The 138,598-nt window shown below is 43.0% G+C and overlaps 2 protein-coding genes and 2 long non-coding RNA genes across 4 annotated transcripts; 2 read left to right on the top strand and 2 right to left on the bottom strand.

Annotated features, from left to right (window-relative positions):
* Positions 1-26,502: 26,502 nt before the first annotated feature.
* LOC120985571 lies at positions 26,503-43,375 on the top strand. The gene is made up of 3 exons (XR_005775554.1): positions 26,503-26,515; positions 38,599-38,604; positions 43,241-43,375. It is a non-coding gene; the product is annotated as an uncharacterized LOC120985571 (long non-coding RNA).
* Positions 43,376-43,416: 41 nt separating this feature from the next.
* LOC120985568 (TRPM8 channel-associated factor homolog) lies at positions 43,417-88,089 on the bottom strand. The gene is made up of 8 exons (XM_040413586.1): positions 87,929-88,089; positions 76,470-77,099; positions 75,321-76,267; positions 70,462-70,556; positions 69,356-69,569; positions 66,099-66,338; positions 51,645-51,979; positions 43,417-43,700 (listed from the first exon to the last, which is right to left on the bottom strand). The coding sequence occupies exons 2-8, from the start codon at positions 77,084-77,086 to the stop codon at positions 43,455-43,457; spliced, it is 2,694 nt and encodes an 897-aa protein (XP_040269520.1). The 5' UTR covers positions 77,087-77,099; positions 87,929-88,089; the 3' UTR covers positions 43,417-43,454.
* LOC120985570 lies at positions 62,559-72,174 on the top strand. Its single transcript, XR_005775553.1, has 3 exons — positions 62,559-62,570; positions 67,963-67,970; positions 71,926-72,174. It is a non-coding gene; the product is annotated as an uncharacterized LOC120985570 (long non-coding RNA).
* A 10,568-nt stretch (positions 88,090-98,657) lies between the features above and the next one.
* Positions 98,658-123,312, bottom strand: LOC120985566 (guanylyl cyclase-activating protein 1-like). The gene is made up of 4 exons (XM_040413584.1): positions 123,115-123,312; positions 117,300-117,449; positions 99,977-100,067; positions 98,658-98,938 (listed from the first exon to the last, which is right to left on the bottom strand). The coding sequence occupies exons 1-4, from the start codon at positions 123,310-123,312 to the stop codon at positions 98,811-98,813; spliced, it is 567 nt and encodes a 188-aa protein (XP_040269518.1). The 3' UTR covers positions 98,658-98,810.
* Between the last annotated feature and the right edge of the window lie 15,286 nt (positions 123,313-138,598).

The raw sequence follows: 138,598 nt of genomic DNA, 5'->3' as shown, positions 1-138,598 counted from the left end.
GCTGGATAAAAGTACTGCGTAAGGGGTCTTTCAATTTTGCAGATCCGGCTGTGAGTAGAGGCACTCTTGCACTCCAGATTCACAGATTCACAGATTCACATTCAGTTGCATTGATTAGAGTAGGTGTTCCACCTGTCTTAGTCAGCATAGGTGGTTCAAACTCACCCGCCCCTCACTGCACTGTGTCCAAAGGGCTGCGGTTTTTAGTTCTCCTTAGGAAGCGCTTCCTTAATCCAACAGATATAATAAACTGTTATAGTTGAAAAAGCCGGTTGGTTGTCAGTCCAATTGGTCCACGCCAGACGCGTTTCGAAGGTTGCCCACCTTCTTCCTCAGTGGCTCTGTTTGGACTAACTTACTTGCCGGCTATTTATTCATTTTCACAGCCAAAGGGACTCTATATTAAACACGCACTGGATCTAGAAGGATCTGGATTTCACAGGTGCTTTTTTCATGTATTACGGTATATCTGCGGTTCCTCTGCGGTTTTTTCGGACATTCATGCGTTTTATGTGTTATATGGTCGAGGGACCATCAAAACCATTAGTCATGCCCAAATTGCCGTTTTGCCTGGTTATACTTCATTCTTATAAATATATTTTTACGCCAATTGTCAGATATTCGTCAAAACATACAGAGTATAAAATAAATCAGATCTACTGTGGTCTATATATTAGAGTTCCTTGCTTTTTTAGCAGCTATATAGAATAGTGAAATCAATTCTGATATTTTATTATTAAAATATATTTATTGAAAATTTAAAATTTATATTTATCTATAAATAGATTAAAAATATGTATTAAGAATGAATTAAATATTGGGGTATATCTGTAATAACTTTAAAATAAGATAAAAGAAATATAAAATGTATTTATATAAATTATTAATACAAAATATTGCAACATTTTTGCGGTGCACAGCCTCAATTGCTATGTATAATAGAAGAGTGGCGCAGAGATAGATATAAATAGTGGGCAGCAGACTGAGGCCAATGGGGCTCATCCCCTAATGTACTTCGGGCAGATAGTCAGAAGGAAGGTATTGATGGAATGGGGGTGGAGACCTCTAGCCCAGGGGGGGTCATAGTGCTGCTAAACAGCCCGACTAGTACCCCCCGTGGACCAAAGGCGTCCAGCCCATCACAGGAACCCAAAAATTTCTAATTCGGCATTTAGCCCTGCTGGAGCCAAACTGCCGAATTCGAAAATCCTTCTTGACTCAGCCCTAGACATCCGGGCAATATGGTTACCTCCCCTCCAATGGCGCTCTATCTGTTCAAATTTTGGATCCTGATTATGTATCAATTTAAAATGTTTGGATAGTACATGCTTTTCGTAGCCCTTTTTAATATTATTTATGTGCTCCGCTATCCGGATTTTTAGGGGTCTTTTGGTCCTGCCAATATATTGTTTAGCACATGAGCATTCGATGATATAGATTACGTTTAAACTATTGCATGTAAGAAGATTCTTTATCACAACTGAAAAATTATTTTGTGTTGAGCTCACTTTTGTCTTCTTTTTTGCAAAGGACGTGTTCTTACAATTAACACAGCATCCACATCTATAGAACCCACTCCTTTTTAGCCATTTATTGATGGATCCAGTTTCTCTTGTCTGATTTTTAATAGATGGTGCTATCTTCAGACCTAGATTTGGGGCCTTTGTATACACTATCTCTGGTATTGGTGGAATCAGAGGGCCTATGATTTTGTCCTTTTGGATTAGATGCCAATGGTTTTTGATACTTTGCTCAATTTTCTTATACTGTGCATTATAGGGCAGTATTATGCGGAATTTATTATCATTATTGGGCTTATCAGCTTTCTTTTGGTTAGCTTCAAAAAACATCTTCCTGTCCATTTTTCTGACTTTACACAGAGCATTATCCACCACTATCTCCGGATAATCTTTCTCCAGAAATTTTCCTTTCATAATAGCAGCTTCATCCTCGAATTCTACCTGGTCTGTGCAGTTCCTTTTTATTCTACGGAACTGTCCAGTTGGTATATTCAATAACCAGGTCGGTAGATGACAGCTAGAAAAGAGGATGAAGCTGTTCTTGGCTACCTCTTTCTGGAAAGTATTGCATGTATAGTGGTCCATCTGACTAGTGATCCGTATATCCAAAAATTCGGTATATTCCTGATTTATATTAGAAGAGAAATTCAGATTATATACATTTTTATTGATTTCTTCCAAGAAGGTATGGAGGCTAGATATATCCCCCTGCCAAATAAAAATAATATCATCAATATAGCGCTGCCAGAGCACCAGATCCGACCCCAGCCTGGGTGTGATGGTCTCCTGTTCCCATTGTGCCATAAACAAATTGGAATAGCTGGGGGCGAATCTGGTGCCCATGGCAGTGCCTCGGGTTTGAAGATAATAAGCCCCCTCAAAAAAGAAATAATTGTGAGTTAAAATGTATCTCACACCTTCTGCTAAGAAATCAATTTGCTTCTCTTTAAGGTTACCATGGTTCTGCAACTGTAATTTCATACTATTAGTGCCTTGTTCATGGTCAATCACGGTATAGAGTGATTGCACATCCAACGTGCCTATCAGCCAATGTGACTCCGGCCCTCACAGAACAACAGACAGCATTATACACCGAAACACCTGAGAGAGGGAACTCACAGACAGCAACAGAACCCAGACCCAAAAGAAAGATACGAAGATCCCAAAGAAAAAAGAGGGACTTACAACAGGTACAGATAAACAATTCAGAATCCATAGTGAACCTTAGTTCGGCCGTCTTGACCGATGCACAGACAAGACTACTGAACAGAGGGTAGAAATTTGCACCTACAGCGAAATAGAATAAATTTGATACGTATGTAGGGATAGAAAAATTTGTGAGGAAACTCTGTTTCAAAAATTTTTTGGGGAAAAATCCAATAGTACTGAATACAGATGAGCGTGTGGATGGAGATGTCAAGTATACATCTTTGAAACTAAAATCAAAAAAATTTCCAAGACAGGAGATTGGCGCAGAGATAGCCACTTTTAGAAGAAATATAGAAACAGACCTGAGGAAGATATCTGACAAACAGATGAGGAGAAACAATCTGACCATACAGGAGATTAAAGCAATCAAGGAATTACAAAAATTAAATAACCTTACTATCCGCCCCGCCGATAAAGGCGGAGCTATTGTACTCCTAGATACCATTAAATATAATGCAGAATGTCTGAGACAACTTGCAGACATTACGACATATAAGAAATTGAAGAAAGATCCAACAGAAGAATTCTCAAAGTCATTAAACCAATACTGTAATAGAGGACTTGAGGACGGACTACTCTCTAAGCAGGAATCTGACTTTATTTTAGGGACACAACATAGGTTACCTGTGTTCTACTGCCTGCCTAAGATACACAAAAGTATGATAGATCCGCCAGGCCGTCCCATAATTTCGGGTATAGAGTCCTTGTCATCCAACCTGTCTCAATTTATAGATCGACTTATTCAGCCAACAGTGAAAATTCTACCATCGTATCTTAAAGATACCACCCAGATTGTCCAGATTTTGGAAAATCTGAGGAGAGAGTCACATTGGCTGATAGGCACGTTGGATGTGCAATCACTCTATACCGTGATTGACCATGAACAAGGCACTAATAGTATGAAATTACAGTTGCAGAACCATGGTAACCTTAAAGAGAAGCAAATTGATTTCTTAGCAGAAGGTGTGAGATACATTTTAACTCACAATTATTTCTTTTTTGAGGGGGCTTATTATCTTCAAACCCGAGGCACTGCCATGGGCACCAGATTCGCCCCCAGCTATGCCAATTTGTTTATGGCACAATGGGAACAGGAGACCATCACACCCAGGCTGGGGTCGGATCTGGTGCTTTGGCAGCGCTATATTGATGATATTATTTTTATTTGGCAGGGGGATATATCTAGCCTCCATACCTTCTTGGAAGAAATCAATAAAAATGTATATAATCTGAATTTCTCTTCTAATATAAATCAGGAATATACCGAATTTTTGGATATACGGATCACTAGTCAGATGGACCACTATACATGCAATACTTTCCAGAAAGAGGTAGCCAAGAACAGCTTCATCCTCTTTTCTAGCTGTCATCTACCGACCTGGTTATTGAATATACCAACTGGACAGTTCCGTAGAATAAAAAGGAACTGCACAGACCAGGTAGAATTCGAGGATGAAGCTGCTATTATGAAAGGAAAATTTCTGGAGAAAGATTATCCGGAGATAGTGGTGGATAATGCTCTGTGTAAAGTCAGAAAAATGGACAGGAAGATGTTTTTTGAAGCTAACCAAAAGAAAGCTGATAAGCCCAATAATGATAATAAATTCCGCATAATACTGCCCTATAATGCACAGTATAAGAAAATTGAGCAAAGTATCAAAAACCATTGGCATCTAATCCAAAAGGACAAAATCATAGGCCCTCTGATTCCACCAATACCAGAGATAGTGTATACAAAGGCCCCAAATCTAGGTCTGAAGATAGCACCATCTATTAAAAATCAGACAAGAGAAACTGGATCCATCAATAAATGGCTAAAAAGGAGTGGGTTCTATAGATGTGGATGCTGTGTTAATTGTAAGAACACGTCCTTTGCAAAAAAGACGACAAAAGTGAGCTCAACACAAAAAAAAATTTCAGTTGAGATAAAGAATCTTCTTACATGCAATAGTTTAAACGTAATCTATATCATCGAATGCTCATGTGCTAAACAATATATTGGCAGGACCAAAAGACCCCTAAAAATCAGGATAGCGGAGCACATAAATAATATTAAAAAGGGCTACGAAAAGCATGTACTATCCAAACATTTTAAATTGATACATAATCAGGATCCAAAATTTTTAACATTCGCAGCATTTGAACAGATAGAGCGCCATTGGAGGGGAGGTAACCATATTGCCCGGATGTCTAGGGCTGAGTCAAGAAGGATTTTCGAATTCGGCAGTTTGGCTCCAGCAGGGCTAAATGCCGAATTACAAATTTTTGGGTTCCTGTGATGGGCTGGACGCCTTTGGTCCACGGGGGGTACTAGTCGGGCTGTTTAGCAGCACTATGACCCCCCCTGGGCTAGAGGTCTCCACCCCCATTCCATCAATACCTTCCTTCTGACTATCTGCCCGAAGTACATTAGGGAATGAGCCCCATTGGCCTCAGTCTGCTGCCCACTATTTATATCTATCTCTGCGCCACTCTTCTATTATACATAGCAATTGAGGCTGTGCACCGCAAAAATGTTGCAATATTTTGTATTAATAATTTATATAAATACATTTTATATTTCTTTTATCTTATTTTAAAGTTATTACAGATATACCCCAATATTTAATTCATTCTTAATACATATTTTTAATCTATTTATAAATAAATATAAATTTTAAATTTTCAATAAATATATTTTAATAATAAAATATCAGAATTGATTTCACTATTCTATATAGCTGCTAAAAAAGCAAGGAACTCTAATATATAGACCACAGTAGATCTGATTTATTTTATACTCTGTATGTTTTGACGAATATCTGACAATTGGCGTAAAAATATATTTATAAGAATGAAGTATAACCAGGCAAAACGGCAATTTGGGCATGACTAATGGTTTTGATGGTCCCTCGACCATATAACACATAAAACGCATGTATGTCCGAAAAAACCGCAGAGGAACCGCAGATATACCGTAATACATGAAAAAGGCACCTGTGAAATCCAGATCCTTCTAGATCCAGTGCGTGTTTAATATAGAGTCCCTTTGGCTGTGAAAATGAATAAATAGCCGGCAAGTAAGTTAGTCCAAACAGAGCCACTGAGGAAGAAGGTGGGCAACCTTCGAAACGCGTCTGGCGTGGACCAATTGGACTGACAACCAACCGGCTTTTTCAACTATAACAGTTTAATATATCTGTTGGATTAAGGAAGCGCTTCCTAAGGAGAACTAAAAACCGCAGCCCTTTGGACACAGTGCAGTGAGGGGCGGGTGAGTTTGAACCACCTATGCTGACTAAGACAGGTGGAACACCTACTCTAATCAATGCAACTGAATGTGAATCTGTGAATCTGTGAATCTGGAGTGCAAGAGTGCCTCTACTCACAGCCGGATCTGCAAAATTGAAAGACCCCTTACGCAGTACTTGTATCCAGCAGTAAAGCAGCAACTCACCCTGATTCTACACCACGTGGGACGCCACGGTGGGGCTTGCAGGATTGTACGTGAGTAACAAACTGAATACTGCTGAAAATATATGCATTGCTGCACAATAATTCCTTCACACCGCACTGCCACTTTGGAATGAAAAGTATGCCTAACTAGCTATACTGCTGGATCGCAACTTTGTGCAATATAGTACATTGATGAACTGTGCCGACCGAATAGTGCTATATTAAGCTGATTCTTAGGAGACCTATGGTATAACAGGAAGATCGCTTTTTAGGAATAGAACCATCAGTGAGACCTACTGCCCTCTTATATTGCCGAGTCTCCAGTGACACTTTATGTTTTATTTATTACGCGACTATTTTGAGCACTGCTATATTTAATCACATAATTATCATATTTTACCTTACAGGTTTTTTCACTCTACACAATTGTTTTATATCACTATTGGTTTCTATTGCACTATATGTTTATATGCACACACGTCGATATATAATTATTTTTACGTTTTATCTGGAGAAATTCCCGGCACTGGCCACTGCTATAATTAATAGTGGACACTCAGTCTGCTTATTCCCATGCAGCCTGGTCAACTCCGGCCATCCCCATCTAGTAGTTATATCAGTGGACTGATCCATTTATAATTTTTATCTGATATTGTATTTGGTATTTTAATTGCAGCATTTTTTAGGGTAATATTCTGTTTAGGATACATATATATTCATTCATGTATGGTGACGATCTATGTATTAATTGTCATTAATAAATAGTGTCACTTTGCTAACTTTGAGAACCAGGTATAAGAGTGCCCATTCTTTTTATTTTATAAGTTAATAGAGGCCCGCGCTGATGCCGAATCAAAAAAAAAGGCGCAAAGCTCCTTTACCAGAAAGCAAGCAGAGATGGAAGCTCAAAGGGTAGCTCAACAGGCAGAGATGGAAGCTCAAATGGCAGCTCAACAAGCCAAGATGGAAGCTCAAAGCAAAGCTCTCCAAGCAAAGGCAGATTCACAAATAAAGATTCTGCAAATGGAAGGGGAGGAAGCAGCTTCCCTAGCAAGGCTGAAAGTCCTTGAACAAGCAATGGTACAAAGTACTAATTCAGACTGCCTTATCCCAGTAGAACTGGAAGATCTAGTTGAACGCACCAGTGAACACGTTCTAAAGCATAACATCTGCAAAGATACAGAGTTATCTCCTGTACCTCCTACTAACAATACTGTTCTGACTCCCAACACAGAGACCTCTCAGCTCTATTTTCCTGAGCCTCGTCAAGTCTACAATGCAAGTACATCTATGCAGCAAACCGGATCAACTCATGTCAACAACAAGGTGACTTCCAGTGATAAGCCTTAGCTCAAACCAAGGCCAGCACAAGCCTTAGAGACTACACCACAGTAAAATGCTCATGCAACATCATTTTACCCTGGTAAACCTCACCCTACATCACCAGAGAACTTTCACACCCAAGGGGTTCCACAAGTTACTTTGACACCAAGGAGTGAGAGACCAGACATGAAAGACTTTGCCAGATACATGGTACGCCATCAGCTCATTAACACCAGCCTCTCAAGGTTTGACGACTGTCCAGAGAGCTACAGGGCCTGGAGATCAACCTTCAAGGCTACTATTGCCGATCTCAACCTTACTGCTAAGGAAGAACTGGATTTGCTCTTAAAGTGGCTGGGACCAGACTCTGCAGATCGTGTTAAAAGACTCAGAACAGTACATGTTGACCACCCAGATGCAGGTCTTGTTGCTGCATGGGCAAGACTTGAGCAAGCCTATGATAGCTCCGAAGCCATAGAAAGCGCTCTATTCAAGAGACTGCAAAACTTCCCAAAAATACGTAACAAAGACTACCGCAAGCTCCAAGATCTAAGTGACTTCCTCATGGAGCTAGAGTTGGCAAAGACTGACCCACGTCTACCTGGACTAAGCTTCCTGGACAACGCTCATGGTGTCAACCCAGTGGTGTCTAAACTGCCATATGGCCTTCAAGAGAAATGGGCACAACAGGGCTCAAGATACAAAATAGACAATAATGTATCCTTTCCTCCATTCTCATACTTCTGCAGGTTCATCAGTGATCAAGCCTGGATGAGAAATGATCCTAGCTTCAGCTTCAGTGAACCCAACCTGCCTGCTTTATCCTCACCATCATCAAGGTATGATAATACAGCAGCTAAACGTAGAGACTTAAATAGAGCTATATCTGTTAAAAGGACAGACATCTCACCCTCCACAACCTCACCTACTGATCGGGGCGTTGTGGATGAAAGAGATAAAGACCCTAATCATCAGTGTCCTATTCAAAAGAAGCCTCACCCTCTTAAGAAATGTTGTGGGCTTAGGGCAAAGACTTTACAAAAGCACAGGGAGATTCTCCGTAAACTTGGCATATGCTACAAGAGCTGTGCTTCTTATAGCCATTTTGCTAAAGACTGTAATGTTGTCATCAAGTGCACAGAATGCGGTAGCGACAGACATGTTGCAGTCATGCATCCTACTCCACTTCCAGAAAACCCACAACAGCTTCCTACCTCTACTCCCGTCTCAAATCATGGCGGGGAGCAACAAGGTCATGCTCCAACCAAAGATAATGTCTCTTCTTTGCGTACAGAAGTCTGTGGAGAAGGCAAGGACTACAAATGCTGTGCCAAGATATGCCTAGTCAAGATATACCCAAGGGATCATCTTGTGAAAGCTGCAAGGATGTATACCATAATAGATGAGCAGAGCAACAGATCCCTGGTTAAGCCTAAATTCTTTGAGATCTTCGGCATAGAGGGTCACGCAACCCCATATACTCTCAGAACCTGTTCTGGTCGTGTAGAGACCTTCGGCAGAAGGGTTGATGGATTTATGGTCTCTCATATCAACGAGGAAGATGGCATACCCCTACCAACGTTAGTCGAGTGCAACCAGATACCAGACGAAAGGGAAGGGAATCCCACTCCAGAAGCTGCGTATCAACATCCTCATTTAAGGCACCTTGTAGATGAGATTCCTGCAAGGGACAAGAATGCTGAAATCTTAGTCCTGTTAGGAAGGGACATTCTCAGAGTACATAAAGTACGCGATCAGTGCGATGGGCCTGACGACACCCCTTATTAGAGATGGCCTTGCGGTTCGCCCGGCGGTTGTTTCGTGATTCGCCGAACATGCGAACATATGGAGAAATTCACGCCCGCCATATTCTTTTACATTGTGAAGAACTTTGACCCATGACACATCCATCAGGTGGTACAGGACAGCCAATTGAGACATTTCAGCACATGGACGTACCCCCTACCTTATAAATAAACCTGATCTCGCCGCCATTTTACATTCAGTGTTTTGCCAGTGTAGGGAGAGGTTGCTGTGTGGAGCAGGGACAGACTGTTAGGGCCACAAAAGTCAGTTTAAGGACTAGTATAGGTGTGCTATCGATAGGTGTGATACACAGAGGGGTGCGATATACTTATAATATACTTTTATAATGAGTCAAAAACACATAGATCTATATAGTGATCACCTGGAAGTCAGGGGGCTAGGGGCTTACTAAGGGCATTTTTATATAGGGTAAGGTTCCAGACGAGGTCGCTCTTATCAGGGCGGGTGGTCTGTGGTTAGGCTATCAGGGCCAGAATAGCACCCCCCTGTAGGGCACTATCAGGGACAGTTCTTTGCCCAACCTGTCCTTCAATACCACATCATCATCTAGCCCAGGGATGGATGTTTTTTTGCTTTCCCTCCTGGATTCATCGATGTGCACTGGAACCCCCTGGATTGTGGTAGGACATATGGTTTCTGATTTGGTGCCGCCGAGCACCTGATTTAGTGCCGCCGAGCACTTGTTATTGCCTACCACATCTATGCTTTTTGGTTAACTTTAATAATTTAATATATTTTCATTTTGAGGGATATGTTTTCCATTCACACGTCCGCAAAATGGGTCCGCATCTGTTCCGCAATTTTGCGGAACGGGTGCAGACCCATTTATTTTCAATGGGGCCGGAATGTGCTGTTCGCATTTGCGGATCCACATCCGCATTTGCGGATCCGCACTTCCGCATCTGTGCTTCCGTTTCCACCAAAAAATAGAACATGTCCTATTCTTGTCCGCAATTGCAGACAAGATTAGGCATTTTCCATTATAGTGCCAGCGTTGTGCGGTCCACAAATTGTGGAATGCACATTGCCGTGTCCGTGTTTTGCGGATCCGCAAAACACTTACAGACTTGTGAATGGACCCTCATAGCAAAATTATTAAAGGTTACGTTTTATCTTCATGTATATTCTAATGGATTGCCTTCCTTGTACAATGTTATAATATACTTTCTATGTTAGAAAGTATATTATAGTGCATTTGTATTGTGCGGCAGTTGTGTGCGGTTCTGCTGCGATACTGCAGGTATATAGAGGGACAAGCATTATTGGAACAAATAATTTCTACTGGTGTGATATACCAGTCGTCCCCCAAAAAAACTGATTGAAGCGGGGTGTTAAATACCAATATACTTTCTTTATAGTGCATTTGCGCATGCGCGTACGCGAAAATTTAATTGCCGATATTTCGCATTGAAAAAAATAATTTATGGAGATCGCAATACATCTGGTATGTCACTGTCCATGTTGTGGGACTATTTGTGCACTTCTAGTAATTATTTCTTGGCTGCCGATATGAGCTAAAGGTTTTTCAGGTTCGCCTGCCATTAAAATGAATGGGACCTGCCGCGAACTTGCGGTTCGCGAACATTTGATCGTGTTCGCGCGATCGCGTTCGCGAACCATCCCGGCAGATGTTCGTCCATCACTACCCCTTATGCACAAAAACTTGACCTAGGCTGGGTAATAGTGGGCGATGTATGCTTGGACAGGATGTGTACGCCATCTGAGATCCACTCCTTCAAGACTTACGTGTTAGGAAACGGATGTGCATCCCACTTCAAACAGTGCCCTCACCATTATGAAGTAAAGGAGAAGCTTCTTGACATCATCCAAGTACCTGATGTTACTCCTGTCCTTTGTGATGTCAACCTAGGTACTACAGTGTTTTGTACTACAAGTGAGCACAACAAAATAGCCTTGTCAGTTGAAGACAGAAAATTCATCAAAATAATGGATAAGGAATTCTTTCAGGATGAGTCTAACAGCTGGGTTGCACCATTACCTCTTCGTGCTACAAGGGCCAAACTCCCAACCAATCGTGAACAGGCTTTATCCAGATTCAACTCACTTTAAAGGGCTTCTGTCACCCCACTAAACTGTTTTTTGTTTTTTTTTGGTTACTTATAATGCCTATAATGCGATTTTTGCATACATACTGTAATTAATCATTTTCGTTCAGCAGATTCTGTTAAAAACTTACTTTTAAAATATGCAAATTACCTTGCTACCAGCAAGTAGGGCGGCTACTTGCTGGTAGCAGCCGCATCCTCCTATCCTAAAGACGCCCCTTCCGCATGCTGATTGACAGGGCCAGCGGACGGGATCTTTCTCTGCTGGCCCTGTTTGCATTCAAAATCTGGCACCTGCGCCGTACCTGTCTTTAGTCGGCGCAGGCGCACTGAGAGGAGGACGCTCGCTCGGTCGCTCCTTCCTCAATGCGCCTGCGCCGGGTGTAGATGTGACATCATCGGCGCAGGCGCATTGAGAATGGAGCGACCGAGCGAGCGTCCGCCTCTCAGTGCGCCTGCGCCGACTGAAGACAGGTACGGCGCAGGCACCAGATTTTGAATGCAAACAGGGCCAGCAGAGAAAGATCCTGTCCGCTGGCCCTGTCAATCAGCATGCGGAGGGGGCGTCTTTAGGATAGGAGGATGCGGCTGCTACCAGTAAGTAGCCGCCCTACTTGCTGGTAGCAAGGTAATTTGCATATTTTAAAAGTACGTTTTTAACAGAATCTGCTAAACGAAAATGATTAATTACAGTATGTATGCATAAATCGCATTATAGGCATTATAAGTAACAAAAAATAAATAAAAATGTTTAGTGGGGGGACAGAAGCCCTTTAACAAACACTAAGGAACAGGCCTGAAATGAAGGACCAATTCATCGCCTTTATGAAAAGGATCTTGAAAAATGATCACGCCGAACCAGCGCCACCACTTCAAAGACACGATAAATGCTAGTATCTCCCTTTCTTTGGAGTGTATCATCCATGTAAGCCAAAACACATCATGATAGTATTTGATTCCAGTGCCAAGCATCAAGGTGTATCCCTAAACGATGTTCTTCTCACTGGCCCGAATCTAACCAACAACCTTGTTAGCGTACTTATAAGATTTAGAAGAGAACCAGTTGCTATAACTGCTGAAATTGAACAGATGTTTCATTGCTTCATTGTACGTGAAGACCATAGGAACTTCCTAAGGTTTCTGTGGCACCGTGACAACATCATGGACAATGAGATTATTGAATACCGCATGAAAGTACAAGTTTTTGGAAATAGTCCCTCACCCGCTGTTGCAACATACGGTTTACGAAGGACTGCCATTGATGGAGAAAAGGAGTATGGCGTGGATGCTCGACACTTCGTTGAGAGAGACTTTTATGTTGACGATGGACTTAAGTCTTTACCTACAGACGAAGAAGCCATAGACCTGCTCCAAAGGACACAAGGTATGCTTTCTGAGCCAACCTCAGACTACACAAAATTGCCTCAAATAGTGTTGCTGTTATGAAAGCCTTTCGACCTGGCGATCATGCCACAGGGTTTAAGGACTTAAATCAGGCAATGGACATGCCACCTATAAAGAAGATCCAGAGGGGTCTGCGGGTCCATCTCCGCCCAACCCTTTTTCCTTCAAACACTGATTATTGCACCAAATTTGAGTCCATTATCAACAAATGTTCCTTGTTTATTATTGTTCTAAGTATTGAATTTGTGCAACAATCAATTACAGAATCAAAAGAGAAGCTAACGGCCATTCAAACATAATTAATTTCCACAATTTCATCCGATGAATGGTCTGAGCTCAAGAAGAAAACGGACAACATCTTGGAAGAACACCGGAAATTCATAGAAAACACTAAGCGAAATAAATTCATCTGTGATTCAGAAGACTACCGGCTACAAAGAGTCTACCGTTGGCAATGGCAAGCTACTTCCAGGGGCTCCGACTACACTTCCTTCACGGGATACGCATCCTCCTCTTCAGGAAGCGACAGACCCACCAACTACCGCAATCAACGTTTTTTTCACAGGCGCGAATACCGACCCGGGAGAAGAAGACCCACCATACACGTCGAGGAAGAGGCACCCACCGATCGAAACCAGATGGGCATCCAGACTCGCTCCCAGGTAGGAACATAATTGTGAACATTGCCTCACGCACATTATCGCCTGCCGAACTTAATGTACTTTCCAAAGGTCTATCCTTTTGCCCATACGGCAATTTACGCCGTTTCTCAATGGAACAAGAACTGCAAAGATTCTATAGGTCCATAAGACTTAAAGCACATTTCTCCAAACAATCATTATTGCCACTACCAACCACTGTACCTACTACTACCACAGAACTTTCCATTAAATCTCTAAATCTCACAAATAAAAGTAGTTTTATGCCCCCAAAACACTATCATGCAGCAGAAGCCTTCATCAACCTCGTACAATAAGAGATTAATAAGAATGTAAATGACCTAAAAAAGGGTACTATACATACTCCCCAGAACTTAAAAAGCGAAGAACACATGGCACTCAGGTTTCTCCAGGATGACAAATTCAAACCAGCGGATAAAGGCGGAGCCATTGTGGTGATGGATACCACAGCTTACATAGCTGAAATCAGACGACAATTGGCAGATGTATCCACATACGAGAAGGTGATACTTAATCCCCTTTTTCGCATTAAAAGAGAAATCTGTATCTTTCTTGACCATCATCTCCAGATAGGCACGATCGACAAGGCCACCTATACTTTCCTTACCAACGAAAATCCGGTCACCCCAGTGTTCTACACATTACCAAAAATACATAAAAACTTAACCAATCCACCTGGCAGACCCATTGTGGCTTCAACGGACTCCATACTATCCCCACTGTCAATCCTTCTAGAATTTTTTTTAACCCCATTGGTGAAAAAGACACGCTCCTTTCTATTAGACACGTCACATTTCCTATCCATTATTCTAAACATCAACAATATCACTTCTGAAGACTTACTGTTAACACTTGACGTCAATAGCCTCTACACATCAATTTCTCATGACAAAGGCATCCAGGCCGTTTCAGCACTTCTGACTACCTCCAACTATTCCCTAAGTACACAAATGTTCTGTACAGAGCTTTGAAGATTTGTACTTGAAAATAATTACTTTATGTTTGGAGATGATTTCTACATGCAGAAGCTGGGAACGGCCATGGGGGCAAACGTAGCGCCACCTTATGCTAACGCGTTTATGGCAAAATTTGAAGAGGATTGGATCTATCCACACCACCTCTTTCAGACACATGCCAAAATTTGGCACCGTTATATCGACGACGTCTTCTGTATCTGGAGCGGCGACGCTAACTCATTTACCGAATTTATTGACTATATCAATAGACAAGACCCAGATCTCACATTCACCTCCCACACCGATCAACAATCCATCAGCTTCTTGGACACAGTAGTCCTTAAAACTGAGGTAGGCACCCTCACCACCGATTTATACAATAAACCAGTGTACAGTGCCTTGCAAAAGTATTCACCCCCTCCCCCCCCCCTTGACTTTTTTCGTATTTTGGTGCCTCACAACCTGGAATTAACATGGATTGTTTGAGGATTTGCATCATTTAATTTACAGAACATGCCCACAACTTAGAATTTTTTTTTTTTTTATTGTGGAGCAAACAACAAATAGGACAAAATAACAGAAATAGTCAATGTGCATAACTCTTCACTCCCCTAAGATCAATACTTTGTAGAGCCACCTTTTGCAGCAATCACAGCTCCAAGTCGTTTTGGATAAGTGTCTATGAGCTTGCCTCATCCTACCACTGTGATTTTTGCCCATTACTCCTTGCAAAACTGCTCCAGCTCCTTCAAGTTGGATGGTTTGCGCTTGTGAACAGCAATCTTTAAGTCTGACCACCGATTTTCTATTGGATTGAGATCTGGGCTTTGACTAGGCCATTCCAACACATTTACATGTTTCCCCTTAAACCACTCAAGTGTTGCTTTAGCAGTGTGTTTGGGGTCATTGTCCTGCTGGAAGGTGAACCTCCGTCCTAGCCTCAAATCACGCACAGAGCGGTACAGGTTTTGCTCAAGAATATCCCTGTATTTAGCACCATCCATCTTTCCCTCAACTCTGACCAGTTTCCCAGTCCTGGCTGCTGAAAAACATCCCAGCATGATGCTGTCAACACCTGTCACAGTGGGGAGTGGGGGAAACCCCCACCATACAATGCAAAGAGACAAAGGGTAGCTGCTAGGTCAGTACGCCAGAATAAGGGAGCAGGTCACTTCCTAATAATAGCTGCTAGGTCAGTACGCCAGAATAAGGGCGCAGGTCACCCTGGACTGGAGCAGAGCTCCAGCACCAACAACATCTGAAGTACAACTGACTCCAGCCAGGAAGCCACAGGAGATAAAACCCAAGTGACCACACCCAGTCAGGGAGTTAACCCTTACAGCACCAGACAGAGGAAGGCTACAACTTAAAGGGGAAGTGCACACACCAGCCAACAAGCAACACGTTGCCACCGGCAACAGCATGCATGGCAACCATGTCACGGCGCACACAGCCAAAGCCGAGACACTGCCACCACATGCCATAACAGCAACACATTGCCACCGGCAACCGCAAGCATGGCACAAGTGTCACGTCGCACACAGCAAAGACCGTGACACCACCATGTGTAACATCCCGGAGTATGTTACTAAACTCTTTCTCCCCGCTACAACATGTTAGGTGTACGTATATTGTCATCTGGTGTAATCTAACATTGCATTCTTAATTATATGTATTTTCTAGGCCTGTTTTATATATTATGCTGTAATTTCCATGTACACCAGCAGATGGCAGCAGTATGTAGCAGGACCTTTAGTATATCTAGACTGGAATAGTTCATTCCAGTCTAGCTTCCCCCCTCTTTGAGCAGAAGTGGGCTGGCCCATGTCCTGTCTCATGAGAAGAAGGAGGAAGTTCAGTTAGTGTACCAGCTACCCCAGCTTGGGGAAGGCTGTGATAGTAGGAGCTCCCAGAAATAGGGATCCCAAACCAAGATCTCATCTCGGCTGAGACCAAAGATCACCATTCCCAGACTGAGCCTTCAGCCTCAGCTGGTTGACAAGCAAGCAGCACCTCCAGTCCTCCAGGAAGAGTATTCCCTGTGAGCATAGCTATGAGTACAGATCCAGAGACCAAGAGAAGCCAAATTCCTCCTCAGCCAGTCAGGCCCATATCAAGCAGAAGATAGACAGAGCAGAAGATAGATACCTGCCAGATTCTCCAGGCATATGATAAGAAGCAGAAGAGATATTGATCCCTGCCACATATTGCCAATACCTGCTGGGACCCAAGACTGTTGCTGTAACTCATATGGATTCAAGCTGCAACCAGTAAAGACAAGTTGAACTTTATTACAAGTCTGGATCTCATTCATTACTAACAAAGTTCCTCAATTACTCCTACTAACAACATACAATTTATTGAGAGTGAGCCAGGATCTAGGAGTCCAGCCGTACCAAGGTAGGAGACACCGTTGACATTACACAGAGACACTATCCCCACTCTGGCATTCCTCACCTGGTACGTGAGTTATAACATCTTAAAGGGCCCTGCAACAGTACCCTGCGCAAACTGCAATTGGCGTCACAAACAAATCATAGACTTTTATACACATATCCTGACCCACTGCATAATTGGCCACCGTACCATGGTCCTGCTCATTGCACATGTTTAACTGTGGGGATGGTGTTCATTGGGTGATGTGATGTGTTGGGTTTGTGCCAGACATAGCGTTTTCTTTGATGGCCGAAAAGTTCAATTTTAGACTCATCAGACCAGAGCACCTTCCTCCATACATTTTTGGAGTCTCCTACATGCCTTTTCGCAAACTCAAAATGTGCCTTTTTGTTTTTTGTTGAAAGTAATGGCTTTCTTCTGGCCACTCTGCCCCATAAAGTCCAACTCTATGGAGTGTACGGCTTATTGTCGTCCTATGTACAGATACTCCAGTCTCTGTGTGGAACTCTGCAGCTCCTCCAGGGTTACCTTAGGTCTCTGTGCTGCCTCTCTGGTTAATGCCCTCCTTGCCCGGTCCGTGAGTTTTGGTGGGCGGCCGTCTCTTGGCAGGTTTGCTGTTGTGCCATGTTCTTTACATTTGGTTATAATAGATTTGATGGTGCTACTGGGGATCATCAAAGATTTGGATATTTTTTTATAAATTAACCCTGACTTATACATCTCAACAACATTGTCCCTTACTTGTTTGGAGAGTTACTTAGTCTTCATGGCAGTGTTTGGTTAGTGAAGCCTCTTGCTTAGGTGTTGCAGCCTCTGGGGCCTTTCAAAAAAAGGTGTGTATATGTAATGACAGATCATGTGACACTTATATTGCACACAGGTGGACATCATTTCACTAATTATGTGACTACTGAAGGTAATTGGTTGCACCAGAGCATTTTATGGGCTTCCTAACAAAGGGGGTGAATACATACGCACATGACAATTTTCTGTTTTCTATTTCTAAACAATAATTTTATTAATATATTTTTCTCATTTTACTTCACCAACTTAGACTATTGATCCATCACATAAAATTCAGATTAATAAAACATTGAACTTAAGCTTGTAATGTAACAAAATACAAAAAATGTTAAGGGGGGTTAATACTTTTGCAAGGCACTGTAAGTACTAGGGGTCATACTGGGGGCACTATGGGGGGGGGGACAGAAGAGATACAAAGGAGGCCTTTATATTTAGAAAGAATGGGGACCGTTATATATTATACAGAGGGGCCATTATATATTATTCAGAGGGGCCATTATATATTACAATTATACAGGGGGCCCATGATTAATGGCCCCTCTGTATAATTATAATATATAATGGCCCCTCTGTATAATTATTATATATAGAGATGTCCCGAACTATTCGCCGGCGAACAGTTCCCGGCGAACATCGCTTGTTCGCGTTCGCCGCGGCGGGCGAACATATGCGATGTTCGGTCCGCCCCCTATACGTCATCATTGAGCAAACTTTGACCCTGTACCTCACAGTCAGCAGACACATTCAAGCCAATCAGCATACCCTCCCTCCCAGACCCTCCCACCTCCTATCAAAAAGCAAGGACAGCATCCATCTTAGATTCATTCTGAAGCTGCAGTGTTAGAGCAGGGAGAGTGCTGCTGCTGCTGACTTAATAGGGAAATCGTTAGCTAGGCCAGTGTTCTGTGTCCACTCCTATCCTCAAATACTCATCTGCTGTAAGGACAGCGTCCTGACAGCACCCCAAAAAGCAAATTTCAGGGCTGGTACATCAGTCAGTTTTTTTTATTTTTATACATATATATTGCAGTTGCCTGCCCGTGTGTGAGAGGCCACAGTACTGTGCCCACTGCCCACCACTCATATCGGGTGGCACAGTACCTTGCAGATAAAAAAGTCATTTAATTTTTACCCTTTAATATAATTGCAGTTGCCTGCCAGTGTGTGTCAGGCCCACTGACTGTACTGTGCCCACTGCTAGTGCCCACCACTCATATCGGGTGGCACCGTACCTTGCAGATAAAAAAAGTCATTTAATTTTTACCCTTTAATATATTTGCAGTTGCCTGCCAGTGTGTGTCAGGCCCACTGACTGTACTGTGCCCACTGCCAGTGCCCACCACTCATATCGGGTGGCACAGTACCTTGCAGATAAAAAAGTCATTTAATCTTTTCTCTGTAATATAATTGCAGTTGCCTGCCAGTGAGTGTCAGGCCCACTGACTGAACTGTGCCCACTGCCCACCACTCATATCGGGTGGCACAGTACCTTGCAGATAAAAAAGTCATTGAATTTTTACCCTTTAATATAATTGCAGTTGCCTGCCAGTGTGTGTCAGGCCCACTGACTGTACTGTGCCCACTGCCCACCACTCATATCGGGTGGCACAGTACCTTGCAGATAAAAAAGTCATTTAATCTTTTCTCTGTAATATAATTGCAGTTGCCTGCCAGTGAGTGTCAGGCCCACTGACTGTACTGTGCCCACTGCCAGTGCCTACCACTTATATCGGGTGGCACAGTACCTTGCAGATAAAAAAGTCATTTAATCTTTTCTCTGTAATATAATTGCTGTTGCCTGCCAGTGAGTGTCAGGCCCACAGACTGTACTGTGCCCACTGCCCAGCACTCATATCGGGGTGGCACAGTACCTTGCAGATAAAAAAGTCATTTAATTCTTTCTCTGTAATATAATTGCAGTTGCCTGCCAGTGTGTGTCAGGCCCACTGACTGTACTGTGCCCACTGTCAGTGCCCACCACTCATATCGGGTGGCACAGTACCTTGCAGATAAAAAAGTCATTTAATTTTTACCCTTTAATATAATTGCAGTTGCCTGCCAGTGTGTGTCAGGCCCACTGACTGTACTGTGCCCACTGCCAGTGCCCACCACTCATATTGGGTGGCACAGTACCTTGCAGATAAAAAGTCATTTGATTTTTTCTCTGTAATATAATTGCAGTTGCCTGCCAGTGAGTGTCAGGCCCACAGACTGTACTGTGCCCACTGCCCACCACTCATATCGGGTGGCACAGTACCTTGCAGATAAAAAAGTCATTTAATTTTTACCCTTTAATATAATTGCAGTTGCCTGCCAGTGTGTGTCCGGCCCACTGACTGTACTGTGCCCACTGCCAGTGCCCACCACTCATATCGGGTGGCACAGTACCTTGCAGATAAAAAAGTCATTAAATATTTTTTCTGTAATATAATTGCAGTTGCCTGCCAGTGTGTGTCAGGCCCACTGACTGTACTGTGCCCACCACTCATATCGGGTAGCCCAGTACCTTGCAGATAAAAAAGTCATTACATTTTTTCTCTGTAATATAATTGCAGTTGCCTGCCAGTGAGTGTCAGGCCCACAGACTGTACGGTGCCCACTGCCCACCACTCATATCGGGTGGCACAGTACCTTGCAGATAAAAAAAGTCATTTAATTTTTTCTCTGTAATATAATTGCAGTTGCCTGCCAGTGTGTGTCAGGCCCACTGACTGTACTGTGCCCACTGCCACTGCCCACTACTCATATTGGGTGGCACAGTACCTTGCAGATAAAAAAGTCATTAAATTTTTTCTCTGTAATATAATTGCAGTTGCCTGCCAGTGAGTGTCAGGCCTACAGACTGGACTGTGCCCACTGCCCACCACTCATATCGGGTGGCACAGTACCTTGCAGATAAAAAAAAGTCATTAAATTTTTTCTCTGTAATATAATTGCAGTTGCCTGCCAGTGTGTGTCAGGCCCACTGACTGTACTGTGCCCACTGCCAGTGCCCACCACTCATATCGGGTGGCACAGTACCTTGCAGATAAAAAAGTCATTTAATCTTTTCTCTGTAATATAATTGCAGTTGCCTGCCAGTGAGTGTCAGGCCCACTGACTGTACTGTGCCCACTGCCAGTGCCCACCACTCATATCGGGTGGCACAGTACCTTGCAGATAAAAAAGTCATTTAATCTTTTCTCTGTAATATAATTGCTGTTGCCTGCCAGTGAGTGTCAGGCCCACAGACTGTACTGTGCCCACTGCCCAGCACTCATATCGGGGTGGCACAGTACCTTGCAGATAAAAAAGTCATTTAATTTTTTCTCTGTAATATAATTGCAGTTGCCTGCCAGTGTGTGTCAGGCCCACTGACTGTACTGTGCCCACTGTCAGTGCCCACCACTCATATCGGGTGGCACAGTACCTTGCAGATAAAAAAGTCATTTAATCTTTTCTCTGTAATATAATTGCTGTTGCCTGCCAGTGAGTGTCAGGCCCACAGACTGTACTGTGCCCACTGCCCAGCACTCATATCGGGGTGGCACAGTACCTTGCAGATAAAAAAGTCATTTAATTTTTTCTCTGTAATATAATTGCAGTTGCCTGCCAGTGTGTGTCAGGCCCACTGACTGTACTGTGCCCACTGTCAGTGCCCACCACTCATATCGGGTGGCACAGTACCTTGCAGATAAAAAGTCATTTAATTTTTTCTCTGTAATATAATTGAAGTTGCCTGCCAGTGAGTGTCAGGCCCACAGACTGTACTGTGCCCACTGCCCACCACTCATATCGGGTGGCACAGTACCTTGCAGATAAAAAAGTCATTTAATTTTTACCCTTTAATATAATTGCAGTTGCCTGCCAGTGTGTGTCTGGCCCACTGACTGTACTGTGCCCACTGCCAGTGCCCACCACTCATATTGGGTGGCACAGTACCTTGCAGATAAAAAAGTAATTTAATTTTTTCTCTGTAATATAATTGCAGTTGCCTGCCAGTGTTTGTCAGGCCCACTGACTGTACTGTGCCCACTGCAGTGCCCACCACTCATATCGGGTGGCACAGGACCTTGCAGATAAAAAAGTCATTTAATTTTTTCTCTGTAATATAATTGCAGTTGCCTGCCAGTGTGTGTCAGGCCCACTGACTGTACTGTGCCCACTGCCAGTGCCCACCACTCATATTGGGTGGCACAGTACCTTGCAGATAAAAAAGTAATTTAATTTGTTCTCTGTAATATATATGCAGTTGCCTGCCAGTGAGTGTCAGGCCCACAGACTGTACTGTGCCCACTGCCCAGCACTCATATCGGGTGGCACAGTACCTTTCACGCATAGTACCACAAATATAAAAAATAAATGACAGGCAGATGCAGGCCACCCCGCAGGGGCCATCGTGGTGCTGTGATTTTTTTTTGGCCCTAGAATAATGCCCAGTGTTCAGAGGCCACGTTAGAGCATAGTTGACTGGCTTACACAGGACACCCAATCTTCTACAGCTTCCGCTCAGGACCTTGACGCACCATCCTCCCCCAGCTCAGCTTCGGGCACCTCTCAAGTTACCACACGACCGCCCGCCGCCGCCGCCACCAACACTAGCACCACAGGCGCTTCACTTGATCTGTCAGAGGAGTTATTTACACATCAGTTGGAAGAAATTAGTTATGCGCAACCATAATTGCCAGAGGATGTAGATAACAGGGATATGTCTCAGTCAGGCACCATTACACACATGGACGTACGGTGTGATGATGATGATGTTGTACCCGCTGCTGCTTCCTTTGCTGAGTTGTCAGATACAAGTGAAGCGGTTGAGGATGACGATGTGTCCGTGGATGTCACATGGGTGCCCGCTCGAAGAGAAGAAGAACAGGGGGAAAGTTCAGATGGGGAGACAGAGAGGAGGAGGAGACAAGTTAGAAGCAGGGAAAGGTCGTCGCTATTGGCACAGTCAGACAGCATGTATTGGCACCTGGGTTCAGCCAGACAGCACGCCAATCAGCGCATGCTGTTGCAACCACCAGAATGCCGTCATTGCAAAGCTCAGCAGTGTGGCATTTTTTTTGTGTCTGCCTCTGATAACAGCGATGCCATTTGTAACCTGTGCCAAAAGAAACTGAGTCGTAGGAAGTCCAACATCCACCTAGGTACAACTGCTTTGCGAAGGCACATGATCTCACATCACAAACACATGGGATCAACACATGATGAGTACAAGCAGCACAGAAACTCAAAGCCACCATCCTCCTCCTGGTTCAGCATCTTCAGCCACGTCAACCACTGCTGTCCTCCTTGCCCCCTCTCAACCACCCGCCACTCCGCCTCTCACCTTCAGCAGTTCCTGCTCATCTGCCCACAGTCAGGTGTCTGTACAGCGGCCAGAAGAAGCGCGCCTGTCGCGCGAAACGGCCGTAGCCGCTACTACTTGCCACAGTGTGTCTGCCCCTGGATCCGATGTATCGCTTTCTTCTTTGAAGTACCAATAAAGCCGCAATATTATCACAGCTTCGGTGAGTGCTGCGAACTTTGTTTCTTCCTCTACCTGTATTATACTCTGTCAAGGAAATGTTTGAGCGTAAGAAGCCAATGTCACAGAGTCACCCCCTTGCCCGGCGTCTTACAGCTGGCTTGTCGGAACTCTTAGCCCGCCAGCTTTTACCATACAAGCTGGTGGAGTCTGAGGCCTTCAAAAAATTTGTAGCTATTGGGACACCGCAGTGGAAGGTACCCAGACGAATTTTTTTTTTCACAAAAGGCCATCCCCAACCTGTACTCTATTGTGGAAAAGGAAGTCATGGCATGTCTGGCACACAGTGTTGGGGCAAGGGTCCATCTGACCACTGATACCTGGTCTGCAAAGCACGGTCAGGGCAGGTATATCACGTACACATTGGGTAAACCTGCTGACGGCTGCCAAGCATGGAATGCGTGCCTCTGCAGAGGAGTTGGTGACACCGCCACGACTTGCAGGCAGGCCTGCTGCCACCTCCTCTACTCCTCCTACTCTATCCTCTTCGCTAACCTCCTCGGCTAAGTCCTCTTCTGCTGCTGCGTCTTGCTCCACATCAACTGCACCCCCCCAGCTCCCCAGGGGCTATTCCACATCCCGGATACGACAGTGTCACGCCGTCTTGGGGTTGACGTGCCTGAAAGCAGAGAGTCACACCGGACCAGCACTCCTGTCAGCCCTGAACGCACAGGTGGATCAGTGGCTGACCCCGCACCAACTGGAGATCGGCAAAGTGGTGTGTGACAACGGAAGCAATTTGTTGGCGGCATTGAATTTGGGCAAGTTGACACATGTGCCGTGCATGGCACATGTGTTGAATCTGATCGTACAAAGCTTTGTGCATAAGTACCCAGGCTTACAGGACGTCCTCAAGCAGGCCAGGAAAGTGTGTGGCCATTTCAGGCGTTCCTACACGGCCATGGCGCACTTTTCCGATATTCAGCGGCGACACAACATGCCAGTGAGGCGCTTGATTTGCGACAGCCCGACACGTTGGAATTCAACACTCCTAATGTTCGACCGCCTGCTCCAACAAGAAAAAGCCGTCAACAAGTATTTGTATGACCGGGGTGCTAGGACAGCCTCTGCAGAGCTGGGTATTTTTTTGCCACGTTACTGGATGCTCATGCGCAATGCCTGTAGGCTCATGCATCCTTTTGAGGAGGTGACAAACCTAGTCAGTCGAACCGAAGGCACCATCAGCGACATCATCCCATTTGTTTTCTTCCTGGACGTGCCCTGCGAAGAGTGCTGGATCAGGCCGTAGATGAGCGTGAAGAGGAAGAGGAAGAGTTGTGGTTACCATCACCACCAGAAACAGCCTTATCATCATCGCTTGCTGGACCTGCGGCAACGCTGGAAGAGGAGTCTGAGGAAGAGGAGTCAGAGGAGGAATGTGGCTTTGAGGAGGAGGAAGACCAACCACAGCAGGCATCCCAGGGTGCTCGTTGTCACCTATCTGGTACCCGTGGTGTTGTACGTGGCTGGGGGGAAGAACAGAACTTCAATGAGATCAGTGAGGATGAGGAACGGGACATGAGTAGCTCGGCATCCAACCTTGTGCAAATGGGGTCTTTCATGCTGTCATGCCTGTTGAGGGACCCTCGTATAAAAAGGCTGAAGGAGAACGACCTGTACTGGGTGGCCACGCTACTAGACCCCCGGTATAAGCAGAAAGTGCCTGAAATGTTACCGAATTACCGGAAGTCGGAAAGGATGTAGCAGTTCCAAAACAAGTTAAAAAGTATGCTTTACACAGCGTATAAGGGTGATGTCACAGCACAACGGGAATCTAACAGGGGAAGAGGTGAAAGTAATCCTCCTCCTACCACGACCACGCCGGCATGGACACGACGCTTTACAGACGTGTTGTTGATGGAGGACATGCAGAGCTTTTTAAGTCCTACGCATCGCCACAGCCCTTCGGGGTCCACCCTCAGAGAACGATTCGACCGACAGGTAGCAGACTGCCTCGCCTTAACTGCAGATATCGACACTCTGAGGAGCGATGAACCCCTTGACTACTGGGTGTGCAGGCTTGACCTGTGGCCTGAGCTATCCCAATTTGCGATAGAACTTCTGGCCTGCCCCGCTTCAAGTGTCCTGTCAGAAAGGACCTTCAGCGCAGCAGGAGGTATTGTCACTGAGAAGAGAAGTCGCCTAGGTCAAAAAAGTCTGGACTACCTCACCTTTATTAAGATGAATGAGGCATGGATCCCGAAGGGACTGACAGTGGGGGATGCATTTGACTAAAAAAGGCCTGATGAGATGCATTGGGCTAAAAATGGTCCACACGCTGCTGTATTTAATCTCTGCATGCTGGATGACTTGCGTGACTTCTCCGCCACCAACTAGGGTTCAAGCCGCAATGTTTTAGTGCACTTTCTGCCTGGAAAACATCAATTTTTCCAGCCGCTGCTACAGCAGTGGCTGCAACAATACCAAATTTTTCAGGCATGTGTACATGCCTAATTTTTCTGGCCTCTGGTGCTGCACTCTGGCTGCAAAAACAAAACAAAAAAAAAGCCACATACATGTGTCAATTCCCCTTCTTGATCGTTACCTTGTTGTGGTGAAGGGGCTTGCGTATCACAATGAAGCGATCACCTCTATAAGTGTGTTGGCAATGTTGGCACACCCCAGATGATAAGGTCGTTGCTTCATTGTGAACAGACCAAAAGCGATCGGCTGGATAATTTTGCATAGAAAAAACATTAATTTTCTTTGTGATCATCTAAGGTGATCATTAAAGACAACTAGGCCAACAATGGGCCCACACTGCAGAATCATTGTTTTCTGGGTCACTTAACTGTCACTGAACTACCTCAGCACGACCATAGGCTTTAAAAAAACCGCCATCGCCTGCAATCTCCCAAACGTGCGCACGAGCACAGTCATCACTACACCAAGATTGACGCATAGAGGAATAAAATTTATGTCACTTGTGTCAACTATTGACAACTCTTTGCGGTTGTCTAAAATCTATTCGATACACGTCCCCTGATAGGGGACGTAACAGAGATTAAACTGATAAGAATAGTACTACTTAACACACCACTCATATAGGGTGGCAGAGTACATCGCACGGCGCACGCGCAGTGCCCCAAATTGGAAGTAAGAGGACGGACCAACCTTTTTTTTCCATCTCCCGGTTCCTAAAATCTATTCCATACACCGGCCCCTGATAGGGGACAAAACCGAGATTAAACTGGTAAGAACAGATTTTTTTAATTAAAAAAAAAGAGGACAGCCTCTGCGGAGCTGGGTATTTTTTGGCCGCGTTACTGAACGCTCATGCACAATGGCTGTAGGCTCATGCGTCCTTTTGCGGAGGTGACAAACCTGGTCAGTCAAACTCAAGGCATCATCATCGACCTCATCCCATATACGTTTTTTCTGGAGCGTGCCCTGCGAAGAGTGCTGGATCAGGCCGTAGATGAGCATGAAGAGGAAGAGTTGTGGTCACCATCACCACCAGAAGCATCCTTGTCGTCGTCGATTGCTGGACCTGCGGCAACGCAGAGAGAGGAGTCTGAAGAAGAGGAGTCAGAGGAGGAAGGTGGCTTTGAGGAGGTGGAAGACCAACCACAGCAGGCGTCCCAGGGGGCTTGTTGTCACCTTTCGGGGACCCTTGGTGTAGTACGTGGCTGGGTGGAGGAAGAGACCTTCAATGACATCAGTGAGGACAAGGAACGGGACATGGCTAGCTTGGTATCCAACCTTGTGCAAATGGGGAGTTTGCGGTTGTGCAAATGGACTGTTTGCGGTTGTTTGCGGTGCGTTAAACGAGGAGTTTGGTTTGTCAGAGTTTGGTCTGTCACTGTGAAGAGGGCGTAACGCTTACACTACCTGATCGATACAACATCATACCTGGTCGTATACACACACTGGATGTTTTAAAGCACGTTATTCCAAACAATTTAGGAATGTTAGGGGATTTATGCCCTTTATGGATTAAAACCCGACTCTGCATTAACTACGTAATTTTCCATGGGAGTTTTGCCATGGATCCCCCTCCGGCATGCCACAGTCCAGGTTTTAGTCCCCTTGAAACAACTTTTCCATCACTATTGTGGCCAGAAATAGTCCCTGTGGGTTTTAAAATTCGCCTGCCTATTGAAGTCTATGGCGGTTCGCCCGTTCGCGAACATCTGCGGAAATTCGCGTTTGTCGTTCGCAAACTGAAAATTTTATGTTCGCGACATCTCTAATTATATATAATGGCCCCTCTGTATAACTATAATATATAATGGCTCCCCTTTATAATTATTATATGTAATGGCCCTCTGTATAACTATAATATATAATGGCCCCTCTGTATAATATATAATGGCCCCACCTATATAATTATTACATATAATGGCCCCTCTGTATAATATATAATGCCCCCCTGTATAATTTTTATATATAAAGGCTCGTCTGTATAACTATAATATATAATGGCCCCTCTGTATAATATATAATGGCCCCCCTATATAATTATTACATATAATGGCCCCTCTGTATAATATATAATGCCCCCCTGTATAATTTTTATATATAAAGGCTCGTCTGTATAACTATAATATATAATGGCCCCTCTGTATAATATATAATGCCCCCCTATATAATAATTATATATAATGGCCCCTCTGTAAAATACAAAATGGCCCCCGTGTATAATTATTATATATAATGGTCCCTCTGTATAACTATAATATATATTGGCCCCTCTGTATAATATATAACGGACCCCCTGTAAAATTATTATACATAATGTCCCCTCTGTATTATTATAATATATAATGGCCCCCCGACATAATTATAATATATAATGGCCCCTCTGTAATATTAGGATATATAATGGCCCCCTCTGTATTATTATATATATATATATATAATGGCAAATCAGTATTATTATAATATATGATGGCCCGTCTGTATTATTAGGATATATAATGGCCTATTATATATAGCAATAATTAATATTACAGAGGGGCCGCCCATTATATATAATAATAACAAAACTCTGCTGAGTAAAGATGCGGCTGAAAGAAGGTATCATGACGGTCCTATCTCTGAATGAAGACATTGAGGAAAGTCTACATCACAGGAGATGTCACTGGATGGATGAGGTACAGTACAGACCAAAAGTTTGGACACACCTTCTCATTCAAAGATTTTTCTTTATTTTCATGACTATGAAAATTGTAGATTCACACTGAAGGCATCAAAACTATGAATTAACACATGTGGAATTATATATATAACAAACAAGTGTGAAACAACTGAAAATATGTCATATTCTAGGTTCTTCAAAGTAGCCACCTTTTGCTTTGATTACTGCTTTGCACACTCTTGGCATTCTCTTGATGAGCTTCAAGAGGTAGACCCCTGAAATGGTTTTCACTTCACAGGTGTGCCCTGTCAGGTTTAATAAGTGGGATTTCTTGCCTTATAAATGGGGTTGGGACCATCAGTGGCGTTGAGGAGAAGTCAGGTGGATACACAGCTGATAGTCCTACTCAATAGACTGTTAGAATTTGTATTATGGCAAAAAAAAAGCAGCTAAGTAAAGAAAAACGAGTGGCCATCATTACTTTAAGAAATGAAGGTCAGTCAGTCAGCCGAAAAATTGGGAAAACTTTGAAAGTAAGGGCTATTTGATCATGAAGGAGAGTGATGGGGTGCTGCGCCAGATGACCTGGCCTCCACAGTCACCGGACCTGAACCCAATCGAGATGGTTTGGGGTGAGCTGGACCGCAGAGTGAAGGCAAAAGGGCCAACAAGTGCTAAGCATCTCTGGGAACTCCTTCAAGACTGTTGGAAGACCATTTCAGGGGACTACCTCTTGAAGCTCATCAAGAGAATGCCAAGAGTGTGCAAAGTAGTAATCAAAGCAAAAGGTGGCTACTTTGAAGAACCTAGAATATGACATATTTTCAGTTGTTTCACACTTGTTTGTTATGTATATAATTCCATATGTGTTAATTCATAGTTTTGATGCCTTCATAGTCCTGAAAATAAAGAAAACTCTTTGAATGAGAAGGTGTGTCCAAACTTTTGGTCTGTACTGTATGTGGTGCTGTATTCTCCTGTATATTTTGTAGTGATGTATGTAATGTCCAAACACATATTTGTTTCACGGTAGGGTTGGGGGGTGGATTGAGAATATGGCCCACCCTGCTGCATCCTGGCCCTAGACTTCAGGTCACACTGTGCGTGTTCTGAATTCTGGGGCCTCACACCCATCTACTACATTATCTGTACTCAGAGAGTTATCATTGTATTATCTGTGGTGTTACATAGGACTGCAGGTGACATCTACTACATTATCTGTAAAAAGGGGCGTGTCCACAGGTTTGAAGGGGGCGCAATACATGGCTTTCCCCCTGGTGCTGGCAACCCATGCTCCGCCACTGCCCATACGCTAAGGCTCTCATCTAAGTATGCGTTCACACACAGATCCACATGCAATTTTAAATAGCTGTACTGCATGCATATGCTATTGCTCCCATGTAAGCACGTGTCCACACACAGATCTGTATGAAATCCCAAACAGTCGTACTACATACATATTATTTTTATATTTATAAAATATATTTGGTTTTACATTTATTCTTTTTATTTGCATACTATTATAAGTATAGGCTTTACATATAATTATAATTAACACAAATTATGTTTACATTTTGCCTGACGCAATCATTGTGTGTCTTCATGGTATGTGTTCAACTTAGGAGAGCTTCATTGGGCTTTTTCACATATACGCCCTTAAATTAAACTAGCCATGATCTACTCATATGCTGTGGATCTCATCTTGGCACATGTTCACACACAGATTCGCATCGGTTCCCAAACAGCTGTATTGTATGCATATGGTATGGTTCTCATTTTAGTACGTGTTCAAACTTGCAGATGACCGTATGGCTTTTTCTGTATTTTGCATTCCGTTTTTCACAGATCCGTTGTTCCGTTTTTTGTTTCAGTAGTATTTCTGTTTCTGTTCTGTTTTTCCGTTTGGTTTCCATTTGTGATCCGTTTTTTGCGGATCGCAAACGGAAACGGAAGCATACAATAACGTTTAAACAGTAAGTACATAAAAAAATTGGGCTGGGCATAAAATTTTCAATAGATGGTTCCGCAAAAATAGAATGGATACGGAAGACAAAAGGATACATTCCGTATGCATTCCGTTTTTTTGGCGGAACCATTGACCTGAATGGAGCCGCAAACGGAACGGAAACGGAAATAAAATACATTTGTGAGGCCTTAAACAGTGGATTTGTTTTTCCACTGTGATACTCTGCTTAATCTTATTATTACTAATTTTATTGCTTATGCCAGTGGATGTATACCTAATATGACTAGCACTTGTTTTTAAATATTTACACTGACATGAGAAGTTCTGCCCATCTGAGATTTCGGCGAATCATTCAGCCATGCGGACAGCTGTAGGAGAGGGGCGGTGACGTATCCAGGTTTACTCTGCACTCCATATGTCAATTTGCCTTTTAAAAAAGATGAACAGTCGGCTCACCTCCCAACCAAATGGATTCAAGTGCTCATGTATATGTTTACCCCAATAAACAGATGCAAAGATAGTATATAAGTAAAACAGGCACTCAAAACATAGGGGGCTGCATAAAACTGTAAATTTATTAATGTAAGACTATAAAACTATAAAACCGAATATCATTAAAAACATATCATTACATGTTGTTGAGATGATCGAACAGTAAATCGAATAATTCAAACAATCGATTGGTAGAAATAATCAATAAACAATCGAACGATAAATCGAGTAGTTGATCAAATGGTCAATTGATGAGAAACCACATAGGAAAGTAAAAAGTAGACCTAAAAATACAAGTGTAAGTATAGAAGTCCTCCAAATCCTGTTCTTAGTAGTGACGTATATAACCACCTATTGTCACAGCCAGACAGCTGAGAAGCGCTCACAGGAGCTTCTCAGATCCTCCTCCTTGAATTTCTTTGTTTTGGTTTAGTTTCTCATCTCGTTAGTCTATCTCAGCTGTCATGCAGTCAGACTGATCGCTACCCTTTAAGTTCCTCCCCATAATGCAGTAGTGTGCGGCTGATACAACTTCCTGGAGTGTGTGTGCATGCAGTTCCCAGTTCCCAGTTCCCAGTTCCCAGTCCTCAGTCGTCTGCAGATAAGTGCTGTTTATGTATTTATGTTTTTGTCTTTTCTGGATCCAGGTGACCCTGACTCCCTCCGTGTCAGTGTAGGGAGCCGGTGGTCGTGTCCCTTCACTATTGTAGGGTCTTCAGGTAATAGATAGCCGAGGAACGTGGATATGCGGCCATCCACCTTTGGGGTGTTCGCATAGGCTGAGCAGTGAGGGAGAGCGGCAGCTCTATTGCAGGGGTCTCCCTTTGTTCCTTAGTTGTGGATCCAGAGAGACATTGTTTATATGGTATTGTCTTGTTTCCTGTACACCATCCGTGACATTATCAGCCGCCAAAACCGTCTCAAGCATGGATCCGGTTTCACTTTTGGCTGAACGCCTCCAGGGTCTTTCATTGGAGGTAGCTGATCTCCGTAGGATTTTTTCTCAGTTTCAAGTGACCGGTTCAGCTTGCGTTCATGGAGTTTGTGCTGAGCCCAAGATCTCGCTCCCGGATACTTTCTCTGCGGGTAGTGAGAATTTTGTGCGTTTTAAAGAGGCTTGCAAACTCCATTTTCGCCTTCTTCCCCATTCTTCTGGTGATGAAGAACGGAGGGTGGGGATCATTGTATCGCTGCTCAGGGGTAACGCTCAGTCTTGGGCCTTTTCGCTACCGGAGGGGGCACGGCCCCTCCGCTCAGTGGATGAATTCTTTTTAGCCCTGGGTCAGATATATGATGATCCGGATCGTATTGCTCTGGCTGAGTCTAGACTACGTCTGTTATGCCAGGGTAAACAATCCGCAGAGATATACTGCTCCGAATTTCGGAGATGGGCAGCTGATACTGGTTGGAATGATGCTGCACTCCGAAGTCAATTTTGCCATGGTCTTTCAGAGGGATTGAAAGATGCATTTTCCTTTCATGAGAGGCCTATCTCCTTGGACTCTGCTATGTCTCAGGCCGTTCGTATTGACAGGCGTCTTAGAGAGAGAGGAGAGATCTCTCCTTCCTGTCATACTCAGTCCCGGGACAGTGCAGCGGTCTCATTCTGTGCGCAGGGGTCTCAGTCACTGTCAGCCCCTTCTGAGCAGGAGCCCATGCAGCTGGGGTTGATTGCCTCTGACAATAGAAGATTCAGCCCGCATGGGAGGGTTTGTTTTTGTTGTGGAGTTATAAATCATTTGGCAAATGTTTGTCCCTCAAGGAGATTCAGGCAGTTTTCTGGGAGTAATAAAGAGACAAAAAGGAAAAAATCTTTTAAAAATGTTCCGTCTGTTACTATTGGCAGGGTTGAGGCGGAAATTGAAGGTTTTCCGTTTGCTTGTAGTTCCCGTTTTGTCCTGCCTGCTAGGGTGGCGCTAGAGAGCAAGAGCATTTTTTGTGAGATTTTTGTGGATAGTGGAGCAGCTGTCAACCTCATTGATAATCAATTTGCAATAACTCATGGTTTCCAGGTATGCACTTTGGGAAGGGATATTCCTGTTTTTGCTATTGATTCAGCTCCACTTTCTCAGAAATCATTAAAGGGCATAGTTCACAATATCCGTTTAATTGTGAGTGATGCTCATGTTGAGGATGTGTCATGTTTCGTCCTTAGCGGTTTGCCTACTCCTCTAGTGTTGGGGCTACCCTGGCTCACTAAACATAACCCCACCATTGATTGGCAAGCGAGGCAAATAAATGGTTGGAGTAACTTTTGCAGAGAGAATTGCCTCATAACATCTGTTTCTGAGGTTTCTACTAAGACAGTACCACCTTTCCTCTCTGAATTTTTGGATGTCTTCTCTGAGAGTGGAGTTCAGGGTTTGCCTCCGCACAGGGAGTATGATTGCCCTATTAATCTCATCCCAGGTGCCAAGCTGCCTAAATCTCGTTTATACAATCTCTCCCAACCTGAGAGGGTAGCTATGCGGGCTTATATCTCTGAGAGTTTGAGAAAAGGACACATACGACCCTCGAAGTCACCTGTTGCCGCTGGTTTTTTCTTTGTTAAGAAAAAAGATGGTTCTTTAAGACCTTGTCTGGATTTCAGGGAGCTGAACAGTATCACTATTCGTGATCCTTATCCGCTTCCTCTGATCCCGGACCTGTTTAACCAGGTTGTTGGGGCTAAAGTCTTTTCCAAATTAGACCTAAGAGGGGCATACAACCTGGTTAGGGTCAGAGAAGGAGACGAATGGAAGACGGCTTTCAATACCCCTGAGGGCCATTTTGAGAATTTGGTTATGCCTTTTGGTTTGATGAATGCCCCAGCCGTTTTTCAGCATTTTGTCAACAGCATTTTTTATCATTTAATGGGAAAATTTGTATTAGTGTATTTGGATGACATTTTGATTTTTTCTCCTGATTTCAAGACTCATAAGGAACACTTAAGTCAGGTCTTGCTCATTCTGCGGGAGAATAAATTATATGCGAAACTGGAAAAATGTGTGTTTGCGGTTCCAGAAATCCAATTTCTGGGGTTTCTTGTCTCCGCTTCTGGTTTTCGCATGGACCCCGAGAAGGTCCGCGCTGTGCTTGAGTGGGAGCTTCCTGAGAACCAGAAGGCGCTGATGCGTTTTTTGGGCTTTGCCAATTATTACAGGAAATTTATTTTGAATTATTCCTCTGTTGTTAAACCACTCACTGATATGACCAGAAAGGGGGTAGATTTTTCTTCCTGGTCGGTAGAGGCGCGTAAGGCCTTTTCTAATATCAAGGAGAGTTTTGCTTCCGCTCCCATCCTAGTACAACCTGATATTTCGTTACCCTTCATAGTTGAGGTTGATACTTCTGAGGTAGGGGTGGGTGCGGTCTTGTCTCAGGGTTCCTCTCCTGCCAAATGGCAACCGTGTGCCTTTTTCTCAAAGAAACTCTCCTCCGCAGAGAGAAATTATGATGTGGGAGATAGGGAATTGTTGGCCATCAAGTTGGCTTTTGAGGAATGGCGCCATTGGCTAGAGGGAGCCAGACACCCTATTACCGTGTTTACTGACCATAAAAATCTGGCCTATTTGGAGTCAGCCAAGCGTATGAACCCGAGACAGGCCAGATGGTCTTTGTTCTTTTCAAGGTTTAATTTTGTTGTTACGTTCCGCCCTGGGGTTAAGAATGTGAAGGCAGATGCCCTGTCACGTTGTTTTCCAGGAGGTGGGAATTTTGAGGACCCGGGTCCCATTTTGGCTGAAGGTGTGGTGGTCTCTGCTCTTTTTCCTGAATTGGAGGCAGAGGTGCAGGCAGCCCAGTCAGAAGCTCCTGATCTTTGTCCTCCTGGGAGGTTGTTTGTGCCTCTCGCTTTGAGACACAAGATTTTTAAAGAACACCACGACACGGTCCTTGCTGGGCACCCGGGGGCAAGAGCCACACTGGATCTCATCGCTCGGAGATTCTGGTGGCCTGCGCTTCGTAAGTCGGTTGAGGGTTTTGTGGCAGCTTGCGAGACTTGCGCTCGTGCCAAGGTCCCTCATTCACGGCCATCAGGTCCTCTCCTTCCTTTGCCCATTCCTTCCCGTCCTTGGACACATCTGTCCATGGACTTCATAACGGACTTGCCTCGTTCCTCGGGGAAGTCTGTGATTCTGGTGGTGGTGGACCGTTTTAGCAAAATGGTGCATTTTATCCCTTTCCCTGGTTTGCCCAATGCTAAGACGCTGGCGCAGGCATTTATTGACCACATTGTCAAATTGCATGGGATTCCTTCAGACATAGTCTCTGATAGGGGCACGCAGTTTGTTTCCAGATTCTGGAAGGCTTTCTGTTCTCGCTTGGGGGTTCGGTTGTCGTTCTGCTTTCCATCCGCAGTCGAATGGCCAGACAGAGCGCGTCAATCAGAATCTGGAGACATATCTGCGCTGTTTTGTGGCGGAGAATCAGGAGGATTGGTGTTCTTTTTTGTCCCTTGCTGAGTTTGCTTTAAATAACCGTCGTCAGGAGTCCTCTGATAAGTCACCATTTTTTGGTGCATATGGGTTCCATCCGCAGTTTGGGACTTTCTCGGGAGAGGGCTCTTCTGGTTTGCCTGATGAGGACAGATTCTCCTCGTCTTTGTCATCTATTTGGCAAAAGATTCAGGATAATCTAAAGAGCATGAGTGAGAGATATAAGCGTGTGGCGGATAAGAGACGTGTGCCTGGTCCGGACCTGAATGTTGGTGATCTGGTGTGGTTGTCTACCAAGAATATCAAATTGAAGGTTCCCTTCCTGGAAGTTGGGTCCTAGGTTTATTGGGCCTTACAAGATCCTGTCTGTCATCAATCCTGTTGCCTACCGTCTTGATCTTCCTCAGACTTGGAAGATCCATAATGTTTTTCATAAGTCCTTATTGAAACCTTATGTTCAACCTATTGTACCCTCGCCTTTGCCTCCTCCTCCGATTATGGTTAAGGCCTCTCGTCTCATCAGGGCTTTCCATAGGTCCCATCCTGAGAAGGTGGGCCCTGAGTGTCCGGAGTCCACTCCTAGAGGGAGGGGTACTGTCACACCCAGACAGCTGAGAAGCGCTCACAGGAGCTTCTCAGATCCTCCTCCTTGAATTTTTTTGTTTTGGTTTAGTTTCTCATCTCGTTAGTCTATCTCAGCTGTCATGCAGTCAGACTGATCGCTACCCTTTAAGTTCCTCCCCATAATGCAGTAGTGTGCGGCTGATACAACTTCCTGGAGTGTGTGTGCATGCAGTTCCCAGTTCCCAGTTCCCAGTCCCCAGTCCTCAGTCCTCAGTCGTCTGCAGATAAGTGCTGTTTATGTATTTATGTTTTTGTCTTTTCTGGATCCAGGTGACCCTGACTCGCTCCGTGTCAGTGTAGGGAGCCGGTGGTCGTGTCCCTTCACTATTGTAGGGTCTTCAGGTAATAGATAGCCGAGGAACATGGATATGCGGCCATCCACCTTTGGGGTGTTCGCATAGGCTGAGCAGTGAGGGAGAGCGGCAGCTCTATTGCAGGGGTCTCCCTTTGTTCCTTAGTTGTGGATCCAGAGAGACATTGTTTATATGGTATTGTCTTGTTTCCTGTACACCATCCGTGACACCTATGTTCTCATTGGTGAAATGTATAACCACTTATTGCTTTAGTGTGATTACCATATCAATGGGAGAATATAGTATAGCAGGCAAACATGTGGAAAAAAGATCAGTCTCTTTACCGTATCTTCACCACCTCCCGGTGGCTATTCGGTTGAACAGACCGCACGCCGAGTCAGCGTAGATATCCTTTGCCATGCAGACACCGATAGTCCGGTGTAGGTTAACATTCGATTGGCGTCATGCACTCGGTCGCAACTTTCAAGTGTAAGTCACGTGTTCGATGGCGTCTCACGTGGCGTCCCACGTGGTTTGATACGTCACCAATTTGAAATTACAGCGTGCTGCATCTTTTTAGATTATGTCATCCATAATTTTGTTTATAAGTTGCCATACGCGTTTCGAGGTTGCACACCTCTTCAGTGGCTATTATACATTTCACCAATGAGAACATAGGTGGTTATATACGTCACTACTGAGAACAAGATTTGGAGGACTTCTATACTTACACTTGTATTTTTACGTCTACTTTTTACTTTCCTATGTGGTTTCTCATCAATTGACCATTTGATCAACTACTCGATTTATCGTTCAATTGTTTATTTATTATTTCTACCAATCGATTGTTTGAATTATTCGATTTACTGTTCGGTCATCTCAATGTAATGATATGTTTTTAATTATATTCGGTTTTATAGTTTTATGTTATATACAATTTGTCTTTTAACTTTCTCCTGGAGAATGTCCTCACTAGGGCTTGATGAAGCGCAATCTGAGTAAAACGCATCCCCCCGAGGACACCATGTAGTTCTTTTAATCATGTAAAAAAGGTTATGTTTTATTGTAAATGCCAAGGCGCTGGATCCATTGAAAATTTGTTACTGAAGTCTCTCATGACCCCAGATCCGGGGAATTCATACATGCTACGTTTTCCTTTACATTATGGAAGTGTTTGGATTACGTAAATTAAGGGTGAGCTGTGTAAAACTTTTTGGGTGTTTTCTTCATACACATTATAGTTGGCCAAAATGGATGATTTCAGCTATTTTGACCAATGATCATCTGAAGATACAGTAGTCCCTCAAGTTACAATATTAATTGGTTCCAGGACGACCATTGTATGTTGAAACCTTTGTAAATTGATTAATCGGTTCCAAACCTCCAAATGTCATCCAAGATAAGAGAAAGTAAAGATTTAAGAACAAAATGCAGATAACTAAAACAAGTCCTTACATACAGTCAGGTCCATAAATATTGGGACATCGACACAATTCAAAAATTTTTGGCTCTATACACCACCACAATGGATTTCAAATGAAACAAACAAGATGTGCTTTAACTGCAGACCGTCAGCTTTAATTTGAGGGTATTTACATCCAAATCAGGTGAACGGTGTAGGAATTACAACAGTTTGCATATGTGCCTTCCACTTGTTAAGGGGCCAAAAGTAATGGGACCATTGGATTCTCAGCTGTTCTATGGCCAGGTGTGTGTTGTTCCCTCATTATCCAAATTACAATGAGCAGATAAAAGGTCCAGAGTTAATTTCAAGTGTGCTATTTGCATTTGGAATCTGTTGCTGTCAACTCTCAAGATGAGACCCAAAGAGCTGTCACTATCAGTGAAACAAGCCATCATTAGGCTGAAAAAACAAAACCAACCCATCAGAGAGATAGCAAAAACATTAGGCGTGGTTAAAACAACTGTTTGGAACATTCTTAAAAAGAAGGTGAGCTCAGCAACACCAAAAGACCCGGAAGACCACGGAGAAAACTGTGGTGGATGACCGAAGAATTCTTTCCCTGGTGAAGTAAAGACCCTTCACAACAGTTGGCCAGATCAAGAACACTCTCCAGGAGGTAGGTGTATGTGTGTCAAAGTCAACAATCAAGAGAAGACTTCACCAGAGTTAATACAGAGGGTTCACCACAAGATGTAAATTATTGATGAGCCTCAAAAACAGGAAGGCCAGATTAGAGTTTGCCAAACAACATCTAAAAAAGCTTCTGGAACAACATCCTATGAACAGATGAGACCAAGATCAACTTGTACCAAAGTAATGGGAAGAGAAGAGTATGGAGAAGGAAAGGAACTTCTCATGATCCTAAGCATACCACCTCATCAGTGAAGCATGGTGGTGGTAGTCTCATGGCGTGGGCATGTATGGCTGCCAATAGAACTAGTTCTCTTGTATTTATTGATTATGTGACTGCTGACAAAAGCGGCAAGATTAATTCTGAAGTGTTTCGGACAATATTATCTGTTCATATTCAGGCAAATGCTTCAGAACTCATTGGACGGCGCTTCACAGTGCAGATCGACAATGACCCAAATCATACTGCAAAAGCAATCAAAGAGTTTTCTAAGGGAAAGAAGTGGAATGTTATGCAATGGCCAAGTCAATCACCTGACTTGAATCCGATTGAGCATGCATTTGACTTGCTAAAGACAAAACTGAAGGGAAAATGCCCCAAGAACAAGCAGGAACTGAAGACAGTTGCAGTAGAGGCCTGGCAGAGCATCACCAGGGATGAAACCCAAAGTCTGGTGATGTCTATGCGTTCTAGACTTCAGGCTGTAATTGACTGCAAAGGATTTGTAACCAAGTATTAAAAAGTAAAAGTATGATTTATGATTATTATTCTGTCCCATTACTTTTGGTCCCTTAACAAGTGGGAGGCACATATGCAAACTGTTGTAATTACTACACCGTTCACCTGATTTGGATGTAAATACCCTCAAATTAAAGCTGACAGTCTGCAGTTAAAGCACATCTTGTTTGTTTCATTTTAAATCCATTGTGGTGGTGTATAGAGCCAAAAATGTTAGAATTGTGTTGATGTCCCAATATTTATGGACCTGGCTGTATAACAGTCAGGAATATCTGATAACTACCAAACATACAGCTTTTTTACCAGAGAAGTGGCCTTGATTGGTTGGATCTGAGTTGGAGGCATTGTATGTTGAGTCTAGTTTCTACTTACGATGGGTCAGAAAAGACCATTGTATGTTGAAAATATTGTATCCTGAGGCCATTGTATCTTGAGGGATCACTGTATACTTTTGTATGCTGAAAAAACAACCAGAATGGAAAATGGCGGTCAAAATAACATGTGTATGGCCAGTGTTGGACTGGGGTACTGTGACAAGACCAATCTCGCCACATTGCATTGGAGAAGCCTGGTTGCCCGTCTGCTCCTTTTAGACTATGGCCCCATGTTGAAACGCTTGATTTTCCCCTGCAAAGACATGAAAGCCAGGTCATTTGGTACTTGCCCTATTTGAACTCCCAGATAGCTATGCCATGGAGCCCATTCGGATAACGAAAAACTATGTGAAAGAATTTGGCTCTATGGCGATTCTACTGTATTCGTGTAGTCTGAGTGCCATTCACCTAATAAAATCCACTTAGACCTGAGCTATCTGGGGATATGCTAAATGTCTATGTTTACTGTAATGGTTGTGACATTGTATATTTGAATAGTGATTTCTGTCCTGTTGTCCCCACGTGTACAATGGCGATGTCCCTTTGTCCTGAGAGATAATTGAATTACTCCTTGGTTGTCTCCAGGGCAGAGAGGAGGAAACCAGGATGCATTGTGGGGATGTATTGTGTCTGTGTATCCTAAATTGCTGCTTATCTGTCCTGTGTCACAGTCTCACGGTGGAGATGGGACCGAGATCTCTCTCCACCGGTCCTGCAGGGAATTGGGAGCCCAGTCTCCATTCCCCAGCGGCAGGCTGAGTTACAGGGGCAGAGAGAGTCAGTCCTGTCCCCCAGCGGCAGAGTGTCCTACAGGGAATAGAGAGCCCAATCTTCTTTCCCCAGCAACAGGACACTGTATTGGGAGCGGAGACAGTTGGTCTCCCTCCCCAGAGGCTGGAAGTATGTATGGGAGAGGAGCTTGCTACCCCCTCTCCCCAGCGGCAATGTGATTTATTGGGAATTGGGAGCCCAGTCTTCATTCCCCAGCAGCAGGCTGAGTTACAGGGGGCAGAGACAGTCGGTCCTGTCCCCCAGCAGCAGAGTGTTTTATTAGGAGAGGAGAGCTTTGTCCTCCCACCCCAGCGGCAGAGTGTCCAGCAGGGAATAGAGAGCCCAGTCTCCTTTCCCCAGCAGCAGGACACTGTATTGGGAGCGGAGACGGTCGGTCTCCCTTCCCAGCGGCTGGAAGTATGTATGGGAGAGGAGCTTGTTACCCCCTCTCCCAAGCGGCAGCTTAACATACCAGGGGGAGACAGTAAGCCCCACAACAGTGCAGATGGGACCGTGGTCTCTGCACTTACAGCACAGGGGTAGGGACAGTCGGTCCTGTCCACCAGCAACAGGTCTGTTTAGCCAAAGGGGAGACAGTCGGTCTCCCCCTCCAGCAGCAGAGCTGTGTATCTAAAGGGGAGACAGTCTGTCTCCCCCTCCAGAAGCAGAGCTGAGTATCCAAAGGGGAGACAGTCGGTCTTCCCCTCCAACAACCAGGCTCCAACCAGGCTTCTTCCGTGGTAGCGCTGGCACCAGGACAAAGTACCACTGGTCTCTGCCCACTCAGCAACCCACCAAGGCAGTCTACCAGTCCCCCACACAGCCGTGGTGAGGCACCTGGACATGGACAAAGTTCTCAGTTGCTCAGGTGTAGTAACCATTTATTGTGGGTGGGCTGTACTGCTGTTTCTGTTTTGTGGGTGGGCTGCTGGACTAACAATGGCACTGACTGGCAGGAAGTCAGATACCCTGCTAGTCTGTTTGAAAAAGGGGAGAGATGTGACGAGACCAATCTCGCCACATTGCATTGGAGAAGCCTAGTTGCCCGTCTGCTCCCCTTTAGAATATGGCCCCATGTTGAAATGCTTGATTTTCCCCTGCAAAGACATGAAAGTCGGGTCATTTGGTACTTGCCCTATTTGAACAGTGATACCCCAGATAGCTATGCCATGGAGCCCATTCGGATAACAAAAGACTATGTGAAAGAATTTGGCTCCATGGCGATTCTACTGTATTCGTGTAGTCTGAGTGCCATTCACCTAATAAAATGCACTCAGACCTGAGCTATCTGGGGATATGTTAAATATCTATGTTTACTGTAATGGTTGTGACATTGTATATTTGAATAGTGATTTCTGTCCTGTTGTCCCCATGTGTACAATGGTGATGTCCCTTTGTCCTGAGAGATAATTGAATTTCTCCTCGGTTATCTCCATGGCAAAGAGGAGGAAACCAGGATGCATTGTGGGGATGTATTGTGTCTGTGTATCCTGAATTGCTGCTTATCTGTCCTGTGTCAGTCTTCCATCTGGTCCCCTAGGGGAGTGTCCACCAGATGGGGACCTGCATAAATACGGGCGGGTAGCCCTCAGTAAAGAGAGATTCTGATTTACCCTCAACACAGAGCTTGGTCTCGTTCTTGGGGGGATTTATTGTATGCTGTTCCAGTTCGACTGCTAGGAGTGTAAACCTTTCATATTGTTTTTCCTATTCAGCTGTATGCAGCATTCATATGGTTTCCAGTTCGGGAGATTGGTGTTTTTAGTAGCTGCCTTTGCATCTGGAAAGGGAATATCTCTTAAACGGCTTTTACCCCCTTTTATGCCCGGGGTACCGTTACAGGTACCTAGGGCCCACCAGTAAAATTTATTATGGGGCTCACCGTACGGATACATTCAAATATAATAAATAATCGAACATTTTTTTTTATATGAACATAGGCTGGTTGAGGTGCTGTACTTTGAATATATATATGTAGTGCAGTAAGTCTAATGTGTTATGTGCCACTTGTGCAGGGGGTGGGAGACTAGGGGCCCACCTTGCTCAGGGGCCCGCTGGGGGATTACCCAGTATCCCTGTGGGCCAGTCTGAGCCTGTGTATGGCATGATAGACTAAATTTGGCAATCATTCGCCACTGTGCTGAACGACCAGGGAAATCTGACTCCTTGACCAGCCAGGTTAGCTTGCAATGTTGCTGGCAGGATCGTTCATAGAAATCATCCCATGGACAACTAATCGCCTGCAATACAGCCAATCAATCTCTCATCTAAGGCACGCTTCAGCTTTCTCAAAAGTGAGCTGATTGTGGTTTTCCAACTGCTCCTGAGATCAGCAGTCAGACTCAGCGCTGGGAGGTTGTACATCGTGAAGTCAATAGAGGACCTGGTATTACCTGGTTGCACCAATCACTCATCTTTTTAAGGCCTCTTTCACACGGCCGTTTTTCTTTTTCCGTTTACAGGCCGCTTTTTGGCGTTCCGTATACGGACCGTATACGGAACCATTCATTTCAATGGTTCCGCAAAAAAAACAGAATGTACTCCGTATGCATTCCGTTTCCGTATTTCCGTTTTTCCGTTCCGTTGAAAGATAGAACATGTCCTATTATTGCCCTCAAATCACGTTCCGTGGCTCCATTCAAGTCAATGGGTCCACATAAAAAAAGGAACACATACGGAAAGGCATCTGTATGTCTTCCGTATCCATTCCGTTTTTTGCGGAACCATCTATTAAAAATGTTATGCCCAGCCCAATTTTTTCTATGTAATTACTGTATACTGTATATGCCATACAGAAAAACGGAATGGAAAAACTGAACCGAAATGGAAACACAACGGAAACAAAAAACGGAACAACGGATCCGGAAAAAACGCCCCGCGAAACACTGAAAAAGCCATACTGTTGTGTGAAAGAAGCCTAAAGCATATCTCTACTATTACTAATAGATGGGTGTTCCATTTGGAGGACTAAGCTCAGGGATGTCCACATGCCCATGTCCAATATGAAAAATGGTTGCTCTCTGCGCACTTTATCTGTGTTAATATACCGGTAAGTATTTTTGTTGTAAATATTGTACATGTAGGTAAATGAAAAACAGCCGTTCCTGAAAAATGACAAATCGCAACTGATTATTATCTCTATTGACTATAATATAATCCTAACTGCCCCAAGCTACTGCAAGACAGAAACATCCTTCACATTTCTTTTATTTTTGCATCATGAGTTTAGTTATTGAAAAAAACAAAAAAACTAAGTTGGAGCTGAATGATTTATTGAACATTGCATGCATTGCACATGATTATATTCTATTAGTTTTCCATATTCAGATGATAATCTAACAAGTTTTGTTACATAATATTATTATGATATGATTTTTATATTTTCCTTTAACACTTTTGAGCCTATAATGCATTCCTCTTAAGCCACCGAAAGCATATTAATATAGAAGGATTTTATATATTTCTTTTATGAAATTTAGCTGACATATTTATTCATTGGATTCTCTTCCCATTCACTTAATATGGATAATTTTTCGGTGGTAGTATCATCAATGGGCCATCCCCAGGCCTTGAAGAATGGAGCCAGGTTCTTATTGACTGCTTGAGAGAACTTCTCTGCCCAAAGATTCATCTTAACATTCTTGACATTACTGACATTGGACATGGTCTGATACTCTGAGTAAACTTGCTTGAAGGGACCCCAGCCAAAGCCCTCTTGTAGCTGAAACAATAAAGAAAAGACAAAGTACATTTAGGAGTACAGTTTTATATCATTCTTTCTAGGCAAGGATGAATATGGATATATCTTCAGCATTACTATGTGAAGTGCATAAATGTAAAAGTATTCAGAGGGCTACAATATATTTGTTGGGCATTTACCATTGGACTACTGTCAAATAGTACTAAAATGCCTAAAATGAATAGTGCAATGCTTAAAGCGACCCTCCAGTTCAAGAAGAAAAAATCATATTGACTGGGGAATTATTACGGATCAGTGAGTATGGACTCACTGTGCCAACTAACAAGTTTGGCTTTGGACTAAACATTAAGGGCATTACTCTGGCACTCCTTTGGTATTCACCCTTTTACCCCTGTACAGGAATCTGGCCTTGGATGTAGGGAAGCAACTAGACTCTTACCTCTTGGGATAGTTCTGATGTAGTTGGCAGCTAGCCCACTGGAGTCAGGGACTCTAGTGCAAGCTCCAGAAACTCAGTATATAGAAAACACACCAAAAATTTTGGAAACTCACAGGTATACACACAACTAAGACTTGAATGTAGGTTTCTGAAATCCAGAAGGCTCACTTGAAGAATAAATGGTGGGAGACACAGGATAAACTGGATGGCACAAGGCATAGGCAGGCAACCTGGATGCCACACAGGCAAGAAACAAACAGCGATAGCTGCTTCACTCTAGTGCACTTCCTCAGGCCACCGACGTAATCACTCAGTTACGTCGCTCATTTTATGCTGGTTACCAGAATAGTCTAGCAACAAGTGACGCGTCTGATGTCCAGCCTGTAACATCCCATCAAACATGAACATACTTATACAATACAATATTCCCTCCAAAAATGCACTCAGATCATTTTTATCATTGAGGCCCAAAGGACCCATTGCTCCCGAACATATAATCCAACTGGCTTCCTTACATAACAACATACGAGGTCTATCTCGCCCTTGCGGAGGATATAATACCAGCTCTATCCCTGAAAAATTCAGGACATTGTGGTTACCCCTATGTACTGTCCTTATATGTTCTATTAAACAGGGACACCCCTTACCTGAACTACATGCTCTCTAAACCTTTTGCATAGACTCCTAATTATCTCACCTATAAAAAATCGGCCTTGTGGGCACATTATTAGGTACATCAAGTATTTACACCTAAATGTGATTAGGGTGTTCACTTTATGATGTACCCCTCCACAGTTCAGGTACTTAAACTCAGGGTAATTTTTTTGCCTGTGTGGCGTCTAGGTTGCCCGCCTATGCCTTGTAATTTGCCTCTTATTCTTCTGACGGAATAAAAAGAAGATGCTTTGAGTACAATGGTGAGAGCTGCCTTGATTTCTTTTTTATGGATCGTACGTTATCTTTTTCAAGGCTGAGCACCTCCTGTAGTTACAAGGTGCCCAGTACCGGGGCTCATTATCCTATATGATTGGAGACAGGAAAGATAGCTAACAGTGCCACCCTTTTCTTCTCCATATAGTTATTTATGTTATGTTATGTCTTATGACTTTTCTGGACTTTTTGCTTGGGGTAGAGCACGCTAAGCTGACTCCAAAAGAGATTGTCTATATTAGAATGGAATCAGAGATAGATTTGGTGCCAGAGAGTACTGGACTGGACCTTATAGAAGGCAAAGAAGGGGCGGACACTTTTTTCACACAGTGCAATCAGAAATATATGTTGAAGACGTTGAGTTCTAGAGCTTTAGAATTGAACATCTCACAACTGGCTGACCAAGAAGTATGTATTTTTTGTACAGTGATCTCCTTGAGATTGTATAAAGACAGTAATCGGGTCCCAAGAGGACTACGTGCTTATAAAGAAATGTCACAATATCAGGATGATAATGATTTTGAAGCTAAGTGTCAACATTTAAACTCGTAGTTCTCACCACAGATCCTGGAGTTGGTTTTGAATAGGAAAGAGATTGAGTATGCTAGGATCAAGGAGGAGATAACAAAAGAGAAAGCAGAGTTGCAAATGAGACTAGCAGAGAACCAGTTCCAGGCCTTTGATAAAAACTGGATAGGAAGATATTATTAACCTAAGCGGAGGGACAAGCAGGATTATGATTTGGGCAAAGAATTTGAATGGAGTTCAAGGAAACAACGGAGGAAGCGATACTCATGCAAAAATGACTATTGGACCACAAATTCAAGTGTCTCTGATGATTCTAACAATCGTCCAGCTAAGAGATTAGATGTTGACGAGGGTATGACCCCTTTAGGCGGAGTACCAGAAGGGGCCGTAGGAAGAGACAAATGAACAGAAAATATGGTCGCAAATGGAAACAGGTCTCATGGAGACGATAGCACAAACTTTGCAAATCGGGTTAAGGAATAGTAATGTGGTTAATTTGACCGGGTTTGAGTTCACACCGGACTGTGTCTTAGTAAGGGAGTTAGTTACAGTCTAGTTGAGCAATTCAACCCGTTCATTTTTAAGGTTGATCTACTTAAGGCTGTGCCTAAACAATTTGCATAGCATGTTTACAAATGTAACCCAAGAAGAGCGAGCGTGGAGAGATGTTGAAATACCCATCACAATTGGTCCTTTGAGTTTTAGTACCTCTGCCAATTTTGATGAGACGGAAGTGTCATGTTTTGAATTCTTAGCAGATCTAAATAGTGATGGGAATGAGGTTGAAATCGTACCTATTCGTGAATTTACAGGTAGTATTGGATCCACATTTTGTCCCCCCATGACTGCTGGGAGTAGCGTTGATGTGTTTTACCATCAGGTTTTGAAAGACGTCAGAGCATTAGTGTATCCAGGGTAGTTTGGGTGAAAGGAAAACTTTGAAATGGTTACTGTCCTGTAAGGACATTGTGGTGAAACCAGCAGACAAGGGGGGCAATGTGGTGTTGATGATGAGTTAGTATTACGTTGCAAAAGCATTAAGGCAATTGGGAGATGTGGACACATATGAGACACTGTCAGTGGACCCCACCATTAGAATTCAGACCCATTTGAGGAGTTTACTTCCTAAATATGTGGAATGCAATTTTTTATCCAGGAAAGTAGCGGAGAGACTCTTACCGCTTTATCCATCCAAGCCATCTTGGTATTTTCTACCAAAAATACATAAGTCGCTAAAACGACCTCCAGTCCGACCTATTGTGGCCGGGATCTGTTCAGTGACTGAACAGTTATCGAAAGAAATTGATTGGCTATTGAGGGCACTCCTAGACAGCATACCATCATATCTGTGGGGCACAAACGATTTCCTCCTGGCATTAAAGTCTTTTCGGTGGCAGGAGGGATATCGTTTGATGTCCCTGGATCCGGAGAGTTTGTATACTCAAATACCGCATGAAATAGGAATTTGGTCAGTGTTGTAAGTGACTAAACTAATAAGAGTAAAAAGTACAATGGTATTGTGAAGGAAGACTTGGAATTGATTTGGACTAATAATACCTTTAGATTTGGAAACCAATGGTACACTGCGTGCAGAATTATTAGGCAAATGAGTATTTTGACCACATCATCCTCTTTATGCATGTTGTCTTACTCCAAGCTGTATAGGCTCGAAAGCCTACTACCAATTAAGCATATTAGGTGATGTGCATCTCTGTAATGAGAAGGGGTGTGGTCTAATGACATCAACACCCTATATTAGGTGTGCATAATTATTAGGCAACTTCCTTTCCTTTGGCAAAATGGGTCAAAAGAAGGACTTGACAGGCTCAGAAAAGTCAAAAATAGTGAGATATCTTGCAGAGGGATGCAGCACTCTTAAAATTGCAAAGCTTCTGAAGCGTGATCATCGAACAATCAAGCGTTTCATTCAAAATAGTCAACAGGGTCGCAAAAAGCGTGTGGAAAAACCAAGGCGCAAAATAACTGCCCATGAACTGAGAAAAGTCAAGCGTGCAGCTGCCAAGATGCCACTTGCCACCAGTTTGGCCATATTTCAGAGCTGCAACATCACTGGAGTGCCCAAAAGCACAAGGTGTGCAATACTCAGAGACATGGCCAAGGTAAGGAAGGCTGAAAGACGACCACCACTGAACAAGACACACAAGCTGAAACGTCAAGACTGGGCCAAGAAATATCTCAAGACTGATTTTTCTAAGGTTTTATGGACTGATGAAATGAGAGTGAGTCTTGATGGGCCAGATGGATGGGCCCGTGGCTGGATTGGTAAAGGGCAGAGAGCTCCAGTCCGACTCAGACGCCAGCAAGGTGGAGGTGGAGTACTGGTTTGGGCTGGTATCATCAAAGATGAGCTTGTGGGGCCTTTTCGGGTTGAGGATGGAGTCAAGCTCAACTCCCAGTCCTACTGCCAGTTTCTGGAAGACACCTTCTTCAAGCAGTGGTACAGGAAGAAGTCTGCATCCTTCAAGAAAAACATAATTTTCATGCAGGACAATGCTCCATCACACGCGCCCAAGTACTCCACAGCGTGGCTGGCAAGAAAGGGTATAAAAGAAGAAAATCTAATGACATGGCCTCCTTGTTCACCTGATCTGAACCCCATTGAGAACCTGTGGTCCATCATCAAATGTGAGATTTACAAGGAGGGAAAACAGTACACCTCTCTGAACAGTGTCTGGGAGGCTGTGGTTGCTGCTGCACGCAATGTTGATGGTGAACAGATCAAAACACTGACAGAATCCATGGATGGCAGGCTTTTGAGTGTCCTTGCAAAGAAAGGTGGCTATATTGGTCACTGATTTGTTTTTGTTTTGTTTTTGAATGTCAGAAATGTATATTTGGGAATGTTGAGATGTTATATTGGTTTCACTGGTAAAAATAAATAATTGAAATGGGTATATATTTGTTTTTTGTTAAGTTGCCTAATAATTATGCACAGTAATAGTCACCTGCACACACAGATATCTCCCTAAAATAGCTAAAACTAAAAACAAACTAAAAACTACTTCCAAAAATATTCAGCTTTGATATTAATGAGTTTTTTGGGTTCATTGAGAACATGGTTGTTGTTCAATAATAAAATTAATCCTCAAAAATACAACTTGCCACATAATTCTGCACTCCCTGTATAGACAAAAACATGGTACAGCCATGGGGACACCAGGGTTTTGTACATATGCTAACATCTACCTTACTAGATTTGAGGACAAATATGTATACTCTTTGAATAAACCTTTTTTGAGTCATATTCAATTGTTTTTACAGTATATTGATGATATATTCATTGTCTGGTCAGATACTTAATTGCAATTTCACGGTTTAGTGAAATATCTTAATGAGGTTGTCACGTGCCGGAGGCCCAAAGGCAGACCTCCGGGACATCTTGCAAACAGGACACAGGCAGAAACAGAACAGGGACCAACAGAGTACTTTATTACACATGTAATAAAGGAACATGACAGTACAGCAGGTTAAGCAATAGTGGTAGAACTACCACAGAACTAAGTGTAAAGGCAGACCAGAGTCAAAACCCAGAGGGCAGAGAGCCAGTGAGCCCCATTCTTCACAGAGCCTCTGGTGGTGGGGAGGGATGAACTGGGCTGAGGGCTCACTGGTCGCACCTCCAGGAAGGTCCCGGTACACTTGGCAGCTACCTGCAGAGAACCACGGACAACATGACTGGAACCCAACCAAACACAGTACATGGATCAGACAACAAGACGAACAGGAACCAGCACAGAAGCACCTGTCATTTTTGAGACTCTAGTTTGGAGTTTGGAGATGTTGCGGTTGTGGTGGAGGGTAATGGATTGGTTACTAAGGGCTCTAGAAAGCCCACAGTGACCAATTCTTTAATGCACTACAACAGCTTTCATCCTCAGTTGTAAAGAAGTCAGTCCTATATAGGCAATGTGTCCGAATGAAGAGAATCAATGGTACAGAGGACGATTATAGGTCCTAAGCCTTGGATTTGAGGAATTGTCTACTCTCCAGGGGATACCCGATGGAGAGATTGGATGAGGCTATGACCAAGGCTTCCTGATTTACTCAGAGTGACCTTCTATTTAGAAGAGTCACTTCAGGTAAAAAGGGGAGGAGACAGAGACATTTCGCTTTCTCGTATAGCTCAATGGCGGATGCCATTCGTAAAGCTATATTTAATAACTGGGACATATTAATGAAGGATGATAGCCTTAGTGCTTTAACTGATAAGAAGGCACTTATTACCTTTAGGGTCCATTTACACGCCCGCAATATGGGTCCGCATGCGGAACGGGTGCGGACCCATTTATTATCAATGGGGCCAGAAAAGATGCAGACAGCACACAGTGTCCGCATCCGCACTTCCGTTCCACGGCCCCACAAAACAATAGAACATGTCCTATTCTTGTCCGCAGACAGGGACAAGAAAAGGTATTTCTATTACAGTGCGGACCGCAAAACACTTGCGGAAGTGTGAATGGACCCTTAGAAGAAGTCATACTCTTAAGGATAAAGTAGTAAGGAGTCACATTGTGAAGGAAAAGCCCAACACTTGGTTAAGAGATCTTATGCCTGTAGGGAACCGCAGATGCGGAACTTATTCCCTTTGCAAAAATAACCCCCAATTTAAGTACCTGAACTTTGGAGGGGTACATCATAAAGTGAACACTCTAATCACATGTAAGAGTAAATACTCAGTGTACCTAATAATGTGCCCATGGGGCCGATTTTATATAGGGTACGATGATTAGGAGTCTACGTGAAAGGTTTAGGGAGCATGTAAACGCGATCCGTTAAGGTAAGAGGTGTCCCCATTTAATAGAACATATAAGGGTGATACATGGGGGTAACCCCAATGTCCTGAATTTTTCAGGGATAGAGCTGGTATTATATCCTCCGCAAGGGTGAGATAGACATCGTACGTTGTTATGTAAGGGAGCCAGTTGGATTATACGCTCGGTAGCAATGGGTCCTTTGGACCTCAATGATAAAAACGATATGAGTGCATTTTTGGAGGGAATATTGTATTGTCTTTAAATAAGTATGTTCATGTTTGATGCATGGGATGTTACAAGCCAGACATCAGACGCGTCACTTGTTGCTATAACGATTCTGGTAACCAGCATAAAAAGAGCGACGTAACTGCGTGATTATATCATTGGCCTGAGGATGCGCACTAGCGCGAAACGGCTGTCGCTGTTTGTTTTTGCCTGGGGTGGAGTGGATTGCCGCTATTACTACTGAGGGTGCTCACTCTGATCGACTGTTGTGTTCTCGAGCACCACTGGAGTGGGACATCACTTCGACTAGCAGACCCCCCTTCCCCCCCGCCAACTCTGACTTCTGACACATGTAGGGGCTGCAGCTAGCTGGGCCCCTTCATCTTGGTTGCGTGTGCGTCCTGTGTGGTCGTACAGGTCACACACCCAAAAGGCTGACCCTGCAAGGGAGGTTAGCGATAGAGGCATGAGAGTTCCTAGGCATTCTGCAGGGATTGTTGCCATTGTTATCACTGTCCCCTAGCCCCTAATACAACATTTTTCAAAATGCATTCTAGTAATAATTATATATATATATATATATATATATATATATATATGTGTATCTTAAAGTGCCTTCAAGTGTCCCTTCAAGGTGTGAAAAGTAAGATTGGCTTTTTAGATGTATCTAATCAGTGGGTACAGCATGAACAATATCTAACATGGTTGAGCATCACAGTGGCTGGGTGTTTAGCAATGTTGCCTTGTTGAACTGTCATGCTGAATGCAAATCCCATGAAGGACAAGACCTGCATGCAGTTTGTATGTCCTTCTTATGTTTGTATGGGTCTCTTCTAGGTTCACTAGTTTCATCCTACACTACTAAATCTTACTTATAGGTTAATTGACTTCCAGTGAATGGACCTAGTTTGTCTGAGATTAGAAATTAGATTGTGAGCCCTTTTGGGGACAAGGATTTATTTGAGTGATAACAATTTATGTACATCACAGCGGAGTACATTGTAGCTATATAAGAATATACCCATGAGGACATCTAAAAAGAAGTTGTGCATTAATAGTGTATAGTACCTGAAGATAAGTCTCAAGAGCTGTCCACACGCTCCACTCATCAAGGTTGGCTCCATTCTTCAGATACTGCTTGATTCTTTTTTCTCTGTCTCCTGGCTTGAGACTAGGATGAGCGTTATCCCTTGGGATCCCCAGCAAGATTTCATGCACATATACTGACCACAGGTTACAGGTGGCTTCTGTGGTGTGAGGAGGGAATTCCCAAACTCCTCTCTGCTGGTTGTGGCCAAGCTCATGTGCAGCCCCCCACATGCCTTTCTTCAATGATGTAACACTTACTAAAGAAGGTGCTGATGGCACATGGCACATTATTGGGTATCCAGCATGCATAAAACCTACGGCAACAGAAAAAGGTTAAGCAATTTTAAGGATGCAAGGTTGAGTTGATAAAAGGATCATTGAAGAAAGAATCCCCATCCTCAAGTAATGTCACTTTCTCTGTGGAGTAAACACTATCCCTGAAAGTCTTCTGAAGTTCCCTTCTACTTTGTAAATAGTTCACTGTCGCAGAAATGTTATAACCTTAACGTGCCTGTTGGAAAACAATACCACTTCATTAAAGGGAGCCTGTCACTTTGTATGCACAGACCTACAGTATCTGTAGGCAGCATGTTATAGAGCAGGAGGAGCTGAGCAGAAGAAGTTTTGTGGGAAAAGATTCAGTATTTGTACTGAAGTACCAGAACCAGAAATTGTACTTTATTCTTTGAAACCTCAGCTCTTTCTATGCTTAGAAGTCATGTGGGTGGTCTTATCAGTAATCGACAGCTACCTCTGTATTCACAGGAAAGGCTGTCAATCACTGAGTAGGACCACCCACATGACTGCTATGCATAGCAAGAGGCAGATGTGATCTGAAGAAGGTGCCTGATCGGCTCCGAAATGCGTTATCATAAACATCCTAATAAACTTACACTTACCATGTGAAGAGTAGCACTCAGACCTTGTTTCTTCTTATATGTACTAAGCATAGAAAAAGCAGAGATTTATATAAATACATTTCGAAGTTATTTTGAATCTTTTTCACTCAAAACTATATATCAATTTTCTCAGTTCCTCTTGTTCTATAACCTATGCCTGCTGATTGCTCTGCATTTTCATGGCAGGCTTCCCTTTAAATTTTAACCCTTTCCAACAAAAGCCAGTTTGGACCAAATGGCAAAGCCCCCTTTTTCAAGTCTGACATGTGCCACTTTATGAGGTTATAACTTTGGAACGCTTTGACATATCCCCAAAACCCCCAAAAAGTTACTCCATTTTGGAAATAATTGAGGGGTGAAATGAATCCTTTGACCCAACAAGTGTTTCATAGATTTTAGAAACACTTGACCAGGGGCAGACTGGGAGCCTAAAGTGCTTTTTAAGATATGAGGCTATGGTGATCAGTTCACCCCTAATCAGGAATTTGTGAGATTCCCACAATATACTGTATGTGAAGAGGTCTCTGGGGTTGTGTTCTCTTCAAAAAATCCTCTTGTAATTGTTTCTGTATCCTGTCACTAGTTTCTTTTTTATTCAGTAATGTTTTGTTTAGTCTCCAGTGTCAATATTTAGGGTGTTGGACATGAGTATGGAAAATAAAAAAAACTGGGGAGCAATCTGAATGGGTCATAGATTCAATAGTTACTTTAGAGATCAAATGAAGAAAGTTTGACAAAAAAAAAAATATATTCTAATTATCAGAAGGTTATTCAATGTCCGCTACAAAACTCCTTGGAGTCATTCTTCTAGTTTTTTCTTGGATTTTTTTTCTTGGATTTTCAAAAATAGGGAGAGCCAGCTTGTTCCCAAGGTGTCTGAGGTGTGATACTGTAGCACTCGACCAGTCTAGGATATCCAAAACCGAGACTATCCAAACACTGCCTCCAAATCACAAGGAGATTGGATAACCATTTTTAGAGATATAAATATCCCAAGGGGAACAGCCATCGGAAAGAGATTTTTTATTTTATTTAGTAGATCTGCAATTGGTTTTAAGAAATCTGTCACTAATAAAAAAAAATTGTGTCCTAAGGGCAACATAACTAGTGAAAGATCCCCTTAGCAAAATGCTGGGTAACTTTCATTAATTGACCCAGAAATGTTATTATAATCTTGTACTGAACAGTTCCAGTGCATGCCGATGAGTGCTGAATACTCATGAGCCCCTGATTTTCTCCACCCAGCTGCTGCTAATTCAGCTTGGAAAAAAAACTGTCATTGGCAGGGGGCGGAGAAAGGCAGAAGCTCATGAATATCACGACTCAGCATGTACTGGAGCTGTTAGTACCAAGCAGCATAAAACTGCTGACAGATTCCCTTTAACCACCTCAGCCCCCAGTGCTTAAACACCCTGAAAGACCAGGCCACTTTTTACACTTCTGACCTACACTACTTTCACCGTTTATTGCTCGGTCATGCAACTTACCACCCAAATGAATTTTACCTCCTTTTCTTCTCACTAATAGAGCTTTCATTTGGTGGTATTTCATTGCTGCTGACATTTTTACTTTTTTTGTTATTATTTGAAATTTAACGATTTTTTTGCAAAAAAATGACATTTTTCACTTTCAGTTGTAAAATTTTGCAAAAAAAACGAGATCCATATATAAATTTTGCTCTAAATTTATTGTTCTACATGTCTTTGATAAAAAAAAAATGTTTGGGTAAAAAAAAAATGCTTTGGGTAAAAGTTATAGCGTTTACAAACTATGGTACAAAAATGTGAATTTCCGCTTTTTGAAGCAGCTCTGACTTTCTGAGCACCTGTCATGTTTCCTGAGGTTCTACAATGGCCAGACAGTACAAACACCCCACAAATGACCCCATTTCGGAAAGTACACACCCTAAGGTATTCGCTGATGGGTCACAAGTTAGCGGAAAATGATGATTTTTTTATTTTTTTTTCTTACAAAGTCTCATATTCCACTAACTTGTGACAAAAAATAAAAACTTCTATGAACTCACTATGCCCATCACGAAATACCTTGGGGTCTCTTCTTTCCAAAATGGGGTCACTTGTGGGGTAGTTATACTGCCCTGGCATTCTAGGGGCCCAAATGTGTGGTAAGGAGTTTGAAATCAAATTCTGTAAAAAATGACGAGTGAAATCCGAAAGGTGCTCTTTGGAATATGGGCCCCTTTGCCCACCTAGGCTGCAAAAAAGTGTCACACATCTGGTATTTCTGTATTCAGGAGAAGTTGAGGAATGTGTTTTGGGGTGTCATTTTACATATACCGATGCTGGGTGAGATAAATATCTTGGTCAAATGCCAACTTTGTATAAAAAAATGGGAAAAGTTGTCTTTTGCCAAGATATTTCTCTCACCCAGCATGGGTATATGTAAAATGACACCCCAAAACACATTCCCCAACTTCTTCTGAGTACGGAGATACCAGATGTGTGACACTTTTTTGCAGCCTAGGTGGGCAAAGGGGCCCATATTCCAAAGAGCACCTTTCGGATTTCACTGGTCATTTTTTACAGAATTTGATTTCAAACTCCTTACCACACATTTGGGCCCCTAGAATGCCAGGGCAGTATAACTACCCCACAAGTGACCCCATTTTGGAAAGAAGAGACCCCAAGGTATTCGCTGATGGGCATAGTGAGTTCATGGAAGTTTTTATTTTTTGTCACAAGTTAGTGGAAAATGATGATTTTTTTTTAAATTTTTTTTTTCATACAAAGTCTCATATTCCACTAACTTGTGACAAAAAATAAAAACTTCCATGAACTCACTATGCCCATCAGCGAATACCTTGGGGTCTCTTCTTTCCAAAATGGGGTCACTTGTGGGGTAGTTATACTGCCCTGGCATTCTAGGGGCCCAAATGTGTGGTAAGGAGTTTGAAATCAAATTCTGTAAAAAATGACCTGTGAAATCCGAAAGGTGCTCTTTGGAATATGGGCCCCTTTGCCCACCTAGGCTGCAAAAAAGTGTCACACATCTGGTATCTCTGTATTCAGGAGAAGTTGAGGAATGTGTTTTGGGGTGTCTTTTTACATATACCCATGCTGGGTGAGATAAATATCTTGGTCAAATGCCAACTTTGTATAAAAAAATGGGAAAAGTTGTCTTTTGCAAGATATTTCTCTCACCCAGCATGGGTATATGTAAAATGACACCCCAAAACACATTCCCCAACTTCTTCTGAGTACGGAGATACCAGATGTGTGACACTTTTTTGCAGCCTAGGTGGGCAAAGGGGCCCATATTCCAAAGAGCACCTTTCGGATTTCACTCGTCATTTTTTACAGAATTTGATTTCAAACTCCTTACCACACATTTGGGCCCCTAGAATGCCAGGGCAGTATAACTACCCCACAAGTGACCCCATTTTGGAAAGAAGAGACCCCAAGGTATTCGCTGATGGGCATAGTGAGTTCATGGAAGTTTTTATTTTTTGTCACAAGTTAGTGGAAAATGATGATTTTTTTTTATTTATTTTTTTTCATACAAAGTCTCATATTCCACTAACTTGTGACAAAAAATAAAAACTTCCATGAACTCACTATGCCCATCAGCGAATACCTTGGGGTCTCTTCTTTCCAAAATGGGGTCACTTGTGGGGTAGTTATACTGCCCTGGCATTCTAGGGGCCCAAATGTGTGGTAAGGAGTTTGAAATCAAATTCTGTAAAAAATGACCTGTGAAATCCGAAAGGTGCTCTTTGGAATATGGGCCCCTTTGCCCACCTAGGCTGCAAAAAAGTGTCACACATCTGGTATCTCTGTATTCAGGAGAAGTTGAGGAATGTGTTTTGGGGTGTCTTTTTACATATACCCATGCTGGGTGAGATAAATATCTTGGTCAAATGCCAACTTTGTATAAAAAAATGGGAAAAGTTGTCTTTTGCAAGATATTTCTCTCACCCAGCATGGGTATATGTAAAATGACACCCCAAAACACATTCCCCAACTTCTTCTGAGTACGGAGATACCAGATGTGTGACACTTTTTTGCAGCCTAGGTGGGCAAAGGGGCCCATATTCCAAAGAGCACCTTTCGGATTTCACTGGTCATTTTTTACAGAATTTGATTTCAAACTCCTTACCACACATTTGGGCCCCTAGAATGCCAGGGCAGTATAACTACCCCACAAGTGACCCCATTTTGGAAAGAAGAGACCCCAAGGTATTCGCTGATGGGCATAGTGAGTTCATGGAAGTTTTTATTTTTTGTCACAAGTTAGTGGAATATGAGACTTTGTATGAAAAAAAAAAAAAAAATCAGCATTTTCCACTAACTTGTGACAAAAAACAAAAATTTCTAGGAACTCGCCATGCCCCTCACGGAATACCTTGGGGTGTCTTCTTTCCAAAATGGGGTCACTTGTGGGGTAGTTATACTGCCCTGGCATTTTCCAGGGGCCCTAATGTGTGGTAAGTAGGTAAATGACCTGTGAAATCCTAAAGGTGCTCTTTGGAATATGGGCCCCTTTGCCCACCTAGGCTGCAAAAAAGTGTCACACATGTGGTATCGCCGTATTCAGGAGAAGTTGGGGAATGTGTTTTGGGGTGTCATTTTACATATACCCTTGCTGGGTGAGAGAAATATCTTGGCAAAAGACAACTTTTCCCATTTTTTTATACAAAGTTGGCATTTGACCAAGATATTTCTCTCACCCAGCATGGGTATATGTAAAATGACACCCCAAAACACATTCCCCAACTTCTCCTGAGTACGGCGATACCAGATGTGTGACACTTTTTTGCAGCCTAGATGCGCAAAGGTGCCCAAAGTCCTTTTAGGAGGGCATTTTTAGACATTTGGATACCAGACTTCTTCTCACGCTTTGGGGCCCCTAGAATGCCAGGGCAGTATAAATACCCCACATGTGACCCCATTTTGGAAAGAAGACACCCCAAGGTATTCAATGAGGGGCATGGCGAGTTCATAGAATTTTTTTTTTTTTGGCACAAGTTAGCGGAAATTGATATTTTTAATTTTTTTCTCACAAAGTCTCCCGTTCCGCTAACTTGGGACAAAAATTTCAATCTTTCATGGACTCAATATGCCCCTCACGGAATACCTGGGGGTGTCTTCTTTCCGAAATGGGGTCACATGTGGGGTATTTATACTGCCCTGGCATTCTAGGGGCCCTAAAGCGTGAGAAGAAGTCTGGAATATAAATGTCTAAAAAAATTTACACATTTGGATTCCGTGAGGGGTATGGTGAGTTCATGTGAGATTTTATTTTTTGGCACAAGTTAGTGGAATATGAGACTTTGTAAGAAAAAAAATAATAATTCCGCTAACTTGGGCCAAAAAAATGTCTGAATGGAGCCTTACAGGGGGGTGATCAATGACAGGGGGGGTGATCAATGACAGGGGGGGTGGTAAATGACAGGGGGGTGATCAATGACAGGGGGGTGATCAATGACAGGGGGGGTGATCAATGACAGGGGTGGTGATCAATGACAGGGGGGTGATCAGGGAGTCTATATGGGGTGATCACCACAGTCATTGATCACCCCCCCTGGAAGGCTCCAGGGAGACGCCTGTATGTGTTTTGCAGATCCGATCCATCTATCAGTGGATCCGTAAAAATCATGCGGACATCTGAATGGAGCTTTACAGGGGGTTGATCAATGACAGGGGTGTAATCAATGACAGGGGGGTGATCAGGGAGTCTATATGGGGTGATAACCACAGTCATTGATCACGCCCCTGTAAGGCTTCATTCAGACGTCCGTATGCGTTTTGCGGATCCGATCCATCTATCAGTGCATCCGTAAAAATCATGCGGACATCTGAATGGAGCTTTACAGGGGGGTAATCAATGACAGGGGGGTGATCAGGGAGTCTATATGGGGTGATAACCACAGTCATTGATCATGCCCCTGTAAGGCTTCATTCAGACGTCCGGATGCGTTTTGCGGATCCGATCCATCTATCAGTGCATCCGTAAAAATCATGCGGACATCTGAATGGAGCTTTACAGGGGGTTGATCAATGACAGGGGGGTGATCAATGACAGGGGTGTAATCAATGACAGGGGGGTGATCAGGTAGTCTATATGGGGTGATAACCACAGTCATTGATCACGCCCCTGTAAGGCTTCATTCAGACGTCCGTATGCGTTTTGCGGATCCGATCCATCTATCAGTGGATCCGTAAAAATCATGCGGACATCTGAATGGAGCTTTACAGGGGGGTAATCAATGACAGGGGGGTGATCAGGGAGTCTATATGGGGTGATAACCACAGTCATTTATTATGCCCCTGTAAGGCTTCATTCAGACGTCCGGATGCGTTTTGCGGATCCGATCCATCTATCAGTGCATCCGTAAAAATCATGCGGACATCTGAATGGAGCTTTACAGGGGGGTAATCAATGACAGGGGGGTGATCAGGGAGTCTATATGGGGTGATCACCACAGTCATTGATCATGCCCCTGTAAGGCTTCATTCAGACGTCCGGATGCGTTTTGCGGATCCGATCCATCTATCAGTGGATCCGTAAAAATCATGCGGACGTCTGAATGGAGCTTTACAGGGGGGTGATCAATGACAGGGGTGTAATCAATGACAGGGGGGTGATCAGGGAGTCTATATGGGGTGATAACCACAGTCATTGATCATGCCCCTGTAAGGTTTCATTCAGACGTCCGGATGCGTTTTGCGGATCCGATCCATCTATCAGTGCATCCGTAAAAATCATGCGGACATCTGAATGGAGCTTTACAGGGGGGTAATCAATGACAGGGGGGTGATCAGGGAGTCTATATGGGGTGATAACCACAGTCATTGATCATGCCCCTGTAAGGCTTCATTCAGACGTCCGGATGCGTTTTGCGGATCCGATCCATCTATCAGTGGATCCGTAAAAATCATGCGGACGTCTGAATGGAGCTTTACAGGGGGTTGATCAATGACAGGGGGGTAATCAATGACAGGGGGGTGATCAGGGAGTCTATATGGGGTGATCAGGGGCTAATAAGGGGTTAATAAGTGACGGGGGGGGGTGTAGTGTAGTGTAGTGGTGCTTGGTGGGACTTTACTGAGCTACCTGTGTCCTCTGGTGGTCGATCCAAACAAAGGGGACCACCAGAGGACCAGGTAGCAGGTATATTAGACGCTGTTATCAAAACAGCGTCTAATATACCTGTTAGGGGTTAAAAAAAACACATCTCCAGCCTGCCAGCGAACGATCGCCGCTGGCAGGCTGGAGATCCACTCTCTTACCTTCCGTTCCTGTGAGCGCGCGCGCCTTTGTGCGCGCGTTCACAGGAAATCTCGCGTCTCGCGAGATGACGCATATATGCGTGACTGTGCGCAGGGCTGCCACCTCCGGAACGCGATCCTGCGTTAGGCGGTCCGGAGGTGGTTAAGGATTCTCTATTTACAGTTCCATGGGTCATGGGTGCTACATCTTGGAAGACTGTAATTACAGCCCCTTCATCTGTAATCTCTTCCATCTCTCTCTCACTCTTTGGCCAGGATCTGTTCTTTTTGTTGGAAATTTTGGAAAGCGACACATAATGTCTCTGGGTGGTTCACTGGGTTTAGGAGTTGTCAGTAGAGCTCTGTGTGCAGAGCTCTGTCTGTGGTAAAGGTAGAGCCCAGTAGTTATTTGCATATTTCTTTAGAAGAGGCCTCTGATGCAACTGATTCTAGAACGCATCTGAAGCGTAACTTGTTTCTGCGACCGCAATTATCATAATCCTCAATATAATCATAAAATCTGTTTAAATGGAGTTGACTTTTGGTGATATTGTTAGAGGCTGATTTTGAGAATGTGACAATGTGCAGAACAATCTTGCAGAACATCTTGCTTGATATCAGAAAGTTTGTCTAATACCGGGTGAAGAGTCTTGCTCAATGCTTGAGAGAAAAAGCTCATCTAGTCTGCAGTATTACTAGTATTTGTGTATTAAGATGCTGGGAAGTATTTTTTGGCGACAAAGGTATTATTGATTCAGAGCAGGATTGTGGACACAAATATTTATTAATATCTCCCCAGGTAGAAGTGCCTTTTCCATCTAAAACCGAGATAGTGCTCATTTGTCTACTGATTTTAACCATATAGATGGGCCGAATGCAGCTAAGATATTCGTGGTCAAAGCTGTAGAGCAAAGTAGCTTATAGCACTACATGTCTCAAGTGATGTGTGTTAACTGCTACAGAGTGGCGTCAGAGACTAAATAAAACCCAGTGTGACCAATTGCATTCAGAAGTCCCCTAATTAGTAAATAGTGTCCACCTATGTGTAATTTATTCTCTGTATAACTACAGCTGTTCTGTGAAGGCCTCAGAGGTTTGTTAGAAAACTTCAGTGATCACACAGCATTATTAATTCCAAGGAACACACCAGACAGGTCAGGGATAATATTGTGGAGATTTGTAAAGCAGGGTTAGGTAATAAAAAATAAATAAATATCCAAAGCTCTTAACATCTCATGGAACACTGTTCAATCCATCATCTGAAAATGGAAGGAGTATGGTACAACTGCAAACCTACCAAGACATGCTGTCCACCTAAACTGACAGCCGAGGCAAGGAGAGCACTAATTAGAGAAGCACCCAAGAAGTCCATGGTCTCTCTAGAGTAGCTGCAGAGATCCACAGCTCAGGTGGGAGAATCTGTTCACAGGACAACTATTAGACGTGTACTGCACAAATCTGGCCTTTATGGAAGAGTGGCAAGAGGAAAGCCATTTTTGAAAACAAAAAAGAAAGCAGAGGGGAGGGGGAGAGGAGGCAGCACCAAATGTGTAGTACAGTGGTAGATGATTATAGTATTACGGTAGAAATGCGCTTACCCAGTGGCATACATACAGGGGTCCCAGGGGTCGCAGTTGCGACCGGGCCCGGCACTCCAGGGGGCCCGGCCGCCTGTGAACCCCTGGCCCTGCAGTAGTGCGTGCCACTCAGTCTCAGGTGGGCCCGCGGCGGCGGCAGGTGACAGGGAGATGAACGCTTCCATTGTGGAAGCGTTAATCTCCATAGTGATCTGTATCGCCGTCCTCAGGACAGCGATTCAGATTGCTCTGATAGGCTGCGGGCCTTGTGCTGGCAGCCTATCAGAGCGGTGCAGGCGGCGCGATGATGTCATCGCGCCGCCTGAGCTGTACAGCGCTGGACACAGGATTGCTGCTAAGGAGGTAAGTATAAGGGTTTATTATTTTTTTTTAATACCAGACTTTACTTGGGACATGAGGAGACACTTGATACTGGAAAATGGGATGGGGGGGAAGGAAGGTTGGCACTTGATACTGGAAAATGGGGGGGAAGGTTGGCACTTGATACTGGAAACTGGGGGGGGGGAGGTTGGCACTTGATACTGGAAAAAGATGGGGGGGGGGTTGGCACTTGACACTGGAAAATGAGGGGGGGGGAGTTGGCACTTGATACTGGAAAATATGGGGGGGAAGGTTGGCACTTGATACTGGAAAAAGATGGGGGGGGGGAAGGTTGGCACTTGATACTGGAAAATGAGGGGGGCAGTTGGCACTTGATACTGGAAAATGAGGGGGGGGGAGTTGGCACTTGATACTGGAAAATCAGAGGGGGGAAGGTTGGCACTTGATACTGGAAAATGAGGGGGGGAAGGTTGGCACTTGATACTGGAAAATGAGGGGGGGGAAGGTTGGCACTTGATACTGGAAAATGAGGGCGGGAGGTTGGCACTTGATACTGGAAAATGAGGGGGGGGAGTTGGCATTTGATACTCGAAAATGAGGGGGGGGGAGTTGGCACTTGATACTGGAAAATGAGGGGGGGGGCGGTTGGCCCTTGATACTGGCACAGGGGGCGGTTGGCACTTGATACTGGCACACGGGGCGGTTGGCACTTGATACTGGCACAATATTGGGGGCACTATTCGGGACCACAGGGCACAGTATTGGGGTAGTAGGATGTTTTGTTCAGAAGATGGTAGGATGATGGAAAAGTAGTAAACTAAGTTTTTTTTTTGTCAAACTTCAGAGATTAAAAACGGCGTAAAAATGGTGGTCTGGTCTGAAAGGAGAAGACGAGGACAGAGAACATCTACATCGAAGGAGACGTCACTGGATGTAAGAGGTACGGGCACGATTTATGGGTGGGGCTGTGTGTGGTTTGAGGGCGGGTGGGGACACAGGGGCCCCATAATCTCCTATTGCCCGGGGAAATGCCCCTCCCATGGATCAGTTTCGCACCGGGGCCCCATGGATTGTGTGTACGCCACTGCGCTTACCGGAGTGTGTTGTAAAGAGTCACAACACCTTCAAAAGCCTTTCTGGTAAATAAACCCGACCAGCATCCGGGGGGTGCCTTGCTGCAGCCTTGGTTCCAGGACGCACTTGCAGGTTAAGTGCGGAGGCGATATCAGGTAAGTAAAAAGAAAAGGAAAACAACTGGAACTCCTTTTTCTCTTGTGGCGCTGCTAGGCTGGATACATCAGGCAGGTGGTGCAGTAAAAAGGTTATACTTTATTTGTCTACGCGTTTCGAGGGCATAGGGCCCTCTTCCTCAGGACAATCACACTCATCAAATATTTTTTTTTCCTTTTCTTTTTACTTACCTGATTTTTTAAAGCAAGACATAAGAAGTCCCATTTGCAGTTTGCCAAAAGCCATGTAGGGGACACAGCAAACATGTAGAAGAAGATGCTCTGGTCAGATGAGACCAAAGTTGAACTTTTTGGCCTAAATGTAAAATGCTATGCATGGACAAAAACTAACACTGCACATCACCCTGAACACACCATGAGGATCCAGCGGCTCTTGGACATCTACCCAGGGGCGTACATACAGGGGTCGCAGGGGTCGCAGTTGCGACCGGGCCCGGCACTCCAGGGGGCCCTGCCGCCTGTGGACCCCTGGCCCCGCCCTGCAGTAGTGCTGTGCCTGCCTGTATAACCCGGGCGGCCGACCCGGGACCCGGGGCCCGCCGTCCAGTGTTGCGTTTCTGCGCTGCAGTGCCAGGCCAGGCCAGCCCTACCCTCGTTGAGTCTCCTCCCCCTGATTCTCCTCCCCGTGCGGCGTGCCTCGTCATTTCCTGTTGGGCGGCCGCACTGGACATGACATGACGTTTCCCTAGGCTGCGCAGGCGCACAACAACGCCGAGACGCAGCAGGGAGAAGGCGCCGGAAAAGCTTTCGGGAGAGCGCGAAGAAGCCGGTGCCGGTCCGGAAGTGAAGATAAGATTTGTTTAAAAAAAAAAGGTCTTCATAATTGCTCACCACATTTATGGTGAGTGAGTTCAGAGTAGACTCAGAGTAGGGTCTGATGGGGGCTGGCAGGGGCTGGCTTTATAACTAGCTCTACTATATTTCTGTAGCCTGCAACCTCTGACTGCCCAGTTGGGCTGAAACTACTACACCAAATGGATATTGGTGCAATTCTGAGCTACTAGTCTATATAATACATGTATTATATAGACTAGTAGCTCAGAATTGCACCAATATCCATTTACTATTACTGCCAGAACATGTTTAGTGTAGTAGTTTCAGCCCAACTGGGCAGTCAGAGGTTGCAGGCTACAGAAATATAGCAGAGTTAAGCTACTTGCACACCTGCGTTAGGTGCGGATCCGTCTGGTATCTGTACAGACGGATCCGCACCTATAATACAAATGCTTGTATCCGTTCAGAACGGATCCGTTTGGCTGCAAGCAGCGTTTTGGTGTCCGTCTCCAGAGCGGAATGGAGGCTGAACAAAGGCAAACTGATGCATTCTAAACGGATCCTTATCCATTCAGAATGCGTTGGGGGCCGGCTAAACTGATCCGTTTTGGGCCACTTGGGAGAGCCCTGAAACGTATCTCACAGGCGGACCCAGAAACGCCAGTGTGAAAGTAGCCTTAGGCTACTTTCACACTGCCGCTTCTGGGTCCGCCTGTGAGATCCGTTTCAAGGCTCTCACAAGCGGCCCAAAACGGATCAGTTTAGCCCCAATGCATTCTGAATGGATAAGGATCCGTTTAGAATGCATCAGTTTGCCTCTGTTCAGCCTCCATTCCGCTCTGGAGACGGACACCAAAACGCTGCTTGCAGCAGTTTAATGTCCGTCTGACTATGCGTAGCCAAACTGATCCGTCCTGACTTACAATATAAGTCAATGGGGACGGATCTATTTTCACTGACACAATATGGTGCAATTGAAAACGGATCCGCCTTCCATTGACTTTTAGTCCAAACGGATCCTTTTGCATTATCTTTTTTTTTTTTTGTTCGTGGTAATGCAAACGGATCCGTTCAGAACGGATACAAGCATTTGCATTATAGGTGCGGATCCGTCTGTGCAGATACCAGATAGGTAGGGCCAGATTTATCATTACTCTGACAGCTCACTCCACTTTCACATATAGCTAAAGTCAGTTTTAGCCAAGTCAGATTTATGATCGGCCCTTTTAGACTGTAATAAATGTTGTTTGATGGTAGCAGTTTATCTGTCAGTAAGCAGCTTTACAAAAGTCGCACGTCTTTCCGAAAAAGTCGCACGTTCTATTAAAAAGTCTCATAATATAAGCATGGTCCTCACTGGAGTGAAATTGCGAATTTTTTTGCGACTTTTTTGCGACTTTTTAAATAGTCCCAATAGTAAATCTGTCTAGAGATTCATTTACATAGGTAAACACGCCCACTTTCAGAAAACTGGCGAGCATAGTGCAGAGCAGAAAAAAAGAGCAGATTTGTGTGCAGTTTTAGCGATTGCACAAATATTTGCGACTTTTTCACTCCATTATTCTGACTTGAGCTAATGATAAATCTGGCCCATTGAGTCCAGTCACCATGATGCTGGTTTAGCTGCCACCTTCAGTAGGTGTTGTAGGCCACAGTGTGACTGTTTCGGTACTGACATGAAACGCAACTGTGAGTGCACGGATCTACACAAATGTGATGCTCATAGATACTAGGCAGGTAGTGGAACAGTATTGGTGGATAAAGTTTGGAAACTGTGGAGCAGTGATAAAAGGAGGATTTGGCTCAGTATTAGCAGCAGCTCTGGACTCATGCGTCTGCTCAGGTATCATGCAGGTATCTAATAGAAAAAAATATTGCAGTCTTGTACAATCTGCATGTCATTATGTGCATGTTAAAGACTGGTTGTCTGGGGGTTTTGCTTGAGGTGAAGCAGTAAATGCATTAAAATAAAGAAAAAGCGTATACTCTGCTACTCTAGTGTTCCCTATCAGTCCTGCAGTGATGATATAATGTACATCATTCGCATGACTGTTACATTGATTGAATGCAGAGGCCCCATAAATGATTTATCTGACGGCACCCCCGAAGAACGTCAAGGAACACCAGAGTGGCAATGCTGGAGCAACAAGGAATTTAATAGTCATTATAGGTAATTCCTTTATTTTATAACATTTCCTAAGTTTCTTAAAATCCTGAACAACCCTTTTAACATATACACAATAACTCAGGGTTAGTGCCGTTTATATCTTGCTAATAATTTTTACTTGGTAAGGTGCAGAAGGTGTTCAAATGACTTATACCTCATGACCTGGACCTGGATGTGATGAATAGTCCACCTTACCTGCTGAGATCTGAACATCGGCCACAATTCTTTCTGGACGAGGCAGTTTCTTTGGGATAGATGCCAGATCAGCTACTGTTGACATGATGTTATCCCATAAAGACATAAGCGATTCAGGATCCTCTAGTGAGCGGACTGCATCAGTAGGGACAGTCAGGATAATATTCTCTGTAATAAGCTCAGCCCAAGGAGATGTTGAGGTGCGTAATGTATCCAACCACGAAGAAACCTTAGTTTGTCCTGGCGACAAGACACATTTAGGTGACTGTATAGTATATGAAACCAGTTATTACATGATATAAGAATATTAGGAAAAACTAATTTATACATTGCATGTATGGCACAGCACCAGACAAAAAAATTTAGAACAGTCTTGGGTCTGGAATTTTTCCTGTTGCTAAAAGAGCATACAGTACTAATCACAGTGTAAAACTACACATTTTATATATGCAACATATTTAATTCAGATTGTATGAACAATACATTTGCAGACTTAATTGATCATTAGGGGTACAGATACGGCAATCTGTCACAAAGACTGGGATCATCGAACGGTGTGTTGTTTTCCTGGTGCTCAAGTTCGACATATCACAGATCGGGATGATAGATTCTGGGAGAGGCAGGCAAAGACCCAGCGGCCATGGTCCACATTGGAACCAATGACAAAGTTAGAGGTGGGTGGAGGGTCTTTAAAAATGATTTTAGGGATTTAGGTCGCAAGCTCATGGCAAGGACCTCAAAGATGGTATTTTCGGAAATGCTACTGGTACCACAAGCCACACCAGAAAGGCAGCGGGAAATTAGGGAGGTTAACAAGTGCCTCAAGAACTGGTGTAGGAAGGAAGGCAGCACCTCAATGGGGAAGGGGCAGCTGTTTTGGGGAAGAAGATCGCTAGAAGGTTGGAGGAGCATCTAAATTAGGGACTGGGGGGTAATTACATTATGGGGGGGGGAAATTGTGAAGATGGAGACCTGAGGCGAGGTAATGGAACTGGAGGTGGAATGGAGGGAAGGATTAGAATAGTTCATACGGAAAGGTGTAGGTAAAAAATATACAAAAACCTCTTAACCTCTAAGCCTCACTAATAAAACTGGTGAACTGAAATTTCATAATGTCTGAAGAGGACTATGAAATAGTGGGAATAACTGAGACATGGCTGGATGATGGCTATGATTGGGCAGTTAACTTAGGCTTCTTTCACACTGGTGTTACTCGTTCCGGCAGGGTAACAGCCTGCTGGATCCGTACTACAGTATACACCCTTGTGTTGCCGGAAGTCCGCCTGGTCCCATTCACTATAATGGGGAGCGGCGTAGATCCAGCCGCTGCATGGCAAATATACCGAGAGGCAGCTGGACAAATACCGCTGACCCCCATAGTTCTACCACTTTACTGATCACTAGTCAGACCGCTATGTGCACAAGACAGACATAGCAGAGCTGGAGAGGGTTTAGAGGAGGGCAACTAAAGTAATAACTGGAATGGGTGAACTACAGTACCCAGAAATATTGTCAAAATTATAATTATTTATTTTAGAAAAAAGAAAAAGACAACTGAGGAGAGAATTAAAAAGGTTGTCCGGGTTCAGAACTGAATCTGGACATAAGCTCTCCTTCACTAATTTACTATGTCTGAGTGGAGCATCAGAACATTTCTTGTTCCCCCTCACCCTGCACTGCATCGCGCAGAACAGGTTTTTTTTCTTTACTACCGATGACGTGCTGGTCTTCACATGGGTATGTTTGGCGGAGACTTCTGTGTTTAGCGCTGCCCTGTAAAACAACCTAGGGCAGCAATAAAGATAACCCATTAGTGCCAGGATCACTGCTAGGTGGAAGCCTCCTCCTATCATACTGAAAAAAGCCTGGTACGTCACCGGCAGTAAACAAACAGCCCTTGTACTGCATGATGCAACGCAAGGCATGGGGGAGCATCTGAGGTAGAAATGCTCTGCTGCGCCACTCATACATTGGTAGTGAGTGAAGGGGAGCTTATGTCCATGTTCAGCTCTGAATTCGGACAACCCCTTTAATAATTAATGTATGTATAAACATATCAAATATGTCAAAAAGACATCCGACCATCCAGTCCAGCCTGTTACCTTGCAAGCTGATCCAGAGGCAGTAAAAAAACAAAACTGTGAGGTAGAAGCCAATTGTCCTCACTTTAAGGGAAAAAATTCCTTCCTGACTCCAATCAGAAAACTCCCTGGATCAACGACCTATCTCTAGTAGCTATAGCCTGTAATATTATTACACTCCAGAAATACATCCAGGCCCTTCTTTTAGTGAATTCACCATCACCACCTCTTTAGGTAGAGAGTTCCATAGTCTCACTGCTCTTACCATAAAGAATCCTCTTCTATGTTTGTGTACAAACCTTCTTTCCTCTAGACGCAGGGGATGTCCCCTCGTCACAGTCACAGTCCTGGGGACAAATAGATGATGGGAGAGATCTCTGTACTGACCCCTGGTATATGTATACATAGTTATTAGATATCCCCTCAGTCGTCTATTTTTCTAAAGTGAATAACCCTAATTTCAACAATATTTCTGGGTTCTGTAGTCCACCCATTCCAGTTATTACTTTAGTTGCCCTCCTCTGAACTCTCTCCAGCTCTGCTATGTCTGCCTTGTTCACAGGAGCCAAGGAACTGTACAAAGTACTCCATGTGTGGTCTGATGACTAGTGATTTGTAAAGTGGCAGGACTATGTTCTTATCATGATGCAACCCATTATCTTATTGGCCTTGAAAGCAGCTGCCTGACACTGGTTTCTACAGCTTAGTTTCCTAAGTCCTTTTCCATGACAGTGTTACCCACTGAAGCCCTTAGAAGGGTCACACAGAGATTGGATTTGAACTGTGTTTAAAAAAAAAAAAGGACCATGCTTTGAGAAAACTGCAAGTGTTGCCATCCAAGGTGCAGGGATGCAGATGAAGTTGATCACGCTGCATGCTGTGGTGGGAGCTATACTCGGTTAAAACTACAGCAGCACGGAAGGTTCAAGCAATAACCATCAGTCATCTTGGGCGCAACCGGAGCATATAGACTGACCAGAGGCTGTACAAATGTCCTACATCTGTTCCTCTGATCTATTGTTCAATATACTTTGCCCACCACATGTAAGACTAACCTCTTCTGGAGACTGCAATAAGTATTATTGCCTGTGTACCACTAATAGAGAAAGTAACCATAAAGAATATTGTGCATTTTCATTAACCACTCCTTTCAAGTAGAGGAATGTCTATACCTACCATTTATAAATGTTGGAGCTGGTTCTGCCCCATAGATTGTAACTGGAACATTTCCTAGTTGACTCTTTCCCTTTACAATAACGTAAAGAAGTCCTCCCCAGACACAGGATATCACAACCTTCTCGTGAACAACATTCTTTCTATGTACAACCACCGGAGCACGACACAACTGTGATGCTCCGCTCAGGTTATCAGATTGACAGCCAACTTGTACCTGGAATAGAGATCAGGCAAGATTATAAGGCCTCATACACCTGGCAAAGCCATATGCACAAAGCAGAAGTATGATAAGACAGATGCACATCTATGCTGCAGAAGTTCTTCTTATGGATTAAACATGATAAAAACCACCATACATCTCCATATAAAAACAGAAGCATACAAAGGTGCAGTATGAGCTCATAGAATTTAACATAAGAAGTAAACATCAAAGAAACCGAATGATTTCTATTACAGGAAAACTAATTTAAAACTATGTGATTCTTACATGTGACACTTAAAGGGGTTTTCCAATATTTTTATCCAGAGGATAGGTCATCAGTATCTGACACCCAGGACCCCCGCCAATCAGCTGTTTCGAGAAGACAGTGGCACTTCTGTGAGCGCCCTGACCTTCTCTTTGCTTTTTCTAGGCTAAGTGATGACACGTTCATATGTAACGTGGCCTAGGCACAGTTCAGCCCCATTCAAGTAAATGGGGCTGAGCTGCGATACCAAGCTCAGCTGTTATACGGTGTAAGGCACTGTGCTTGGTAAACTGCGAGAACTCACAGGAGTGCGACTTTCTTCTCAAAACAGCTGATCAGCGGGTGTCCCAGGTGTCGGACCCCCACAATCAGATGGATAGGTCATCAGTAAAATAATGTTGTTTAGAGATTTTAAGGGAACTAGCAGGTAGGTAAGAAATGTAACAATCTCTGCTCCAGAACCCAGGCAATGAGGTCGGAGAGGGCATACCGTAGCATGAGCTCATCTGTTCTGGAGCAGAGACAGAAGGGGACTTGGCTTGAGAGCCAATTAGTGAGATCTGTACAAAGATATCACTTCACCTTTCATAAATGGTAACATTACACTGGAACTGGTTTTACAAAGCAGGTCAGAGTTACCTGGAGGCCCTTGCCTGCAGCTGAGGCTGGAAATACAAGTGTTGCTTTTTTGTTAGGAGGCAAGTATAGCCCTGTACTTCTCCATGAATCACCATCTGGAAGCACAACATAAGTGTTAATACAGTGTACACCAGGGCTGGATTAAGCTTGGAGGAAGCCCCTGGGAAAAAGTCTGGTAGGGGCCCCATAATATAAATCTTTGAATTATCTGGGGGGAGAGGTGGTGTACCTGAGCTATATGTCTATCTGCTGCTACCACGTTAAGGTCTGGCATACAGGCTGCCGCTGGTCAATCCATCATTCTAGTGTAAACACTGCAATCATCAGTCAATCCATAGTCTAATGTAGACACTGCAGTCAGTCAGTCCATAGCCTGGTGTAAGCTCTGTGGTTAGTCAGTCCAAAGTCTAGTGTAAATGCCTCAGTCAGTCCATAGTCTGGTGTAAGCTCTGTGGTCAGTCAGTCCATAGTCTAGTGTAAACGATGCATTGTCAGTCCACAGTCTAGTGTAAATGATCCATTGTCAATCCATAGTCCAGTGTAAAGAATGCATTGTCCGTCCATAGTCCAGTGTAAATGATCCATTGTCAATTCATAGTCCAGTGTAAAGAATGCATTGTCCGTCCATAGTCCAGTGTAAACGAAGCGTTGTCAGTCCATAGTCCAGTGTAAACGAAGCATTGTCAGTCCACAGTCTAGTGTAAAAGATGCATTGTCAGTCCATAGTCTAGTGTAAAAGATGCATTGTCCATCCATAGTCTAGTGTAAACTAAGCATTGTCAGTCCATAGTCTAGTGTAAATGAAGCATTGTCAGTCCATAGTCCAGTGTAAACTAAGCATTGTCAGTCCATAGTCCAGTGTAAACGATGCATTGTCAGTCCATAGTCCAGTGTAAACGATGCATTGTCAGTCCATAGTCTAGTGTAAACAATGCATTGTCAGTCCATAGTCCATCTGTGTAAACGATGCATTGTCAGTCCATAGTCTAGTGTAAACGATGCATTGTCAGTCCATAGTCTAGTGTAAGCGATGCATTGTCAGTCCATAGTCTAGTGTAAACGATGCATTGTCAGTCCATAGTCTAGTGTAAACGATGCATTGTCCATCCATAGTCTAGTGTAAACAGTGCACTCAGTCACTGCATAGTGTAGTGTAAATGAACCCTGCCCTCTTCTTGCAACTCCCACAGAAGAAAATGGAGCATGCTTGGAGTTGTAATTTCACAAGAGCTGGCGTGCAGGAGGTTGCTGACCTCTGCTGTAGTGTCTTGCTGCTCCTGAAAGGCACTGACATCTGTAGGTTCGGCAGTGTCATCAGTCCAAACCTGCAGATGTGATGGAGGCCCCAACTTCCTGTTTAATGGTGGAGGCCCCAGGGCTCATGCCTTAGGTGCCCTCCCTTTAATCCAGGGATGGGGTACACTGTGCACTGGCATCATTTTTTGGGCTAACGATTGTCTGTAGTACCTGTATCTGACTTCACAAAAATAATATATAGTTGTATGACTTGTATTCTTGAGCCTTAAAGGCTATGTACACCTTCGGGGGCAATCTTTTTATGCTTGCATTTTACTCATTTGGGGCTAAAAAATCATTGAGCTGTTATATCACAAAGGTTTAACAGTTTTTCTAGCTATGTGCATCCTACTTTCACTTTGTACTGGTCATCTAAGTACCCTTATCTTTAAATTACTAAGATGTCATAAACACTTATTTAAGTGGTTATAGCACCATCTAGCGGTGTTAAATTGTAATACACTTCGTTTTCCTGTTACAAAGACTACTGCATTATGGGAGTGCAACGCATCCTGGGAAAGAGAAGTCTTCAGTCTCCAGGACACAGTACAGAGCTGTCCTATGCATGTCTCCTTCTCAAACTCCACAATCCTTGTAAAAGCATATCTGGTGAAAGATCTACCTTTGTTTCGTGTTATGCAGAGCTGTTTAGTTAGTTGTATTGTTACTCAAGGAGTTACTACTCTTAGGCTACTTTCACACCTGCGTTAGGTGCGGATATGTCTGGTATCTGCACAGACGGATCTGCACCTATAATGCAAACTATTGTATCCATTCAGAACGGATCCATTTGCATTACCATGAACAAAACATGATAATGCAAATGGATCCGTTTTGACTTACACTGAAAGTCAATGTGAGGCGGATACGTTTTCAATTGCACCATATTGTGTCAGTGAAAACAGATCCGTCCCCATTGACTTACATTGTAAGTCAGGACGGATCCGTTTGGCTCCGCATCGTCAGGCGGACATCAAAATGCTCCAAGCAGCTATATGGTGTCCGCCTCCAGAGCGGAATGGAGGCTGAACGGAGCCAAACTGATGCATTCTGAACGGATCCTTATCCATTCAGAATGCATTGGGGCTGAACTGATCCGTTTTGGGCCGCTTGTGAGAGCCCTGAAACGGATCTCAGAAGCGGACCCAGAAACGCCAGTGTGAAAGTAGCCTTAGCTAACCATGCAATCCTATGTATAGGGAGCCATTTTACCATGTGCTTCATTGTTAATGTAAATGGTGTAGTACATGCTTTTCTATGCTTAAAGCGAACCTTTCACCAGGATTTCACCTAATAAACTATTAACAGTACCTTATAGATTATGCTCATTCTGTTTAAATGCATTCTTGTCCCGCTTTCCTGGAATGTATATTGATGAAAAAAACGACTTATAAAGTCCTTGTCTCCAGCTCCTGCAGTCACGGTGGAAGTCAAGGGGGTAGCCCTTCCCTCACTCCGGGCTGTACCTCCCCTGCCCTAACCCCTCCTCTAACTAGTGAAACTGACACCCGGCTCAGTCGCCGGGACCGCGCTTGTACTAGCGGCGCATGCGCCGTTGGTCTCAGTAGCAGCGCGATCCCGTCTAGGCGCGGACTGAAGTGCGATCCTGTGAGTGAATTGCGCATGCGCCGTCCGTCCCCAATGCCTCCCTGTCTTCTATTCAATAGTTTATTAGGTGAAATCCTGGTGAAAGGTTCGCTTTAATACTTATATGTGCTATTTGTATTCTTGTAGTTTTACCACTCAAATGTACAATCTCTCACTCATGCGCACCGCGCAGAGAGTACAACCTGTTGACCAATAAACAAGTTAGACTACAAAGAACAGTCCTCTTATTTGGAAGACATGAATGGTTTATGCTGAATGTCAGACTGCACACTGAGTAAACGTGTAAGAAAACATAACAGTGTACATAGCCTTTAAGTGGGGTCCAGGCCAGTAAGACAAGAAATGTATACAGTACAGGTATACCTGCTGGTCTCTGGATGCTAAAGCACACTACAGTCACTAGCTTCAAGATAGGTCACTCCTAGCAGCCACTTTCCATAAATCATGCAGATCTGCCTAGTCCAAGGAGAACAATCCTTTTTCACAATGTGCCCCAATTTACTGCTTAGCATAGCAAGAGAAACCTCAAATATACTGCATGTCACAACCCCCACATAACAGTGCCAGTGCCAGGTTGAACATGCATGTCTACACACTGACAAAAAGTAAAAGGGCACCAAAAATGTATTCAAATCTAAAGACTCTCTTAATCTCTCAAAGGTGCTCAGTTCCTAAATTTACCATGTGGAGAAAAGATAAGGGACATGACTGAGGCATACTCAAACTGATCACAACACTAAACGCTAAAGGAAAATAAAGAAAAATTCATGTATTTATAGAAAACCATAAGAAGTGAAGGAAGTCAGCAGCTCCTGGAATGCAGTTATGAACACATCTCATGCTTAATACCACCTCTGTCTGTGGCTACCTCAGTGGGCAGTGGGCAGTGAAGCGAGGTGTACTGGGCTTGCTGTTCTCTAGACAATGCAGTGGTTTGTAATAACATATCCCAACCTGGGAGATGTAAATCAAGCCAGAAAGGGCATCGTACTGGCCAGTGAGATAAGCACACCGCTTGACTCTTTACAGGTAAAGGTCTTTAATTAGTTCCAGCAACAAAGAATATGGATAAGGATATGCTTAGAAACTTGTTTATAAGATAACAGTGGTGATGTAGTGGCACAATATGTAGTGACTGGTCCCCTTTAAATGTGATTTACATAAATGTGGAAAGAAAAGGGATGCAGAATAAAGGGCTGACCACAGGGGCAAACGTAGAAGGGTCTCATGGTAGCCAGAAACCACCTTCTGAGCAATTTAGCCAAAAATTTTGGTTGGAAAATCTATGGGACCTGTATAAATGTATACAGGTATGCAATGAGCTTTCCCTAGTGGCAATGAGCTCCCCCTAGTGGCAGCTGCAGAAGGCAGTATTCTATCATGTAACTGGAAGGTTGTGTCAAAGGAAGAAGATTTGGAGTTGTATGATGTAGTACACACATGATGTATTACAAGAGGGGAGTGCTGTTATATCTGTGGTGAACATCAACACACTTGAACCCCCCAAAAATGTGTGTGTTTGCCCCTGATCCATGTGTCCTTGACCTCAATTATTTCTTCACTGTCAGTGATGAAAGACAAAAAACATAACTTTAAAGGGGTTCTCCGTGAATGATTTAAAATGCCCCCCCCCCCCCCCCCCCCCCCAAGCAGCTCTGCAAGTGGAGGTGACCCATCCTGTTGACATTCTAGACATTCTAGGACAGGTTGCTGGTGGCCATTTTAACCAATTCCCAGAAAGCCCTTTTAACATTTGCTTGCTGGCAATAAAGTAGTTCCTTTTTAGTCCTTTATCTAAATACACTTGTATACAATGTTAAAACGTTACCCAAAGCAAATCTATTGTGATGCAAAACTCACTTCATGGAAAACCTTTATCAGATTTGTTCACAATTCCTTTTGACGTGAGCACACAATTTTCCACATTTTCAAATGCATTTTCAATTATACTTTACCAGGAGTTGTGCCATCAATATCTATATGTGTGGGTTCTCCTTGAACATCAAGCTCTCCTGTGTCCTCTTGAACTAAGTCATATAGGCAGTTGACTTCTTGAGCCAAACACATTAGAAAAGCCTCTTTGGATTGGTTTTTCACTGGACGCTCTTTACTAACTTCGGGTAAATTACATTGTACCAGATATGAAAGTTCTTGCCATAGGGACACCCTAAGAGGTGTGGCAGGCAACTTCAGATAGCTAGAGACATCTTGATTGAGCTCTGATAACCAGGAGCTTAGAGGGGGTTTAATCTCCACTCCATTTTTCAAGTCTCTCAGAAACTGACACACTGATCTGAGAAAATGATATGCGTTAGTAGTAGACTCAGGAACTTTATAATTGCCATTTTGTATGGTTCTTTCCAGAATGCTTATCCCAAATCTATTGAGGATTTTGTTTCCTGGATACTGAGAAGGAACGTCTGAATGGGAGTATGACCAGTACCAGGCATGTCCAGCAATAAGAAGACTTCCTCCTTCTGCAACAAACTGATGGATTTTGTCTACTTCTGCATCACTATAAGAATTGCAACAATAAATGCTGAATTCAGAACTCACATTGGAAGTTGCACACGAGATACCCTCAGCCTGCAGTATGGGAATCAGGCCTCGCATTGCCTTGTTAACACCAATCATCCCATTTCTTCCTGCATCCAGCCATGAAATGGCATTTAGGATAAAAGACTTCAGCTCTAGTCTTCCAAGGAAGCCTTCATGAGACCCCACTACAACACGTCCTCTGCCATAGTATGCAGCAGCAAAAAAACACTGGTGGCTGCTTGTCAGTCCAAGTGGAAAAGTCAACGGTCCATGTAGCAGGAGTTTAGAAACAACAGCACTCCCAGTAACATCCAGACTGGATACTCCATTAAATATTTGTTTTAGGTCCATGGAGAAGTCCACACTGCAAATAGATGTATAATGACTTGAATATTTCTCAGTGACACACAAAAAAAATGAATTTCTGGATGACATGATCACTAAACCATGTCAAAGCAAGAGAAAAACAGTAATAAATATCATGAAATAAGTGCATTATCTACACAGAACTAGAAGATGAATTAGAAAACCTCATTAGTACTTACATGGTGCAAATATGTACTTACTCATCAAAAGACGGAAATGGTGGTGGTTTCTCACTCACTGGGAAAATCCCATTTTCTCCAGTCTTATTAGTGAAATAGACTCCAGCTACAGATGTTATTTTGTTTCCAGGAAAATCGAAGAAAACGTTTAATTCTGGGTGGCATTCAGACCAATGGCAGGCTTGAGCTCCAATAAGGAGACCGCCACCTTCCCTCAAAAATGAGATAATTTCTGATAATTGGCTTTCATTATATTGTGTCATGCAGAACACTCCCAAATCTTCCTTAAAGCCCGAGGTCGTGTCAATTTTATGTCCAGAGATAGATAGAGTGTCTGCCAGGAGACCTAGGCTGTTTTCGATGCCAATTACTGCTTCTGAGGATGGTTTCAACCAGGATATCGCATTCTGCAGAAAATCCTTAAATTGTGGCTCATTCAAATATGATTCATGACTCATGACAACCAAGCGGCCCTTGCCGTATCTGGATGCAGCAATGAGAGCATTCTTTGCAGGAGTCTCCAGCACTGGGAATGCTGTGTCACCAGTAAGAAGAAGCCTACAAGGAATACTGTCTCCTGTAAAATTCAGATTCTGGATGCCTTTGGTAAGTGAGGCATAATCTTCATTAGCCAACATGATTTCTTGATAACTGTAAAGATAATAAGTAAGCATAAAAACAAAAACTGTAAAACACAAATTCGTCAAAACAGTATAAAAAGGTATGGAAATACTGTAGTCATAGGGACTTCTGCTTGATTACTGTTATGCTGCAGTTACGTAATTGGCAATGCTATATGGGCAGGGGGCAGCGACTTGATCAGTTTGTAAAGTCATTAAGGAATTTGTATACTTCCATGCTTTACAAGGCTGCCTCATGTGTATAAGAACAATACTGCCAGAACCCTAGTAGGAAATCGGTGCATGGAGAAATGACGCAGTGGATGGTACATGGTAGTGGATGTGCAATGGGCGCTTCCCCCCACGGCCCTCCTATATCACATCCCAGGTGTAGGAAATGCCGAGTGGTGTTGTGCGGCCTAAATGTCTCTTTATGTGTCACGGTGCTCCTACCTGCATACTGCTGGACCCCAGGTTTTGGCTCCGAAGCAATGAAATTCGGAAAGAACTTGAGTCCAGACCTTGAGATGAAGTTCAATGGCAGCTTTACTTTGAATAAACGTTTCTTAAAACAGTTTACAGGCTTTGCCTTGGTTCGAGCAGGCTTTAGCATAAGCTGTCAGGCAAACTCAACCCTGCTATATCTTTCTCTCACTCTGCTGTACTGACCAGCTGACTTAGTAACTTGGCTTCTTCTTTATGCTGCAATTCACTCTTTAATTGGACTTAGCTTCAGCCGAGGAACTGATCTCCTGGCTCCTGAGGCTTCTGTGGTTCAGCCTCCCTGGCCAGCATAGCTTAAGGTGCTCTGGCTGGTGTGGGCACGTCCAGCAGAGATGTGCCCCTGCACACCCTTCCCCTTGCAGGGGGTAAACTAAACTCACTCTAACTGGTCCCCACCCTTCCTGCAGGAAGTAGGACTAGCCCACTTCCCTACAGAGGGGGGTCAGAATGGAATGGAACGCTCCATTCTACCTAAGTACAGCTCTGCCGTGTTTGCTGCCACCTGCTGGTGAACCAGGTACATTACATTTATAACCGTTACGTAACAATATTATAGATGGACATTGTGGTGAACCTGGAACAGAATACATAGATGACATTGATTTAGCCCAGTGGTCGGCAAAGTGCGGCACTGTTCTTCAGGAGAGAGCTACCCAGCACCAGCTGTTGGGTACAGTAGCACCTATTGGTACCTCTCAGAATTTGAATCAGTTCAATTTCTGAAAGATGCCAATAGAACTTAATTAAAGCACGTTTTATAGACCATCTATCTGCTTAATATTAAGGAACACCCTGTGTAGAAGCTCATAAAGAAGTAGCCCTTTCCATATCGTGGGCTCCAAAGTAGTTGTATATGTGCCAGCATTTTCCATGGCATAAGAGTCCATGCTCTTAGAGTATCAGTCAAAGCTATGATATTGTGGCCTAGATGTTATAAATAAGCTAGTGATTTCTTCTCTGTATGGCTTGGATAAGGCCCCATTCACACGTCCGCAATTTAGTTCTGCATTTTGCGGAACGGAATTGTGGAACCATTCATTTCTATGGGGCCGCACGATGTGCTGCCCAGATACGGAATTGTGGACCCGCACTTCCGGGTCCGCAATTCCGTTCCCGAAAAAAAATAGAACATGTCCTATTCTTGTCCGCAATTACGGACAAGAATAGGCATATTCTTTTAGTGCCGGCGATGTGCGGTCCGCAAATGCGGAACGCACATTGCCGGTGTCTGTGTTTTGCGGATCCGCGGATCCGCAAAACACGCTACGGACGTGTGAATGGACCCTGTAACGGACCGTTTCAGCAGACAAGGGGATAAAATCCGTTTAGGCGATAAGCCCCTTTCTGAGAGACAGGCACAGCTACTGCAGGATACACCAAACTCCCGAACTGGATACAAAGTAGCACTCCAAACTGGAACCTCACGAATAGCTGCTGGCAGACGAACAGGAAAAGCATACAATCCTGGCAATCGGTCTTCTAACAGCATACAGCGAATCCCCCCAATAACGAGACAAGGCTCCGTGTTGAGGGTCAAACAGTGGTCTGACTGTACTTCACGTACAGCCTCTTTTATTCATAAACCACAAACATAGTATTGCCCACAGGGGTTTGAAATACAACCAATCAGTAATTAACAACACATACAATGTAACTACAGCAACCAATCGTTCACGCCCCCAGAGGACCAGAATGAAGATTGTGACATAGGACAGATACAACATATCCCCACAATGCATCATGGTCTCCTCCCCTCTGTCTGGAGACAACCTGAGGAGCAATCCAATTATCTCTCAGAACAAAGGGAGATCGCCAATACACATGTAGATACAACAGGACAGACATCACCATTTAAACACACAATGGGACAATGGCACAATAGAAACACACCCAGCATTTTCCTCCCAAGCTGACAAGTTACACTTATTATAAATTGTTACAACTTTGTGAGTTTACATTGGCCATACATATAACTTACATTAATTCAAACAGTATAACGTGGGGACAAACCTATCCAAAATTCACTTGAATAGGTTCAGGGGTTTAAAAGTTAGTATATGGCCCATAATCCAGGGGCAAGAGGCCAGCAGCCAGTCCTCTCCAAAACCCAGTGGCGAGGTTGGTTTCGCCACAGACCCTAAATCTGAGCATTCCTTCAGAGAGAGGGAATCTTGGTTGTTTAATTAACTTCAGCTCCAATTGGATAATACTCCAGGTGAGCTGTTTTAATTTGGCTTTCAAAATTTGATGATCTAACTAGGGGTTGAAAACAGGTAAAGAGGCTCTGTCACCCAGATCAACCCTACCCTACCAGGCATATAGCCTGGTGGGGTTGATGAAAATGACAAAAATAATACCTTTATTTCTTCTGTAGTTGTTCTGGTGGTGGAGAAAAAACAACTTTTATAAATATGAAAATTAAGTATTTGAGCACTCGGAGGCAGGATTATGCCATCCATGCACTGCTTTAGCGACGCCTCCGTTGCTTCATAATTAGAGATGAGCGAATCGAAGTTGACGAAGTGGAATTCGATCAGAATTTCAGGAAAAATTTGATTTGAACCGAATCCGAATTTCTTCACGCTTCGTGGTAACGAATCACATTTTTTCCTAAAATGGCTGCTGTGGAGTAAGGAACTCTGGGAAGGCGGGATCACCCATAATGTCATGCACGCAGCCAATCAGCAGCCAACCAACCCTGTGATGTCACAGCCCTATAAAAAGCCTCAGCCATCTTGGATTCTGCCATTTTCCAGTGTACTTAGTGCAGGGAACTTCATTGGGCTAAAAAAAACTATTTACAAGTGCAGGGAAAGATTATTCAAGGTGTAGGGAAAGGACAGGGAGGAATCATTGCACAGCATTTATGTAGAACAGGGTTCAGTAGGGGAGGTTACAGCCTGGGTAATAGGAACAATCCTATTACACCTTGCTGCACTGACTGGGGATCCAAATTGCCATTATACAGCTCTGTAATTCCAGCAAACCGTTCTTGTTATTGGGGTGCAAGTGCTGTTTGATACAGCAATTAACAGGATTTATTACAAGGAAAATTTTCTACGTCTTATTTGCCCTTGTGCGGTGCAGTTAAATGTTCTAAAGCATTTTTTGGCATCTATTAGTGGGAAAAAAAGGGCTTATTAGCCATTGTGTGGTGAAGTGCAAAAATTACAGCCCTTTTTGTCGTGTATTAGTGGCAAAAGAAAAATATATTTGCCGTTCAGCGGTGCAGTTATATGTTCTAAAGCCATTTTTGTCATGCATTAGTGGCAAAAGTAAAATATATTTGCCGATTAGAGGTGCAGTTTTATGTTCTAAAGCCCTTTTTGTCGTTTATTAGTGGCAAAAGAAAAATGCATTTGCCATTCAGCGGTGCAGTTATATGTTCTAAAGCCCTTTTTGCCGTGTATTATTGGCAAAAGTAAAATATACGGATGTAGCAGGGTTAACACACATGATTTATATGAGACATGTTATCTAAACTAAATGCAACTAAATGCACTAAGCAATTGCTTTTCAATGGCTTTTGTCAAGATAACGCGATGAGTTAAGAAATTTGAGTTAAGAGTGTGTGTGTTACCCCTGCTACATCTGTATTTGCCGTTCAGCGGTGCAGTTATATGTTCTGTGGCGTGTATAAGTGGAAAAAATAAGGGCCTATTTGCCATTCAGCGGTGCAGTTTTATGTTCTAAAGCCCTTTGTGGCGTGTGTTAGTAGCAAAAGAAAAATATATTTGCCGTTCAGCGGTGCAGTTATATGTTCTAATCTAAAGCCCTTTTTGTCGTGTATTAGTGGCAAAAGTGAAATATATTTACAGTTCAGCGGTGCAGTTATATGTTCAGTGACGTCAACACAAGCTTACTGCTGACACCCTCTCCACTCTGTCGGGGGGCCCTACTTGTATAAGTGTTTACTAGAACAGGTTCTGTAGACATCTATGTGGAATCAGCTGATCTGATGACGGTGTAAAAGGAGTGCGCTTCTTCTTGGCGCTAACATCGACCTGTAAGGCTGAGTTCATACTTAAGTTATTTGGTTAGTTTTGGCCCTGTGACTGCCTAAATAAGTGAAGTGTGCAGTGATTCTAAGAGCGACGCCTGTCATCTGCATGTCATACTGACTCACAGTATTATTTCACTACCACAGCAGACTGTGCGTGTTACTGCAAGGCACAGTTTTCTACACCACTATAAAGGCTCTCTGCAGTCAGGAAATAGCAGTTTTTTAACGAGATTCCCTGCCAATAAATTCAGATCGAACCAAATTATTATTTTTTTATTCTTATTCGGCGTACCAGCTGAATCAAATTTTTTAAATAGTCGCTCATATGCCTTCAGATTGACAGCGCTAGACACTCTGGTCTAGCGCTGAGATCCCGCGCCTGCGCACAACATCTTTGCCTTCATTCCCATGAAGATGTCTAGGTATCGTTTTTGTCAGTGTCATCAACCCTACCAAGCTATATTCCTGGTAGGGTAGGGTTGATCTGGGTGACAGAGCCTTTTAAAGGCTCATTAATCTTGAAGATTTTAAGTAGAGATGAGCGAAGTTTTCAAAAATTCAGTTTGGACGCTTTGCCAAATTTTTCCAAAACTTTTGCTTCATTCCGAATTAATTGGTCACAAAGGGCGTTAAATCAGTGTACATCACTGTGCATTGCAGCAACATGCATAGCTAGTCCCTTCTGTTAGTGAAACTGTTACTGTGCGTCAGTATGACAGGCAGGTGAAAGGTGTCACTATTAGGCTCAGTTCACACTTAAAGGGGTTGTCCGGGTTCAGAGCTGAACCCGGACATACCCTTTTTTTCCACCCAGGCAGCCCCCCTGAGGCTAGCATCGGAGCATCTCATGCTCCGATGCGCTCCCGTGCCCTGCGCTAAATCGCGCAGGGCATGGGCTTTTTTGTTTTCAATAACACACTGCCGGGCGGTAACTTCCGCCCGGCAGTGTGTTCAGTGACGTCACCGGCTCTAAGGGGCGGGCTTTAGCTCTGCCCTAGCCGTTTTACTGGCTAGGGCAGAGCTAAATCCCACCCATCAGTGCCGGTGACGTCACCGGGGTTCCTGTCAGCCCCATGGAGAGCCCCGGTACGTCACCGGAACTCCTAAAAATGTCTTTGCCCTGTGCAATTTAGCGCAGGGCAAAGGAGAGCATCGGAGCATGAACTGCTCCGATGCTCATGTCAGGGGTGCTGCCAGGGTGAAAATGGAGGGATGTCCGGGTTCAGCTCTGAACCCGGACAACCCCTTTAACTTATTTGGTCACTTAGGAGTCAAAAACACAAACAGGTGCAGATCTTTTCAGAATAAGTTATCTGTGAGTAGGATTGGCTCCTGATTTGGCTCATCATACAGTAACTGAAGTGTGAACTCAGCCTTACAGGTCAATGTTAGTGACAGGTATAATGTACTTATATAAGGTGCAGTGGTCCAAGATTCTACTATAGAGTGAAAGAGCTGTATCGTTTTACCCTGTCTGCTGCTTCCACATAGATTACTAATCAATTTTGTTAGCCACTGATACAAGTAGAGCCCCCCTGACAGAGTGGAGAGGGTGTCAGCAGTAAGTTTGTGTTTACGTCACTGTTTATTTTTCCTTTCCTGAACTATACCAGACACCAACAGGCTCAAGGACTGGTCCACCTTTTGCCATACATACATATGGAGGGCTGGTGCAGCTTTTTTTTAGAGAAGTAGTGACGGCTTGGGACGGCTTGGGACTCTCCATCCTGGCTCGGCACAAGCCACCAGTTCTCTGAAATGTCCACGATATAGAAAGGGAGGGACTGTAGTACCAGCAACTTGGCCAGGAGCACATTCAACTTCTGCGCTGTTGTTTGAGTGCACGCATACTTTTGTCTTTTTTCAATCGACTCAATTGCTGGCAACAGCTCCCTTCTGCTGAGGTAGTGGAGCCCTGACGGCTTGAGAAGGGGTGAGGGCCGATGGGAAATGGGACAGGCTGTACCACTACATTAGCACCACGTTTTTTCCCAGGCCACTTTATGGTGACGCTCCATGTGTTGACGCAGGGCCGTGGTGCCAACATTGGCACCCTGGCCGTGCTTCACCTTCTGCCTACAGATCTTACACGCCTGTACACAGTTCTTAGTATATTCTAACCTGAAGCGTCCCCATCACTATGGGAACGCCTCTGTGTTAGAATATACTGTCAGATCTGAGTTTTCACGAAGTGAAAACTCAGCTCTGAAAAAGCTTTTATGCAGACGGATCTGCGATCCGTCTGTGTGAAAGTAGCCTACGGCCACGGATCACGGACGCGGATGCCAATCTTGTGTGCATCCATGTTTTTTCACGGACCCATTGACTTGAATGGGTCCGTGAACCGTTGTCCGTCAAAAAAATAGGACAGGTCATATTTTTTTGACGGACAGGAAACACGGATCACGGCCCTGCTGATTAGTAAGTATTGGCGTCATGTATTTGACCCTGTCCCCACATTCACCTGTTCACTCAGTTTTAGTGCATTTAGTAGTGTGCTGCTACTTTATTTTGTGTGCTGATTAAACAATGTACAAATATTCTGAGAATGAGAGTCTGAGAAACGACACAAATGGCACCAGGATTCAGAGGATTGCCGCACTGGGAAGGTTTACAGATGCCAACAACAGGAAATTTTTATCCCCAAACTGTGGCAAAGGGGACAAATGAGGCGAGCAACAGGTACCACCACGGCTCAATCCACGGCTCAATGGTCTGTGTATTTAAAAACAAAAAGCTCCCATACGATGAGTATGGGAGCTTTTTGTTTTGAAATACACAGACCAGCAATTTTCCAAGGGTGCAATACAGGAAAGAGTCTTGCCGGCAGTTCTCTTCTGTACTGCGCCTTCACCGGATACTGAAGCACACGGCACAATGCAAGGCTTTAGGAGGTCAGGACCAGGTGTGGATTGTAGATTCTTAATATGTGTCTGCAGTAAAACTTGTTGGCGCACAACTCAGGGGACACAATTACATGTTTAACCTCTTAGTGACATAATTAATTTTAGCCTTAAGGACCAATAATTGTTCCCCCCTTTGTGTTCTAGCAGTCATCATTTTTCTTCATTTTTTTTTTTATTCTACGGGAATAATTGTAGTTTTTTTAGGAACCATTTTGGGGTATATACAGTGGATATAAATAGTCTACACACCCCTGTTAAAATGTGAGGTTTCTGTGCTGTAAAAAAAATTAGACAAAGATAAATCATTTCAGAACTTTATCCACCTTTAATGTGACCTATAAACTGTACCACTCAATTTAAAAAACAAACTGAAATCTTTTAGTTGGAGGGAAGAAAATTAAGTAATCACATTCAAAATCATGTTAAATAGGAGTCAGCATACACCTGCCATCATTTAAAGTGCCTCTGATTAACCCCAAATAAAGTTCAGATGCTCTAGTTGGTATTTCCTGAAATTTTCTTAGTCACATCCCACAGCAAAAGCCATGGTCCACAGACAGCTTCCAAAGCATCAGAGGGATCTCATTGTTAAAAGGTATCAGTCAGGAGAAGGGTACAAAAGAATTTCCAAGGCATTAAATATACCATGGAACACAGTGAAGACAGTCATCATCAAGTAGAGAAAATATGTCACAACAGTGACATTACCAAGAACTGGACGTCCCTCCAAAATTGATAAAAAGACGAGAAGAAAACTGGTCTGGGAGGCTACCAAGAGGCCTAGAGCAACATTAAAGGAGCTGCAGGAATATCTGGCAAGTACTAGCTGTGTGGTACATGTGACAACAATCTCCCGTATTCTTCATATGTCTGGGCTATGGGGTAGAGTGGCAAGACGAAAGCCTTTTCTTACGAAGAAAAACATCTAAGCATGGTGGTGGCAGACTCATGCTTTGGGGCTGTTTTACTTCAGCTGGAACTGGGGCCTTAGTTAAGCTAGAGGTAATTATAAACAGTTCCAAATACCAGTCACTATTGGCACAAAACCTTCAGGCTTCTGCTGGAAAGCTGAACATGAAGAGGAACTTCATCTTTAAGCATGACAACGACCCAAAGCATACATCCAAATCAACAAAGGAATGGCTTCATCAGAAGAAGATTAATGTTTTGGAATGGCCCAGCCAGAGCCCAGACCTGAATCCGATTGCCAATCTGTGAGGTGATCTGAAGAGGGCTGTGCACAGGAGATGCCCTCGCAATCTAACAGATTTGAAGTGTTTTTGCAAAGAAGAGTGGGCAAATCTTGCCAAATCAAAATGTGTCATGCTGATAGACTCATACCCAAAAAGACTGAGTGCTGTAATAAAATCAAAAGGTGCTTCAACAAAGTATTAGTTTAAGGGTGTGCACACTTATGCGACCATATTATTTTATTTTTATATTTTTTCTTCCCTCTACCTAAAAGATTTCAGTATGTTTTTCAAGTGAGTTGTACAGTTTATAGGTCACATTAAAGGTGGAAAAAGTTCTGAAATGATTTATCTTTGTCTCATTTTTTTACATCACAGAACCCTGACATTTTAACAGGGGTGTGTAGACTTTTTATATCCACTGTATTAAATAACTTATTATTATTATTAAATTATGATAATGATAATGCCACGTTTCTATATATTTTTACTACTTTTCCTATCCTTCTGCAGCCTGTCAGCTCTGCAACTGCTCCCCCTGCTCCTCCAGACTGAAGGGGGGGGGGGGGGGCGCGTTCTTTAGCTGCTCATACCTCTGGTTTGGTATGATATGGGGATTTGCATTGTTTGAAAACTGGCATTCCAAGCTTTCTGACAATACCAGAATGACAGCATTATCTTCAGTACATGGGAAGATATTACTGTCAGAAATCGGGATGCAATGAATGCAGCTTAAAGTGAAAGTAAAAGCCGGTTTTACCCACGATTATTCCCTACTCAATTTCTAACAGTGATATCCCCTGTTTAGCTTGGACTAATGCTGTCCTTTTGGTCCAGAATACCATCTTTTAAACAAGAACAGTGCTTCTAGCTGCTACTATTCAGGAAATATTAGCAGCTAAAGAAGCCCTTCCCCCCTCCAGTTAAGTACTTTTCCCACAGCCCAATCTGAGCTAGGTGGTTAATAAGATTATAGCCAAAGTATCTGCAGCTGAATCCTTAGGTGCAGAACGCTCATTAACTTTGAAACCAGGTGAAAAGAGATTACGAACCAATTGAGTAACTTTGAGGTGTAAATACCTTTAAAAAACTAAACCTAAAGGCTTCATAATCCATCAAATTGACCACTAGTATCTGGTAGTGACTTATTTTGTCAACTATTGTCATCTTCATGGTCAAGGTTTTGAGGGAGTTTGTCCCTGGGTCTGCATCATAGGTTAAGGGCCTTTCTCAACTCTCTAACTCTCAGACACACAAAGACGGTAACACACTTGACTTGGTTTTCTACCGGCTCTGCTCAATCTCCAACTTTAATAACTCTCCTCTCCCGCTTTCTGACCACAATATCCTCTCCTTCACTCACACAAATCTGTACCCATCCCAGAACTCCCCTACCTATTACATGCACAGAAATCTACAGGCCATCAACCCTCATACACTTACAGACACTCTACATGCATCATTGTCACCAATCTCTTCCCTTTCCTGCCCTGATAAGGCTGTAAATCACTACAATGACACCCTAGGAAGCACCCTGGACAAAGTAGCGCCCCCTACCCTCAGAACCTTCAAACACAGACCAAAGCAACCCTGGCTTACACCGCAAACTCGCTTCCTACAGCGTTGCTCCAGGAGTGCTGAACGCCTATGGAGGAAAACTCGCACACCCGAGAATTTCCTCCATTGCAAATTAATAACATAACAGATCATCATCTGACCAAGATGAGTGAGAAATCCCATAGATGTGGCTCCCGCTTACTTGATACATATAAGGGCACAATCCCTATCACACCCCTGTTATTGTTTCTTCAGTGTAGATCTAAAAACTCCACTCCTTGAGTCCTATTTGTCAGCACATAGTAAAATCAGTAGTAAGGTTGGACATATATGAGTACTCTGAAAGAATTGGGATATCATATGGAGAAGGGTGCCACACATTAAGGAATTTCAATCACCTCCTATAATAGCACAAAGGAGACCATGTCATCTGAGGGACCAAATAATTACATCTGATGTTGCATTTGGTCCCAAGATTGTACAAACTGTTTTCTCTAAAACCAAGATAAGTATCTTCCCATGTCTGATCTACTGCCACTGTAATTCTACTTTGAAGTGATCCTATACGTGTCAAATCAGTTTGTTATATATACTATGCAATGTCCATGTGACCTTCTGTACGTCGGAGAGACCAACATTGAATAAAAACAACGCATTAGTAAACATAATTCCATTATCCAGAAAGGCACGTGCGACTTACCTTTCCCAAAACTTCAAGCAATGTGAGCCAATTATAATATTGTATTATCGATCATGTACCACAGCTTAGGACAAGAGAAGATAGACAGAGGATCCTCAAAGAAAAGGAGCTAAGTTGGATTTGTGAACTCGATATGCTGTTTATAAGGGGTTTAAATATTGACTTTTTCATCACACCATTCCCCTGATGACTGATCTGCATTATAATGCCATATTTACCTCCGTTGCACTTTTCTTTTTTTCCCACTAGATACAGTTGCACATATTTGTGCACAAACATTACCTTGGGGGTAGGCCATTCTAAATTTTGCTATGGGGTTGAATGTTTTCAAATGTTGTCAAATTTTTGTTATGAAGAACAATAGGTGGGAATGAAATGGTATTTTCTAACAAATAAGAATAGTTCAAGCTTTGCTTGAGGTAATGTCAAAGCAGCACAACAACAATGAGTTTCATGGAAAATAGAGACTGAATTACAGTGCTAATATCTTAACCCCTTAAGGACCGGGCTCATTTTCACCTTAAGGACCAGGCCATTTTTGCAAATCTGACCAGTGCCACTTTATGTGAGAATAACTTTAAAACGCTTTTACTTATCCAAGCAATTCTGTTTTTTCGTCACATATTGTACTTCATGACACTGGTAAAATGGAGTAAAAAAAATTCATTTTTATCTATAAAAAAAATAACAAATTTACCAAATATTTAGAAAAATTTGCAAATTTCCAAGTTTTAATTTCTCTACTTCTATAATACATAGTAATACCTCCAAAAATTGTTGTTAATTTACATTACCCATATGTTGACTTCATGTTTGGATCATTTTGGGAATGCCATTTTATTTTTTGGGGACGTTACAAGGCTTTTTTACAAGGGAAATTTAGAATCAAATCTTGAAATTTGTCAGAAATTTTCCAAAACCCACTTTTTAAGGACCAGTTCAGGTCTGAAGTCACTTTGTGAGGCTTACATAATAGAAACCATCCATAAATGACCCCATTCTAGAAACTACACCCGTCAAGGTATTCAAAACTGATTTTACAAACTTTGTTAACCCTTTAGGTGTTCCACAATAGTTAATGGCAAATGGAGATAAAATTTCAGAATTTTGATTTTTTGGCATTTTTTATTTTAATCTACTTTTTCAAGTAACAAAGCAAGGGTTAACAGCCAAACAAACTGAATATTTATTACCCTGATTCTGTAGTTTATAGGAACACCCTATATGTGGTTGTAAACTGCTGTACTGGCACACGGCAGGGCGTAGAAGGAAAGGGGCGCCATGTGGTTTTTGGAAGGCAGATTTTGCTGGACTGGTTTATTTACACCATGTCCCATTTGAAGACCCCCTGATGCACCCCTAGAGTAGAAACTCCATAAAAGGGACCCCATCTAAGAAACTACACCCCTCAAGGTATTAAAAACTGATTTTACAAACTTTATTTACCCTTTAGGTGTTCCACAAGAGTTATCGGCAAATGAAGATGAAATTTCAGAATTTCGATTTTTTTTTGGCAAATTTTCCATTTTAATCCATTTTTTCAAGTAACAAAGCAAGGGTTAACAGCCAAAAAAAACCTCTATATTTATTGTCCTGATTCTGCAGTTTATAGAAACACCCCATATGTAGTCGCAAACTTCTGTACGACCAAACGGCAGGGCGCAGAAGGAAAGGAACGCCATATGGTTTTTGGAAGGCAGATTTTGCTGGACTGGTTTATTTACACCATGTCCCATTTGAAGCCCCCCTGATGCACCCCTAGAGTAGAAACTCCATAAAAGTGACCCCATCTAAGAAACTACACCCCTCAAGGTATTCAAAACTGATTATACAAACTTTGTTAACCCTTTAGGTGTTCCACAAGAGTTATTGGCAAATGAAGATTAAGTTTCCGAATTTCGATTTTTTGGCAAATTTTCCATTTTAATTCATTTTTTCAAGTAACAAATCAAGGGTTAACAACCAAACAAAACTCAATATTTATTGCCCTGATTCTGTAGTTTATAGAAACACCCCATATGTGGTCGTAAACTACTGTACAGGCACACGGCAGGGCGTAGAAGGAAAGGAGCGCCATTGTGGCTTTTGGAAGGCAGATTTTGCTGGACTGGTTTATTTACACCATGTCTCATTTGAAAGCCCCCTGATGCACCCCTAGAGTAGAAAATCCATAAAAGTGACCCCATTTTGGAAACTACGGGATAAGGTGGCAGTTTTGTTGGGACTATTTTTAGGGTACATATGATTTTTGGTTGCTCTATATTACATTTTGTAAGGCAAGGTTACAAAAAATTGAAATTCTGAAATTTCATCTCCATTTGCCAATAACTCTTGTGGAACACCTAAAGAGTTAACAAAGTTTGTAAAATCTGTTTTGAATACCTTGAGGGGTGTAGTTTCTTAGATGGGGTCACTTTTATAGAGTTTCTACTCTAGGGGTGCATCAGGGGGGCTTCAAATGAGACATGGTGTAAATAAACCAGTCCAGCAAAATCTACCTTCCAAAAACCATATGGCGTTCCTTTCCTTCTGCGCCCTGCCGTTTGGTCATACAGCAGTTTATGACCACATATGGGGTGTTTCTGTAAACTGCAGAATCAGGGCAATAAATATTAAGTTTTGTTTGGCTGTTAACCCTCGCTTTGTTATTGGAAAAAATAGATTAAAATGGAAAATTTCCCAAAAAATAGCTGTTTTGGCACGTCTTTATTTTATTTTTTTGACTGTGTTCATTTGAGGGGTTAGGTCATGGGGTGTTTTTATAGAGCAGATTCTTATGGATGCGGCAATACCTAATATGTCTACTTTTTTAAATTTATTTAGGTTTTACACTATAATATCCTTTTTTAAACAAAAAAAAACATTTTAGAATCTCCATAGTCTGAGAGTCAGTTTTATTTTATTTTTTGGCCGATTGTCTTAGGTTGGGGCTCATTTTTTGCGGGATGAGAGGATGGTTTTATTGGCACTATTTTGGGGTGCATATGACTTTTTGATCGCTTGCTATTACACTTTTTGTGATGTAAGGTGACAAAAAAATTGCTTTTTTGACACTGTTTTTATTTTATTTTTTTGACTGTGTTCATCTGAGGGGTTAGGTCATGGGGTATTTTTATAGAGCAGATTCTTATGGACGCGGCAATACCTATCATGTCTACTTTTTTAAATTTATTTAGGTTTTACACTATAATATCCTTTTTTAAACAAAAAAAAAACATTTTAGTATCTCAATAGTCTGAGAGTCAGTTTTTTAAATTTTTTTGGCCGATTGTCTTAGGTAGGGGCTAATTTTTTGCGGGATGAGAGGACGGTTTTATTGCCACTATTGGGGTGCATATGACTTTTTGATCACTTGCTTTTACACTTTTTGTGATGTAAGGTGACAAAAATGGCTTTTTTGACACCGTTTTTATTTTATTTCTTTGACTGTGTTCATCTGAGGGGTTAGGTCATGGGGTATTTTTATAGGTTTTTACGGCTGCAGTGATACCAAATATGTCTACTTTTTTTATTTATTTTAGTTTTACAAAATAATATCATTTAAAAAAAAAACAACATTTTTTGTTTTAGTGTCTCCAAAGTCGAGGTCACAGGACCTCCCTCGGCATTGTGACAGAGTGCCTGCTGAATGATTTCAGCAGGCACTCTGTTCCGATCACCGCCCACCGCGCGTACGTGTCCTTAAGTATCGGGACATCAGGGTGTACCTGTAAGCCCTATGTCCCTAAGAGGTTAAAAGGAGTGTGTCATTAGAAACGGATCTACTGTTTAAATCAAATTTGGTATGTGAATGGCTATGTACACCTTCAGAGGCAATTCTTTTTTTTAAGATTGCATTTTACTCATTTGGGGATAAAAATTATTTCTTCAATTGGTCTTCATTCAAGAGAATCTGTCAGCTAGTTTGAGCTGAGAACATGTGCTGCTAGATCGCCACTAGCATGTTCACAATATACATTTTCCATAGGTATGAGTTCTTTTATTCAGTCAAAAAAACTATTTCATATATATGCAAATGAGGCTAGTTAGTACCAACGTTTCAGGAGCTCAGCCACGCCCACTGTGAAGGAGCCCAGCTCCACTCTGCATCCTCTGAATCTCCTCCTTCCTCCCCTGATGTCACATAGTTGAAGAGCCGTAATCTCATGCATGCCAGATAGCGCATGTGCAGTTCGTTCCCTGAGGCTGATGCCAGCACAGGGACAGAACACCATGTCGGCACTGATATGCGGCATATTCGCGCATGCGTGAGATTACAGCACTTTAACTCTGTGACGTCGGGGGAGCAAGGAGGGGATTTGGAGGATGCGGATGGTGCTGGGCTCCTTCACAGTGGGCGCGGCTGGGCTCCTGAAAGGTTGGTAACAGCTCCTTGGGCTCCTTACTAGCCTCATTTGCATAGATATAAAAAGATAATTTTTTACTGAATAAAAGCACTCAGAGCTATGCGAAATGTATATTGTGGACGTGCTAGTGGCCATCTAGCAGCACATGTCCTCAGCTATATAGGCTCAAACTAGCTGACAGAATGCCTTTACAATTATTGACCCATTCTGTCACAAAACGTTAACTGTTTTTATAGCTGTGTGAATCCTACTTTTACTTTGTGCTGTCATCTAATAACCCTTATCCCTAAAATACTAAAAGGTCAAAAAACACTTAGTTAAAAGCCATATTACATTGGCAGATAGTTGCTAAGATCATCGTTGTATGAACACTCATTAGCGATGATCTGGCAGTGTGATTCTGCCACCAATTACCCAATGAATGAGCAAACTCATAATCAAAGTCTTTCAACATGAAAAATAATCGTTTGCCGGCAGCTGTCTAATCACGATCTGTCTAATCACGATCTGCTGCCAGCAAACAATGATTGTGTATGGGGATGAATGATGGCATTAGCAATCGCTTGTCCCCATACTGAGAAGGAGATTGCTGCATGTAATAGCAGAGCTCTCCTTCGCTAGCAAGCAGGTGATTGCCGGGAAGGAACTCTTCCCGACAATCGACGGCTTAATCTGTAAGGTAAGGTGTAATAGGGCTTTAAGCCACATTCTTATCAGTAAGATAAGAATTGAGGTTTAATAAGTGTTTATAGTACCTTGAAAAAGTATTCATACCCCTTGAACTTTCCACATTTTTTCACGTTACACGGGGAGACACAGCGGCGGCCATGCAGGGATCTGGACCGACGCCGGTGCCAAAGAACAGGTAAGTATAATCCATACAAGGGGCACAGGACTTTTAGATATCGGATAACCCCTTTAAGCAGTTTCGTGCCCAAGAGATTAAAAAAAAGTAAATATGTTACCGTTTTGTTCACCAACATACTGTACTACAGTATATGAAAGTTAACTTTATGACCATGTGGTCGTAGGTCAGTGCTAACAGGCTAAACCTATTTCGAAATCCTAGAAACTTTTACTATGCAGATTCAGTGTTCTATCAATATAGTTAGTGGTAATCTCTAGTGACCTATTGGTAACTTCAAGATGAAGCACTGCCACAGATATACTGTGAGTCAACCATGAATGGATGGGTCATCATGTCTACCACAGCAAGATCTCTTGGGCAGTGGCAATGCAGAATAGGTCATAGAAGGGGCTCCAGCAGCTCAAATGTTCTACAGCTAAAATCTTAGCTTGCTAATGAAAGTTTAGATTGAGCCTTTAGAAGAGAAACATGGCTTATTAGCTCACTGACATAACGGGACACATTGTCTAGTGGCCACTGATGATAGGGGGCATAGAAAGTAGGGAATGAATACATACATGTCCAAAACTAGGACAGGCACAAAAGGTCAATTAGTACAATACACTAGAAGAGAAACATTTAAAAACAGGTCTTGGAAATGATGAAAGTAAATCTCTAAAGCATAGTAAGTTCTTTAAAAAGTCTGGATTTTTCAAATACTACATTAGCTTTTATGTTCATAATGTTTTTGTTTGCCCTCCCTTCAATAATGTATTCTGGTTATGCTAGATCTCATAGTGGATCTATCACTTAAAATTCAGCGACTAAACTGGCCAAGGCTGTGTTTGATAATTAGCCGGATACTTTTCAGGTGTGCTGTACTATTACCTAAAATGAGGACCTTCTCTATGACATCTATGTAAGAGGGTTGAAAACAGCCTTGACCCTCCCTCCTACAAAGAAAACTTATCAAGGCTGAGTTATCATTTAAATATGCCACTTTTCACACATTTGCGACTTTTTATATGGCACTTGCACAAAACTTTTTGCGCAAGTGACATTTCTTCTCCGGCCTCACCATTTTCCCCAAAAAGGAGGTCTGACAAGCAGGACCAGTGGCCCTGCCACATTTATCATCTTTCACTCTAATCCTCTGGTGCATCATAGCAGCGTGCCTGGCCCATCTTTTCAGTGTTTTGTTGCTATGGTTTGCCGTTTACCATGTTGTAATAGCAGTTCCACCTAAGGCTACTTTCAGACTAGCGGTAACCTTTTCCGGCAGGCTGTTCCGGCAGGGGGCGGGCCGGAGATGCAGCACAGCAAACATGCCGAGAGGCAGCCGGAATAAAACTACAACATGCTGCGGTTTTTGTTCTGCCACCGCTCGGCATGTTTGCCATGCTGTGGCCGGACCTCCGGCCCGCCCCCATTATAGTTAATGGGGCCGGAGCGGACTTCCGCCAGCACCGTGGACTTGTGGTAGCACGGATACGGCAGGCTGTTCCCCCGCCGGAACAGCCTGCCGGAAAAGACTACTGTAACTGTGAAAGTAGCCTCAGTTGAACTGTTATGTGAATGTTACTGAGAACACACCAGTATTACATTTATAGTATGTTTATGCATGCTATTATATCTCCCCACACATAAGTGTGCAATGCACCCATGTATGACACCCACTGTTACCCAAGGTAATCGTGGGTGAAACATCCTTTGTGTATTGTGACCACTGCAGGAATGAATATTAGTGACATCACAAGCAGTCTGTGGCAGCGTTTCAACACCTCAGAGGAGTTGTATACTTGTTGGTCAAGTGGCATTACAGATGGTCAGCACTAATTACTGATGAATTGCATAGGTTACAGTAATAAACACACAGTATATGTTGTTTACTGCACTGTACAATGTGAACCATTAGTGTCAGTCAAGGGTTAAGGGCAAGTGGTAATGCCTTAAAGGCCGAGTCAGAAGTCAGCTTGGGTGTTATGCTGCCATGCAAGTTAGCATATTCCCCAAAGTGCAGGCAGATATGGTGAAACACCGGAGAGTGAGGGACACAGCACTAGTGGGAGCTGAGAGATGCTGCAGATTCCCATTTGTAGCTAGCTAGAATGAAGGTAAGCGCCATTAGCTAGGAAGGTAAAAACCTCAGGACCAAGATAGTGCAAAGATGCAGCTGAGCACCCCAGAGGAATGGAAGCCCATGTAGGATTGAGTACATTCAAGTACACACACTACATGCATATACAGCATGTTATGTACAGTGCTGCAGAATAATCATGTCACTGTATATACACTGCTATGACAGAAACCATTCAGGCTGGAGTCATCAGCGCCTTCCACATAAAATAATAATAAAACATGTAACATGCAGTCTTTATATGATATGTACAGTTTATAGAAAGCAGCATTTTATTTACAGCTTATAAAGGCACAAACATACAAATAACAGAAATACAGAATGCTGTATGTAGAGAGCTATATGGTCATATCCATCACATACTGTACTCCTCCATATCTCTTATTAGAATAGGTAGCACTGATATCATTGAAATTTACATTATACAAAGATAGTAATACAGATGGTACACAATCATAAACTTCTGTTTTTCATAATTTAATAGTGTGTGATATTAAGGAACTCTGTAATATATTAAAGTGCCTGTTTATACATTTTCTACAAATATCCCCCCTCCACACACGGTCTCTATCTGTCCATAAAAGTCCGTACACAGGAGAGATTAGCTTACAGCAGATAGAGGACAGAGAGAGACCAGACACGGCTGCAGCATCAAATGAGTGATTTATCTCACCCCAGAGCTGGATCATTTTTCACCTGGAAAATCCAGCCCTGAGGAAAAATACATCACACAGTAGTAGCTGCAGCCTTGTTTGGTCGCTCTGCATCTGCAGCTTGTCCTACTACTCTTCCATAGACTGCAATGGGCTGTGTATCGATAGATCCAGTGATCAGGGCAGGGGGAGGGAAATAAGTGTATAAAACAGGCACCTTTAAAGGGAACCTGTCATGAACTTTAAGCTGCCCATACTAACGGCATCATAAAGTACAGACAGGTGAGTTGATTTCAGCGGTCATTTATAAGTTAAAAGTAAGTGGTTGCCGAGAACCAACATCACAATTATTGCAGACTGGGCCTGGAAAAGAGTCCCGGCCACCTGAGAAGAGTCCTGGTTATCCATGAATTGCTGCTCTCCTGCCCACCTGCTGATGACTGACAGGCTTCTACCTAGTTTTCTCTCTAGGAGAGAACTGCCAATCATCAGCAGATGGTCGGGGAGAGCAGGAGATTAGGAATAACAAGGACTCTTCCCAGGTAGATTGGACTCTTCTCAAGGCCTGAGCTGCAATGATTATGATGCTGGTTCTCGGCAACCACTTACTATTATCTCATGAGTGACACACCGCTGACATCAGCATTTCTGTCACTATTTTATGCTGCCCTCAGTGAGGTCAGCATAAAGTTGATGACAGGTTCCCTTTAAAGGGAACCTGTCACATTGAACATGCTGTCTGCTCTGCAGGCAGCATGTTTCAGAGCAAGAGATGTTGAGCAAATTGATATATAGTTTTGTGGGAAAATATTTTTTTATTACTTTTATTTAATTCATTCAGATTCCTGCTCATTCTGTGCTTTGAAGTCAACTATCAGTGATTGACAGCATTCTCTCTATAACCGTTCATATAGAAATAGCTGTCAATCACTAGTTGTCAATCAACCACTTCCTTGGCTTCAATAGCCAGAATGAGCAGGAATATACATGAATGAAATACAAGTTAGGCTACATTTATACGACTGTATATGTTTTGCGGTCCGCAAATTGCTGATCCGCAAAACACGGATACCGGCCGTGTGAATGTAGCCGGCCCTATGACAGAAATGCCTATTCTTGTCCTCAATTGCAGACAAGAATAGGACATGCTCTTTTTTGCGGGGAGGCGGATCGGAACTACGGATGCAGACAGCACACAGTGCGCTGTCCGCAACTTTTGCAGCCCCATTGAAATGGATAGGTCTGCAACCGTTTTATACAGAAAACTATATATCAATCTGCTCAGCTCCTCTTGCTCTATAACCTGCTGTCTGCAGATTACATTGTATGTTCATGGTGACAGGTTCTCTTTAATAAAAAAATATATTATAAAGTTCACTATCATCACCTATACTACTGAATTATGATTAAAAAAAAGTTTAGTTACTTTTAAATACTTCATCTCATACCTGTTACTATTTCAAATTCACCTACAAACTAAATCATTATTTACAAGTTGTCACAAAGACTGCAAAGTATCATACTCTAATACAGGAATCAGCAACCTTCGGCACTCCAGCTGTTGTGAAACTACAACATCAAAAATATCTTTAGAGGAATTTGACAAATAAATTCTCTTTTTTAAGGAAGACTTCTGGCAAAACTGATATGTTGGGGCAGATATACTAAAGAGGACCTGTCATCTGTCCTGACATGTCAGTTTTAGTAACTACTTGCATTCCCCAAAACAAGGTTCTAAACAAAAATTTTGCCTACATTTTTTTTTTTAAAACTTCATAAATTAAACAAATTTGTGGTGCAAACACTTCATATATCCGATACAGCAAGCATGTGCCACAAATTCTGGTGCAAATGAAGACTTTTTCTAGGCGCAGTGACGTTGATATATCTCCCCCACTGTGTTATGCTTAGTAAAGGGTCTGATGGGGTGGTCCACCCCTTGATACCAATGCTGCTTGTATCATGCGCTGTACCCTCAGACCTGGCCCTAGGCATAACAGTTTTTCCTGGAGTGCTACTTTAAAGGTAATGTACCAACAGTTTATCCATATCATACATTTACACTAGATAGTGAATGCTACTCATTAAAGGGGTTGTCCGAGTTATATTTATTGATGACCTATCCTCAGGCTAGGTTATCAATATCAGATAGGCGGGGGTCTGACACTCTGCACCCCCGCCGATCAGCTGTTTGAAGAGATGGCGCGCGCCGTGCCAGCACTACCTCCTCTTCACTGTTTACCTTCTCGCCGTTGCATCTGCAGCGGTGAGCAGGTGTATAGAAGCGATCCGAACCATTAAAAAGAATGGGACGGCTTGGGTGTAATTACACCTGCTCACCGCTGCAGATGCAACGGCGAGAAGGTAAACAGTGAAGAGGAGGCAGCGCTGGCAAGGCGCGCACCTTCTCTTCAAACAGCTGATCGGCAGGGGTGCCGGGTGTCGGACCCCCGCCGATCTGATATTGATGACCTATGAGGATAGGTCATCAATAAATATGACTCGGACAACCCCTTTAATATTGCAGAATAGGTGCAGCTCTTTACTAAACATAGTTATAACATAAATCTTTTTGCCACCATTCAGAAACAACGAGCCCACCCTTTGCTTTAGGTTATTCCATATTTACACCATTGAAGATGTTATATCTCGTCTAACCTGACATGACATCAGATTATTCCCCCAAGCCCACATTTGATGTGGAGTACAAGGCTATACAGTATATTAGTGCTTTAGGGAACACTGTGCCATCTATTGTTTTCTCCATACTTAATTTTTTGGAATCCATAAATTTAGCTGGATCTCTGCTGACTCTTCAATACCTCTTAGAATGCGCAGCGAGACCCATCGTCCCATTTTATCTGTAAAATATCATAAGCCTATTCTTCAACCCTACAAGTCACACGCTGTGCCGTCGGTTGTTAATCATGGTCATTATGTGTGTCAGATCCAGACTTTTCATCATAACATCCATAAATTCCTCATCTTTACGAGCACCTTCCACAAATTCCTCCAGAGACAGCTCCCCTGTGAAAGAATAGAGGTTAGAGAATGGTTCCTTATAAGACATAGCAATAAGGGTACATTGGCACGTACAGATAGTGGTACAGTAGAAAGTCACCAAACCATTGCATTGGGGCAATCATGTAAAAGTGTGAATATGGAAATGAATTGTTTGGCTGCAATTTTGGCAATGGTGGTCAGTAGAGTCTAATGAAAAGCTGCTCATTTGGTGTAAAGAAATATGATATTTTATTTGGGATAAAACACCAACAAAGATGTCAAGCTTCTTTGCCTTTTTTTTATTCTTTTGACATGTTTTTTCCTAGGTTTAAGTCATATTACAGCTCATGTAGCAATAATAGTGTGTACCCACTATGGCTCCATTTTCATACAGAAGTTTTTTTGTTTTTTTTTGCGGCATCCTCTGTCTCATGCCGTATGCATGGAGGTATTCATATAACTCTGTCCACACTCTTTACAGCTAGGAGACTGTCCAGCTTTTGGACTGGGAGCACAATGCAGCTGGGCATAATATAGACAAATGGTATCTCTTTGCATTTTTCCATGTATTGATGCAAAAAATATAATTATTATATAATTGGAAGAGTAGCTGATTACATTTCCAAAAATAAGCCTACATATAATCTTGTTCTCTCCATTCAGTCAATGGAACATTCCTGTGGATAGTCATTTTTTCGGCTTCTATAATCTTTACATTTGGCCTGGAATTCCATAAATGGGTTATACAAGATTAGAAAAACATAGCTGTTTTCTTCCAAAAACAGCGCCACATCTGTCCACAAGTGTGGTTCTCAAATTCAGCCTCATTCGCTTTAATGGCGCTGAACTAAAATTACAGACATGGACAAGTGGGGTGCTGTTTCTGCAAGAAAGCAGCCATGTTTTTCTAATCATGGACAACCCCTTTAATAGGGCAATACCCCACATCCCACAGATTATTAAATACATGGCATACAGAGGGTATGGATACATTTTTTCCTTTGAACTTATTTATGTGTTCTTTATGTGTTGACATCCAACATATATTTGTGAAATTCTTACCATCTCCATTAACATCAATCTTGTCAAAAACTCGATTAGTAAACTCTTCAGCTGTGCAGTCATGGTCGCAACCATTAATCGCCCGCACTGCCTGCAAAAGGAAAGGAAGATCAGATGAATCAAAGGTTGTCACTCTCAGTATTACTATAATTAGACATCTTTAGTACTATATATCCATGCTTAGCCTCAGTTAACCTACTTTACATTACAATTTGCATTTTCTGCTTCATTTCCAGTAAAACTTGTTAGCTTATGGTTGAACTATTGAAAACCATGTAAAGGAATTCCGGTTTTAGTCTTTATTAAGAAAATATAGATTGATTTGCGGTACTAGGTCACATTCAAAGTAATCTCCACATATCTGTCCTTTGGAGGATTAGCATCACACTTACTAGGATCAGATTAAGCATAACTAGGCTTAAAAGTAGCTGAACTGTCAGGACAGCTCAACAACCACCTTGAGACAAGTATACGATAAAGGCCAAATGAGATCTATTTTGAGCAGAAATTAGACTAAGTTCACACCACATTTAGTCACTTCCTCTGTCATAGATGCCTGAAAAATACCACTACCCATAGACTTGTAAGCGGTAAACATGTCAAAAAGTGTCCTTTACATTTTTGAATGAGCTTTATATTTTTGATTTATAAAGCATACACTGACAAGCAAAAAGCTAACAATGTATTTGAACTTTTGACTTTCAGGCTCCATATCTCATCATCCTCTGCAGCTGCGAACGTGAGACTGCCATCATTTTATAGACAATCATCGTGGCTATCTCGCACATAAATTGGACTTGCAACTATTTAGCATAAAATTAGTTATGCAGATTCTTGTCATGTAACTGCATTGTTACTGTTTTGCTCCTGGTGGTGGAACAATCTTTTTTTTCTTGTCTACTACAAATTACAACCTGTTCTCACATTCCCCAATAGCACAGTGTGTTATTAGGTTGATTCGCAAGCGAAAGGTCACTGTTTCAAATCCAGGAGCTGCCATGAAGAAGATTTCCCAAGAAAAGAGAAACAGCATCATCCAGCTCATCTATAGCGGTATCTAGGCCATGAAAATTGCCAAACTGCATCATGTGAGTGCCAGCACAGTTGGAAGAATACAAAATTAAATCCATAAATTCAAAAGCCAAGAGGTGGTTGTCCAGGCAAAATATCAGAGTCAACAAATCGGCTTATCACAAGGTCTATCAGTTCTGGCACGACAAACATGGCAGTGGAGGTGTCTCGTATGCTTCGTAATAGTGAGATCACAGACGTCCATGCAAGCACCGTGCAAGTGTGGATTGGTGGCCCAAAAAAAGGTGAAGAAGTCTCGACTTCAATATCGTCATAAGCGTCGGCACGAGTTTGCAAAAAAGTATGAACAGGGGACAATAGAAGATTGGAAACGAGTGATTTGGAGCAATGAGATGAAAATCAATAGACTGGGCTCTGATGGGTGCAAATGGGTCTGTTAGAGACAAGAGAATTTGAAGGAACTGTCAGTTCGGTGGAGGAAGCCTGATGATATGGGGTAGTTTCACAGACAAAGGCGTTGGATACTTGACTAAGATTGATTGTGGTCTCAATGCTAAGCTATATGTGAGTATCCTACAAGACGAGTTACTTCATACACTTGAGTACTATGGGTATAAAAAGGACAACATAGTGTTCCAGCAGGACAATGACCCGAAGCATACGAAGAAATGGTTCAATGACAATGTCAATGACAAGTAGAGGTGCTGGATTGGCCCCCCACAGTCCCCAGACCTCAACCTAATCGAACACTTGTGGGTAGAGTTGAAGAAAATATATCTGTATTTGTCCTCAAGTGGGTCAACTAGTATGCACCAACATTGGGAACATGTAGAAAAGACCTGGGAACAGATTTTCGGTCGAGACAGGCTTGAATCTGATCAAGAGCATGCCCAGAAGTATTTGGGCAATGTTGAAAGCCAAAGGTGGATTTACAAAATACTAACAAAATATATTTTAAATATAAATTATAATTTAGAATTTTATGAGCAAAATAGTAACAATGCAGTTACATGACAAGAATCTGCATAATCATATGCTACATAGTTGCAAGTCCAATTTATGTATGAGATATCCAAGATGAATGTCTTTAAAATGATGGTAGTCTCACGTTTGAAGCTGTAGTGGACAGTGAGATATGGATCCTGAAAGTCAAAAGTTCAAAACATTGTTACCCTTTTGCTCGTCAGTGTATGTCAAATGCAAGGACAAATATATTTTAAACTTATCCTAAGCTAAAAATGAAACAGAGTGGGCTGACCTCCTCTGACAGGTACAAGCTAGATGAGGCAAAGTCTTAACTGAGTGGATAATTAAGAAAAAGAGCTTGGTGTACAGTCACAAATAAGCAGCGGAACCCTTATCCAGGAGTAGGTTCAGTCTCCTCCTCATTTGCTTGTGGATTTTACTGAGTGGATAATTAGTTGGGCTCATGCTCACTGGCACTGAGCTTTTAGTATAGAGCTGTGTGCACAGAGATATTCGCTTCCAGAAGCAATATGTACTCCTGTGCATATACAGGCCTAACATGCACCTCTAAAAAAGGTTCATATCTAATTGCTAGTACAGCCACAAGTATCAGCCTTAAAGGGAACCTGTCACCAGTTTTATGGTGTCCTAACTAAGGGCAACATAAATAAGTGATTGATTCTCTTAGCACAATGCTGGGTCACTTTCTTTAATTGACCCAGTCAATCTGCCAACATCTTGTATTGAAAAGCTCCAGCTGATAATGATAAGTCATGAATATTCATGAGCTCCTGTTCTCCCCGCCCACCTGCTGCTGAATGACAGTTATTTTCCATATGAATCAGCAGTAGGTGGGCAGGGGAGTGGCTATAGCTCTGAATTAAAAAAACGCTGGATTCAATGACATCACGCCGGACTCAAATCAGCTCAATAGCATGCGGCATCTTTGTGTGTATATTATGAGGTAACCATCTGTCACACCAGTAAGTGAATACATCTAAGGGACTTTTTAGTAGTTAATGATTGTATATAATTAGTTAGATTATAATCAAATATCCACATGATAGGTTCCCTTTAAAGTCATTAACTGCTGCCATTTCATTGTTTTTCTTTTACTTACTAAGACTAAAGTTACTAAGATTAATGTTACATGTTCCACTAGTTTATCTGCTGCCAGGCCTCTGCCTTCCTAGTTCCTCTCTGGTTAGTGCTGGGAGGATATGGAGAGGAGTAGGGCTGCAGGAAGTATGCAGGAACATAGTGAACGGTTAATTTTTCTTATTGGATTATACAAATTGCTCATATCCTTTAACTTTATATGTTAAATTTTCCCATTTTGATATACATCCAACTTCTGGCAATAACCAGTCTCGCTAAGAACAACACTTTTGTGAGGATCTTCTTTATAGCCTTTTAAGCTATAGCCTAAGATTTTCAAGCTATTTAAATCGCCAAGGATAGCATGCTGAATAGTAATGGGGACATGCATCTTGAGATTATCTTCTATCTTTTTAACCCTTAGGAAACTGGAGGTTTTTTTCATTTTTGCGGTTTCATTTATCTTCTCTATTTTCTTTGAGCCATAACTTTTTTACTTTTCCGTTCATATAGCTGTATGAGGGCTTATTTTCGGCGGGACAAGTTGTACTTTCTAATGCTATTACCATTTAATATGGCATACAATGTAGTGGGAAGCGGGAAAACAATTCCAAATGGTGTGGAATTGGAAAATTTGTGGGGTTTTTTCCCCATGGTGTTCTGTTTGTGGCAAAACTGACCTTTGCCCTTCATTCTCTCGGTCAGTATGATTACAACGATACCACATATGTATAGGTTTTTTATGTCTAAATAGTGTAAAAATACTGTTAAAGTTAGAAAAAAATAATTTTTTACATCACCATATTATGACCCCCATAACTTTTTTTATAGTTATATCTACTGAGCTGTGTGGGGGCTCATTTTTTGCCTGTAGTTTTTATTGATACCATTTTGGAGTGTGTGTAACTTTTTGATCACATTATATTACCTTTTTTTGGGTAAAAGAAGCAATGACAAAATGGCCATTTTGACCCTTTTTTCCGTATTGGAAAAATATTTTTATATTTTAATAGTACGGGCATTTTTGGTAACAGTGATGCCCATGATGTTTATATTTTTTGTCATTTATGTATTTATTTTTTTATGTTACAAAAAGGGGGTACTTTTTTTATATATTTTTAACTTTTTTTTAAACTTTTTTTTTACTATTTAGTAACATAGTACATAAGGCCGAAAAAAGACATTTGTCCATCCAGTTCGGCCTGTTATCCTGCAAGTTGATCCAGAGGAAGGCAAAAAAACCCTGTGAGGTAGAAGCCAATTTTCCTCACTTTAGGGGAATAAAAAATTCCTTCCCGACTCCAATCAGGCAATCAGAATGACTCCCTGGATCAACGACCCCTCTCTAGTAGCTATAGCCTGTAATATTATTACGCTCCAGAAACACATCCAGGCCCCTCTTGAATTCCTTTATTGTACTCACCATCACCATCACCATTTGGCCTACAAAATAATTTTTTTAAAATTATGAACAATCATGGGTCTTTCAGACCCATTATTTGAGCAGAATTGCTCATTTCTTATGTTGGCCTGCCACCTGCTGGCCAAAATAAGGATTGCAGCTTCAATACCCTGGGTCTCTTCAGAGAGAACCAGTGCATTGAAATCAGTTACCGGCATCCTCATTGGCCGCAAAGGATGCCGGTAAGAAGCCCAGATGCACAAGCTTCCTGGTTTTTCACTCTTTAGATGATGTGATCACACTTGATCACGGCATCTAAAGGCTTTAATTAATTTAATTAGCCATGGGTCTCTGCTGTTTGACACAGTGGAAACCTGCTGGCCATGATGCCCACTGCACGCGCGAGCGGGCGCCATGTTTGCACTTCGCTCCAGCGTCGCACATCAACAGCGGTGGTAGAGAAGGGGTTACTCACTAATTGCCAAAATTGACTCACTTTTGGCCAGGACCAAGGAAGATGGACATACACCTATGACATATTGACAAGTCTCTGAGTCCCATTTTTTTCATTAGGATTGGAGTCACATACAGTTTGCAAATAACTTTAAAGAGGACCTTTCACCACTCCTGACATTCCTGTTTTAATAGCTTTATGTAATAACCATTCTGGAACATATTTTCTTATGTCTCTATGTTATGCCATTCCTTTATTATTTCTACTAGAAGTTATGAATAAATTGCTATTAGCCTTCAGTAAGGGTACAGAGGGGTGGTAACCAGTTGGGGGGGGTGTAACTGCACAGACTGACTCTATCCAATCAGTGCTGGCATTTACAGACTGTGCAGGTACACAACCCCAACTGGTTACCTCCCCTCTGTACCGATACTGAAGGCTAATAGCAATTCATTTATAACCTAGTGCAAATAATAAAGGAATGGCACAACATAGAGCCGTAAGAATAGATGCTCCGGAATTGTAAGTATATGGGGAATGCATGGAGCTATTAAAAAAGCATGTCAGAAGTGGTGAAAGGTCATCTTTAAACTGAACCAAAACATGGATTAAAATATTTCAATACCTAAATTATTATACCGTAGATCCGATCCCAGCTTTCCTCATCCAAACCAGAAACCTCGTGCATCCAAACCTTTGGATTAGGAAAAAATATTGACTCCAAATATCACTTTAACAATTTATATACACTGCCTGTCCAAAAAAAAAGTCACCACCAAAAAAAAAAAGTTCAAACACTCTAATATTTTGTTGGACCGCCTTTAGCTTTGATTACGGCACGCATTCGCTGTGGCATTGTTTTGATAAGCTTCTGCAATGTCACAAGATTTATTTCTATCCAGTGTTGCATAAATTATTCACCAAGATCTTGCATTGATGGTAGCGCAAAGCCTTCTCCAGCACATCCCAAAGATTCTCAATGGGGTTAAGGTCTGGACTCTGTAGTGGCCAATCCATGTGTGAAAATGATGTCTCATGTTCCCTGAACCATTTTTCACAATTTGAGCCCGATGAATCCTGGCATTGTCATCTTGGAATATGCCCGTTCCATCAGGTAAGAAAAAATCCATTGATGGAATAACCTGGTCATTCAGTATGTTCAGGTAGTCAGTTGACCTCATTCTTGGAGCACATACTGTTGCTGAACCTGACCAACTGCAGCAACCCCAGATCATAGCACTGCCCCCACAGGCTTGTACAGTAGGCACTAGGCATGATGGGTGCATCACTTCATCTGCCTCTCATCTTACCCTGATGCGCCCATCACTATGGAAAAGGGTAAATCTTGACTCATCAGACCACATGACCTTCCTCTATTGCTCCAGAGTCCAATCTTCATGCTCCCTAGCAAATTGAAGCCTTTTTTTCTGGTTTTCCTCACTGATTAGTGGTTTTCTTAAGGCTACACAGCTGTTCAGTCCCAATCCCTTGAGTTCCCTTCGCATTGTGCGTGTGGAAATTCTCTTAATATCACTATTAAACCTAGCCCTGAGTTCTACTGTTGTTTTTCTTCGATTTGATTTCACCAAACGTTTAAGTGATCGCCGATCACGATGATTCAGGATTTTATCTCGTCATATTTCTTCCTCGAATATGATGGGTCCCCACCAGTTTTTAATAATGCGTTGGACAGTTCTTAACAAAATTTGAGTACACTGCTCCAAAAAATAAAGGGAACACTTAAACAACACAATGTAACTCCAAGTCAATCACACTTCTGTGAAATCAAACTGTCCACTTAGGAAGCAACAATGAGTGACAATCAATTTCACATGCTGTTGTGCAAATGGAATAGACAACAGGTGGAAATTATAGGCAATTAGCAAGACAACCCCAATAAAGGAGTGGTTCTGCAGGTGGTAACCACAGACCACTTCTCAGTTCCTGTCATGGTCTTACCTTCTTGCTGTTCTCCTTCGTTTGACATGTGCTGGCGGCCATCTTGGTTTCTGGGTTTCTTGTAGCCTTCCACCCTGCGGCTCCTCCTTCCCACTGGGAGGAGCTGGATGCCTAGCTCATATATATAGGAGGTCTGTGGCTTCAGTTCCTTGCTTGGTCCTCCTGTGTTCACATGCTTCTAAGACTGCTGCTGCTTCTGGTTCCTGATCCTGGCTTCGTCTGACTACCCTGCTGGTTCCTGATCCTGGCTTCGTCTGACTACCCTGCTGGTTCCTGATCCTGGCTTCGTCTGACTACCCTGCTGGTTCCTGATCCTGGCTTCGTCTGTCTACCCTTCTGGTTCCTGATCTCTGGCCTCTCAAAGACTCTGCTTCGGTTTCACCATTCGTTTGGACTTTTGCTTTACAGCTTTATTTTCAATAAAGCCTTCTTATTTTCACTTATCTCTTGTTGCACGTCTGGTTCATGGTTCCGTGACATTTCCTATGCTTTCTGGCTGATGTTTTGGTCACTTTTGAATGCTGGCGGTGCTTTCACTCTAGTGGTAGCATGAGACGGAGTCTACAACCCACACAAGTGGCTCAGGTAGTGCAGCTTATCCAGGATGGCACATCAATGCGAGCTGTGGCAAGAAGGTTTGCTGTGTCTGTCAGCGTAGTGTCCAGAGCATGGAGGCGCTACAAGGAGACAGGCCAGTACATCAGGAGACGTGGAGGAGGCCGTAGGAGGGCAACAACCCAGCAGCAGGACTGCTACCTCCGCCTTTGTGCAAGGAGGAACAGGAGGAGCACTGCCAGAACCCTGCAAAATGACCTCCAGCAGGCCACAAATGTGCATGTGTCTGCTCAAACGGTCAGAAACAGACTCCATGAGGGTGATATGAGGGCCCGACGTCCACAGGTGGGGGTTGTGCTTACAGCCCAACACCGTGCAGGACGTTTGGCATTTGCCAGAAAACACCAAGATTGGCAAATTCGCCACTGGCGCCCTGTGCTCTTCACAGATGAAAGCAAGTTCACACTGAGCACATGTGACAGAGTCTGGAGATGCCGTGGAGAACGTTCTGCTGCCTGCAACATCCTCCAGCATGACCGGTTTGGCATTGGGTCAGTAATGGTGTGGGGTGGCATTTCTTTGGAGGGCCGCACAGCCCTCCATGTGCTCGCCAGAGGTAGCCTGACTGCCATTAGGTACCGAGATGAGATCCTCAGACCCTTTGTGAGACCATATGCTGGTGCGGTTGGCCCTGAGTTCCTCCTAATGCAAGACAATACTAGACCTCATGTGGCTGGAGTGTGTCAGCAGTTCCTGCAAGACGAAAGCATTGATGCTATGGACTGGCCCGCCCGTTCCCCAGACCTGAATCCAATTGAGCACATCTGGGACATCATGTCTCGCTCTATCCACCAACGTCGCGTTGCACCACAGACTGTCCAGGAGTTGGTAGATGCTTTAGTCCAGGTCTGGGAGGAGATCCCTCAGGAGACCGTCCGCCACCTCATCAGGAGCATGCACAGGCGTTGTAGGGAGGTCATACAGGCACGTGGAGGCCACACACACTACTGAGCCTCATTTTGACTTGTTTTAAGGACATTACATCAAAGTTGGATCAGCCTGTAGTGTGTTTTTCCACTTTAATTTTGAGTGTGACTCCAAATCCAGACCTCCATGGGTTACAAAATTTGATTTCCATTTTTTTATTTTTGTGTGATTTTGTTGTCAGCACATTCAACTATGTAAAGAACAAAGTATTTCAGAAGAATATTTAATTAATTCAGATCTAGGATGTGTTATTTTTGTGTTCCCTTTATTTTTTTGAGCAGTGTAGTTTCTGCAATCTCCTTAGATGTTTTCTCTTCTTGATGCATGCCAATGATTTGACCCTTCTCAAACAGACTACCATCTTTTCCACGACCACGAGATGTGTCTTTCGACATGGTTGTTTAAGAAATGAGAAGCAACTCATTGCACCAGTTGGGGTTAAATAACTTATTGCCAGCTGAAAGATAATCGCCCATGCAGTAATTATCCAATAGGAGGCTCATACCTATTTGCTTAGTTAAATCCAGGTGGCAACTTTATTTTTGGACAGGCAGTGTATCTGTGCACTACTACCTCATCATTTACCAAAAAATCCATACATGTACACTATTTTTGGATTTTTGATATTTACTGAGTGCTACATCCTGAAACGACAATGACACCTGACTACCTCCTGACAGGCCGTGTCTTTCTCTTCAAATATACGGTGATACCGATGGGCTGCAGTTTGCATGTTTATCTTAATGTACTAGTAATCCATTATTCTTTTTTTTTGTTCCTTCTTAGTTCAATAACATTTCAGCGAAGGATAATCTGATGATAATCTGTTAAAGGGAACCTGCCAGCAGCACTATGCTGCCCTCACTGACATCAGCACGGTGTAGTGACAGACCTGCTGCTTCAGTGGTCTGGCATTTAGTACTTTTATAGGACCGACCAACTGAAGGCCCCAGCGCACTGGCCCCACCCTCAGGCAATGACAGGTTTCTTTCCTATGCGTAACTGGAAAGAAACCTGTTAATCATTTTGTCAAAGATCTGCAGGTTTTTTCCTAGCTTTGCCTGTGCCAGATTCTCTGTGGTAAAATATTGCTATGACCTTTATTACAGATCTGCCTCCATTTTCTGGTTATACAGCAATGTTGGTACTTGTATACTATTTCTCCAAATGGTTCATTTTGCTCCCCTGACTGGTCTTCCTATTGCTGTTCGTCTTGCCAACCTGTTCATAACGCACACTTTCTGTCTGCATTGTCTGTGCCAACATGTTGTTTTTCATCGAGAAATTCAAATCATAGCCAGGTTGTGGAAGTCTAGCAGTAGGCTGCTGAATGTCAAGTGGGATTTCTCATCTGTATATCATTATCAGTAAAAGCTAAAGTATAGAATTGTTCCAGGTCACCAAAGCCCTATGTCTTGATGCCATGATCCTCACACATCAGAGCAGTGCTTGGCATCTCCGTTCCAGTTTCAGGTAAACTACTTGCATAAAACAAATATCAAGCACTCTTCTCCTTAAAAAATTATGTTTTATTAAATCCAAGGTAAAAATATGTTCCACAAAATAGGTGAATAAAAGGACCAAAACATTGTTTCTGAACGGGGAGTTTAAATCAGGTGAAGGTTCTGAATGTCTCTCGGTAGGCTGCTGAAGGTCAAGTTAGATTTCTCATTTCCATATCATTCTTACTCCAATTGACAGATGGAAAGTATTTGCCAAATGTTGAGGATTATTGTTTCACTTAATTTCTCCTCACCATGATGACTGGGTAGCTTTGCATTCCTGGGCCAAGTTCTCATATACCAACCCAAGGGGGTTTCTCCAGATCTGGTAGGAGACTAATGGGGTCATTTATCAAACTGGTGTAAAGTAGAACTGGCTTAGTTGCCCATAGCAACCCATCACATTCCACCTTTAATTTTTGACAGCTCCTTTGGAAAATGAAAGGTGGAATCTGATTGGTTGCTATGGGCAACCCTACTATTGACCCCTAACCCTAATACTGATCCTAATTGTAATACTGACCCCAATACTGACATTAATTGTAACCCATATCCTAACCCTAATACTAATCCTTATACTGAACCTAATCTTAATACTGACCCCTTATCCTAGCTGTAACATCGGCTGCTGTAGGCTGCTGTTCCCCCGCTTATCACCGCGGTTTCAGGCGCTGCGCTCAGCGGTGACCTGTGGTAGGTGCTTTCCATTTCCTGGGCTCAGTTTCTGTAGGTGGTATTGCTTTTGAGGATTCTGCTCCACAGCTTCCACTCAGTCCTGGACACAGCATGAGGTCAGCTGGTTTTGTGTTACATTGCTCTAACCCTTATACTAAAACTAACCCTAAGACCGAACCTAACCCTTTTACTGACCCTAACACTGACCCAACCCTAATACTTACCCTGATACGGACCCTTATCTTAACTACCACCCGAATACTTCACGTACCTCACACAGTGACCACAATATATGACTGTCTGCATATATCTATACCCACTGTATCTGTTATACCTCATACCTATATAGTATACATACAGTGTACTGATACGTCAGATACGAGGTATAATAAATGCAGTGTGTACCGATATAAACAGAAGTGTACTGATATATCTGTGCACTCTACATGTTTTATACCTCGTACCTGACTTTATATGCTATATATCTTTATACACTGCATCTATTAAACCTCGTAGCTCACATATCAGAACACCACTGTATATACTATATTTCCATACACACTGCATGTATTATATGGTATAATAGATGCAGGGGCTACAGATATGTAATATATACAGCAGTATACAGATATATGAGGTATAATACATGCACTATGTACAGATACAGTATATGGTATATAAAGCAGTGTGCTGATATGTCGCTGCAAGTCCAGGAGGGAGTTCCTTGCCACATAAGAATGGCTGAAGTTCACTAAAGAATGGCTGAAATTTTAGTGCAGTCTCCTGGACATGGCCAGCACCTTCTGCAAGCCATGGCCCTTTTTCAAAAAGCATTGCACCACTAAAATTGTCACGTGCACCATGTTATTTCCCACAAATGCAGCACAGACATGATGTTTCTGCCATTGTTGCTGACCACCATTATTCAACTTATACCGATAACATGCTGCTTGATGCACTTTAGCAACTAATCTACAGTGTGGTTACTCTCATCCAGGCTGATCAGCAGTGATGGCCAGTTCGCATTGTTCGCCCGCGAACATATGCAGGCTGCCATCTTTTTTTACAAGTCCGGCGAGGCACAGGTAAGCCCTTACCTGTGCCTGTGCCGCGAGCCGGTCTGAAAACAAATGCGGTCACCGGGAGCAGGCAGTTCCGAGAACAGTCCGATGAAGGCCCCCGGTGGCTGTTCTCGGAACTGCCTGCTCCTGCTGACCGCACTTGTTTTCAGACCGGCTCGCGCACAGGCACAGGTAAGGGCTTACCTGTGCCTCACCGGACTTGTGAAAAAAGATGGCAGCCCGCATATGTTCACGGGCAAACAATGCGAACTGGCCATCACTGCTGATCAGGTCTCACAGCATGGTAATGCTTCTCTTCACTGCACATATGATAGTGAAATGTGGTAAAGTGCTTAATTATAAATGGCAGCAAAATTGAAACAGTTTTTTAGGGAAAAAAATGGCAATTGCATAGCGTTTGCAGCAAAATGGATGCCGCTGGTGCTGGGAAAAAGTCTATAAAACACTTATGAACTGTAGAAACTTGAGTAAAAATAAATAAATAAGGCTGGTGTATGATTTCAGTGATTGCAGAATTTGCAGTTAATACATGAACTTTCCACTTTCAGCAGCTGCCCTCAGTATGAAACCCACACACACAGAACTCTGAGTGACCACTCTATGCTTCCCCTGATAAATCCCTGACATTTCTACCGATTCTTTCAATCCACTAAATAACTGTCCCTACGACACTTAGTTTACTGGCTTGTGTCTGTAATTGCTTTCTGTCAGACACATCCAAGACACATTTTGTCTCAGCAAATCCAGAGACTGAAGTACTTGCCATAATCCTATCCCCTGATTGGTTCACAGTCTGTCAGCTTCTGAGCCAATCAGGGCAAGCCTCCGTCCCAGGATCATGTAATCCTCTATCTTCATCCTCCCTGCCGTTTTTTCCTGCAAATTTTCACAGTAAAAAAGTGTGGGCGCCATTTTGCGCAATTCATCCGAAGCAAGTCTCCAACACTTCGGATTCATTTGGCACCAGATTTTTTTCTGAAAATTATAACGAATCTGGTTCATTTAGAATCTCTAGTTAAGTTGTAGTGCTGAAATCCTGTTTTACTATATGATGTTTCTAAAATACGCACAGCTCTGTTTCAATTTCCAAAAGAAAACAGTCTTGATTTAAAGGGGTTGTGCAATGGTTAATATTGATGACCTATACCCAGGATGGGTCACCAATATCAGATTGACAGGGGGGCCGATTCATGACACCCCCTTCCGATCAGCTATTTGAAGGGGTAACGCTACTTCCTCTTCAAAATTACCTGTGTGCCATCTCATCTGTAGCATTCGTGCAGTGTAATTACGGTACAATTGCTCATTGCATTCATTCATTACTCTGCGCCACCTCTACAAAGGAAACAACGTGCAGGTAATTTTGAAGAGGAAGCAGTGCTTGCACAAGCGCCACTACCCTTTCAAACACCAGGGGTGCTGGGTGTTGGACACCCGCCAATCTGATATTGATAACCTGTCCTGAGGATGGGCCATCAATATTAGCCGCTGCACAACCTCTTTTACATACACTCACCTAAAGAATTATTAGGAACACCATACTAATACAGTGTTGGACCCCCTTTTGCCTTCAGAACTGCCTTAATTCTACGTGGCATTGATTTAACAAGGTGCTGATAGCATTCTTTAGAAATGTTGGCCCATATTGATAGGATAGCATCTTACAGTTGATGGAGATTTGAGGGATGCACATCCAGGGCACGAAGCTCCCGTTCCACCACATCCCAAAGGTGCTCTATTGGGTTGAGATCTGGTGACTGTGGGGGCCATTTTAGTACAGTGAACTCATTGTCATGTTCAAGAAACCAATTTGAAATGATTCGAGCTTTGTGACATGGTGCATTATCCTGCTGGAAGTAGCCATCAGAGGATGGATACATGTTCTCATTCTGTTTACGCCAAATTCGGACTCTACCATTTGAATGTCTCAACAGAAATCGAGACTCATCAGACCAGGCAACATTTTTCCAGTCTTCAACAGTCCAATTTTGGTGAGCTCGTGCAAATTGTAGCCTCTTTTTCCTATTTGTAGTGGAGATGAGTGGTACCCGGTAGGGTCTTCTGCTGTTGTAGCCTATCCGCCTCAAGGTTGTGCGTGTTGTGGCTTCACAAATGCTTTGCTGCATACCTCGGTTGTAACGAGTGGTTATTTCAGTCAACGTTGCTCTTCTATCAGCTTGAATCAGTCGGCCCATTCTCCTCTGACCTCTAGCATCCACAAGGCATTTTTGCCCACAGGACTGCCGCATACTGGATGTTTTTCCCTTTTCACACCATTCTTTGTAAACCCTAGAAATGGTTGTGCGTGAAAATCCCAGTAACTGAGCAGATTGTGAAATACTCAGACCGGCCCGTCTGGCACCAACAAAATTGCTTAAATCACCTTTCTTTCCCATTCTGACATTCAGTTTGGAGTTCAGGAGATTGTCTTGACCAGGACCATACCCCTAAATGCATTGAAGCAACTGCCATGTGATTGGTTGACTAGATAATTGCATTAATGAGAAATAGAACAGGCGTTCCTAATAATTCGTTAGGTGAGTGTATATAATAAGCAGTTTTTATGTGAAATTGTCATAGTTTGCATTTTCCCCCTAATGAATTGGACTTTGTATTTTGTGCATCACCTGTCAGATCAACTAAAAAGTGATCCTCAAAACTGGCAAGTGTAAGGGTCCTATCAGACCCGCAGATATTTTCTCATTAACAAATGGCAAGTGAAAATTTGGCAGTCATTTGCATTTAAAGGACATCAATTACATGAAGCAATAATAGCTAAGTATTTTTACTGTTTGATTGTTGTTGCTCATTAATCCTTAGAGGATTTAAACTGCTAATGACTGGAAGATTTTTAATTACATAAGGGGATGTGACAGTGACTAATATACTCTTACAGTCAGACATATTTGTCCATACCATGGAAAATGAGCTCGATGTTTGATCACGGCATGCTATTAATGTGACAATAATTTCTCAAATTCAAATGATTATACAAAAATTCTAATGATAATCACTCCGCCCTTAAATTTAGACCAAACTAATCGGGCTCAGAGAGCTTAAAGGGAACCTGTCACCAGTTTTATGGTGTCCTAACTAAGGGCAACATGAATAAGTGACTGATTCTCTTAGCAAAATGCTGGGTCACTTTCTTTAATTGACCCAGTCAATCTGCCAACATCTTGTATTGAAAAGCTCCAGCTGATAATGATGAGTCCTGAATATTCATGATCTCCTGACTCTCCCCGCCTACCTGCTGCTGATTGACAGTTTTTTTCCCATATGAATCAGCAGCAGGTGGGCAGGGGAGTGGCTATATCTCTGAATTAAAAAAACGCTGGACTCACTGACATCACGCTGGACTCAAATCAGCTCATTAGCATGCGGCATGTGGCATCTTTGTGTGTGTATATTATGAGGTAACCATCTGTCACACCAGTAAGTGAATACATCTAAGGCACTTTTTAGTAGTTAATGATTGTATATAATTAGTTAGATTATAATCAAATATCCACATGACAGGTTCCCTTTAAGTGTTCCAGTCTAGAATAGGAGAACTCAGCATTTCTTTTCCCCCCGGTTGACTCCACCCTTACAAGTGGAAAAGAGACAACCTGGCAAGAGTCCCCAAATCGGCCACTAGGGTCTTCCTCTGTGACACCGATGACCCTCTGTGAAAAAAGCTTGCCAACTGTTATAGGTAATGATGATCTAGTAAACTCTTGTGCCTGACTACTCTGATTATGTTTTTGTGTAGGACTTGACTATTTTTGTTTTTTTCATATTTACAGAAAGCTACATCCTGAAACGACAATGACACCTGACTACCTCCTGACAAGCCGTGTCTTTCTCTTCAAATATACCGTGATAGCGATGATTGTCTTAATGTACTAGTAATCCAACATTGTTTTATTTTAATTTAATTACATTTTAGCACTACCTCACATATGAGAATAAGTAATGATAATCTGTTAAAAGGGAACCTGTCAGCAGCACTATGCTGCCCTCACTGACAGCAGCATGGTGTAGTGACAGGCCTGCAGATTTAGTGGTCTGTCACCGCTGTCATGGCATTCAGTATTGTTATAGCACTGAACTGCAGAAGCCCACAGCTCATGCCAGTGCTGCTAGAGAGACGAGTCCAATGCTTGATGCCCCCACCCTCCTCCGCCTCTAGACAATGATTGACAGGTTTCTTTCCTATTTACAACAGGAAAGAAACATGTCTATCATAGTCTTAAAGGGGAGGACGGGGCCAGTGAGCAGCATCGGACTCATCTTTCAAGCAGCACTGGCACACACAACGGGCTTCAGCAGGTCAGTACTATAAAAGTACAGAATGCCATGACAGCAATGACAGACCACTATGATGGGTCTGTTACTGCACTATGCTGACATCAATGAGAGCAGCATAGTGCTGCCGACAGGTTCCCTTTAAAGGGACCCGGTCACCATGAAAGGGCAATTTAAACTACAGGCAGTATGTTATAAAGCAGGAGGAGCTGAGCAGATTGATACATAGTTTTATGGGAAAAGATTCAGTAAAACTTGTAATTTATTATTTTAAATTCCTGCTCATTCTGGGCTTCGAAGTCAAATATGCGGTCCTATAAGTTACTGTCAGCCTTCCCTCTAGGACGACAGAGACACCTGTCAATCACTGATAGGACTGCCTCCTGGACTTCAAAGCCCAGAATGAGCAGGAATTTAAGTAAATAAAATACAAGTTTTACTGAATCCCCATAAAACTATGTATCAATCTGCTCAGCTCCTCCTGCTCTATAACATGCTGCCTGCAGCTCAAATACCATGTTCAATGTGACAGTTTCCCTTTAAGATAATAAAAATAAAAATAAAGTGTAACATATAAAATCTGGCAGATGAGCTTTTCGACAGTCACAGAACTCACTGTGCCCCAAAGTTTGTTCCAGAACTACATTGACATAATGTATATTTGGTAGGCATACATCGGTATACCTTTTTTTTTTGTTAACTGCAGAAAGAGCCAATTATGCTTTTCAAGACAACTTAATCCTACAAAAAAGTATACCACATATATATATATATATATATATATATAGAAAGACAAAAAGTTCAGTGGCAGCACCGTCGATGTAACAAATGCGGGTGCAGCAGGCCCAATGCGGATATAAGCCAATCCAGATAGATAAAAAATAACAAAAAGGGCAGCACTCCAAGAAGTAAAAAATGAAAAAAAATTATTTATTTACCCATATGGGACAAGCGACGTTTCGGCTCAGTATACGAGCCTTTCTCAAGCTTGAGAAAGGCTCGTATACTGAGCCGAAACGTCGCTTGTCCCATATGGGTAAATAAAGATTTTTTTTTTCATTTTTTACTTCTTGGAGTGCTGCCCTTTTTGTTATTTTTTATTTTTTATATATATATATATATATATATATATATATATATATATATAAAAAATTGAATTGCAGACATTTGCCAAGTGCAATACCCAAATGTGATGTGAACAAAGCCTTTGGTAGAATCAAGCTACGGAATGGTTAAAATGATTTGAATCGGAAGAAGGACTATGTCCATGAGACAGCTGTTCACATCACTCTTCTTACTATTTCATAGAAAATCCACTTACCTTAATTATATTAAGCAGTTCATGTCGGTCAATGCAACCATTTCCATCCACATCATATAGTTTGAAATACCAACGTAGCTTCTGTTCAATCTTACCCCGGAGAACAAGGCTGAGAGCAGCCACATACTCCATGAAATCAATATATCCATCCTGTAATAATCAGAAAAATGGCTAAATAAAAGAACCTAAATTCTCTGTAACATATTGCCCTTATAATTTATTATTGCATGGGTTATGTAAAAATGTTATGTACTGTGTAAGTATTTTTTCAGTTGGATTATTTTTTTATAGGACTATAATTTCTATATTTATCAAATGGAGCTTGAATACACTACACACTATGGGGGAGAATTATCATAAGGGGAATTTTGAAAGTCAGTTTATCAGTGATCTGCATAGCTGTAATTTTAAAAAAAAATTGCCAATATTGTTTGATGAATGTGGTGCATCTTTCTATCTTCAGTTATTGATTAAATCTAAAAGGAATTAAGAAATATGTTTCTACAATTGAGAATGGTCTACCTACTAAACGTTCTTTCAGACAGATATGTTATTATGTCAAAAAAGGAAGGAATGACAAAGCAAGCGAATATGTGGTTTAATCCAGGCCTAACACAACTAGATCATGATGCTAAGAACCGTGGGAGTCCATGCCTAGATTGGGTGGCCACCCCATTGTTCTTCTGGATCTTCTGATTTCCATGGGTATCAGATGATAGTAACTGAACACATTATCTCTGTTGCTCCATCTCCGCAAGTCAGGGCTGGAACTACATAGCTCTTTCAACCTTGTAGTGGAGGGAGCTTGTTACTAGAGTACTGCTCCCACTAAAGGAAAAAAAAAATCACTAGCTGGCAACCAGACAAGCAGAGACAGCTTAGGAAAAAGACCCTATTTGGAGTCTGGAAGAAATCCAGAATATGGGATGAAGAATGGGATCACTGTTATTGGACAGAAATGTGGAGCAGAGTGAGCAACAAGGAACAGATCTTGGACAGATCCAGAGGGTACAAGGAATAGCAACTATGAAAAAGCTGGGGTTGGAAGTAGTGTCTAGGAACAGCAGCCAGGAATAGACAGAACCAGGAGGTGCAAGGAAGGGCACTAGCAGAGGGAAGATCAGGAAATGGAAGCAACATGAGCAGTCTGGTTTGGAACCAGAAGTAATTTCAAGAGCAGGTCAGGTCAGAGATTGAGCCAGGATGCAACAAAACATGGGATGAGACAGGAGCGTAGTTAAGAGCAATGTGGAAGTCAGGACCATAAGTAGCCCTACAGGTACCAGGCAAAGTATCCAAGGGTCTATGCAGTAAAACGTCAGGAGTAGCCAGGAGGGTGGGCTAGGTGTAGTACCACATCTACTAAGCTTAGTATCCAATGGTCTAGGCAGGAATATCTGTCAGGTTAGGATCAAGAGCAGACCTCCCAAGTGTCCCTCTTTTGGAGGGATAGTCCCTCTTTTTGATCTGTGGTATAGATTTTTGTTATTGCATTCACAATATTGACCCAAAAAGTGTTTTGTCTGGTTCCTCTATGGATATTTGAGCCCATCTGGGATATTATTTCATTATTTGATGCAGTTGGGATTTTAGAAATTTCTACATTCAGAATTTTTTTGTGCTATTTCAGAAGAGAAAACTATTGAAACATACAGATTTGCAGAAAAAATGAATCTTTCACACAATGAACCATGAGTGTCCCTCTTTGACTGTCTAAAAAGTTGGGAGGTATGCAAGAGTAGTTTAATAAGTACTAGATGTAGTATCCAAGTGTGTACGCAGGAACATAGTCAAGAAAAGTCAGTACCAGGAGTAGTACCACAAGTACCAAGTGTATTATGCAAGGGTTTAGGCAGGAATACAGTCAGGAGTAGCCAAGGGTAGTACCAGGCTTACTATCAAATGGTCTTTGCAGGAATGTCTGTCAAGTTTGGACCAGGAGTAGTTCCACAAGTACCAAGTGTAGTATACAGGGGTTTAGGCAGGAACATAGTCAGGAGTAGTCAGGACTCAGAACCAGGAGTAGTATCACAAATACCAGGTATAGACTCCAAGGGTCAAGACACAAGGAAGCAGGAACAAGTCAGCTTAAGGCAGATTCGACAAGAGCAGTAGTCAGTCAAAACTGCATTGAGAACAGTAAGCTGGCACACATTGTTAATGAACCTGAAACAGGCTTCACGGGGAAGACATACTGGCACACCACTCGGTTGTGCTCCCCATTTTAAGTACCTGTACATCATATGCATTAAGCCATTGTATGGAGCAGGTTCCCATGCTGAGCTAGCTTCATATGCAGCGGATGCTGGCTGTATAATACAGCAGGCACCCACCAGCAGTGACTGGTATCGGAGACTAATTTGATCCTGATCATTTATAGTGACCCCGACATCTGTGTAGTTACATAGAGGGTGGAGGCTTAGAAATTGTGTGGCACAGACTGGTTGCTATGGCAGCCTGGGGTCTTGTGAAGGTTCTCAAGCCTGTCATAGTGAGCTGCCTGCAAAGATATGGCAGAAGCATTGCCGTGATCAGACTGACCCACAGAATATGATTGTCATGTCATTTTTTTTTAGCAGATCTTGAATGCTACAATACAAAAATTCAAACGCATAAAAACACACTGGGGCAGCAAAGGCGGACTGGGAACTTAAAGGCTATGTAGACCTTTGGGGGCAATTTTTTTTTAATTAGTGCATTGCACTCATTATGACCTAAAAATTATTTTTCAATTGGTCTTTATTAAAGATATGGAGTCCTTTTCTCTATACAGAGCTGAGATGCTCTACTAGCAGGATCTGAAATTTCCCTCTGCTCCGTCAGACAGGGAGCTGACAGACTCCTTATCTCTGCTCTCAGACCTTATAAACATTCATTAAAGCTCAGTCCTTATCTTACTGAATGTATCTTAAATAAGTTTTTATATCAGTAATTTAGAGATAAGGGTTATTAGATGATCTGCACAAAGTGAAAGTAGGATGCACACAGCTAGAAAGGGTTAACCCTTTGTGGAAGAATGGCTCAATATTTTTAATAAAGACCAATTGAAAAAAATGATTTTTATCCCCAAATGAGCAAAATGCAGTCATAAAAAAAATTGTCCCCGAATGTGTACATAGCCTTTTAAAGTGGCACTGTTAAAAAAAATAAAAAATGGTCAATGTTGTAGACGAGTTTAAATTGACAGAAGGAGTGCTAACAGAAATAGGCAGGGCCAGCAACAAAATACTACCCAAGCAGCACCAAATACACAGTGCAGAACAGAATTCTGTCACTCCTGGCGCAGTAATCAACTTTGTCACCGCCCTGAAGATAACAATACAGTTGAATGGAGGAGTGCAACTGCGGCTGCTGGAGAGGTGCATACTTGTAGCATTAATTAATGCTGAGAGCTCGGTTAGCCCCCCTGGGCATCGACCCACTGGGAAATTTCCCTGTAGGGTCTATAGCCATTCCACCCCTGCGGGGCAGATTTATTCATCCTATAGATGGTGTAAACAGACAGGCTGTCTAGACCTGCACCAGGTTTTATCACAATGGCTTAGGCTGGATTATAAATTTGGTGCTTGGCTAGGCATTTCTGTCAAGCTCTATACCGATGATTGGTTGCTTTACATGAGAATTTTACTGCTGAATTGTGGCTCAAACGCTTTCATCTTAGGCTGCCTTCACATCTCCATTGTGAATTCCATCAGGCTGTTCTGGCAGACAATATCGTAAATCATCTGGACACTAAACGCAGAATACAGTGGTTTGTGTTCGGCTTATCCTCCACATTGTCTCGGAATGGGTCCGGATCCCCGCCAAACCCCATTACAGTTAATAGGGCAGGTGGGCATACAGTTGGCATCCGGCAGTGCCTGATCCCGTAAATTATGGCAGGCTGTTCTCTGATGAAACAGCCTGCTGGAATTCACACAGCAGGTGTGAAACTAGCCTTAGACCATGGCCCTTTACTGCAAAGTCCAATTTCAAATTGCTGGCTCGTTATGGACCAAAATACCTTAACCATAGTTTAACTTAAAAACACTAAATTTCCTTCATTATTAAGATTTTGCTCCAATGAGATATGAAAGTGCTAGAAAATTCTGCTAATTTGATATGTTAACTTACTAAGGCTCTACGTACAAGTTCAGTGCATGAATAGGTGGGGGCTTTTTATCTGTTCACTTTGTGTTGGTGGCCTCTTTTGCAGTAGTGATGGAGCTGTGGCAGCTCTGCCCAGTGTCAGACAATGAGGGTGTTCTAATCTGCGGGGTCGCTCCCCCTGCAGGTGTTGCGCTACAGCGGTGGTGTTTGCTGGGCAGTACTGCACCTATTAGAGTAAAAACCCACTTAAAAGAGGTCACAGTGAAATCTCAAATAGCCTTATAAAATGTAAACTTATACTAATAAATTCATGTTCATTCCTTAATGTTTGCTTAGTAACAATAGATCACTGTACAAAGGATGTGCTGCCCTTGTCTTTTTCTAAAGCTGTGAATTAAAAAAACACTCTTTATATGTACTCTGAAAAAAATTCCACCTTACTGATTGAAAAAATACAAAAATTTCCATTTGTGGTCTGAATAGTGAATTGTAGAGAGACAAAATCATATTGCTATCATGTGGATATGATAGATGGACATGATTAATGCTAAATAAACACAGTTTGTAATAAAAATGAATGAAGAAATAACCATAGATTTTTAGAAAAACTTCATACAATAAAAGCCATGCACTTCTGTGGGAGTCTTTTCTACATACAGTAGCTAGGCACTGCGATATAGTTCATACACAGTTTAGGCAGACCCTCCACTAAATGCATTAGACCAGGTCTACAATGAAATTTTTTGGAGCGCTACCAATTAAATATTGAACTACAGACCACAAGAACACTTTGAGTTGCAGGCAATCTTGTGGACTGCAGCTGTCACTCAGCAGTTAAAATCAATCAATAGTGTTGAAAAATGTCTTATAGTAACCCAGACACATAGTTAGGGCTCATGCACACGGCTGTTGCTTGCTTTGGGGACCGCAATTTGCGGTCCCCAGTGCACGGGGCAACATCCGTGCGGCTGCCACAGACGGATCAAGACCCATTCAACTTGAACGGGTCCATGATCGGTCCGCACCACAATAAAATAGAACATGGAGAGAAACCCCACGGAAGCACTCCGTAGTGCTTCCTTAGGGTTACATGCCTCCATTCCACACCGCAACTTCCGACTTGTGGACCCATTCAAGTGAAAGGATTCGCATCCGTGATGCGGTGAAAAACCGTCCGGGCCCCGTAATTGCAAACCCGCTGTTTGCAGGTCACAATACGGGCACGGCCTTAATACATTCGTGTGCATGTGTCCTTAAGAGCATATTAATCGCAACCAGACTAGTTCTGTTACCCTCACATAGGAAGTTATTTTATGTGAAGTAGAACAAAGGTTGTTAAAAGGGCTATCCCATCTGGACATTTACAGCATATCGATAGGCTATACCATAAATGTTCGAAAAAGTGGGGGTCCCACCTCTGGGATATGCTTCTATTTTAAGAACGGGATCCTGACAATAATGAAGACCATCCCATGTTCAGAATTGTCACCATTTACTCCTATGTAGCTAGGATATTTTAGGAACTCCCATAGCAATGAATATCCAATGAATATAGCCAAGCCAGCGTGGCTTAGTCTTGATTCATGTCAGGGCCCAGTTCTTTAGATAGAAGTTTATCCCCAAGGTGGAACCAAGATATATCAGATACTTAGGGCATATAAAGATGGGAACCCTATAAATATTTGTCACTTTACTGATTTGATTAATGTAGAAATAATGATCTTACCTTATTCATATCAAATGTACGAAACATTTGTTCGATATAGCTGTTGGCTTCTCCACTTAGTCCTCTCAAACCAAAGAACTGCTTGAATTCATGCAGGGTTAACTGTCCTGATGGACATTCAGTCATGAACTTCTTGTACCAGTGGTGGATTTCCACTGCCTGAAGGTCGTCCACCGTGGAGCTGCTTGTGTTTCCCATTGTTTTTTATGTTTTCTTTATAAGTGTAGGTTATTTTTTTCTTAAGGCTGCAATCTGTGTTCACAGCTCTTGAGACCTTCTTCCAGTCAGAATTTAAAGGCTTAGTATTTCGGCACGATAATAAATCAGGCTGTTACAGTATCAACTGATTAAACAGTTATACTTTAAGTGCAGATAATTCTTTCAGCTTCTTGGTGTTAGTTCAGTAACGAATATGGTTCAGACAAAAATAACGTAGGGTGTTCTGTATTCTGGGGTCTCTCCGTTTCTGGCAGTCCCCTCAGCACAGTTCCCCTACTACAGGTCTTTCTGAAGGTACTATACTGGCTTTTAAACTGACCCTGGTCATCGGATGCTTAATCCAATCTGATGCCATCCAAAGAAGGAATGTATTCATGTACCAACATTAGAAGTGTCAAGGTTAATCTCAGTCTTTAAGAGATTATTAGACTCCTGTCAGAGTGTTGTCTCTGTGTATATCTTGTCCTCGTAAATGCTTTGCTATGTAGCAGACACTATGAACTGCATTCAAGGACTACTATATCACAGTCGGATATGCATTACCAGACCCAAAAGATAGTTTATATTAGGCTGACCACCTTGGCATTACAGACAATATACTGAAAGATGAAAATGTCTTTCTAATATATCTAATAAAAAAAATGAACAATTTAGATAATCTGTAAGCCTGCCTACAATATACTGTATATGTGGTAATTAACACATCTTATCACATAATTGCTGCTTGGTTAAATTAATTTAATCCGTTCCTCCTACTTTAAAAAAGTTCTGAATAGAAACTTAAAAAGAACCTATAACTACAAAATGCAGTGCAATCTGCAGGCACCATGTTATTGTCACGTTCGGGTGTGGGACGGAAACACCACACCGAATATAGGAGGTAAAGGGGTGAGGGAATAAGGCCTGTAAAACAGGGAAAGGAGATGGACACCTCTGAGTAAAACCCTAATCAACTGACTAACTACCAGTATGAACAGACCCCAGAGGTAGATGAGTTTATACATAGGAATACCTAATGTCCTAACTCACCCTATAGGACCCTGGTACTAATGTCAGGACTGAGACAACCTGTTCCTCCAAAAAGAAGGATGAACAGGAGTCTCCCTCAGGCCTTAATACAAATGAAAGGGAAATGCAACACACAAAATAACCCAAACAAAATACAAAAGGGAAAGAAAACACTTAACTTCAAGTGGATATGGCAGCACCAGGAACTCAGCCGAGATCCACACACCAGCTATCCACAACTCAAACTGAAGCTATAAACCGCATAGCATAGTGGGAGAAACAATAATAAATAGAGAAGGTTAAATGACCATAATAGCCACACCTGGGGAAAGAAGGTGTGGCAAGCACCAGAAACAACACAGGCGTCATTTGATCCAAACAGAAAACATGTCAGATCAAACCACGTGTTGCCAGTCTCATTAATCTCCTGCCACCCGTCGAGGGAACGTCCGTGACAGTTATAGAGCAGAAGGAGCTGAGCAGATTGATGTATAGTTTTGCGGAATAAGATATAGTAAATGTGAACAGTGCTGGAAGGTGTAATGTGAACAGTGGTAATGTGGTAATGTGAACAGTGCTGGAAGGTGTGTTGTCCCACTTCAGGTACCTCAGATGAGTGAGACAGATAAAATCCAGAGAGTGGCAGTAGTCTCAGCAAAGCATAGTTTGCTGAGACATTTCTGTATACATTTGTTGGGCTGGATTTTACTTAGACTAGTGGCTAGACTTGGTAGAGTGAGTTCCCAGTCCACACCCTTCCAGTACGGGTTTTCCTTTCTACCTGAGGTGATCGCAGGTGAGGCCTGCTGTAATCAGGCTTGCATAAAGCGCCTCAGAGTAGGTCAGTCTGAGGAGGGAGAAGTGTCTGTGATACTGGAGCAGAGGCTCTGTGGGTGGTCTCAGTCAGGAAGACTGAGGGGCTACAAGGCTATGCGAAGCCTGATCTCTCCCCTGTGTGGACTGACGCTTGATGAGTGGAACCTGCTAAGGCTGGGAGCCTGAGACCCTGACACTAAGCGGTACTTAGAGGTGAGTGAGGGAAACCTATGTGTTTAGGTAGAGCCCAGACGGGCAGGAGTTTATTTTGTACAACTGTTTATGTTTACGCAGACGTGCCGCAATAAAACACAGTTTTGGCCCTTAAATCCTGGTGTCTGTGAAGATGTCTGTGAGTGTGACCCCCTGAAAGAGAGACGATCCCTTACAATTTATATATCTGCTCTGGGGAGGTTGTATCAGTGATTGATAGCATTCTGTCACGACAGAGGGTAGGGATAAGTGCAGCCCTAAACTCCACCCCACCTCTGTCCCTGCCTACTTGCACGGCCTGTCCTAACCGACGGCGTACAACTTGGCGGCAGTCCCTCGCTTAGATATGTGCAGGGGCCTAAGAAGAGTCAGAGAAGCCAAAGACAAAGCCAGGAGGTCACGCAGGTACACAGGGAGGAATCCGATAACTAAGTCAAAACACAATCCGGAGTTTGAAGCCAAGAGGTCACGTCAATTCCAGGGGGGTCACAAGGTCGAGGTCAAGAACAGAGCCGAGGTCCAAAATACACAGAAGGCACAATATGAAAATGCTGGTGAGGGTAGCAAGACCATTCACAGGCAACCTGTGGCCAGCAGGCTGCCTGTTTAAATAGCAGAACAAGTGGGCCACATGACGTGGCCAGCGTCACGTGACCCAAGTCCAGCCCAAACCATTTGAGCGCCGATAAATTGCAATCAGCGCTCAGTACATCTTTCAGCTAGGAGGATGCCGGGCGCGCTGAGGAGGCGTGCGCAGCCAGGTCCCCATGGAGACAAGGACACAGGCAGCGTCCTTGCTCCTGCACAGATGCAGGATGTCGGGGGCACCGCAAGGAGGAAGCGCATCGCTGGCTCCCCGTTACAGTACCCCACCTTCCATGAGGGGTCACCGGAGCCATAATTACTCGAGCGGGTTTTTCCGGGTAAGAGCCTGGAAACTATAGGCCGGTAAGTTTAACATCTGTTGTGGGTAAACTGTTTGAAGGTTTTCTGAGAGATGCTATATTAGAGCATCTCAACGGAAATAAGCAAATAACGCCATATCAGCATGGCTTCGTGAGGGATCGGTCATGTCAGACTAATTTAATCAGTTTCTATGAGGAGGTAAGTTCTAGACTTGACAGCGGCGAATCAATGGATGTCGTATATCTGGACTTCTCCAAAGCATTTGACACTGTACCACATAAAAGGTTAGTATATAAAATGAGAATGCTCGGACTGGGAGAAAACATCTGTATGTGGGTAAGTAACTGGCTGAGTGATAGAAAACAGAGGGTGGTTATTAACGGTACACACTCAGATTGGGTCACTGTCACTAGTGGAGTACCTCAGGGGTCAGTATTGGGCCCTATTCTCTTCAATATATTTATTAATGATCTTGTAGAAGGCTTGCATAGTAAAGTATCAATTTTCGCAGATGACACTAAACTGTGTAAAGTAATTTACACTGATGAGGACAGTATACTACTACAGAGGGATCTGGATAGATTGGAGGCTTGGGCAGATAAGTGGCAGATGAGGTTTAACACTGATAAATGTAAAGTTATGCACATGGGAAGGAAAAATGCAAGTCACCCGTACATACTAAATGGTAAAACACTCGGTAACACTGACATAGAAAAGGATCTAGGAATTTTAATAAACAGCAAACTAAGCAGCAAAAACCAGTGTCAGGCAGCTGCTGCCAAGGCCAAAAAGATAATGGGTTGCATCAGAAGGGGCATAGATTCCCGTGATATGAACATAGTCCTACCACTTTACAAATCGCTAGTCAGACCACACATGGAGTACTGTGTACAGTTCTGGGCTCCTGTAAACAAGGCAGACATAGCAGAGCTGGAGAGGGTTCAGAGGAGGGCAACTAAAGTAATAACTGGAATGGGGCAACTACAGTACCCTGAAAGATTATCAAAATTAGGGTTATTCACTTTAGAAAAAAGACGACTGAGGGGAGATCTAATTAATATGTATAAATATATCAGGGGTCAGTACAGAGATCTATCCCATCAGCTATTTATCCCCAGGACTGTGACTGTGACGAGGGGACATCCTCTGCGTCTGGAGGAAAGAAGGTTTGTACACAAACATAGAAGAGGATTCTTTACGGTAAGAGCAGTGAGACTATGGAACTCTCTGCCTGAGGAGGTGGTGATGGTGAGTACAATAAAGGAATTCAAGAGGGGCCTGGACGTATTTCTGGAGCTTAATAATATTACAGGCTATAGCTACTAGAGAGGGGTCGTTGATCCAGGGAGTTATTCTGATTGCATGATTGGAGTCGGGAAGGAATTTTTTATTCCCCTAAAGTGGAGAAAATTGGCTTCTACCTCACAGGGTTTTTTGCCTTCCTCTGGATCAACTTGCAGGATAACAGGCCGAACTGGATGGACAAATGTCTTTTTTCGGCCTTATGTACTATGTTACTATGTTACTATGTTACTAAGATGGAACCTTCTCACCAGCCTCGCAGCATACATCTTACTAGCCGGCACCCAAGACCTCTCCTCAGGACCAAAGCCCTTCCGATGGACCAAATATTGAAGAGCGTTCCGGACCTTTCTCGCATCAATAATCCTAGAGATCTCAAATTCTGGTTGACCGGCCACCTCCACTGATGGTGGAGCTTTCTGTGAAGGGGATACATACTTTTTAAGTAAAGACTTGTGAAAAGCATTATGGATACGAAAGGAGTTGGGTAATCTTAACTTAAAAGATACAGGCTTAATAATGCCCACAATCTCATAAGGCCCAATGAACTGTGGTGCAAACTTATTCGAAGGTACCTTCAAAGAGAAATTCTTGGTGGACAACAACACTTTATCACCCAAACCAAAATCTACTCCTCGAGAGCGCTTTTTATCCGAGTTACTTTTCTGAATCTCCTGGGCTTTTCTCAGGGTCGACTGAACCTGGGCCCAGACTGTGCACAGTTCTCTAGCCATTACATCAGCCTCTGGAATTTGCGAAGAGGACAGCGAAAATGAACTAAATCGCGGATGAAAACCAAGATTAAAGTAAAAAGGAGACATACCAGTAGATGAATTCACCTGGTTGTTAATGGCGAATTCAGCCAGAGGCAGATGTTTCACCCACAGCTATTGGTTATCGGAGACATAGCACCTTAAATACTGCTCTAGAGACTGGTTCAAACTTTCAGTTTGACCGTTGGTTTCCGGATGAAAGGCCGAAGAAAAAGACAAAGAGATGTTACATTTACAACAAAAAGCCCTGCAAAACCTTGAAACAAATTGGAAACCTCTATCCGAAACCACATTCTCTGGGATACCGTGTAAATGTATTTAATTTTTTTCCCCAACTATTTTATTTGTTCACGAAAGAAAAATACAGATGCTCAGGTAGAGCGGACAACAGAGTTATTTGTCACATGGTGAACATTTTACATTATAAGGACAAAACATATCAGAAACAAAACAAAAACAAAAACAACTGTCTTCGTGGGTTATGTTGTATTACCCTAAAAAGGGTCTGGATTCTTTCCGTCAGTAAGGGTTCACATAATGGAATACACTAACATCAAGAATGTTCCTTAGGTAGGGAATGTATCACTATAAAAGACTTAAGATCTCTGTTGTAGTCTACCTAAAGAACCTTTCAAATGTTCAGTCAGATACCATTTTGTTAAAGTAAAAGGCCTCATTATGTTATCTATCTCTGAATCTGAGAGTATGTGCGTCAAGAAACCTCGCCATTTCCTGATAAACTTCCCTATTTTCTTTTCTTTGTTTCTTTCTACCTCCCTTCTTTCCAATGTCAGTAAGTTTTTTAAGTTTTGTATTATATGTTCCTTCGTGGGGTAGGCAGATTGTAGCCAGTTCTGCAACAGGCTCCTCTTCGTGACCAGACAGATAGCATGGAACAAAACCGGTAGCTTTTGTACTACCAGGCCTTCCTCCCCTTCCTTTTCCCAATAATATAAAAGACAAATCATAGGGTCAAGTGGTATATCAAGTGCCCAGATATCCTTTATGAGGCTTGCCATTTGACTCCATACTTCCCCAGATTTTGGGCAGGACCATAACCCGTGAAACAAGTCCATTTTTTGTGTATGGCATTTCGGACAGTATGTCAGCCTGTCTGGTTTGCTCGGTGTTGGAGGGAGATTAAAAGCATATATGGCATTATGCATGATCCTGAAGTGCGTGTCCCTCCAAGTTTCATTTATGATGTTATTTTTCACTGTCCACCATCCTTTCAAGATTTTGTTTCCTGCCTCCTGATCTTCTAATATCCGTGCCCAAGGCCTGAAAGCCTGCTGAGGTAACCCATCTCCCAAGACTTCCCTGATTTGTGCGTACAAACAAGAAATGGACTGTGGGCCAGTCCCTCTCTGTATGATGTTATCGAAGCTGGTTTGAGTAGTTTCCCTAGAAGGATCCAATAAACTTTCAGTAAGGAAATGTTTTACCTGTGCAAATTGGATACTTTGAAAGGGGCTCAACCGATATTTATCTATGGTCACTTGCAGCGTTAACCCTCTGTTTTCTGTCCGGTGCATCATATGCTCCGCTATTAAAATACCTTTTTCTCTCCACTCTCTAAATAGTCTATTAAGTCTCCCCGGTGTAAATTCAGGATGATCCCACAAGGGCAGATATTTAGTTATTTTTTGGCTAAGGCGAAATTGCTTCCTGAGGGCCTTCCAGGCAGCCTAGGTATGTCTAAAAAGAATTGAGTTTCTCAAGTGCATAGGTAAGCCTTTCAGACTCGTATGAAGTATAGTACAGGGAGCATATGATGAAACAAGGGCCTTCTCTAAAGCAAAATCTGAGTAGTGGCTTGTTTCCCTTATCCAATCTATGATGTGCCTAAAAAGACAGGACAAGTTGTGCAGTCGCACATCTGGCAAATTCACACCACCTTTAATTTTAAATGCCATAAGTTTTTTGATACCTATTCGGGGACGTCTCCCTTTCCACAAAAAACGAATAAGGTCACTGTGGCGCTTAGTAATATCCATATGTCTAATCAAAAGAGGCAGTGTTTGCATTGGGTATAGAAGCCTCGAAAAGCTAATCATTTTAACCAAATGCACTCTCCCCTAGAGAGACAAAGGAAGACCCTGCCTTTTCCTTAGTTCCTGGGCGATTTTTGAAATAAATGCGTATAGTTAAGCCTGTATAACGAGTCTGCAGTGTGACCTAGCTTAATTCCTAGATATTTAATAGTATTACTCACTATAGGTATTCCACAAATGTGTGACTCTTTGCTAGCCAGATTTCTCCCTCTGCTTAGGCTCAGGAGAGCGCACTTTGCCACATTTAATTTAAAACCAGAGAATGCTCCAAAATTCCCGATCTTATCTAATATCATTTGGAGTTCCTCTGGGGGCTTTTCTACATATAAGAGAATGTCGTCCGCAAAAAAAACTGCCTGCATCGTCTTATTTCCTACTTTAATGCCTGTGAATTGCCCCTGTGTATTAAGATAATGCACTAGAGGTTCTACTGCCATATTGAACAGGAGGGGGGACAGGCGACATCCCTGCCTGGTGCCCCTGTATAATTCAAAAGGGGTAGATAAGAAACCTGGCATGCTTAGTCTAGCCTGAGGTCTTTCATACAGCCTGAGGTAGGTCCTGAAAGATCCCTGAAAACCCATTTTGTCCAGCACCCGCCCCAGCCACTCCCAATGTATATTATCAAAAGCTTTCTCTGCGTCTAGAGCAGGGGTGCACAACCTGCGGCCCGAGGGCCACATGCGGCCCTTGATACCATTCTGTGCGGCCCCCAACCATCTGGTAACAGACATGTATGCCTATGTCTTGTGGCTGCTCACATGTATTTTTCCTATTAGATGGGAGTCCTGGAGGTGTAACTAGACATTAATGGTATATAATGTGTGTTCAATATGCCATAAGTACAATATTTCAGTTGTTAATACACCTTTAAATTTTAATTTCGGCCCTCGTCCTTGGTTCAGTCTGGCAATGTGGCCCCCAACCAGGAAACGTTGTGCACCCCTGGTCTAGAGTGACTAAGGCGGGCGCCGAAATTGCATGAGCCCTGCAGGCCACCCCATCCATGGCTGCCAGTACTCTGCACACATTAGTGATCGCGGACCTTCCCTTTACAAAACCAACCTGGTATGGGCTAATAAGACTTGGGAGAATCAGCGCCAGCCTGTTGGCCATGAGCTTCGATAATATTTTCACATCCTGATTTATCAGGGAGATCAGGCGATATGAAGACGGATCGTCCGAGGGCCTATCTGGTTTTGGTAACAATATGATATGTGCCATAGTCATGTGAGTCGTAAACCGCCTCCCCTGTAGTATCGCATTACCCAATGAGGAGAGAACTGGTGATACCTGAATAGCCATCATTTTATAGAAGTCCCCAGAATATCCATCTGGCCCCGGCGCCTTATTCCCTGGTAGTGTAGCAATAGTGGACTGTATCTCCTCCTCCGTGATGGGTTTATTTAAACTCTCTAGTTGCTCGGGAGAAAGGGTCGGCAAATTTACACCTCTGAGAAAAATCCAAAGCTCCTTCACTACTAGGTGCGCTATAAAGTCCCGAATAATACTCCCTAATCACTTGTAGTACCTCAACAGGGTTGGACCTGACCCTCCCTTCAGGGTCTCCTATGCAATGCAGAGGGTATACCGGCCGCCGCCCTTTCGCCAGGTTAGCCAATAATCTGACGACTTATCTCCAAATTTATAGAGTTCAAGCTCCCATTGAGATTTGGAAAAGCTTTCCCGTCTGTCGACCCAGAGGTCAAAGTCCCTATGCGCCTCCATCCAGTTCTGTGTATGCTGAGGGGAGTGGGATTGTATAAATTCCCCCATAAGCCTTCTTAACCCTATTGCTGGTCTCCAGGTATTTTTCTTTGGTGGCTTTTTTAAGCCCGGATATATAAACTATCAACCAACCCCTAAGGACCGCTTTACCCGCCTCCCAAAAAAGCATTGGATTTGCGCCATGTTCCTGATTCAAAGTACTATACTCCAACCACCATCCCCTCACCAGTTCTGCAAAAGATTCATCTTTTGCCATAAAAGATGGGAATTTCCAAATAAATTCAATTTCGCGTGGGATCATATCCGCCAACGTCATTACAATTGGGGAATGGTCCGATATCACTAATTCCCCTATTACTACATCTTGCACCCACTGTTGCAGTTTTGAGCCCAAGAGCCAGTAGTCAATCCGCGACCATGAGTCCTGTGCGTGGGAATAATGAGTAAATTGCCTCTAATCTGGATGTAAGATCCTCCAGGAATCTAGCATGCCCAAGTCTGTAAGGAAATGTTTCAAAATCTCCCCATCAGGTCGAACGGCCCGCCCTGATCGATTTGCCTGTTGACGGTCTTCTACCCTGCTGACTACAGCATTGAAGTCCCCTCCCATAAGTTTGCCCCTATGGGGTCCTGCAACACCATAGCACTCAGCTTCGTAAAAAAGGGGCCCTGGAATACATTAGGAGCATATACGTTGTATACGCTGGACAAGATAGTTTGAAAGCAGATACTCTACCCTCTACATCCCTGAAATGTGCCAGTGTCCTATGCGACAAATTCTTATGTATTAAAGTAAGTACCCCGGCCTTCCCCTTTTTTGCAACCCATAATTCTGCCATTCTATGGAAATCCGGCTCCTCAAGATGAGTTTCCTGCAGAAGCGCAATGTCTGCACCCAGGCGTTTAAGATGACGTAAAATCATTAAGCGCTTCTGCGGAGAACGCAGGCCTTTCACATTCCAGGTTACTAAGTTAAGCATGTTATGGTAACTACACATAAAGAGCCCTTGACGGAAACGATCACAAAGACATTAATGAAACTTAATATTAACAGAACATCTTTTGGATGACCACAGATAAGAAACTAACACATAGCGGTAAAATTAACTGTTCCCACTATATAATAATTCAAAAATTTGTATATTACGGACTTCACTTTTTTCTGGTACCTCACGTCTCCTCGTCACCTCCTATATGAACTCAAATAAGTATAAGAGAAGGCTACCTGGGGCAAAGATTATACTTAGTTTACCCATTAAAAAGAGACCAAGGGGAAATGGAGCGCGAGTCCTCAGCGACAAATTTTCCGCTGTTCTTTTGCTGGCATCTTGACGTTGTCTATGTCATGCTGTCCTTGAGATGACGCAGCACCATTCGGGAGTCGCTGCAAAGATCTGGATCCTCCAATTTCCGTAGATTCCACTTCATCCCTTCCGCAAACATATGGACCCTGAGCAAAAAACGCTTCAGCCTCCCTGGATGAGTTAAAAGTCTTGTAAGACCCATCCGCACATCTAGCACGGAGTATTGCGGGGTATAACAGCTGGAAGCGAATGTTGCGTCAGAAAAAAAGATGTGCAGATGTCGCTGAATGCTCTCCTTTTCTGTGTGACAGCCGCTGAGTAATCGTTTAAAAGTATAACAGTAGAGCCTTGAAAGTTGAGAGCCTCTTTCCGAGCCCGGAACGCCCGCATTATTTCCTCCTTATCTGTGAAGTCCAAGAACTATGATAACCTGTCTTGCTTTCAGTGGCCTGTCTACTCTACGCGGGAAAGACAGTCCCAAAGCTCTGGGCAACTCTGATTCACAAATGCGCCGTAGTTTAGGACCCTTTATCTCCTCAGGCAGTACCACAAGTCGTACATTGCTGCGCCTGGAGCGGTTCTCCAGATCATCTATTTTTTCAGTGAGTTCTCCAATTGTGCGCTTAAGAGCCTGCACAGACGACTTGGTCCCCTCAATATCTTCCTCTGCACACGCCGTGCGCTGTTCAAGTTCATCAATCCGATGTTCTTGTAAGGAAAAGGCCTCCTGCAGGTCATTTAGTGCCGCCTGTACAGTGGCTGATAACGAAGCCTTAAGATCTGGGGCCAAATGACTGGCCACTTCTATAGCCAGCTTCTTAAGATCATGTGCTGAGAGGGGGTTACTGCTAAACAGGTCCTCATGTGAGGAGACAGGCATCCTCTCTGATGATCTCCCCAGCTGCGACTCTGTATTCACATGTATGTCCGCCGCCATCTTGGTCGGCACGCTGGGCCTTCCCGCTCCTGAGCAGGTACCTCTCCATCTGCGCTGCAGCGTCCTCCAGTTCGGCTCCCGTGCTGTGGGGAGAAGAAATGAGCCGTCTGGAGATCTAAGGAGGGTGATTTGCTGTGGAGGTGCACGGAGCTTCTTCCCGACGTGTCACTCCATACCAGTGCCGGAACCAGAAGTCCGTGTAAATGTATTACATGATCAACAAACAGGGAAGCCAGAGTCTTGGCATAAGGCAATTTTGACAGAGGGATGAAGTGTACCATTTTACTAAATCTGTCCACCACCACCCACACAACTGACTTACCCTCAGAAACCGGTAAGTTGGTGATGAAATCCATAGAAATATGGGACCATGGTCTATTCTGGATGGGCAGTGGTTGTAACTCACCCACAGGACGGGACCTAAGAGTCTAGGACCTGGCACGAACCTCACATGCGGAAACCTATGAGTGGACATCTCTAGACAAGGAAGGCCACCAATAAAACCTGGAAACAAGTTCCTTGGTGGCATTAATACCCAGATGTCTACTAAAAACAGAGTTGTGGCACTCACCCAACAGTCGGAGACGTAAATGACCAGGGACAAATAATTTATCACTAGGAGATTTAACTGGAGCCAAGTGTTGTTCAGCAGAAATTTCAGTCGTCAAATCAGCGGAGACCAAAGCCACAATGACTCCTGCCGGCAATATAGATTCAGGTGGACTGTCAGGAGGTTGGAAAGCACAGAAACTTCGGGACAGGGCATCAGCTTTAAAATTTTTACTTCCTGGCCTGAAAGTAATCCAGAAATTAAAAAGTTTAAAGAACAATGCCCATCTAACCTGCCTGGGATTTAAACGTTTCGCAGACTCCAAAAACATGAGATTTTTATGGTCAGTAAGAACTGTAACATGATGTAAAAATGACACCACTCCTCAAAGGCCCACTTAATAGCAAGAAATTCTCGGTTCCCAATATCATAATTTCTCTCAGTGGGAGAGAACTTACGAGAGAAAAATGTGCACGGTCTCAGGTTCCTGAAAGTTGATGACCCCTGGGAGAGTACTGCTCCTACCCCATCCGCGGAGGCATTGACCTCGACCACAAAAGGCTTCTCTTGGTCAGGTTGGACTAAAATAGGAGCATTAACAAAACATCTCTTGAGTGTTTCAAAAGCCTTAGTGGCTTTGGGAGACCAATTCACTAAATCCTCTCCCTTTCTAATTAGGTCAGTGAGAGGCTTAACGACAACCATTTTTTTAAAAATAAATTTCTGGTAGTAATTGGAAAAACCAAAAAAACGTTGTAACGCTTTTACAGAGGAGGGCCTCACTCATTCCAGAATCGCCTGCACCTTCCCTGGATCCATCTTAAAGGATTGGGGAGTGAGAACATACCCCAAAAACTAAATTTCCTGTACCCCAAATATAAATTTTTCCCCTTTAGCAAATAGTTGGTTTTCTCGAAGAACCTCTAGTACCTGTCTAGTGTGGCTAACATGAGAATCCCAATCGGGTGAATAAATCAAAATATCATCTAAATAAACTATCAAGAATTTTCCAATAAATTGCCTGAAAATATCATTGACAGAATTCTGGAAAATCGCTGGGGCATTGCTTAAACCAAATGGCATCACTAGATATTCATAATGGCCCTCAGGGGTATTAAAAGCAGTTTTCCTTGATACGAATGAGATTATATGCTCCCCTGAGGTCGACTTTAGCGAACCATTGGGCTTCAAGGACCTGATTAAACAGTCTGGAATCATTGGCAAAGGGTATTTATTTTTTATAGTAATTTTGTTTAACTCTCGATAATCAATACAAGGTATTAATCCACCATCTTTTTTTTCAACAAAGAAAAATCCTGCCCCCATAGGGGAAACCGAAGGTCTAATATGACCATTTTGTAAACTTTCCTTCAGATAGTCCCTCATAGACCTCCGTTCAGGGCCAGATAGATTATAAATACGACCCTTAGGGTACTTGGATCCTGGAATAAGTTCGATAACACAATCATACAGTCTATGAGGGGGAAGGAGCTCGGCAACAGACTTGGAAAACATATCACTGAAGTCACTGATGTAAGTGGGCAGGTTATTTGATTCAGAAGCGATTCCAGCTTGAATAACTGGTAAACAGCATTACTCACACTTTCGTCCCCATTTCTCTAATTCACCCGTCGACCTGTTGATAATTGGATTATGAATTTGAAGCCAGGGCATGCCTAAAACTACTTCCACGGGTACATTTTTTAATATCAAAAAGGAACAACTTTCCATATGACTAATCCCCCACCGTCAAGGTTACCTCAGGCGTACAATATTTCACAGTACTGCCCACCAAAGGAGTGGAATCAATAGCTATAATGTTTATAGGCTTGGGAAGAGACAAATAGGTAATCCCAATGACAAGGCAAAATTATAGTCGATAAAATTAGAGGCGGACCCAGAATCAATGAACGCCTTCCCAGATCCTTTACACATGCCCAAAGAAATAATCACCGACAACAATACTTTTTCTTTTACTATGTCTGGTAGTACCTTATCCTTCTGATCATCAGGCCTGGAGGATCTCTTGGAGGGAGGAATTTTGGGGCAAAGGCAGGGGCGTAGCTAGAAATTACTGGGCCCCATAGAAAAAAAAATTATGCCCCCCCCCCCCGGATCTCCCACCCCCACATACCTCTCGGACCTTGCCGCCACATCCGCAGCTCCTCATGCACTTGCGACAGTTACGCGTAGGACTGAGCACAGACAGTTGGTCACTGGCAATGCATTTGTGCCAGTGTAGGAAATGTATGAATCTAAATGTCTGTGTATTAAAGTAGGACTAGTCAGAACTGCCGCCCAGTCTGCGGGACCACTCCAGGGGTCAAGTCCTGGGTAAAAAAGTGTGGGAACTCACCCAAGATCCACTGCCACCCCAACCCCCCCCCCCCCCCCCAAAAAATATATATACAGTACAAACCAAAAGTTTGTACACACCTTCTCATTCAAAGAGTTTTCTTTATTTTCATGACTATGAAGGCATCAAAACTATGAATTAACACATGTGGAATTATATACATAACAAACAAGTGTGAAACAACTGAAAATATGTCATATTCTAGGTTCTTCAAAGTAGCCACCTTTTGCTTTGATTACTGCTTTGCACACTCTTGGCATTCTCTTGATGAGCTTCAAGAGGTAGTCACCTGAAATGGTCTTCCAACAGTCTTGAAGGAGTTCCCAGAGATACTTAGCACTTGTTGGCCCTTTTGCCTTCACTCTGCGGCCCAGCTCACCCCAAACCATCTCAATTGGGTTCAGGTCCGGTGACTGTGGAGGCCAGGTCATCTGGCGCAGCACCCCATCACTCTCCTTCATGGTCAAATAGCACTTACTTTCAAAGTTTTCCCAATTTTTCGGCTGACTGACTGACCTTCATTTCTTAAAGTAATGATGGCCACTCGTTTTTCTTTACTTAGCTGCTTTTTTCTTGCCATAATACAAATTCTAACAGTCTATTCAGTAGGACTATCAGCTGTGTATCCACCTGACTTCTCCTCAACGCAACTGATGGTCCCAACCCCATTTATAAGGCAAGAAATCCCACTTATTAAACCTGACAGGGCACACCTGTGAAGTGAAAACGATTTCAGGGGACTACCTCTTGAAGCTCATCAAGAGAATGCCAAGAGTGTGCAAAGCAGTAATCAAAGCAAAAGGTGGCTACTTTGAAGAACCTAGAATATGACATATTTTCAGTTGTTTCACACTTGTTTGTTATGTATATAATTCCACATGTTCATAGTTCATAGTTTTGATGCCTTCAGTGTGAATCTACAATTTTCATAGTCATGAAAATAAAGAAAATCTTTGAATGAGAAGGTGTGTCCAAACTTTTGGTCTGTACTGTATATATTTCGCAGAAAATTCAGTGCAACATAAAACATAAACAAAATTTGCGCTATATGTCTGTTCAGGCGTAATTCGTCTCTTTCATATTATAAGCTCCCCTTATATATAATTTACTTACAGTTCTGAAGACTCAGGGGTGCTGGCTGGCTTGGTCTCAGGGGTGCTGGCTGGCTTGGCCTCAGGGGTGCTGGCTGGCTTAGCCTCAGGGGTGCTGGCTGGCTTAGCCTCAGGAGTGCTGGCTGGCTTGGCCTCAGGGGTGCTGGTTTGATTGGCCTCAGGGGTGCTGGCTGGCTTGGCATCAGGGGTGCTGGCTGGCTTGGCCT

The sequence above is a fragment of the Bufo bufo genome, chromosome 1 (assembly GCF_905171765.1).
Source record: "Bufo bufo chromosome 1, aBufBuf1.1, whole genome shotgun sequence".
In the NCBI taxonomy this organism is placed as follows: Eukaryota; Metazoa; Chordata; class Amphibia; order Anura; family Bufonidae; genus Bufo; species Bufo bufo.
This window is presented reverse-complemented; position numbering and strand designations above follow the sequence as displayed.

Bases quoted from the DNA above. Each gene is read 5' to 3' on its own strand.
- LOC120985568 (XM_040413586.1), bottom strand. From the start codon at position 77,086: ATGTTGGCTAATGAAGATTATGCCTCACTTACCAAAGGCATCCAGAAT. The intron at 70,557-75,320 runs GTAAAGTATAAT...TTGTGCTTCCAG, and splicing joins TATTGATGGCACAACTCCTG to ATGGTGATTCATGGAGAAGT. The intron at 69,570-70,461 runs GTAACTCTGACC...TCTCTATTCCAG, and splicing joins CTGCAGGCAAGGGCCTCCAG to GTACAAGTTGGCTGTCAATC.
- LOC120985566 (XM_040413584.1), bottom strand. From the start codon at position 123,312: ATGGGAAACACAAGCAGCTCCACGGTGGACGACCTTCAGGCAGTGGAA. The intron at 100,068-117,299 runs GTAAGTGGATTT...TTCCTTTTGCAG, and splicing joins AACTGCTTAATATAATTAAG to GCAGTGCGGGCGATTAATGG. The intron at 98,939-99,976 runs GTAAGAATTTCA...ATTCTTTCACAG, and splicing joins GATTGATGTTAATGGAGATG to GGGAGCTGTCTCTGGAGGAA.